Source organism: Zootoca vivipara, chromosome 7, assembly GCF_963506605.1.
Source record: "Zootoca vivipara chromosome 7, rZooViv1.1, whole genome shotgun sequence".
Lineage (NCBI taxonomy): Eukaryota > Metazoa > Chordata > Lepidosauria > Squamata > Lacertidae > Zootoca > Zootoca vivipara.
In genome coordinates, this window is record NC_083282.1 from 94,132,265 (window position 1) to 94,274,983 (window position 142,719).

At 47.3% G+C, this 142,719-nt stretch overlaps 3 protein-coding genes across 5 annotated transcripts; 2 read left to right on the forward strand and 1 right to left on the reverse strand.

The window, feature by feature from the left end:
- Window positions 1-32,910: 32,910 nt before the first annotated feature.
- On the reverse strand, window positions 32,911-46,099 carry CDK5RAP1 (CDK5 regulatory subunit associated protein 1). Of its 3 annotated transcripts, none has more exons than XM_060277408.1 (14): window positions 45,978-46,099; window positions 43,625-43,956; window positions 42,672-42,775; window positions 42,399-42,433; window positions 41,287-41,387; window positions 40,757-40,967; window positions 39,956-40,076; window positions 39,400-39,630; window positions 39,206-39,303; window positions 38,306-38,361; window positions 37,104-37,234; window positions 36,209-36,358; window positions 34,474-34,614; window positions 32,911-33,294 (listed from the first exon to the last, which is right to left on the reverse strand). In XM_060277408.1, the coding sequence occupies exons 2-14, from the start codon at window positions 43,938-43,940 to the stop codon at window positions 33,205-33,207; spliced, it is 1,785 nt and encodes a 594-aa protein (XP_060133391.1). In that variant the 5' UTR covers window positions 43,941-43,956; window positions 45,978-46,099; the 3' UTR covers window positions 32,911-33,204. The 3 variants fall into 3 exon arrangements, with proteins under 3 accessions (XP_060133391.1, XP_060133390.1, XP_060133389.1); XM_060277407.1 differs by having other exon boundaries at window positions 43,625-44,019; XM_060277406.1 differs by lacking the exon at window positions 45,978-46,099 and having other exon boundaries at window positions 43,625-45,455.
- An 18,751-nt stretch (window positions 46,100-64,850) lies between these two features.
- On the forward strand, window positions 64,851-91,997 carry KIAA1755 (KIAA1755 ortholog). Its single transcript, XM_035123943.2, has 14 exons — window positions 64,851-65,233; window positions 71,855-72,052; window positions 73,278-74,553; window positions 76,943-77,122; window positions 77,784-77,907; window positions 79,527-79,620; window positions 80,700-80,786; window positions 82,762-82,878; window positions 85,986-86,084; window positions 87,229-87,377; window positions 87,653-87,791; window positions 88,308-88,433; window positions 90,127-90,318; window positions 90,554-91,997. The coding sequence occupies exons 1-14, from the start codon at window positions 65,231-65,233 to the stop codon at window positions 91,493-91,495; spliced, it is 3,726 nt and encodes a 1,241-aa protein (XP_034979834.2). The 5' UTR covers window positions 64,851-65,230; the 3' UTR covers window positions 91,496-91,997.
- A 4,931-nt stretch (window positions 91,998-96,928) lies between these two features.
- On the forward strand, window positions 96,929-118,854 carry LOC118089326 (bactericidal permeability-increasing protein). Its single transcript, XM_035123894.2, has 15 exons — window positions 96,929-97,187; window positions 99,038-99,152; window positions 101,076-101,204; window positions 102,169-102,324; window positions 102,885-102,948; window positions 104,882-104,945; window positions 106,935-107,026; window positions 107,309-107,485; window positions 107,853-107,912; window positions 108,025-108,192; window positions 108,746-108,813; window positions 109,695-109,737; window positions 111,796-111,859; window positions 113,106-113,182; window positions 115,206-118,854. Exons 1-15 carry the CDS (start codon window positions 97,040-97,042, stop codon window positions 115,242-115,244), a joined length of 1,464 nt encoding a protein of 487 aa, XP_034979785.1. The 5' UTR covers window positions 96,929-97,039; the 3' UTR covers window positions 115,245-118,854.
- Window positions 118,855-142,719: the final 23,865 nt, after the last annotated feature.

The window sequence follows — 142,719 nt, forward strand, 5'->3', positions numbered from 1 at the left end:
CTGACTATTGCCAAGTAATTCAAATAAACTTTTTCTTAACACTGTGTAGGCTGCATGGTGCTGGTACTTCACACTGGCATCTCGAAGATGGGAGTATTTCAACCCTGACCTTGGGGAGGACCAGCAGGGAAATCCTAGGCCACCATTAGGTAACACTCCTACTCCCAAATAGCTACAATGCTATGTATCAGCCAAGCCTGTGACAAACAGGAACCCCTTCATTTTAGAGTCTTGCTGTCATTCAATTGTACTTGCTATATAGAGAGAGAGATAGAGAGAGAGAGCGCTTATGCATTAAGTATTGCTTACAGACACAGACTTTGCACAGGCAAGTATATTGGGAACACATTTATGCAAAACACAGTAGGTTGAAAATAAGCATACATGCATTTGGATAATACCTATAAATTAGATATGTATATATGGAATTTTCATTGTTAATGCTTTCTTTTACGTTGTTCAATTATACTGTTCTTTTTTAAAAATAAAATAAAATAAAATGCAGAGACTGGAAGACCCAGGAAAGATGAAAAGAATGATAGAATGGGAAGGGGTCCTGAAGTTCATCTAGTCCAGCCCCTCCAAGGCAGGAATCACAGGTCAGAAAAAAGCACTGAATTGTGGAATTGGAAGGGCTCCCCAAGGGTCATCTAGCCCAACCCGCTGTGTGGGGATGTGGCGGACCATGCTGGGCCCTTTGGCCTGACCCACACACCCCACAATACAAAAATGGAAATGTGAAAGAGCTTTAAAAAATAAACTAAAAAGGAAACGGCAATTTTCCTGACTCAGCTCCATGCTGTCACTCAAGCTGTTTACATAATTACAATCCCGTTGACAGTCTTTAAGGCCTCGTCATGGCCACTTACCCAGTCCTGTCGTGGGTGGCCGTTGTGGCCCATCGCAACGGGGCCGGATCCCTGGGGGCAACGCTGCAGAGGTGGCCGGCAGTTGGGGTGAGAATTCTCCATGGCGACCGAGCAGAATGTTGGGTGTCCACGGCAACCTTGGTTTGAATTCTGGCCATTCCGGCCAGGCCAGGCGGACGGGACTTGGGAGCAGACCTGAGTGCAGCGGTCTTCACTCTGGTCCACCCCATGGCCGTAGAAGGCCAGCTGCCCCGATCCCTGGGACTACAAGGCAGCTGAAGAGCAGAAAGAGGAGTCGGAGCTGTGCGGCAGCCGGAGGCAGAGCGCGCAGGTGACCCATTTTGTCAATGATTTTTGCCTTCAGGTAACACAACGGGGGGGGATAACCCCCTGGAATTAGGCAGGGCAAGTGCGGGTGGGGGAGAGAGACTCATCTGGAGAATGGCCCCTGGAAAAGGGCTTCAGAAAAAACTCTGGCAGTCACCGTTTTCTTGCTCTAGAAACCACATGGCTGCATTTTTGGGACTGGCAGTTGTCCCTCTGATTGCCATTTTGTGCATCTTGGGGGGGGGTGTCTCACTATTACAGTGGTGCACCCCCTTCCTCTCGTCTCCACAATTGTGGGCAGGTGGTCCTTCACCTTATCTGCACTTGCCCCCCATCTGCCCTTAAAAACCGAATCCTTTGAAGCCACGCACATTAGCAAAGCTCGCCAGCGTGCCTTAAACGATTAGAAGTTCATTTCCTTCTGGCAATGTGTCAGGGAGGGGGGGGGGAGTTATTTTCAATTTCACAAAGGACCCAATGCACAGAGATGTTTCTAAGGGGAAGCATTTTGCATGAAACGGCTCTCAATTTGTTTCAAGTCTGGCAATGTCCACGGGGATGCTATGCTGAACTGCACCGTGACCTAAGGCACAATGAATTTGTTAGAAAAACTTTTGCCTGGACTTAAAATCTGAGGACTGCACTTGGAATAAACTTGCAGGGCAAGCTGTGATTTTGATGCAAAACTGATGAAAAGCTTCACTTTATAGATACAAGTAATAAAATATATGATTTTTTTAAATTGCTTTGCAGAGAACAGACCCACACAGACTCTTCCTCATTCCTCTGCCCTGCCTGATTATGCCTCCACGGAAGGTCGCTAATCAGCAGCACCAAATAGAACTAAAAAGTGTTTTCTTTAGAAAAAATCAAATCAAAATACAATTAAAACTAGCATATTCATTGCAATATGTCATTGAGTGGGGAGGGAGGGGGAATATTTAATGTTTAATGAAGCAGTCGAGTGGCCTTGAGAGGGCTGAGCTGAATGGCTGTTTGGACTAGCAGACATGGAAACTTGCGCCTTGCAGTGCAGCTGAGAAGTTGCTGCCACACGTCCTTCAATGGAGCTCGGGGGGGGGGCTGTCGAAGCCACAAAGGAATGCTAGCAAATAGGGCCCCCAAGAGCCGCCATCTACACGGCCTGACCAGCTTTTTCAGAAAGTGCTCCAAACACCGTTGAGGCAAGCCCGTCCACCACAGCCCTGGATGGGAGCAGGCCTGGGGTCAGAATCCAGTGGCCAATGGACCACCCAGTCCACCATCCCGTTCTCCCGGTGGTCAACAAGATGCCTTTGAGAAGCCCACAAGCAGGACCCAAACGCAAGAGCCATCTCCCCTCCTGAGGTTTCTAGCAACTGGTACCCAGAAACAGAGCGCAGCCATCGTAGCCTGTAGCCAACAATGGCCCCCTCCTCCTGCATTCAACTGTCCATTGCTCTTTCAAAGCCATCCTGCGGGAATGAGTTCCATAGGTTAACTGCACTGCTTGAAGGAGGGCTTATTGTAAAACCTCTCCCAACATCCAGCTTTTGAGGCATGTCTACAAGTTTCAGTCTCACTCCGGGTGCCCCATGGCCATAAAGGGGGGGGGCTGCCCCACTCCTTGAGACTGCAGACATTCTGCACTTCTTCAGGTGTGTGTTGGGAGGGAGGGTAGTTCACTGTTACAGTGGCTCACCCCCTTCCTCTCGACTCGACAATTGCACCATCACAACATGGGCCCCCCTAAACAGCTATTATAATGCATGTCAGCTTAGCAATAGGATAAAACTATTGGGGGAATTCAATGCAGTAAGCTGGAGGACGTGGAAATAAACTGTATCCCTATAAAAGTAATACTTCTTTTAAAAGTAAACTAAATTTCCTACACTGATTTCAAAAACCCATTTACTTACATGACTTTTAAAATTTGGACAAAATAGGCAAAGCTCTTTGTCCCCAGCACATCACCCATAATGCCAATACTGTTTCACCCCATCTAGAAATAAACTAAAAACCTGTAACATAGAAGGGTGGAAAGAAAAACAATTGTACTACCTGAAAGATTTTTTGCAAAAAACGCAAGGCTGCTTACTATTAATGAGCTACAAACTTAATTGGGAAATCCTCAAATACGGTGGCTATTAGGACATCATCTATGGTAATTTCTAATAAACTCTAAGATTAAAACTGAAGCCACAAGACAATTAACATCATACAAAAAATAATAGAAGAAAATATAGCAACTAAAGGATTAATATCATCCCTGTATAAATCAACTATAGAGGTGTATTTCCCTCCCCAGAGGGAATAACAGAGAGGAAACTGGGAGAACATCCAATATGCAATATGCATATTGTTGTGTATTAAAATAATAGCACAGCCAAGTATGTATTGTAATATAATATACAGTATAGAGTTTATTGTATTGTATTGCAGAGTTTATTTGAATGCATAAGTTCCAGCGGGAACGTATATCATTTGCTGGTTCAGAGTGCAGGATTTGGATCCGCTGCTGGATTGGTTTACGCTGGAGGCAATCCTTGCCATTGGTTCCCGCCAAAATGTATCTTTTCCCTGCTAGTTCTCTGTTACTATACAAGTCCCAGTTTTCCCCATTCCCTGCGTTCTGGCTCTTACTTGTTCTTTGAAGTAAAGAGATGTTGTACCGGATCCTCGCCTCCTGCTTCTTATTTGCACTGAGCTGAAATCACTGAAGACCCACTACACAACATGCTGGCGACGAAGGTGGGATCCGGCTTGCCGTGAATGGATGTCAGAGGTCGGCATCCGGAATCAGAAGAGGAGGAAGAAGTCATAGACGCTCCTGAGTACACCATGGCAGGAAGTAAAATCATTGAGCCATTTAATTCGGGAACTGCAGAAGCCTGGGATTCATATCTCCAATGTTTTGGTTTCGCTGCTACAGCGCAAGGAATCACCAACGGCGACAGGAAAAAGGCAGTCTTCCTGAGTTGCTGTGGGGCTGAGGTTTTCGAGTTGGCCCGAGGCTTGGTGGCTCCTCTCACGCTAGAAACAGCGACACTGAAGCAGATCATAGACCAGCTCACGAGGCACCTTGCCCCCAGAGCAACCACAACAACACACCACATAGAGTTCCATAAAAGGAGGCAGAAGGATGGTGAATCGGTCTCCAGATTCCTTGCAGAGCTGAAGGTCCTGGCGAGGCACTGTAATTTTGTGGCCCTCGAGGAAGCGCTGCTTGACCGGTTCATTGGAGGTCTGAGCAGCAGTAAAGCCCAACGTCGGATCGCCGCAAGGGAAGAGGTGGATCTAGCAACGGCTGTGCGCGAGGCTATAGCCACTGAGACCACAGAGGGGGAGAAACAAAAAACCCCACAACAAAGTGCCAGGCCAGCAGCAGAGGCAGCTCATGCTTTGAGCAGTCAGGAGTCCAGCCCGTCCCAGAGTCCATCCCGTGGAGTTGGATCCCTGAGGCTTGGTTCATCTGGTAAAAAAGGGTAAAAGCTAGAATGCCCTAGTTGCGGTGGGGCGCATGAACGCCGGAACTGCCGATTCCGGAACGCCACGTGCCGAGCATGCAATAAAATGGGCCACATCGCTCGGGTATGCAGGTCGGCTACCGGAGGAACATCGGAATCCCCGCGACCATTCCGGCGACAGGCAAGTGCATCAACGCACGTGTTGGACGACTGCAACTACCTCACCGAGATAGAGGGCAAGACCGTCCAGTTCCCTGCTCAGGGGAAAGCATCAATCCGGGTCAGCATCGAGGGCCATCCTTGCCAGATGGAGGTAGATTCTGGTTCGGGGTTTACGATCGTCTCGGATGAGACAGCGAGGTCGTTTTTCTCAGGGGGTAAGTTTCCTCCATTGGAGCCTTTCCCCGCAACATTACAATCTTACTCTGCCGGCCGAATACACATCCTTGGAATGTGTTCCGTCAAAGTTAACTTTAAAGACAAAAGGGCCGTACTTAAGCTGGTGATCGCCAAAGGGAAGCGCACCAGCCTCTTGGGAACAGACTGGTTTCCTGCTTTAGGGCTGGGCACATCCAGACTGAATGCAATAACAATAGCCCCAGGATCATTTGATAAACTTTATGGGGAGTTCGCATCATTATTTGATGGCAGTCTGGGGTGCTATAAAGGGCCTCCCATTGACTTCAAGTTGGACCAAGGGGTGGCTCCAGTTCGCCTCAAGCCAAGACGCGTGCCATTCGCTTTGCAGCCCAAAATAGAGGCAGAACTCGACAAGCTCCTCCAGCAAGGGGTGTTGGCACCAGTTGACTCTGCAAGATGGGAAACCCCAATAGTGACCCCACTAAAAGCAAATGGGGAAGTGTGCATCTGCGCAGATTATAAATGCACAATAAATAAGGCAATTCAGGGAAATTCCTACCCCATTCCAGTGGTGTCTCAACTGCTGGCGAAATTGGCTGGGGGCAAGGTATTTGCAAAGATCGATCTCGCTCAGGCATACCAGCAGCTACCTGTAACGCCACAAACAGCAGAAGCTCAAACTATTGTAACCCACAAAGGGGCATTGAAGGTGAACCGATTGCAATTTGGAGTAAGCGTGGCCCCAGGAATATTTCAGGGCATTATGAAGAGGTTATTAAGGGGGGTGCCTAGCACCCTTGCGTATTTTGATGATGTTTTAATATCGGGGAGGGACCCCCACGAGCTGGAAAGCCACATCAGACTGGTACTCAAAAAGTTCCAAGGAGATGGGCTCCATCTAAAAAAGGAAAAATGTAGCTTTGGAGTTCCTGCGGTGGAGTTCCTCGGTTACACCATTGATGCTGTGGGAGTGCACCCCATGGAAAGCAAGGTTAAGGCCATCGCCAATGCCCCCAGGCCCAACAACAAAACTGAACTCCAATCTTTATTGGGTCTGGTGAATTTTTACCACGCGTTTTTACCGCACAAAGCGGCAGTGGCAGAGCCTTTGCACAGGCTTCTGCAAAAGAAGTGTGTCTGGCATTGGAGAAAGCCGCAACAAAAGGCTTTCGAAACCATTAGGGGAATGTTGTCTGCTGAGAGCGTTTTGGCCCATTATGATGAAACAAAACCCCTTGTACTCGCTTGCGACGCATCTCAATATGGACTGGGAGCTGTGCTCAGCCACAGAGAGGTGGATGGGTCAGACAGACCCATTTCGTTCTACTCAAGGACTCTTACGTCCACCGAGAGGAACTACGCGCAGATAGACCGAGAGGCTTTGGCTGTGGTAGTGGGTGTAAAGAAATTCTACGACTATGTGTATGGACGATCGTTCTTAATTGAAACGGACCACAAGCCATTGCTGGGCCTGTTCAACCCCCACAAACAAACCCCTCAAATCCTGTCCCCTAGAATGCTCAGGTGGTCAATTTTTTTAAACGGGTTCCAATATGAGATATGCCATGTGAAAGGGAAATTGCTTTGTCACGCAGACGCCCTCAGCCGGCTTCCACTCCAGGGGGCTAGTGATTGTGACCCGGCACCAGCCGAACAGGTCATGATGTTAGAGACATTGCCAAGCGCTCCTGTGACTGCGGAAGAAGTTGCGGCCAGGACTCGAAACGACCCCACACTCTCCTGTGTCCTTGCCTGGGTAGGGAGGGGGTGGCCCAGTGGGGGCCGAGAGGTTCCGCCCATTTTTAATGCGGCAGCATGAGCTATCCCTTCATAAGTGGTGCGTACTCTGGGGGGGACAGGGTAGTCATCCCTAACCCACTTAAGAACCGCATTCTAGAAACCTTGCATATGGGGCACCCAGGGATGGTCAGAATGAAATCCCTGGCCCGCTGTTATGTGTGGTGGCCAGGGATGGATAAGGAGATAGAAATGTGGGTACGCACGTGCAAGGCATGCCAAGAGGTTCGACCTGAGGTTCCCAGGGCACCCAATTCATTGGTGGGAACAGTCCAGAGCACCATGGAACCGTCTTCACATAGACTTTGCGGGGCCCTACCAAGGGAAAACGTTTTTGGTTGTGGTCAATGCATACTCAAAATGGTTGGAAGTAGCATTAGTCCCCAGTCCCACATCAGCAGCCGTTATCAAGGTATTAAGGCAGCTGTTTGCCACGCATGGTCTGCCAGGAACGTTGGTGTCAGACAATGGGGCAGCATTCGTGTCAAGCGAGTTCAGAGCTTTCCTCGCTGACAATTTCATACAAGGAGTGACCTCTGCCCCTTTTCATCCATCGTCTAACGGTCAAGCAGAACGAATGGTGCAAACTGCAAAGGGTGCTATTTCCCGTCTACTGGAAGGTGACTGGGCAGCCCGAATAGCTCGTATGCTGTTCTTACAGCACGCCACTCCATGCACAGCCACGGGAAAGTCACCAGCAGAGCTACTGGCTGGTAACAGCCCTGGACTTTGTGCATCCAGATAGGATGCCCTCCCGTTCGGCACGGGAGCAACCACAACCCGAAGGAGACAGAACGAGATACTTCAATCCAGAGGATCTCGTTTGGGTGAGGAATTATGCCAGAGGTCCAACTTGGGTCCCAGGGGTCATTTCGCGGGCCAGTGGTCCCGTGTCATATTATGTCACGTTGTCACAGGGTCAGGTCTGGTGTAGGCATGTGGATCAGCTGAGGCGCAGAATACCCAGCAGGAGTGATGATGAGGGACCAAACACCCCCACATTAAATGATGAGTTGCCGCCCCCAAGTCACCTTCACTGATTAATGACCCACCAGGGCAGTCAGAAGGTGAGCTCCCCGCTGGGAATACAGAGCTGGCAGAAGATAATGAGTTGGGGGGGGGCCTTTAGGAGGGACAGCTGTAGCCGATACTCCCGAGACCCCTCAGCCTCAAACCCCTAGTGTCGCAACACCTGAAGTGAGACGATCTAGTAGAAGTCGCAGGAAGCCACAGTCCCTGAAAGACTTTGTGTGTAGTTCTCACTAAGTGTGTGTGTGTGGGGGGGGGTGTTGTGTATTAAAGTAATAGCACAGCCAAGTATGTATTGTAATATAGAGTTTATTGTATTGTATTGCAGTGTTTATTTGAATGCATAAGTTCCAGCGGGAACGTATATCATTTGCTGGTTCAGAGTGCAGGATTTGGATCCGCTGCTGGATTGGTTTACGTTGGAGGGAATCCTTGCCATTGGTTCCCGCCAAAATGTATCTTTTCCCTGCTAGTTCTCTGTTACTATATAAGTCCCAGTTTTCCCCATTCCCTGTGTTCTGGCTCTTGCTTGTTCTGTGAAGTAAGGAGATGTTGTACCAGATCCTTGCCTCCTGCTTCTTATTTGCACTGAGCTGAAATCACTGAAGACCCACTACACAACAGAAGGGGGGGGGGAAACAATTGTACTACCTGAAATATTTTTTGCAAAAAAACGCAAGGCTGCTTACTATTAATGAGCTACAAACTTAATTGGGAAATCCTCAAATACGGTGGCTATTAGGACATCAACTATGGTAATTTCTAATAAACTCTAAGATTAAAACTGAAGCCACAAGACAATTAATGTCATACAAAAAAACAATAGAAGAAAATATAGCAACGAAAGGATTAATATAATCCCTGTATAAATCAACTATAGAGGTGTATTTCCCTCCCTCCCCAGAGGGAATAACGGAGCAGAAACTGGGAGAACATCCAATATGCAATATGCAAATGTAAACTTATATGGTAGGTGTGTGTATATGCCTCAAAGATATATGTCATGAATATGTGTGTTTATTATTTATTGTTTATTACTGTTTATTATTGTTTATTGTATTGTTATTGTATTTCTGATTTTTCCTTTTCCTTTACTGTGAAAGGGAGATTTATGTGACAGTTAGGGCTGCAAGGTGGATGTCGTTCCTGTGTGTGTAACTCTTTAATAAACTAATAAACTATGATTGCAGTTTAGTAAAGACTGTTTTAGCAGCATTGCTTCCTCACTGCTGAAGTCCATTACACACACCCCAAATATAGTCTGGCCCAGCACAGGGTCTGAGGGACGGTGGACCGGCCCCCGGCTGAAAAGGTTTGGGGACCCCTGGTGTTTCATCTAGGCCAGCGGTTCTCAACCTCCGGGTCATGACCCCTTTGGGGGTTGAACATCCCTTTCACAGGGGACGCCTAAGACCATCGGAAAACACATATTTGCGATGGTCTTAAGAACCGAGACACAGCTCCTCTATCAGTCTCCAGTCGGGTCCGCCCACATACAGATACACCCACAAATGGCAAAAGTGACATGGAGGGTAAGAGGATATTTGATGCAAAAAGTAATAAAGAATGGATTATATTCAAGGATTATCTGAAGAATTACTGTGATAGCAAAAAACCTCCTGGAAGATCTTGAATGAGTCTTGCAATGTACAAATAATATAGGTAAATTAAATGTTTCTATTTAATTTTTCTTTTTCTTTTCTTTTTAATTTCTTTATCAAAAAGCTTTATGAAAATCGTGTAATAATATGACACACTGTAAAATATAACAAGGGCAATTTAGCCTTTTTTTAGAACATTCGGAAGTCTAGGCCTTTTTAAAATTTATTGTACGCTGGAACCTCGACTTGCATACCGCTTTTTACACGTACGCTTCAAGTAACGACCTTCGCAAAACTGGAAGTAGATGCTCCGACTTCCGAACTTTGCTCCAAGACACAAAGAAAGGCCTCGCCGGCAGCCCAGAGCTCACCCCACTGGCTGCAGGGCACCGCTGCGGCCTCCGCTGCTGGGGAGAGGGCCCCCATCCTACCCCCGAAGCCGCGGAAGAGTAGCCACCTGCAAGAGGCACAGCAGGGCACACCGCAGACCCAAACCCCGCCGAGGAACTTAACCTGAGGAAGTCCAGAGAAGAACCTGGCCTGGCAAGGAAAAAAAGTGACCCTGGCCGAAGTGAACCAGCTCTTTTCTGACCCCCTGCTGATAAACTGGAAGTTGGGGAACGAGGAAATTAAAGAGGTTATGAGAAAATGGGATCAAGACCTAGGTTGTACAATTGAATTGGACAAATGGAAAGAGCTCTGGAGAAAACACTTAAAATTTACGGCCTTCTACTTAATAAGGGAAAAATTCATGAAAATGAAATACAGGTGGTATCTAACCCCTGTTAAGTTGGCTAAAATAAATAAATCTCACAATAATTGTTGGAGGTGTAAAAACAAAATAGGAACATTTTATCACATGTGGTGGTTGTGCCCAGAGATAAAAATTCTGGGACATGACTTACGAGGAAATAAGTTACTGAAAATTACATTCTGCAAAAAAACAGAAGCATTCCTTTTGGGAATCATGACAATTAATATCCCTGAAGATTATTCCTTTATGTGACAACGGCAGCAAGGGTCTTGGTGGCTAAATATGGGAAAGAAAATCATATACCCACCAAAGAAGAATGGTTATGCCAGCTGACCGAGAACTTGGAACTCGCGAAGCTATCAGATGTATCAAGACACAAATCTAATACAATAGTTAAGAATGGATGAGAAACAAGGAAGTCAGGGTACCGCTGATCTGATAGTTGTGGGTCTCGCAGGCGAAGGAACTCTCTTCAGCGGATCTTGCGCAGAACCAAGAATGCAGAAGTCAGCCCCCCCTTTACATATGCAATGCATCCTTCATTAGGCAGGCCATTCTTGAATCTCCAGAAAAGCAGCTAACACATGGGTAGGCAAACTAAGGCCAGTGGGCTGGATCCGGCCCAATCGCCTTCTAAATTTGGCCCACGGATGGTCCGCGATGATGCGGGAGAGGTGAGGGCAGGGGTGTGTGGGAAGGTTACGAGCCGCGAATTGCAAAGCGGATGCAGGGTCCTCAATAGGAGCCTGTGCGTGTGGGTGGAATGGAACACTTGGCGGGGCGTGACGCTAGCTCTGCCCTTGGATCCAGGCACGATTCGAGGTAGATTTAGAAAAATTTAAACCAAAAATCCCCCATCCCATTGCACCCAGCAAGACTTAAACTGCTCCCCTCCCCGCAGAAAAAGAAAAAGATCAATTGCAACTTCTCTCCCCCCTCCCTTACCATGGTGCCTGACATAAGGAAAGTTTGGCCCTTCTGTATAGTATTTTTATCCATGCACAATATGCCCATTCGTAGTACAGATATACAAAACATACTTTGCAGGGAATGTTTGATGGGCTCAGGGATATACAGTATTTTTAATAAAGAAAATAAATAACTAAAAACAACCATGATTAACGAACTTAAACAACTCCTCACCTACAATAATACAACCACCAGACTAGCATGGACACTGGTACCAGAGCCTGCAATAAACCCAGATGCCAACTTTGCTGCCACGTACACCCGGACAACACCATTACTGGCCCCAACAACATCCAACATACCATCTCAGGACTATTCAATTGCTCATCTTCTAACATTGTGTATGCCATCAAATGCCAACAGTGCCCTTCAGCTCTCTATATTGGCCAAACCCTACGCCAAAGGATAAATGGACATAAGACATCACAGGCGGCCTCAGCTAATCAAATCCTAGATGTTCCCAAACAGGAAATAAGCATTCATTCAACAAAAGGACCAGTGCCAATAAGTTATATGCTCACCATCTTGCTATTGGTAACTTTGTAATTAAAATCCAAAGGGTCAGTCCATGAAAATGTGGGGGGGGGGATTTTTTTTTGGTAATAAGTTTTTTAAATAATTTTTTTACATGTTATGTTTGTGTACACATATCAAAGTGTTTTGGCAACAAAACAAATTATTCCCAGAATGCTTCATTCCAAAATGGCTGCCACCTGAATGTAGCACATGTTGCAAATGATTTTGTTTCTGAATTTAAACATACATTAAAGGTAAGATAAAATCTATTCAAACCATGAAAACAATGATCGTAATATGTCTATTGAAAGCTTAAAATGTCATCTTTCAATTGCAAATGGTCTATATTGCTCCAATTACATTCTTAATTGGTATTGATTGATGTTAATTATTGATGATTAAGCTGTAAAGTGAGTTACCAAAACAAGTTATTTTTAGAATATCTTTCTGAATTGGAGCTTCAGAATTAAACTTTTCTGCATTTTCCTTCTAGGCAGTAGATGCAATGTAATCATGTAAGCATTTTAATTTTATGTTACACTTTGTGCCCTACAAACACTATCAAAATGTGTAACATGAGTTACCGCAATTATGGTAACTCACGTTACAGTGCTCACTGTGACGGTTTTGAATTGTTTTGGTATATTTTTCTTTTTCCAATAAACTTCCACATAATGTGTGCCTGTGTAAGTATCATGAAAACTATATGATGGCAATAAATTCTTTGCACAGTTGTATGCCAGGAAATTTTCCAGCATACAGTTCTGAATTTCCCAACTCCTTGATCTGTAAGGAACCAAAAGAAAGCTGTTGGCTGGGGAAATGTGACAAATGCAAAGGTGGCAAACAGAAACTTCATGAAGCTTTTGAAAATATTCCGGAATGCATTTCAGCAACTTGGAATATTTGGGGGGGGGGGAATGAATATGATAGGTTATGCAAGATGGTGGTTGAGGGGAGTGCGAGAGACCTTGCTTGTCACATCAGAAGTATGACGGAAACTTTTATGCAGCACTGTTATATAAAAAGGGAACAAGCCAAAGCCTACCAAAAACAGAGAGAAGCAGTAGGACGAAAAGACTTTGATCAGAAGACTGCACTTATACAGGTTGACTTTTCGGGAAATTACAGCTGTGTGGCACAGGATGAAATTCAAAGTGCCCACTGGAAACAAAACCAAGTAAGCTTGTTTACTTGCTCAATGTGGTATAGTGGGAAGCACCACCCATTGGTTCTTGCTTCTGACAACCTAGATCATTCAAAGGAGACAGTGGTGTGTTACATAGATTTCATTTTGCAGCAGATTCCCAAAGAAGTTGACATAATTAATGTATGGTCTGATGGACCGAGCTCACAATTTAAGAACAAATATGTTGTGGCTGCAATTGCTGCTCTTGAAAAAAAGCACCACAAGAAAATAAGGTGGAACTACTTTGCTACATCGCATGGCAAAGGCCCAGTTGATGGCATAGGAGGGACCATTAAGCGTCAAGTTTGGAATGCAGTGAGAGCAAGAAAGCAAATAGTTTCCAATGCCACTCAGTTTGTCACCACAGCAACTAAAGTCTCCAAAGTGAAAGTAGTGGAGATGACACCAGGCCAAATCATTAAAAGAAACGCTACGCTGAATACAATGAATATTTTCAAAACTGCACAGCCAGTGAAGGCCATATCAAAGATGCACCATATTAAGATTCTGGAACACAAACCTATTTGCTCCATACTTTCTACAAATAGTGATGAGTAACTAAGCAGACCTGTGAAGTCATTGGCGTAATTTCCCCACCTACTATGGTTAATTCAAGTTAATTCTAAACTGTCTCTAATATTCATGTTTAAATATTTGTCAAAATTTCCTAAATGACAAGAAAATATTTACCTTCATAGAATTCCAATGCCCAAAATTATGATTTGAAAAGTAACATGAGTTACCATGTTATGTAACGTGAGTTACCATGAGAAAAGTTATTCAATTAATAACCGTTGAAATTAGAAATGCCAGACCACTATGCTCTGAAAGGCAAGGTTTCTGTAATACTCTTACCTAAAAAGTTTTTTTCTAAATTCATCATGGAGGAGGAAAAAGAAAAAACAGTGGGTGCATAAAATTAAGCTGTCCAATTCATGTAATGTGAGTTACCACACAAAAATAATTTTTATTTTTCATATTTTGAAATTAATATAAAAAAGTAATAAGATTCTATAATAACCAGGTATGTATTATATACACAATTATTTTATTCAAGATTGCTTCTCAATTACTATGTTTAGATATTACTTAATTGTCACAATCGTAAGTCAAATGTAACGTGAGTTACCATGGATTTACCCAACAGCATACAGCCTATACCCTGAGACAGTATACATTGATGCAGTTGTGCCACGGAGAGAAAGTGACTTATAATCGGGGGGCAGCTGCCCCCTTTTGGCTATGCTATGCCCATGATATGGGGGGCAGCGGCACAGGAAGGAAACAAGGTCGGAAGGGGGCCACAATCAGAAAATGGTTGGGAAACACCGAAATAGTGTGAAGGACGGTCCAAAAATGGATTGTAGTTACTTCTCGTTTTTCCCTAGGTTTCAAAGACTACGGGTCTCTTGTTGCTGCCGCACACCTAAAATCCATCCCCTAGTCTGCAAGGAAGAGGTGGTGGCAAGGATAGCAAAATGGCATTTCTTTGCCACTAGCCATGGTAAAAATCCGTGCAATGGAGTAGGGGGAAACAATTGGCAAAGTTGTCTAATCTGTTAAGGTCAATAATTATAGGCCCATCTCCCTGTTAAATAATGATTATAAGATATTCGTGAGAATCCTGGCAAACAGATTAAAAACAGTAATGAAAGATATAATACATGACGACCAGTCAGGATTTCTGCCAGAAAGATATATAAAAACCAATATGTGAATTGTCATTGATTTAATAGAATATCTGGATCGTAAGCCAAGCAAAAGGACAGGATTTATATTGGTGGATGCGGAAAAAGCATTTGACAATCTGTCAAGATGCTTCCTGCATAAAGTATTAGATGCTTCCTGCATAAAGGTTTGGGGAATTGAGATGTTAATTGCTCTTAGCTTTGGCTCTTAGCCATTGCGCGTCGTCTTTGCTCTTTTGTTATGGCTTTTCTCTTCTGCTTTGTGCCTTTTGCCTGCGAAGCTAAACCAGCACCTAACTGCTTGAGCCCTACCAGTTGAATTTGAAGTTATATTATGAGGCGGAGTGCTTGACCTGGGTAAGGGATTGGGTAAAATTGGAGAAAACAAAATTTTTAGACCTTGAACGTTTCAATTGCAGCTTTGGTTGGCACGCATATCTAAATTATGAAAAAGCCAAAATAAATGAAGAATTTTCTAATCATATATTAAGAGGCACATTATATAAGGTATGGAACAAACATAAAATGTATGCATAATTTTATACGCCATGGTGGATCTCACCAATAGAAGCTGATACTATTAAGAAGTTGAATACTAGGACAAACTGGCCCACATACAGACAATTGGTAGAAGAATGTCAAGGCGATTATAAATTAACGACATTTGAAGAATTTAATTTTTTTGGAATAGATAATTGGCAATATATGCAGTTGATTAGTATATTTAATGCAGATAAAAAAGGCTTTGCAAAAGAAAATTCCAAATTTGAAAATGAAGTGATCCAAAATAAAAGGAAATTATTATCTAAAACATATAATCTCCTATTGGAGTAGGATTTGATGGATGAAGGAACAGCACAACATCAGATACAGTCCCAGGTGATCACCTTTCCCCTAAATTAAGGGCAAAAGTCTTAAACGGGGAATTTGCGGACATGTATGATTTGGTCCCACCTACAGAGGAGTTGAGTATTGGTGAGAAAAAGCCCTCTTACAGGAAACGTAGGGGCAGGTCCCCGAGGGTTCCTAGGACGTTCGAGAATTGGCTTCATGGTTATCAAGCATTTATGGGAACTATAGTTGCTGCGTATCCCAAACGTGCACTGCATTTGTGGCCTACTTGACTAACATCAGGACAGCATCTCTTTATCTGGTGAAACAGCAGCTATTAGCTATGATGAGAAGTTCCACAGAAAGGCTTCTCGTATCCCTCAAGCGCGCTGAGATCAATTAGAAAATGGTATCTGGAACGTTGTGGTTGGCCCTTACGTGGAGAAGAAACCGCAGGAAACTTCCACTCAGGAGGTAAAGCGTAAACTACTGTGTTGGGAATATAACAAGGGGGTTTGTCAAAGATCGGTGTGCAGATACTCACATGAATATGAAAGGTGTGCAGACGCCCACCCAGCATCCTCATGCTACAAAGGAAAGCAGCCCTTTCAGGGGGGTCGGGGACACGACAAACAAGGACCTAGAGGTTCCCCCGGCCCCGCCAATACACCAGCAGGGAACCGTAAATGACAGAAACCTGGGGCTGGCGTTCTCACCTATTAAAACTTTCCCCTTTGTGTCTCCTCCTCGTTATTTACCCTAATAAGGAAGCTTCTCATTACCTCTGGTTAGGTTTTTCACAGGGTTTTAGGATTCCAGTAGTAGGTTCCCTCACAGCAAAGGATTCCCCAAATCAAAAATTGGTCAGGGAAATGCCCGGGGTTGCCATCAGGATAGAGAAAGAGGTTGCAGCGGGCAGGGTGGCAGGCCCCTTCTCGGCCCCCCCACTTCAAAAACCTTCATATTTCACAATTGGACATTGTCCCCAAAAGGGCCCCGGGGGAATATTGGTTAATTCACAACCTCTCCTATCCAAAAGGGGGCTCAGTTAATGATGTGATATCCCCTGAACTGCGCTCAGTTAAATACGTCTCCTTTGATCAAGCAGTAAAGCTCATTAGGAGATTTGGGCCATGTGCCCTCCTGGCAAAGTGTGACATTGAATCTGCCTTTCGGCTGTTACCAGTTCATCCTGACGATTTTTATTTGTTAGGTTTTAAATTCCAGGGAAATTTCTACTTTGACAAGGCCATGCCTATGGGTTGTTTGGTTGCCTGTGCTGCATTTGAGACTTTCGGCACCTTCTTGGACTGGGCCCTGCGTTTTAGGACTGGTCTGACAGGGGTGACTCATTATCTCAATGACTTTTTACTCGTTGGAAAACCTAATACCTCAAAATGTGCTTTTCTTTTAGATGCATTTGCGTCGATAGCTCGAGAATTAGACGTCCCCCCTGGCTGCTGACAAAACAGAGGGCCCAGTTCACACTCTCACTTTTCTTGGCATCGAACTGGACACCATCTCACAGTCTTCCCGGCTACCCCAGGATAAGATCTGCGCCCTTAGAGACATCATATGGGAGGTCCTTCCACTTAAAAAGGTCACCCTTAGGCAGATACAATCTCTCCTGGGCCATCTTAATTTTGCTTGTAGGGTAGTTTCCCCTGGCCGCCCATTTTGTTCTCGGCTGGCAAGGTTGTCTGCTGGCCTCAAGTCACCACACCACAGGGTCCGCCTTCCAAAGTCTGTCAAAGCAGATTTGGAAATGTGACTCAGATTATTAGAACATTACAATGGTATTTCACTGTGGCAGGACAACTTAAAAGTTATACGCAGACTGTCAAGTCCAATCCGATGCGGCGGGGTCCCTTCGGTTCGGCATTTACTTCAGGGGGCGCTGGTGCGCTCAGCGATGGCGAAAGAGTTGGCAGGGCAAGGTCATTACTATGGATCTTACTTTTCTAGAGTTTTCTCAAATATTTTCTCAAATATTATAGGAGACCGTATAAAGAGGAAGAAATAAGCAAAAGAAAATTAAGAAAATATTTTGAAAATCATAGGTTAAAGAAAATAAAAGAAAAGAAAATATTGAATAATCCAATATTGGAAAAGGAAATTTTGCAGTCAATTGCAAAATTAAAACAAGGTAAACCCCCAGGAAATGATGGGTTGTCAAATCAACATTATAAAATATTTAAGAATGAATTAGAAGGAATCTACCAAAAATAATTGAATGAAATTATAGAGAAAGGGGTATTGCCCAAAACATGGCAACAAGCCTATATAGTATTATTACCCAAAGGAGATTCAAATAAGGATCAGGTTGGTAATTTCAGTCCAATCTCCCTATTAAATACAGACTATAAGATCTTTGCGATAATCCTGGCGAAAAGATTTTTAAAAGTCCTTAATAAAATGGTTGGTAAAGAACAACAGGGTTTCCTACCGAAACGGAAAATGGCTAATAATCTACGATATTATATAAATGCAATTGAGTATTTTGATTGGAATCCCAGTCAAAAGGTGTCCTTTATATTCCTGGATGTTGAAAAAGTGTTCGATAATTTGGCTTGGAAATGTATGAAGAGAGTATTAGGGGAAATTGGCATGGAAGGGAATTTCTTAAGGGGGATAGATATGATCTACAGGGAGCAATCAGCCAAATTATAAATGGAGAGATATCGGAAGAATTCCAAACTAAGAAACGTACATGTCAGGGATGCCCGCTATCACCCCTTTTGTTTATCCTATTAATTGAATGTTTAATAAAAGATATAAAAGAGAAAGGAATTAAAGGATTGATGGTTAAGAATAGTGTATTGAAGATCAGAGCTTTTGCAGATGATATAATAATTATTCTAGAGGATCCAAAAAATTCTATAATCAATTTGAAAACTAAATTAAAAAGATATGGGGAGGTTGCAGGCTTTAAAATGAAGAAAAAACTAAAATGATTGTTAAAAATTTAAAGAAAAAGGAGTCAGAAGATCTGGAAAAGGAAACAGGATGGGAAATAGTTAAGGATATAAAATACCTAGGAGTAGTTGTATCAGCGGATAATGTAAAGCTATTTGAAAATAATTATACGAAATTGTGGAACCAAATTAAAAAGGATTTAGAAAGATGGGAATCATTAAATTTGTCAATGATGGGGAGGATAGCAGCGATTAAAATGCCAATCTTACAAAAGTTTTTGTTTATGTTTCAAATGCTGCCGATTATAGGGGGGAAATGATAAAAGATTATGAGAAAATAAAAAACCATTGTACAGTATGGCTGCAATATTACCAGATAAGGCAAAGATTCCAATTAGATAGTAAATTGGGGTTTGAAAATGAAATGTCGAAATTTGGGAAAATCATATTAGGAAAGGAAAATATATAAAAAATCTATATCAATTGATTTTGGAGTGGGAAACAAAAGACGAATTAACGAAAGAAACAATGATTAGATGGGCGCAAGATTTCGGAAAGGTAATAACAATTGAAAAATTGGAAAATCTATGGACTAATCTAAGATTAGTGACAAATTATAACCTGAAGGAAAATTTCCTTAAAATGCAATACAGATGGTATTTGACGCCTACCAAATTATCAAATTATCTTGTCCCTCTATGTGGGACAAGAAGCTACAGTTAGAACTGGATATGGAACAACTGATTGGTTCAAAATTGGGAAAGGAGCACGACAAGGTTGTATATTGTCTCCCTGCTTATTTAACATATATGCAGAATTCATCATGCGAAAGGCTGGACTAGATGAATCCCAAGCCGGAATTAAGATTGCCGGAAGAAATATCAACAACCTCAGATATGCAGATGACACAACCTTGATGGCAGAAAGTGAGGAGGAATTAAAGAACCTTTTAATGAGGGTGAAAGAGGAGAGCGCAAAATATGGTCTGAAGCTCAACATCAAAAAAACCAAGATCATGGCCACTGGTCCCATCAACTCCTGGCAAATAGAAGGGGAAGAAATGGAGGCAGTGGTAGATTTTACTTTCTTGGGCTCCATGATGACTGCAGATGCTGAAAGCAGCCACAAAATTAAAAGACGCCTGCTTCTTGGGAGAAAAGCAATGACAAACCTAGACAGCATCTTAAAAAGCAGAGACATCACCTTGCCTACAAAGGTCCGTATAGTTAAAGCTATGGTTTTCCCAGTAGTGATGTATGGAAGTGAGAGCTGGACCATCAAGAAGGCTGATCGCCGAAGAATTGATGCTTTTGAATTATGGTGCTGGAGGATACTCTTGAGAGTCCCATGGACTGCAAGAAGATCAAACTTATCCATTCTTAAGGAAATCAGCCCTGAGTGCTCACTGGAAGGACAGATCCTGAAGCTGAGGCTCCAAGACTTTGGCCACCTCATGAGAAGAGAAGAATCCTTGGAAAAGACCTTGATGTTGGGAAAGATGGAGGGCACTAGGAGAAGGGGACGACAAGAGGACGAGATGGTTCTACAGTGTTCTCTAAGCTACGAACATGAGTTTGACCAAAGTGCGGGAGGCAGTGGAAGACAGGAGTGCCTGGCGTGCTATGGTCCATGGGGTCACAAAGAGTCGGACACGACTAAACGACTCAACAACAATGGACAAATCCGGATCTCTGGAGAGCATACAAGAGGAAGAATGAATGACGAACAGAGAAAATGGGCGCCTGGAGGCAGAAATCAATAAAGCCAAATCACCAACTAATAAAACAGACCCCATAACACCGGACTGCTCATCAGTATCCCCAATTCAAAGATCTTATCAAACTTGTTCAATTATGTCCTGGAATATAGCTGGACTTTTGTGTAAGTTAGCTGACCCTGATTTTATACATTTTCTTGATTCTTATGATATAATCCTCCTGCAGGAAACTTGGTCTCTTAAACCATTAGAAATCCCGAATTTCACCATTTACAATCTACCTGCCACCAAAACCTTAACAAAGGGACGTCCGAAAACTGGTTTGATTTGCGGTATTAAACAATCCACTAGCCTCAAAATCAACTATACTAGAACTTAACCTTTACCAGCTTTGCCAATCCCTTCAACGTTGAATGTTGACAGTGCACCACATCACCTTCAAATGGAATTAATAGAACTTCAGTGCAACAGCAGCCTGAAAGCGAAGGTCCAAGATGCGACAGTCGACGACTTTTACCGTCTCCTCCCCCCTGCTTTGATGCCGCAGCTTCGACTTCAAGCTGCACATGTTCTGTCCATGTTTGGGAGCACCTATCTATGTGAACAGATGTTTTTCAGTCATGAATTTGAACAAGACCAAGCTCAGATCACGCATCACTGATGATAACCTCCATGCTGTTTTGCGGATTGCTACAGCACAAGACCTAACGGCATTTATCATTTGGCATTTCATTTGAAATCTTAGAGTTTGTATTAATCTACTTGTGCAAGCCACCAACTGAAGAAGCCCATCTTGGGCGAAACAGGGGATATATACCCGGGAACCTTGTTTTTCCTAAGGACAGTGCTTTTTTGCTGAGCCTGGCACCATTGAATACATCTGCTGCCATCTCATGGACCTGGGCTCACCACGCCCTTTTCCCAACTGGATCTACGAGTACCTGGTCTACACCTGCTGCACCTCTTCTCTTTGGGTACTCCTTGATTATCTTATTCGTTTGGACTGTGACCTTTATTAACACTTTAAGTTTGGGGTTGTGCCCTCGCCTTTGACAGAGGTTGTTCCTACGTACATAATAACAAAATTTCTTAATTCATTCTGTATTAGTTCATACATTTTATTATAGCCAGTTACGGTTGTGTATAACCTTGAGGATTGCTACAGCACAAGACCTAACGCCAGACATCGATGGTCTGACCTCAGGAAAACAATGTCAGCCATCTAGTCAGAAAAGTTAAAAAAAGTTAATGCCTTGTGTTTGCCATATGTGTAATAAACAGTGTTTGGCAATATTTGTATGTTAAAAAAAATATCACTGTCTGTTACCAAAAATCATTTTTCAATAAATTGTACAATAATTGTACATTTGAATATCTACTTGCCATTATTCTGACTATGTTTCTGCTTTCAGAGCTAGTTATTACTTACATTATTACAAAAAACAGTAATAATTGAATGCAGTGACAATAATTTATGATAATAAAGAGTGAACACATAGTCCTACAGATACAACCGGCCCTTTGAGGGTGACCAAACTGCTGATGCGGCTTCTATAATCAATTTGAAAACTAAATTAAAAAGATATGGGGAGGTTGCAGGCTTTAAAATTAATGAAGAAACTAAAATGATTGTTAAAAAAAATTAAAGAAAAAGGAGTCAGAAGATCTGGAAAAGGAAGCAGGATGGGAAATAGTTAAGAATATAAAATATCTAGGAGTAGTTGTATCAGCGGATAATGTAAAGCTATTTGAAAATAATTATGCGAAATTGTGGAACCAAATTAAAAAGGATTTAGAAAGATGGGAATCATTAAATTTGTCAATGATGGGGAGGATAGCAGCGATTAAAATGCTAATCTTGCCAAAGTTTTTATGTTTCAAATGCTGCCAATTATAGGGGAAAATGATACATTTGAAATGTGGAGGAAAGAATTAAGTAAATTCATATGGGTTAAGAAAAAAGCCAGAATTCAGTATAAATTATTGACGGATAGTAACAAAAGGGGAGGCTGGAGGGTACCCGACCTCAAATTATATTATGCAGCTACGAACCTCTGTTGGATCAGAGAATGGATTACGCTAGAGGATAAAGAATTGTTGGGACATGGAAGGCTTCCGGAATATAAATGGTTGGCATTCATATCTTTTACAAGATAGAAAGAGATATAAGAAATTTTCAGACCATATTGTAAAAAAAATCATTATTTAAGACATGGGAATCTGTTCAGAAACATCTTAGAACACTTAACACCTTCGTGGGCATCGCCATTTGAAATGATGACAGTGTGTGGTGGATCTATAAAAGGAAAATGGGTAACATATCAGGAAGTGGTAATAAAAGAAAAAGAACATTACATTTTAAAACCATATAACAAGATCAAAAACCACTGTGCAAGTTGGTTCCAATACAACCAAATTCAAAGTATATTCGCAAAAACATAAAGAATTGGGATTTCCGGTGGGAAAATCAAAATTACAAAAAATATTAATTGAAAATGAAAAAATACTAGCGAAATTATAGAAGTATTTATTAGAATGGCAGTTAAAAGATGAATCAGTAAAATCAGTTATGATAAAATGGGCACAGGATATTGGGAGGACAATTTATAGTATACAATGGGACAGGCTATGGGTCGAAAGTATGAGATTTACTGCATGCACAATAATTAAAGAAAATATGAAGATGGCCTATAGATGGCATTTAATGCCAGAAAAGATAAGTAAAATTTATAAAACTGGGTCAAACAAATGCTGGAAATGCCGTGATAAGATTGGAACTTACTTACACTGTTGGTGGCAATGTAAAAAAAATCCAATAATTTTGGAGCAATATTTATGAGAAATTGAAAGGTATACTGAAATGTACGTTTGAGAAAAAGCCGGAATTGTTCTTATTAAGCATGATTCCTGAAAATGTACCCAAGGACAGAAGAAATATTCTACTATATGCAGGAGCTGCAGCACGATTACTCATAGGAAAAAAATGGAAGGAGGAGGAGGTTCCAACAGTGTATGATTGGTTAATTAAATTAATAGAATTTATGAATTTAGATAAAATGACAGCCGCTATTAGGAACACCCCTAAACAAAAAGTGGAAATTAGTAGAGGATTACCTGAGGAAAGAAGGTATAAAATCTGATCTGGTGATAGATGATGAAAGAAGTATACCCGAGTGGGGTTGATTGATTAAAAGAAAATAAGAATGTGGGCAAAAAGAAAATATTTATATAGAAATCGATATGGTAATAGTCGGAAGCTTTTTATATAATTTTTCTTTTTTAACTATTTCATTTTTCTTTTTGTATTTTTTTCTTTTTCTTTTGGTATGCTTTGCTTGAAAATTGTTTTCGTTTTTCTTTCTTTTACAATGTTCTCTTTTTTTGTATGTTCCCATTTTCGTGTATGTGTATCTTTTTTCTGTTAATATGTATTATATATTTTGTAATATTCTAAAGAATGAAGTTCAATAAAGATTTTTTTATCCCCCCCCCAAAAGAGGAAACGCAACGTGATTAAGGGAGTATTGGCCTCCATGGCCCCCTCTACCCTCCGGTCTTACAATAAAGTCTGGTGTAATCTTATGGATTATCGGTGCAAAATTCTAGCCCTCACCCACAACATCCCGCCTACTACCGACCACATATTACAATATTTGGAACATCAATATAATTTGGGGCGGGCAGCTAAAACTTTACAAATTCATTCAGCTGCAATCACATTTTTCAGTAATTCTATATTCTCTCTGGACCCTTGTGCGGATTTCATCGTCCACAGGGCAATTGAGGGTTGGGGCAGGCTCCAGTCCACAAAAGTCGAAGAGCGAAGGCTGATGACTTATGACATCCTCTGCTTAGTTCGCAAAAAATTGAGGTCTATTTGTTGGTCTAAATATGAAGCGCGATTGTTCTCCGCAGCCTACGCCATCTCCCTTCTTCGGTGCCCTCAGGGTCGGGGAGATAGTAGTGGAAAAATAACTTATGACAATGGTTACCGTGGCCTTCTTTTAAACGACATTCAACTATCTAGCTCCGGACTGTTAGTGCATATTCGGAGTTCAAAAACAGATCAGTGTGGCAAGGGTGCCTGGTTAAAATTAGCCGCTTCCAAGCAACTAAAATTATTATTTCAGTCCAATACTGATACCTTGGACACTAGTACTCCTTTTAAAACCAAATCAACCTTCATCCCCCATAATCAGGATTTTAGGATAGAAGCTTTTCATCATGAAATTATAAAAGACTTGGATTGGAAAAACGTCATATCCCCACTAGACATAATATAACTAGAGAACAACAAGAGCTAATTCATAACTTGGCGAATGACCGTTCGATCACAATTAAACCTGCGGACAAAGGAGGAGGGGCTATTGTCTTAATGGACACAGTCACTTATGAACGGGAAATAATCAGGCAATCGGCCGATAGAAAATATTACTTACCTCTTAGTTATGATCCTACTCAGAAAGTCTCTAACCTCATTCGTATCACGGTCAATGAGGCTCTAGCGCTAGATTATGCTTCCAAGCATCAAGGCGGATCTTATTATTCTGCAGTGATTAATAATAATAATACTTAAACACCTGAGCCTCAGGTTACAATAAAAGAACATTTCTTGTGATTTGTTCCTCTAAAGAAGACTATGGGTGCCTTTATGGCAGAAACTCTTCTTTGGCTGCTTGAGCAAATGGGATTACCACTTGAGAATCTGTGTGGTCAAGGTTATGATAATGGGAGTAACATGAGAGGTAAAGAAAACGGAGTACAAAAGAGAGTTCTTGATAGAAATCCACGTGCCTTTTTTGTGCCTTGCAGTGTGCACGCTCTCAATTTGGTTGTCAATGCTGCTGCTAAGAGTTGCCGGGAAGCAACAGGCTTCTTCATGTTGGTTCAACAGATCTATAATTATTTCTCTGCGTCAACTCAGCATTGGCAAATGCTAACTCGCCATGTACCTACCATTACTGTTAAGCCTTTGAGTCAACAAGATGGGAGAGTTGGATTGATGCTTTCAAACCACTGAGATATCATCTTGGTAGTATATATGATGCTTTAATGGAGATCTATAATGAACCACACCCACATAAGAAAACAAGTGAATCTCTTGCTAAAGTGAAGGGTCTTGCTGAAGGCATTAGTAAGTTCAAGTTTGTGGTATCCCTTGTTGTATGGCACAAGATGCTTTTTGAAATAAATGTGACGAGCAAACTACTACAAAATAAGGAAACTGATTTAAGTTCAGCTACAAGACAATTACAAGTAACCAAGAATTATCTTGTGGACTGTAGGTGTGATGATGGTTTTGAACAAGTTTTGAAAGATGCTAGTGTGATTGCAAAGGAGTTAGAAATATCACCAAACTTCGAGACAGAACAATTTAGACAAAGGAGAAAGAAAAAAACAGTTTGGGTATGAGGCCCCAGATGAGGCACCACAAGATCCTAAGCAAAAATTCAAAGTGGATTTCTATTATGCTATTTTAGATGTGGCCATTCAATCTGTTGAAGAGAGATTCCAACATCTACAATTCCGTATTTGGCTTCCTGTATGATATATACAGCATCAACAAAAAGATGTACAAAAGGCCTGCAAGACTTTGGAGCAGTCATTGACACACAATGAAAACAAAGATATTGATGCTGAAGATCTGTGCTGTGAACTTCTAGCAGTTGCTCAAAGGCTTCCAGAGCCTATGCCACCACAAAAAGTACTTCTCTTCATACTACAACACAAAATCCAGAATAGTGTGCCTAATGTTTTTGTTTCTCTTAGGATCTTTCTCACACTTCCAGTGGCAGTGGGAAGTGGTGAACGCAGTATTTCAAAACTCAAACTTATAAAAACGCACATACGCGCAACTATGCTCCAAAAGAGACTAGTTGGTTTGGCAACTATATATCAATCGAACATGCTGAAGCATCAGCACTTGACCTGAAGGAACTGTTAACAAAATTTGCAAAGGAAAAGGCACGTGTAAAATAAGATTTTGATTTGCCTGAAATTGAAACATTAAAGAGACTTAAATTTCAGCATCACATTTAACATTTTTCAAAGTGATTTCTGTGCTAAAACTGTGTTCTGTTTGAGAAAATAAATCAGAAATTGTTTTATGACTTATTTTCACAATTTTTTAAAAATAAATTAACGATTTCAAATTCTGTGCTTTTCATTCTTCCTATAATACATCTGTGTTTGAAATATGATTGGAGGGGGGGCGCCAGAAGGTGATCTCGCCTAGGGCGCAAAAAACCCTAGCACCGGCCTGCCCACAAGATGTTAAATGGAACTCTGTGGTTGACTGTTTTGAGCAGTATATCAAGAACTGGCCTATTCTGATGGCAGTTTGTGAACAAAATCGAGATAAAATAGATGGCTCTGTCACGGCCAAAATCCTCAACATTGGGCTTAAGAGAAACGTTGAACATATGCTGAGCATCCTGAAACCCATCTCTGAAGCTTTAAACAAAATACAGAAAAATAACTGTTTTATTGCTGATGCTGTTGAACTTTGGAAGGAAATGAGTGAACACTTAAAAACAGAACTACACTGTGCTGGTCAAGAACCGTAACAATCAATCAATCAATCAGAACTACACATGGACAGAATTAAATTACAAGCATTAAAAAAAACGAATGGGACAAGAACTGTCTCCAGCTCACTTTTTTGGCAAATATTGTCAATATCCAGTACCAGGTCAAAACTTAAGTGCTGAGGAAGAGGAGTTAGCTATGACATGGGTATCCAGCCATCATCCATCTGTAATGCCAACTATAATAAACTTCAAAGCTAAGGGGGAACCATTCAAGAAATATACCTTATGTTTGCTGAAGATATTTTAAATGGGGAGAGGGCCCCCATCCTACCCCCGAAGCCGCGGAAGAGTAGCCACCTGCAAGAGGCACAGCAGGGCACACCACAGCCCCAAACCCCACCGAGGAACTAACCTGAGGAAGTCCAGAGAAGAACCTGGCCTGGCAAGGAAAAAAAGTGATCCTGGCCGAAGTGAATCAGCTCTTTTCTGACCCTCCCCCCCACCAGCTTGTAGCCAGGTAAACCCACCCACCCACCCACCCTCTGGGAGTGGATGAGTACAAAATTTTGGGATTCTGCCTTATGCCTTACTCCTTTGTTTTGGGGAACTCTGCCTTCTGCCTTTTTTTTTTTGGAGGGGGGTTGGAACCCAGTTCAGCTACTGGTCGATTGTGTGACTGCAGAAATGGATTAAAAGCCCCCATCCAAACAATGACTTAATTTTAATGTTAATTTTTATCATCTACAATACTGTCATTTCTTTTATAGTGCAGTACATTGATTATTGCCTTTATGGATAAATGGTCTCACTGCTTATTCTTGCTTTGCATTTCAACAAATCAACCAAAGTCTGGGCCATCACAGACATACATACATGGACCCACACGCACCCAACAAACAAGCATGCACACCCCAAAAGGATTAGCTTTGCTACAGGCTTCACAGAAGCTGGATAGAACAGCATCTCACCCCTTTCACAACTTTGCTCATTGTTCAGACTACATACTTACTCCAAGAAGTGCCTAGAACACATACTTGACCCTAAATTAATTCTATACGGAGGCAACTTAAGAGGTTTTCATAAACATATACTGAAACACAAATACCTCCAAGGCTGAGTTACCAAATTCATGGCAAGAGTAACTTAAGGGTTAAAAATGGAGAAGAGAAAGGAAAGCATTTAATGCAAACTGGACTTTGGAGTCACAACTACTTTAAACTTGGTCCTCAACTAAATGAAGCCTTGCAAAAGTGCAACTCATCAGTTCACAAACTGCACCACCTTGAAATGATGGATTGGTCAAACGAGAAGAAAAATAACCTTTTAAAAGAAAGCTTACTGAGGAGTAAATTCACCCATTGAGAACTTAGGGTGGGTGGACAGATGCCTCAAAGGTTTAAACCTTTTAGAGAAAAACAAAGCCTCAAAACGGACACTTGAGCGCCCCAGACCTTGAGAGGGCTAGACTGAACTTACTTAAAATCAAAGCTACCAAAGACGTTTAAAACTTGTTCCCTCTGCTCCAAAGCAGGTCACCAGGTGAGTCTGGGCTGATCTGGTGGAAACAGAGATCAGTACAGTAGCCTTTTAACGACCATTTAGGAGAAATAAATCTAAGTCAGAACTCAACCTCAGATAGGCAATGCCTGCACATGGAAATTCCACCTTTTAACAACTAATTTACTCTTTTTCTTTAATCATACAGTCCAGAATTCCCTTCAAGAAGATATACTTAAAGGAAAGGCAGCTATTTTGCACTCAAGCCCATTCCACTTCCTAACATTAAATATCCCTCCTCACCCTACACAACGACGTATAAATCCTATTTCCATTGCTTGCTCAGTAAATTTATTAAGACGAGCAGCCAGGAGGTACATTCATAAATAATTGTATGACAATTTTCATATTTCATTATGCATTAGAATGGCATTTGTTGTCGTTGCTAATAAAACTGGCCCATAAAATGCATCTTGTAAATAAAGTGTAGCTTTTCAGGAGTTTCCCCTTAAAATAGAAGGAACTGAATTCCACCTGAACTCACTCACTCTCTCTCTCCCGCTCACACAGGCCCCGCATAACCCAAGACTGAAGGCAAAAATTACCTTGGACGCCGTGGAGCGAAGCACCGCATAGAACCTTTCCTGCCGCTCTTCAAGCCGCTCTGCAGTCCCGAGAAGCGCGGCACGTGGCCTTTTCTGGCAAAGGGGCGGACCAGAGGGAAGCCCGCTCCCTCCAGGTCCGCTCCCAAGCCCCGCCCCCTTGGCGTGGCTGGATTGGCCAGAATTCAAAGCAGGCTAGCAAAAGCAGGAAGAAGGTGGAGGAACGGGGATTGATTTGAAATGATCCAAGGGCGCTCCCTTCTCTTCAAGGTCCTGGATGGGCCGTAAAACAGTTCGAAGCAGAAATGCTTGCAGCTAGGGCAACAGAGCGACTCGCAAAATTATTTGTGGTCTGCTCAGTTGCAGAGTCCAGGGCACCTCGCAGTACTTTCTAACTTAAGTTCAATACATGCACGTGCAAAATGCATGCTTAAGAGCTCCACACACACACCCCGCGCGCTTTTTTTTAGTAGGGAGCTGCTTCCTAGAGTGCAATCCTCTGTGGCTTCCAGCAGTAAAAGTTCATTTTGCAAGCCTTTCTTTTCCACCCCGCACCATTTGTGCCCAATCTCAAGCATGTCTACTTGGACGTAAACTCCATTGAGGTATCTGAAGAAGTGTGCATGCACACGAAAGCTCATACCAAAATATAAACTTAGTTGGTCTTTAAGGTGCTACTGAAGGATTTTTTTTATTTTGCTTCGACTCAGACCAACACGGCTACCTACCTGTAACTAGTCCATTGAGGTCAGTTGGATTTACTCCCAGGAAAAGGTGCATGCAGCTTCTGCTAGGCTTTGCACATGTATATATTAAATATTCTGCTTTATAATTTAAAATACTTATTTTGCATCCTTAAGATATCAATCAAAGTCAGAGACTTTCCTTTTCTTTCCATGGTTCATTTTACACCCCTCCTTCCCTCCCTCCCCAGAAAAATCCCAAACATGTCTACTTGGAAGTAAAGGTGCATGCTGCTGCCTCTACTAGGCTGGAGTTTTGGGGGTCTTTAAAAGTTACATGAATTCCATTGGGCTGGTCTTGTGAATAAGTGTGTTAAGCTTTTCATTTACCCCTTTTGATGTTGCAAATAAATATTTCTGTTAGACTTTTAAAACACTGCAAGGCTTTGAGCGTGAGGGCACTGCATGTGTTTACATGTGTCATCATCATGTGTGTGTTGTGTATATGATATAAAGTTTACCTTTGCATATATCATATATAGACTGGCACCTCCCCCCCCCCCCCTGCAGATAGTTTCCCTTTAACGCAGGCAAAAATTCAGCAGGTAAGAACCAGCCTTTAAATTCCCACATTTAACCATTTATGATGGTGGCAGATCCCTTGGTGGCAAATCCCTCACTGACTTGAGTGGGACACCATGTGTATGAGATTTCAGACTTGAACACCCTTTTATTTGAGATTGGTGGAGCTCAGAGTTGGAACCATATTTGCTTGCTTTAAAGTAAGTCCCACTAGAGCAGTTCAGCCAGCCTGTCTCTTTCCCCTTTATTCCATCATTGGAGAGCATATATAGGGGGTGCGTGGGGGGTGGGGGTGGCACTGATGTAAATTAGAAGGTCCTTATTGTGATCTGACAAATGTTGGAGGGTATGCGTACTCCATCCATTTCCCTCCCTGCCCCTCAGGCCTATTAAGCAGAGCAGCCCTGCCTATGGTGGTGTCCCTCTGGCTCGGCCCTTCAATGACTTCTTGGGCTTTTTCTTCCGTCAAAGGGCTCTCTGTGCCTTTAAAAGCTTCGCAACAGGAAGGCATGCAACAGGTAGAGTCCTTATGTATGTGCCCCACCCCCCACTATAAGAACAGGATGCTGGACTAGATGGGCCTGATCCAACACCAGCCTTTTCTTAAAATACAACGCATGTGCCTGAGGCATAAGGGGTTCAATACTGGGCTGCAATGCTTGCCTTGCCCCGGGCCTTGGCAACTCACCCGATGCCACTGCTCTCTTAAATTCCCCGCAGAGTTTTTCTCCAAGGTGCCCAGAGGGAGGTGCCCAGTTGCTGTGCGATGGCACCAAGCCCCTGGAGAGTCAGCAACAGGAGTGAGCGGCTGCCTGGCCTCCCTTTGCCTAGAGCTCAGCATCTGGGGCAAGGCCATTTGAACCCGGGAGGGCCTTCTCTGGGGGTTTCTGGGCAGAGCCGGCTTGCACAGCCAGCGGGAGGAGGAAAGCAAGGCTTCCTGGACAGGCAGGATTTGCAGAAGCCTTTCCAGCTTCAGAGGTGAGTGAGAGCCCCTTTCTTCAAGGCATCAGGCACTGCAGCCCAGAAGGGGCCACCCAGACATTGGCAGCAGCAGGAAGGGAAAGGCTGGCCGCTTTTGTTGGCTAGGTTGCTCCTTCCTTTGCCGAATGCATCTACAAATGCTGTTTTTTTGAGGAAAGTTGCTTGCTTCCTGTTCCTTTAAAAGCCACCCATCAGTTAGTATGGCCCAATATCTCACGGCCACCTGGGCCCTTCCACCTGCTGGCTGTGGGTGTGGTAGTGGCTCAAAGGGCCTTAATGAATGTGATGATGTGAACCCCTATAAATCCTTGAATATGCTTCTAATACAGAAGTTATGGTAACCTGCTGCTTTGAGAAACGGCTGATTTGGCAAGATGCTGTCCCTCACTGCAACAGAAGGACAGCTAATAATATGCAAATCACAAAGATACAGCTCATAAACTAGAACATAAGTTAATGCATGGTGCAAATGGCTACGCGTAACACAGGTTCCCAACTTGCACACTAACACAATGGTGAAAATCAAAGCTTAGTTAGCAATGTTTATTGCACATGTGTATTAAACATGAAGTGAGGTGGTGATGTACATCATTGGTGAAAATTGAAATCCTTTGTTTGAAATGTTATAAATACCACCGCCCTGACCCTTGGTTGGGGTTGCAGTTTTGCGAAAAGATTCGACTGTACCCCATTGCTTTGCAATAAACAACAATGGACTCCTAACTCCTCTTGTCTCTGAGTTTTATTGGCGTAAACTCAGAAGATAAACCATTTTTGGCTTGCAACATGGGGACACCGAAATGGGGGGCACCTCTCAGGAACTCCCTACAAATCCCAGTGGGGCTGCCTGTGCCAGAGGGACCCCCTTGGCCAAGGGCTCCTTCTCACCTGGAGGTACCGGTACTATCTATCTATGGGCAGAGGAAAGAGATGCCACATCTCCTTTCCCAATGCAATTAAAATGTGTATATAATAATAATAATAATAATAATAATAATAATAATATATTATTTATACCCCGCCCATCTGGCTGGGCGGCTTCCAACAGAAAAATGAAATAAAATAATCTTTTAAACATTAAAAGCCTCCCTAAACAGGGCTGCCTTCAGATGTCTTCTAAAAATCTGGTAGCTGTTTTCTTCTTTGACATCTGATGGGAGGGCGTTCCATAGGGCGGGCGCCACCACCAAGAAGGCCCTCTGCATATATAATTGCATATATAAAAGAAATTTCTATTCTGATCAAAAAACAGTGGAGCTCGCTTAAGAGGGTAAGATCTACCCTTAGGTGCTGCAACCACAAATGTCAAAATGTGGCACAGGACACACGTCCCAAGTTCTAACCTGACAGGCTGTGTGTGTCCCCTGTAATAATAATAATAATTTATTATTTATACCCCGCCCATCTGGCTGGGTTTCCCCAGCTACTCTGGGCAGCTTCCAACAGAAAAATAAAATACAGTAATCTATTAAACATTAAAAGCCTCCCTAAACAGGGCTGCCTTCTAGAAATCTGGTAGCTGTTTTTCTCTTTGACATCTGATGGGAGGGCGTTCCACAGGGCGGGCGGGCGCCACTACCGAGAAGGCCCTCTGCCTGGTTCCCTGCAACTTGGCTTCTGGCAACGAGGGAACCGCCAGAAGGCCCTCGGCACTGGGCCTCAGTGTCGGGGCAGAACGATGGGGGTAGAGATGCTCCTTCAGGTATACTGGAACGAGGCCAATATTAGCCCAAAATTAGCCCCTGTATTAGCCCAATAGAAAATATATCAAAATGTGAGTTAACATTGCAGTGTTGGTCTGAGTCGAAACAAAATAAAAAAATTCCTTCAGTAGCACCTTAAAGACCAACTAAGTTTTTATTTTGGTATGAGCTTTCGTGTGTATCTGATGAAGTGTGCATGCACACGAAAGCTCATACCAAAATAAAAACTTAGTTGGTCTTTAAGGTGCTACTGAAGGAATTTTTTTATTGAGTTAACATTATAAAACATTCCTCGTTCTGCAATAAGCAACCAACATTCAATACTCAGGTGAACAGCTTTTATTCTAAGAAGACATACATTTACATAGGTTTTTAAAATTACAGGCCAAACTGTATGGCTGGACCAAACCAGACATGTCCAAGTCATTAGTGACATAATTTTCTGCCAATATTCCTCGTGTCCACCCAAAGATGCTGATCCCCCCCCCCCCGGCCAGACAAGTCTCTTTGGAAGACAAAGGCCTTAGATGGGTGAGGAAGGCTGACTGACAGGTAATTTAACTGAGCAACCCTCTCAGCACCCGTCCCAAAAACGCCTCCTCCCTTCCACCCACCCCTTCAGTCTGCTCCTCCAAACCCTGTGGATCCTTTCAGTGTGGTTCGGCAGAGAGGGATGCCCCGCAGCGTCTGGGAGCTGGAAGAGGAGATCTGGAAAGGAAGGAAGGTGTGAATGCATGTTAGGAGATGCCCCCATAACAAGGAACCGGTGAGTTCACCTGCAAGATCGCCTGACCTCCAGATGCAACCCCTCAGCCACTTCGATCTGTGGAACTTTGGAACTCCCTGCCTATTGATACCAGACAAGGCGCTTTCATTCTACTCTCTCTGGCCCCCACTATAAGTCATCTTTGTTTAGACATGCCGATGCAGACGTTTAGAAAGTGGGTGCGAGATTTCATTCCTTTTTAGCCTCTCATTATTTCCCCTTTGCGAAAAGTCTTAAATTATTGCTGTTAAAACAATAAAATTATCATTCAGAATTGTCTTTTTTGTATACTGCTTGAAGGACTTTTTTTAAAAAAATAATAATAATCCAATCATGCGGTGTAGACATTTTGTGAAATAATAATAATAATAATAATAATAATAATAATAATAATATTTATACCCCGCCCATCTGGCTGGGTTTCCCCAGCTACTCTGGGCAGCTTTCAACAGAAAAATAAAATACAGTAATCTATTAAACATTAAAAGCCTCCCTAAACAGGGCTGCCTTCTAAAATGCCTTCAGATGCCTTCTAAAAATCTGGTAGCTGTTTTTCTCTTTGACATCTGATGGGAGGACGTTCCACAGGGCGGGCGCCACTACCGAGAAGGCCCTCTACCTGGTTCCCTGCAACTTGGCTTCTCGCAACGAGGGAACCACCAGAAGGCCCTCAGTGCTGGACCTCAGACAGTAGGATTTTTCTAATGTATAGTTAAGCTATGGAACCCCACAGCCACCTACCTGAATAGCTTTAATAATAATAATAATAATAATTATTATTATTATTATTATTATTATACCCCGCCCATCTGGCTGTTTTTCCCCAGCCACTCTTAAAGAGGATTAGACAATTCATGGAGGGGGAAATGGCTATAGGTGGCCACTCGCCCTGATGGCTATGTTCTCCTTGTACTGTCGGACACAGCATGCCCTGAAATACCAGTTTCTGGGACCCCAAGTGAGGAGAGGGGCTGCTGCCCTCCCCCCATTAGGGCATCTGGCTGGTCACTTGCAGAGGACAGGATGCGGCACTCATTTGGCCTTGGTGCGCCTTCAGCTGCTACTCTCTCCTTAGGCCATTTGTTTCCACCCTAGGAAAAAGCAAGGGACGGGTCAATCACCTTCACCAGGACATAATCGCCCGGCTGGACTCGGACTTGGGATCCCAAGCCGGTGCCATCGTCCACCTCCACGTCTGGGAAGATCACTTTGATGTTGCCATCGTTCCTGCCACACAGGTCCAAGGCTGAGCGTTTACTCGTCTGGGGAAGCAAGGAGGGTGGCTGTTAGATTTATTTATTTTGTTGGTTAATTAACAACAGCAGCAACAACAAAATAATGCAAACATAACAAAGAGGGGCAAAAGATTGAAAATGTAAAGCATGAAGCATCACAGCCTAGGAGTAAAAAAGTACAAAGATACAGCACAGTTCCAATTGGATAAATCAGGCATCCCCAAACTTCAGCCCTCCAGATGTTTTGGACTACAATTCCCATCTTCCCCGACCACTGTTCCTGTTAGCTAGGGATCATGGGAGTTGTAGGCCAAAACATCTGGAGGGCCGCAGTTTGGGGATGCCTGGTGTAGGCCCTGCAGGGATGAGTGAATGCTCACAAAATACCAGCCCCTTAAATCTTGTTTATAAAGATTCCCTTGACAAATAATAAAGCTTTGTAAAAATAAGTGTTCTCCACCTGTGAATTCCATCATGATTGAGAATAAAGCTTCTATAGAGTCTTAAACGAGCCGTCAATGAGTGACCTTTGGCCTCAATGTTTGTATATGGAATAAAATTGTGCCATATATCAATCAAAAAGAGCATTTGAGTTCTGCCATTCAGATACTTTTAGTTTATGAGATATCTTTCCAAGAAGGGCAGTTTGCCAAACTGCTGAATACGAGCAATCCAAATTATTCAGGATTTGACAGGCACTCCTAAGCCTGGAGGAAAAAAGCTTGGGCAACAGCCTTACAAATTTCAAAGTTCCGGACAAGGCCACTAAAATGATCAGGGAGATGAACGACCCCCCCCCCCCCAAATGAAGGAATGATGCAGCTTTGGGGGCTTTTTCGTTTAGAAAAGAGACTCAAGGAAGAGGTGACATGCAGAAGTTTATAAAATCATGCACGGAATGGAGAAAGTGGGGGAAGTTTTTCTTCCTCTCTCCTAACACTGGAACTCTTGGACATCCAATTAAGCTGAACGTTGGGAGATTCAGGGCAGATAAAATAAAGTCCTTCACGCAGCACAGAGTTAAACCATGGAACTCCCTATCGCAGGAGGCAGTGGGCCACCTTAAAAGAAGAAAGGACAAATTCATAGGGAAAACTATCAAAGCCCACTAACCAAGAGGGGTTGGCTCCGCCTCTGTCTCCGCAACTGGAGGGGAGAGTGCTTGAATCCTGCCTGCGGATTTCCCATGGGGGCATCTGATCAGCCGCTGTGAGAAGAGCATGCTTGACTAGATGGGCCACTGGCCTGATCCAGCGGGGTCTTCCCAGGTTCTCATGTTCCCAGCTTGATTACTGTAATGCATTCTGCAAAGGGCTGCCCTTGAAGACAGTCCCGGATACTGTAGTACATAGCTGCCAAGTTATCCCTTTTTTAAAGGGATTTCCCCTTATGCTGAATAGGCTTCCTCGCGAGAAAAGTGAAAACTTGGCAGCTATGTACTGTAGCTAGTACAGAATGCCCAGCAAGGTCAGCTCCTCTCCTCTCTGCTCCCCTCTTTTGATGCTCAAAGCAGACCCCCTGACACACACACACGTGCAGAAGAGGCAGACATGGGAGGCCTAAGACCGCTCTCTGCCTCCGCCCTCTTGACTCCTGTGGCATTTATCGAAGTGGCACTCACACTCTCTACCAAGACCACTTGCACTCGTCCCACGGCGGCTGCGTTTGCCCTGGACGCCTCCTCGCGAAAGACGGTCATGAGCTCCTTCAGCCGCCTCTGCTTCACTTCAGGGGCCACGTCATCCTGCAGATGGTGAAACGCCCGGGTTTTCTGGAGAAACAAAGTGCCAGTGAATCGGAGGCAGAAGCCCTGTGCCTTGTTAAAAGGGGGTCACCCGCATTCTGCAGCCGTGCACACCCCGCGTTCAAAATTCTGTGGCTCTTCAAACTCTGCAATGGGAATCACTAGAATTGTAGAGTTGGAAGGGGCCAATAGAAGTTGTGTCCAGATCAAGGGAAGTCATGGGCTTCAGCCTTGGTCAGACCCCACCTGGAGTCCCATGTCCAGTTCTGGGCGCCACAATTCAAGGAGGACATGGACAAGCTGGAAGGTGTGCAGAGGAGGGGGAACGAAATGATCAAGGGTCTGGAAACCACGCCTTATGAGCAACGGCTGAAGGAGCTGGTTATGTTTAGCCTGGAGGAAAGAAGACTGAGGGGTGATATGACAGCCATCTGAAGGACTGTCACATGGAAGAGGGAACAAGTTGCTTTCTCCTGCTGTGGAGGGCGGAACCCTTTCATGTCATTTGAACCAATGGCTTCAAATGACATGAAAGGAGATTCCAACTCAACATCAGGAAGAACTTTCTGACGGCAAGAGCCATTCGACAGTGGAAGGGATTCCCTTGGAGGTTGTTAAGCAGAGGTTGGCTGGCCAACTTCCAGAGCTTCCTGCACTGCAGGGGGTTGGACTAAATGGCCCTTGGGGGTCCCTTCCAGGATCCCCCCCTCCCTGAGACATGGAGGCAGAATGTGCTTGCTTTGTCAGTTCAGTAAGGGGCTACCGTTCTCACCTCCCTCATGCTGTAAGCAAAGATGAAGGCCGTGTTGTAGCGGACCTCACGAAGGAGGGACAGTGTCTGCCTGTGGTCGTCTTCCGTCTCCCCGCAGAAGCCAGCAATGATGTCGCTGCTGAGAGTCACACCTGCTACATGAAGGGGACAAAGTGAGACACACAGCAGGAATCCAGAGAGAATGGGATGGTGCAGCAGGTGGAAACCAGCGAAGAACAAGGAGGTTCTTTCTGTCTCAGCACACACTTATTATTTATTGAATTTATATACAGTGGTGCCTCAGTTTACGAACTTAATCCATTCTGGAAGTCCGTTCTTAAACCGAAACCGTTCTTAAACCGAGGCGCGCTTTCCCTAATGAGGCCTCCCACTGCCGGTGCCCTTCCACCGTTCGGGTTCTGTTCTTAGACCAAGGTAAATTCCACAAACCGGGACACTACTTCCAGTTTTGTGGAGTTCGTAAACCAAATCGTTCGTAAACAGGACTGTTCTTAAACCAATGTACCACTGTACCGCCCTATACCTGGAGGTCTCAGGGTGGTTCGTCGAACAAAATCAAAATATAAAACCCAAAAAACATATAACCAAAATAAAAACAACAACCCACTTATGACCATTAAACCTCAGGAAGGAATTCCTAACTTTGCTCAGCTCTGGAATGAGGTGCCCATCAAAACACTCATTTTGGGGAAATCCTCAGCAAGAAGAGGGCAGCCTCTCGCCCAGCCCCTTGCTCCAAGGAAAACTGTAAGTGTTTCTCGAGAGCAGCGGATCAGTTCCCAGCCAGCTCTATGCTTCCATCTGACAGCCTGAGAATCTCAGCTGCCCCCTTCCTCTTGGTGTCCCTTCCAGTTCTACAATTCTATGAAATCTGTGACACCACCAGACACCACCCTACATTATGAGCAACCTTGTCTTTAATATCATTCTGGCCACCTGGCCTTGAACCCCCCCTGCTTCTTCAGCTCCCCAATCCCCCCCCTCTCCTGGCGCTCCCTTGCCCACAAATCTTTAGTCTCTGGAAGCAGAACTATTTCCCCATCACACCAACACAGAGAAAGACACCTTGGGCAAGGCAGCCCCAGCCCTTCACTTTCCCACATGCTCACAGGTTAAGCTGAAAGTCCATAAAGATGTAACTCAAACCAGTAGGGAAGTTGGGAGAGTAAGCAGCAGCAACAACGGCTACAGGAGGAACCCACCTGGCAAAGAGTCTCGGATGAGGTGTACGAGCGCCAAGTAAGCTTCCCGGGTATATCTGGGTGGGTGAAGCAGAGAGGGCAAAGTTAGGAGGCACTGATGCAGCCTCAGGCACCCTGTGGCAGACAGATACAGTACATGGTGGGGCCTGGCAGGCTTCATAAGAACTGCTGCTGCTGCTGCCCAGCAAGGACTGGGATATTTGGGGAAAAGTTTTGTTGGGAGTGTTTGCTGTCATTGATATTAATTTTCTGTATCTTTATTTTTATTTGGAATTTTTCAGTTTGATTATGTAGTTTTTTTATCTACTTTTATGACTACTTTGCTATGTTTGTAACTGTTTAAATCTTTTCATATTGTAAGCCACCTTGAGCATTGTTTTACCTGTGGGAAGGCGGAATACAAATAAAATGATGGTGATATTTCCCATATCCATTACTTAGAAAACCAAGAAAACATGAAGCAACATTAGGGCACGGAATGTCTGTTTCTTACGACCCTGAAACTTCTTATTTAAAAACATCAGAACATCAAAAGAGCTTGGCTTCTGGATGAGGCCAATGGCCCACCTAGCCCAGCATCCTGTTCTCACAGTGACTGACCAGATGCCTCAATGGGAAACCAGCAAGCAGGAGATCACTGGCTCTCCCAAAGAAGCTGAACAACTGTGGCTCCCCTTAAAAAAGCTCAACAACTTTGACCCGAACCCCCCAAAAATGGGCCTTCCTCAAAAAAATCTCAACAACTTTGACCTGAACCCCCAAAAAGGGGGTAGATCACTGCCAGTTTTTAACTCTGTGAGTAGATCGCAGTCTCTTGGGAGTTGGCCACCCCTGATATATACCTATTTTTAATGACAGTCTAATAATATAGTAGGGGTGTCTAACATGTGCAAGACTCACCCTCTCCTCATCGCCTCCAGGACACGGGTGCTTCCGCTCTGGACCGGGAGGTGCAGATGTTTGCAGATGTTGTGCCTCTCCTTCATGAGCTGGAAGACCTGCCGAGAACAGAGCGGCCATCAATGGACCCCTGGCTGTGGGCAACCACTTGCCCTTGGCCAGTAGGCCAGCAGAGGAAGGGGAGCCAAACCCACCTCGTCCGGGAAGTCCTTGGGGTGCGGGGAAGTGAAACGGATCCTCATTTCGGGATCGATGGCAGACACCCGGTCCAGGAGGTCCGCAAAGCGCAACCCGCCCTGCTTGGGCTTGTAGACAGAGTTGAAGCCGCGACTCAGCTGAGTTGGGGTCGCTGAGAGGAACTGGGCCTCGGAGGTGTCCCGGTAGCTGTTGACGTTCTGGCCCAACAGGGTCACCTCCTTCACCCCCTGCAGAGGGAGGCGGCCGGGTCATGATTGGCAATGTGGGGAAGGACGCACAGAGGGAGAGGGTGGCGAGAGAAGCCAGGAACCGGAGGCATTTTGCACTCCATCCAGGCAAGCGATAAGCATCGCCGGAGGTCACAGCTGCATTCCAGCCGAGGCAAAAAGACTCAGGAGTGGAGGGTGAGGAATGAGGCTGAAGCCAGGCAGAGAGGCCTGGGGGGAGCACACCCACCCCCTGGGCCTGGAGATCCCCATTTGTGGCTTCCAGGGCTCCTCCCACCTCCCTGCCCACAATGCAGCAGGCGAGTTTCGCAGTGGGGCTGGTCACCTGGTCCGAGAGTGCTTGCACCTCCTGCAGGATGGAGGCCACTGGCCGGCTCCTCTCACGCCCGCGGGTGAAGGGGACGATGCAGTAGGTGCACATGTTGTCGCAGCCGCGCATGATGGACCTGTGAGAGAGAGAGGGGGGGGGGAGAAGTCCCCATGGGGTGGTGGGAGGGGAGTCTGTCACGGTCTTTGTTTCCCCTCCCAGGACTGAGATATACGCCAAGTCCGCCGGACCAATTTCTTAGAAGATTCAGGACAGGCAAAAGGAAGTCCTTGTTCACACAGCACAAAGTTAAGCTGTGGAACTCCCTCCCACAAGAGGCAGTGAGGACCAGCAACGTGAATGCCTTTAAAAGAGGATTGGAGAGGGTATCAATGGCTATTAGCCAAGATGGCTATGCTCTGCTTCAACAGTTGGAGGCAGCAATGCTTCTGAATCGCAGTTACAGGAGGAGGGAGCATTTCTGCTTGCTTTGCTGGCTTCCCCAGCAAAGCCTTGAGGAAATGCCAACTGCAATTTCTTCAAATTGTATATTCAAACATGAGGGCTAGCATCTTGATTTTTAAAATGAGGCTATTTCAGATCCAACTGCCTGCAGCCCATGGAGCTTGGCTCATGGAAAAAACCAGGCTCTGCAACTCAGAGGGAGGCAGCAGGTGCATGCATCATGAAGATGAGAGACTTGGGACCTCAAAGTGCTCTGGTCACTTTGAACAGATTCACGGCCCATGTGCAAGTGCACTTGAACTCGCAACCCCGCAGAGCCTGACCGGAGGACCAAGCAGCCCACCTGGCACTTACACGAAGGCCGACGTGGGGCTGGCGCTGGTGTGGACAGGCAGGATGTCTGCGTAAGTTTCATCCAGGGAGAGCAGGACGTTGGCGGCTTGCTGGCCCGTTTCGGCCACTGCCAGGAGCCTGGGAAGGTCACGGTAAGCATCTGGACCCGCCACGAGGTCGACTAACTTCTCCCGCTCCAGGATCTTCTCCTTCAGCCTCTCGGCCATGCAACCTGCAGACGGGGAGAACTGTTTACTGCTGGATATACACTTTGCACATTAAGGAGTTGTTTTGACTGTTTTTACCATTAATTTCACTGTCTTCTAATTTGTATACCGCCCTAATTTGTTCAATTTGTATACCGCCCTTCATCTGTAGATCCCAGGGAGGCTCACAGCATAAAAATGCAAGATAAAAACCACAAAGTGCATAATAAAAACAAGAGCAAGAACAAAACAATAAAGCCTCTCCCCCTTCCAATGCTCTACCCAATGCCAACCCCCCCCAACCCCCCCCGGACCAGCAGTATTAGCTATGGCGTTCCGCATTACCTAATATCCCGATCCGTAAGGGCGCTTGCAATCGGGGCCGCTTGGACTTCAGAGCCGTGAGGTATCGTAAGCGGTTCCAGATGGTCTGCTCAGCCTTCTCCCTGAGGAGCAGCAAAGGATCAGCTTTTCTGCCAGGGCTAGGAAACCCTTTCTCCGAATGACGCTATCTGACGAAGTTTCTTATTCTTAGATCCAAATATTTTCATTAAATATAAACATTGTCTCCCTCCTTCTTCGTGACGCCCCCCCCCCACTGGCCCCCTCCTGCCACAAGGGAAGCCCATGGGGTGCGACCTTCTAAAGAAGATCCATTTTTATGATTGGGTTTCCTTCCACCGCCTCCCCCCCGCCCCCAGAGCCCCCCCTGCCACCAGGGGCTTCAGGGCAATAGGGAGGAAGGTAGGTAGCTACCTGCCCAACCATCTCAATAAACATTGCAAAACTAATATACAAATCTAAAATTTCTTTCCCCAGCCATTCCTCCCCCTCCCTCAAGGAAAATCAATTATTACATACAATCATTTATCTAACCAAACTCTTAACTTTGTTCTTTTAAGCACACTCTCCTCCCTCCCCCTCGCTTTAAACATATTAAGAAACCCATGGAAACCAGGAAGAGGAGATCTGAGGAAGTCGCAATTACAATGTTAAGTAACTTAGAAATGGTGAGCTTTCTTTTTCTTTTTTGTTGTTTATGTTGGAGGAACAGCAGGGGGGAACCCAAACCCCAATACTCCTTCTATCTCTGTGCCTCTTGGTGGCGGGGGGGGGGGATGGAGGAGGTGGGGAGGATAAACTCAGCTGTAAAATGGACTACCTTCGGTCTCAACACTTGCAGGATCTACTGGTGGCAGAAGTGGACTTGCGGGGGGAGGGAAGGTGGATGGATATGTGTTGTATGTTTTGTTTTGTTTTGTTTATATAAAATAAAAATTATTTTTAAAAAGAAAAAAAAGAGTATCTGACGAAGTGTGCATGCACATGAAAGCTCATACCAAAATAAAAACTTAGTTGGTCTTTAAGGTGCTACTGAAGGATTTTTTTTATTTTACAATAAGCCAGGGTTACCTCTGTTGCACCCCTTTTGGAAACCAGGGAATACACTTTCGTACCTGATTGAACACGTGACAAGGAGAATCACATCTGCCTAATGGAAGAGAGAAGGAGAAGGGGATAAATGGAAGGGAGAAAAAATATTTCTAAAACTGGATGGGAAACAAAATGCTCCGTCTAAGTGGGACAGAACTCCAGTGCCAGACTAGAACCCTCTGACTCAGATCATTCTGTTTCCAAAAGAAAAAGCAAACTTTCTAGCCCTCAAGGTGGAAGAGAGCCATTGGTCAGGGCAACATATGCCACAAGCAACTGCAGAGGCCAAGCATTACCTCCTCCAGACTGCTGGTCCTCAGGTAGCCACTTTTCTGGAGGATGGACCAAGCGATCTCCGTATCGTTGACATTCATCTGACAGCCATAAGTCTCCAGGTACACTGCAAGAGGTATGGAGGAGAAGAAGAGGAGGAGGAGAAAAGGGTGGGTTTCTTGGGAGGGGAATCAAACAGCTCTGTCTCCCATTCCCATCACCGATTCTTGCACTGCAGGGGGATGGACTGGGCAACCCATTGGTCCCGTCCAACTCTACAATTCTATGAAAACAGTCATAAACTGAACCATCAATTTATGAAACATGGCAAAGACACTTAAATGTCATCTTTACGATGACCCCATGATATGGGTGGGTGGTTCTTCCTGTTTTGCAGCTGGGAACTGAAATAAGACTTATCCACAGTCTTCATCCCCAACTAATTTCTAACCAGAGAATAGAAAACCATGCTTATTGTGCTGTATGCTGGTGTCTGATGAAGGAATATAATCTGCTGCTATAATTGATTAGCTTGTCTTCTCCAAGCAGATATCTGATTATCCTAGCAAAAATAATGTGAGGAAGGTGTTTGTTTATGCAATAAAGATATTTAAAGTTGCAAAGCACACACAAGAGGCTGTATCTACAGAGAGAGAACTGTGGTTCAGGCATTTCTTTCCAAAGTGTTTAGGCCTAAATTATAATCTTGTAAACTTGTTTGTGATGTCTGCCGGTGTGAATGCAATTCCCTCGACACAATCCGGCTGAGTTTGGGAATCAAAGGGAGCATGACATTGGCAAGGCTTCAGGACTCAACCCGCCATCCCCCACCGGCAACCCACTCCAATCTCCCTCTTTTCCACACAGGTTGCAAGACCAGAATTGAGGACCTGCAATTCCACTCTCCGGAGGAATCCTCAGCTCCGGCAGGTGTGTGGTGCTGTGTGGCAGGACAAAGCAAGGCAGCAACACAGACCTTTTCTTGGGGCATCTGCCAGGGTTCTGGAGCCAAGATAGGGTTCTGAATCCTCCGCTGCTTCAGCTGGCAAACGCTGAGTTTCCTGCACAGGTCTAGCGTCTTGTAGGAAATGCTGCAATGAGGGTCCTGCCGCCAACTTAGCATGGAAATCTTCCAGGCCTCCCTTGCACTTTGCTTCTCTGCTGTGCACCCCAAGATCTGAGCCCCTGGTGGAAGCCCAAGCACAGGGTCCAGCCGGTTGCAGGGTCCAGCACGGAGGCCGCCGACGGCACACCCTCAGACCTCCCACGATGCAGCTGCGTATGGACTGCATCTTCACCTCCTGCGCCCTGAGACAACCGACAGATGAGTGATTGCAGCAACCTTTTCCAAAGGCAGCATCAAATGAAACACTGGAAAGAGCACAGGTGTAAATGTAAAACATCACATGCAACAACAGGGCATTTCTACATGAATGGAGAAGTCGTGGTTCTCCAAAGTTTGACAAAGCCTTCTCTGCAGCACCCCTCCAGACTGACTGGAAAAACAATGGTGTGTTAATGGTTAATACATATCATTCTGCTTTGTTCTGAGATGCTTCCCTGATGTTACCAGATTATTGCCCTCTGGAGGGGCAGCCTCAAGCTACAGCTCAACAGAAGTGGGACAAAAAACAACAGTAGCAGACTGGAGCATACATTTAAAGAAGAGTGGAAAGCATTGATTGAATCCTAGCTGGCCAGGGCACGCATTGCTGTGGGTCATCCCTGTGATTCCCCCCACCCTGTCACGATCCATGGCCTATCCCGTCCCCTCCTGCCCCCAACCCACACCTGGGCGAGTCCCCACCTCCATTCGGCCTAGTCTGTAAAGGCAAGCCTCCATTCAGCCTAGTAGCTGCAGAACCAGTGTAGCCTCTGATAGAGGGCCAAGGTTTTCTAGCTGTAGTACCAGCGTAGCCACTGCTAGAGGGCACTGTGTTGCAACATCTTCTGCCTTCTATTTCCCAGGTTCCCCAGACCTCTGAGTTCAGGGTTCCAAACCAGTGGGTTTTACCTGGTTTTCGTGGCTCAGGTGTGGCATGTGGCCAATCTATGTGGATGGAAACACTCACCTATACCCATGTGACGTTGTGGCCAAATTTGAATGCAATCAGGCAAGCGGTTAGGGAGAATGCCGCATATTAACAAACTTGGACCCTCTACATCTATTTTATATATACAGTATATAGATGTGGAAGATTACTGTATACAGCTGAAAACGTTGGCAGCATTAAGATAAATTCAACAGAGTAAAATATGCAGGGGATGCGAGTGCTGCTGTGGTCTACGGCTTGCCGATCGGAAGGTCGGCGGTTCGAATCCCCGTGGTGGGGTGAGCTCCCGTTGCTCGATCCCAGCTCCTGCCAACCTAGCAGTTCGAAAGCATGTCAAAGTGCAAGTAGATAAATAGGTACCACTCTGGCAGGAAGGTAAACGGTGTTTCTGCGCATTGCTCTGGTTCGCCAAAAGTGGCTTTGTCGTGCTGGCCACATGACCTGGAAAAACTGTCTGCGGACAAACGTCAGCTCTCTCGGCCTATAGAGCGAGATGAGCACCGCAACCCCAGAGTCGTCTGCGACTGGACCTAATGGTTAGGGGTCCCATTAGCAAAATATCCAGGGATGTATGGTATGTAAAATGAACAGTGGAAAGAGAAAAGAAAGGGAAGTCATTGGATATTTTAAAGTTTGTAAAATGTTTATTTGGAATTGTAAAATTGAAAACTAAATAGAAATTAGAGGCAGCTCTATTCAGGGAAGTTTTTAATGACTGATGTTTTAATTACAGGTAGGTAGCCGTGTTGGTCTGAGTTGGAACAAAATAAAAAATTCCTTCAGTAGCACCTTAAAGACCAACTAAGTTTTAATTTTGGTATGAGCTTTCATGTGCATGCACACTTCTTCAGATACAGTGAAATCCTTCTGTTTCAGTGTACCTGAAGAAGTGTGCATGCACACGAAAGCTCATACCAAAATTAAAACTTAGTTGGTCTTTAAGGTGCTACTGAAGGAATTTTTTTATGATGTTTTAATGTATTTGTAATCTTTAGTTAGAAAAGATTAAAGTGGCTTGGGAAACCCAGCCAGATGGGCGGGGAAGAAATAATAATAATATGTTGTTGTTGTTGTTGTTATCATTATTATTATTATTATTTAAAAAGAAGTGGGCCAAAAAACAGCAGGAGCGGACTGGAGCCTTGGTTGCTGTGGGATGACGCTGTGCTTGCAAAGGGTCCGCCTCCCCCTGGGAAATAAGCAGCCTCACCCCAATGCCCCCCTTGCCCCTCTCCGCCCCCCAACGTCCTCTCCCAAGGGGGCATCTGCGCTTACCTGGCAGAGGCAGGGAAGAGGCTCCACCTGTCTCTCCACACACACACCCCCCGGTCCAGCGCTGCCTCCTCCTTCCTCGCCCTCCCTGCTCACCCACGTGGGCGCCTCCAGGGGACGCCGGCGCGCCGCGAAATCCTTCCCCTCGGCGTGGAAACGGCTTCCCGGCGCTGCTCCGTTCCGCCCTGGAAATGTTCCCCCGGCGCGCCTCTCCTCCGGCCAGCCCTGCCAAGGCGACCGTGGGCGGCTCTGCTCGGGCGGCGCCTCGGCCCCGTCGGAGGCCAAGGGCGGCTTCCTTGGGGAGCCGGCGGCGCTTTCTGTTTGGGCTGCTAGGCGGGAAGGCAGAAGTTCGTCGGGTGAAGCGTCCAAATCAGCAAAAAATATTTTATTTGTCCTCCCCCCCTCCCCGCCAGGGACTCAAGGTAGTTTACAGATTAAAAATAAAAACATAGAGAAAAAGCCATTGAAAAGCAATCAGACATTGATGGGTATAGACAGAGATAGAGATATTTGTATGTGCTTATATTATTTGCATGATTTTAATAGAAAATTCTTTTAAATTTTAATATTCTGTTTGCGCATTTTAGGGGCATTTTTACCATAACACTATTTAATAGAATAGTCTGTTAAAATAAAATATGCTATTCAAACCATACAAATAATGACAATAAAAATAGCAGGGCACCAGCCTTTTCATTAAAAGCAGCCCATTCCCCCAAACCTGTTGCGTTGTCTATATTATATAGAATCAGAATTGTACAGTTGGAAGGGACCCCCCCCAGGGTCATCTAGCCCAACCCCTGCAATGCAGGAATCTCAGCTCAAGCATCCATGTCAGATGTCCATCCAATCTCTGCTTCTGCTTAGAAGCCTCCAAGGGGGTTTGACTAGATGACCCTTGAGATCCCTTCCAACTCTACTGATTCTATGATTCTCTGTCTTAGGCTGCAGCCCTAACCCTGCTTACCAGAGAGTAAGCCCGACTGAATAAAAACTTACTTGGGAGTAGACGTGGTTAGAATTGTGCTGTCAGTGTGATCATGAACGATGATGCAGTCTTCCAGATTACACAGAATTCTTCAGCGTGCGGATCAGAAAAACAACTTGTTGAGTATCCCTCCCTCACTGAAAAGGTTGGTCGTAAATGCAGTTGCTTTAGATCGGGGGGTGGGGTGGGGTGAGGAACCGGTATATCTCCAGATGTTGTTGGACTACAACTCCCATCATCCTGGATCATTTATCGTGCTGGCTGGGTCTGATGGTTTGAGATGGTCCAAGGGCTTGAGACCTATTGGCGACCCTAACCTGGTTTAGCTGGCCAGTCGAATCTGTTTCTGGGATGTGGCCGCTGTTGCATGCCGACAGCTTGTAGGAGCTTCAAGTGCGAGATGAGTGTGGGATGTGCAGGGCCGGCTCTAGGTAGAGTCCCAGTGGCGTGGGGCGCCGGGGCGCCGGACCGGTAGGCAGGGCGCTGCACGGCGAAGCCGCGTGGAAGCCATGCTGCGCCCTGCGAGGGGGCACCGGAGCGATCTCCGCCCCTCAGCGCCAGGGCATGCGACCTGCTCGAGACTGCCCTGGGGATGTGTGTGTGTGCAAAGGAGGACAAACGACCCCAGAAGGAGCAGGACATGTCCCCAGCAGAGGGACCACCCTTTCCCCAAATGCCCCAACACCCCTGTTGCGATGTTGGTGGCCCATAAACCAGCCACACACCAGCACTGTGTGACTGTGCACTCAAGGTCACCCATCCCATCGCAGTGATGCCAAGCATTCTGCACTTCAGGCTTTTGCACAAAGAGCATTCTCCGTTTGCGCTGAGCTTTCTGCCTCGTCTGCAGGCAGTCTGTTTTTGAGAGGGGGCCGATGGCATCAGACCCGCTGGGAAGAGATTGCTCTCCATCATCGCAGATGGCCCCATTATTCCCCAAGAAGTGTCAGCTGTTTATGGCTCCTTTTCTGGGAAGGATATTTCTGAAGCAGAATAAATATAGATAAGAGCCACATCCTGATGCATGGGGGCTTCAGCAAAGGACGGGCGCTTGCCATTGATTTGAAACAACCCCTTGTTGTGCGTGAAACATCTCTCTGAGTGCCGTCGGGCAACGTCAATTTGGCCACACTTCATAAGGGCGCTGTGGTTGCCACCTGCAATTGTTGGCTAAGGCAGCCAAGGGAATAAAAGGATAAACATGCCTTCCGCTCCCTGTGGGGCTTGTTGGACAGTCAGGGAGATCATAGAATTTTAGAGCTAGAAGGGATCCCCAGGGGTCATCTAGTCCAACCCCCTGCAATGCAGGAGCCATGCTGATGGCCCTGACAGATGGCCAGCTAAGCTCTGTTTAAACATCTCCAAGGAAGGAGAGTCCACAATCTTCCGAGGGAGTCTGTTCCACGGCTGAATGGCACTTATCCTAAGAAAGTTCTCCCTAAGGTATAATCGGAATCTCATTTCTTGTAACTTCAGTCAGGGGTAGAAGAGTTCGCCCGTTTTGGTTCTCCCTCCTCTTCTTATTTTTCCAACCATAAATTCAGTTCTCCACATTTCTGGAATAAATTTGCAATTGCTATTTTTTTCCCAAAAGCCCTCTGGAAAATTCACCAGCATTTTAAGTTAATTTCTCCTGATATACACATTTTTTTTTGTATGCAGCTTTGACTAACGTCCACATGTTTGCAAGAATTGCCCCATGTAATTATTACTATTATTATTTACTGAATATTTATCCCACCCTTCCTGAAGGAGTGCAGGGTGGTAAAAACATTGGCATTTTTAAAGCCTTCTAAAACAAACATCCAAAAGTGTATTTCATATATTGTTTTCTCTAATATATTCATTTTAATGCACCCTTTCACCTAATATATGCATTCTTGTAAACATTGGTAGTAGAAGGCATTGCAAAATTCAGGAAAGTGTAAATTCTGAACAGTGCCTTGAACTAAGAAAGCCTGATTGTCATTTTCTTTCAAGATCAAATCAATGTTATTTTGATCCATTGTCGCGGGGCCCCTAATAGGGCTGGGCAATATTAGGTTTTCAATATCACCAGTCAAACATTGTGATATGGCGATATATCACAGTGTTGAAAGGGCTTTCATTGCCCCAGCCTGTGAGGGCCTGGGTGAAACTGCTTCAGTTCTCACCAGGCAGGAGCTGAGGCGCTTTCACCTCAGTGCCTTGCAGGTCGGGGCCAATGCAGCTGGCCCCAGCCCACTGCTCAGCTGGGGGGCACGAATGCCCCCGTCCCCCAGCTGAACTAGCCCTCCACTCCCCAAGGCGGAGGGAGCCAACCCTGTGACGGAGTCTGACAGGTTCACTTTGCAAGGCTCCATTCGCCTTCTCCGGCAAGGTGTGGCAAGCAGCCTCTGTTTCTTGGGAGAAAGAGGCCACTTGCTCATGGGCGTAGGCAGGGGGGCAGGAGGGGCAGTTGCCCCCCCTAGAAGCAGGGCCGCTGGCCAGCCTGCCCCGCTGCCCAGTGCCGTCTCCCTTCTCCCTGGCTGGCTGTGGGGCGGGTGGAGGGAAAGCCCCAGAGCCGCACAAAGCGTTTGGCTGGCTTTCCCTCTGCCCGCCCCACAGCCAGCCAGGGAGAAGGGAGCCGTCCCTTCTAGCCGGCTGGCTGTGGGGAGGGTGGAGGGAAAGCCAGCCAAATGGTTTGCGTTTGGCTGGCTTTCCCTCCACCCGCCCCGGCGATCGCGGAGGGGGAGGAGGGGATCGGAACAGCCCGATTTCGGGCTGATCCTGGCGCCCCCTTGCCCCTGCCGATCGCGGAAGGAGAGGAGGGGGTCGGAGCAGCCCGATTTAAGGCTGATCCTGGTGCCCCCTCGCCCCTACCGGTCGCGGAGGGGGAGGAGGGAGTCAGAACAGCCCGATTTCGGGCTGATCCTGCCGCCCCCTCGCCCCTGAACGACCATGGCTTTCCTTGCCCCTCCCCTCCCGTGCCTTGGCCCTGTCCCTTGCCCCCCCTAGTTTTGATCCTGGCTATGCCCCTGCACTTGCTGCCGCCCCCAGGCTCCGCCATCAGGGCTCCCTTCTCCTTCGCTGGCATGGCCCTCTCAGCTGGGGAGCACAAAGGCTCTCACCCCCCACCAAGCAAGATCCCCGTCCGTTTGTGGCACCCACATGCCGGAGAGACAGGGTCTTATTTGTGCATCTCAGCTGGGGGGCACAAAGCCTTCTCCCGCTTGCACGCTAGCAAGAGAAAGATGGGGCTGTTCCGCTGGAGAGTGCAAAGCCCCCTCCCCTTCCTGCTCTCTTGCAAGCAGGAGAAGGATTGGGGCTTCCTCAGCTGGGGAGTGGGAGCAGTTAAACGGAGCCCACATCCCGCCAATGGCTCGTATGAGCTGGTGGTGGGTCGGGGGCTCCGTAAAACAGCTTGGCTGAGTTGAGGGCAGCCATACGCTCCCCAGCCAAGCAGTTTAAAGAAAAGGAGGAAGGAAGAAGCTGGATCAGAGACTGGCAAATGCAGTTTGATTCTCCCTCTACCAGGGCAGAGTGCAATGGCGGTTTCGCTCAGCGATATATCGCTGCTGAAACCACAGCGGCTCTGAGTCCCTCTGCCTCCTGCTTCTTTCTTCCTTGCTGCGCCAGGTGCTGGAGGGACCCACCCAGGAGCGCCAGCGGTTTCACCCGCGATATACCGCTGAGCGAAACTGCCATGGCACTCTGCCCCGGCAGATATACCGCTGAGTGAAAGCAGCCTTGCAGTCTGCCCCTCGATATATATCGATATATCGCCCAGGCCTAGCCCCTAAAAGGTTTGAGTCCCATAGGCCGTTGCCCACCCTGTCGGTTTGGTGACCTGGCATTGATTCTGGAGGATAGCTGTGTCTCAGTCCATGTATTGTTTCATAAAGTGCAAATGTGGTCTGAATTTCTCCAGCACCCCTCCTTCGCTCACAGTCTGTGGTTTTGATGCCTTGGGTTTTACAGTGAATTATAATTGAGGTTTTGGAAGAAGCCTGCCGTGTGAGCGCTCTGCTTCTCACACATGCCACAAGCTCCCCATTCCCAAGCATTCGCATCAATATTGGTAGCTGCACACTTCAGAGGGTGGCACACATCAGCCAGCAGCGATTGTGCGCACAGAATTATCTGTGCAAGCCCAGATGTCCCTGTGCTTACGTACAGAGTGTGTGGGTGGGTGTTTGTGTCTCTGCAAAGTCCCCCACCCAGGGATTCCCACGCTAGCTCAAAGCTGCTCTCAGCTCTGGGAGAGCTTCCAAAATCTCCCTGGGTTTCCACCATGGATTTCAATCATAAATGATTATTTAACAGTTCGTCGACAGCTCTGAAAAGGCTTGGCTTCCATGGAGACAATGGCTACTGCGGGGGGATAGTCAACAACCAATGCAGACAGGACTCTGGGAGTGCAGCCACCTCTTGGAGGAAGGAGAAGGAATCATAGGATCATAGAGTTGGAAGGGATCCCAAGGGTCATCTAGTCCAACCCCCTGCAATGGAGGAGGCGAAAGAGAAAGCAACAACCCCAGGCAACAGAAATAAGGTGAAAGGAGAACTGGGGGGCGAGGGGTGATCTTTTTTGGGGGGGATGAAAGATGGGATATAGTGCAAGGAATATATAATAAATAAATAAATTGCAGCAAGTTTTGAAAGACTGTTTTTAGATGCATTGGACACCAAACAGTTATAGAGTCCCTTTCTATTTTTGGACTCTTGTTAAACAGAACCCCTGCTTCTCTCAGCCTGGGGCAAGCTGACCTGTGTGAAGGACGCTCTGTTGTTGTTTTTTGTTCTGATGTCTCAGGATTAGCCCATTGGGATCGTGGAGAATTGCCCCTCTTTCCCGGGGCCCCAGGGAATGCAGAAGCAGCCAGATCGTTTCATCAGGCAAGCATAAAATGCCTGTGAGGATGCAGCAATCTGGTTGGCGCTACATGGAAACCCTCCCTGTGAGTTGGTGAGAGCGACAAGGCTCCAATTGGCCCCGATCCCTGCTGCATTGCAGGGGGTTGGACTAGATGACCCCTGCGGGTCACTTCCAACTCTGCAATTCTATGATTAACTGCAGTCAGTCTGCACACCCAGAGAGAGCTGCTTCTCCTGTGACTCTTGTCTCCCTAACGCTCATCTTCAGAACCAAACCCACCCCCCTTGTTAGTCTTTGGTGAGCTAATGAGAAGCAGAAGGGCGTTGGGGTGGGACATGCTTGTCAGGAATGTTCCCTGCTCCTTTTCCCCACAGATCATTTCCCTTCCAGACAACCCAGAGTTCCCAGAAGCGCTGACTCCCACCAGGACGCCTGCAGCATCTTCCTCCGATGTTCTGGGCTCCCAGTTGCCAACTGCGCTCTGTGATCAAGGCTGAAGATGCTCTCCTGCTCCCAACAGCGCCCCGGGGGCTCTCTCTCTCTCTCTCTCTGCCTGCTCATTCCGCATCTGCCTTCCCACCTCCTTCCCAGTAAGCACCAGCACCTGCCACAACGCCCACCAACTTCTCCCAGTCCAGGAGGGATTTTCCTCCTTCCGCCTCTTGGTCGTGCAGCCTGACGGCAGAGGAGGACATTGCCTGTTTGGTGTGTCATGTGTGCCTGAATCTGATTTTAGATTATTGCTCAGTTCATCCTTTGCATATTTTAAAGTGCTGTCTCTACAGACAATTTTACCGCTTCATTCTCTCTGTAAACCACGCTGAAGTTTATTTTGCAATCAAGCGTTGTATAAATTAGACAAATTCAGGGAAGAGGAGGGGTCTCCCAGTGGATCCTATCCAGGACGGTTCTGCCCTGCCTCCATGGTCAAGGCAGGGATGCTTCTGAATACCAGAAAACTGCAGGAAGGGAGGGCTCTGGTGCTCAGATACTGCTTGCAGGCTCCCCTTTGGGTCACTGTGAGAACAGGATGCTGGACTGGATGGGCCTCATCCAGGAGACTCTGCTTATGTTCTGCCCCTTCTCTCTGCAGGGTTTTAAATATCCACTAGGTGGTGCCACACATAATGCTAAAACAGGTGTGTGTTTAAACACACCTTGTACAGGAGTCCCTGCCTTGCTGCACACTCAGAGAGGGAAGCCACTGCCAGAAGGTAACCATGACTGCTGCTGAAATGTACTCGGAATCGAGAGTGAATTTCATGCTCTTTATTCAGCTCATAGTCATCAAGGAGAAGAAGAATGGCTCTTTCCCCAAAACCATCTGCTTATATACATTATTTACACAATGGGCTTTGCGTGATTGGCTACTTCAGGGCTACACCTGTAGGCCAATCAGGTTGTGGATTGACTTCTGCCAGCAGCCTGATTGGCTGCTCCTACAGGCCAATCAGGTTGCGGATTCACTTCCACCTGGAGTTGGATTGGGTAGCTCCTGCGGACCAATCAGACTGCTGATTCTGGATCCTATTGTTCTAGGATTCAGCTCAGTGCATAACAGCTGCTAAGAGATTGTCTGCTGCATGTCTTGGCAACTGACTTTCCATGTGCTTTTCCTATGTTTGCAACCACTACCTTCCCTCTGCATCCCTTGCCAGGTAGGACTGGATGAGACCCTGAGATCTTGGAGAGAGCATCTGCCAGGATACTAACTGCACTCCATACAAGGCAGCTTCCTGTGTTCCTATTCAAATCCTTATATCCCCAGAAAACAATGTTTCAAATGCATATTTCAATATGCTTCAAAGCTGCCAAAAACATTGTCACAGCCTTTACAGAAGTGCAATCGGGACGTTCCTCCAAAAGTTCTGGATTCAGATTATTTCATATCTGAGTTCTCAAAAAGGGAATCTCTGGAGGATCTGGCCAATACCCCCGAGGACAGGATCACACTTCAAAATGACCTTAACAGATTAGACAACTGGGCCAAAGCAAACAAGATGAATTTTAACAGGGAGAAATGTAAAGTACTCCACTTGGGCAAAAAAAATGAAAGGCACAAATACAGGATGGGAGACACCTGGCTTGAGAGCAGTACATGTGAAAAGGATCTAGGAGTCTTGGTAGACCACAAACTTGACATGAGTCAGCAGTGTGATGCAGCAGCTAAAAAAGCCAATGCGATTCTGGGCTGCATCAATAGGAGTGTATAGCATCTAGATCTAGGGAAGTAATAGTACCACTGTATTCTGCTCTGGTCAGACCTCACCTGGAGTACTGTGTCCAGTTCTGGGCACCACAGTTCAAGAAGGATACTGACAAGCTGGAACGTGTCCAGAAGAGGGCAACGAAAATGGTCAAAGGCCTGGAAACAATGCCTTATGAGGAACGGCTTAGGGAGCTGGGTATGTTTAGCCTGGAGAAGAGAAGGTTAAGGGGTGATATGATAGCCATATTCAAATATATAAAAGGATGCCATATAGAGGAGGGAGAAAGATTGTTTTCTGCTGCTCCAGAGAAGCGGACACGGAGCAATGGATTCAAACTACAAGAAAGAAGATTCCACCTAAACATTAGGAAGAACTTCCTAACAGTAAAAGCTGTTCGACAGTGGAATTTGCTACCAAGGAGTGTGGTAGAGTCTCCTTCTTTGGAGGTCTTTAAGCAGAGGCTTGACAGGCATATGTCAAGAATGCTTTGATGGTGTTTCCTGCTTGGCAGGGGGTTGGACTGAATGACCCTTGTGGTCTCTTCCAACTCTATGATTCTATGATTCACTTTTACTTTCTGTGTTGTGTTAATAACTTTCAGAAGTGACTTGTCAGAAGAGGCAAAAATGTTTTCTTCACCCCCATTTCCACAATGACATAATTTGGCTGTCTAACGGCTACGAGTGATAGAAGAAGAAGAAGAAGAAGAAGAAGAAGAAGAAGAAGAAGAAGAAGAAGAAGAAGAAGAAGAAGAAGAAGAAGAAGAAGAGCAAATTGAAATGAATGAGGAAGGAGACAGTTTCTGGAAAGTCAGGATAGCTGTTGCAGCTGCCCAGATTAGGAAGGATAGCGTGGGAGGGGGGCATACAAGGTGACCTCCTTTCTCCCCAGAAGTGATGGATTTTCCTGTGCTTGATTTAGGTTTCCTCCTGTGAAACTGCCAGGCATAGATTTGCTTCCTCCTGAGGAGATGGGATGTCAGAGGCAGAGCATAATAATAGTGGCTGTGGTGGCAGCCAGCGGGGGTCCCATTGCCCAAATGACTTTCCTAAGTGCCTGGCATGATATGGTCCATGGGGTCACGAAGAGTCGGGCACGACTAAACAACAACAACAACTTCAAGAAGGCAGAAATGGATCCAAGTAGAGGAGATACCAGGCTCAGCCCTGGAAACTCTTCTAACGGCCAGACTCAGGACCCAGAGAGTTTGCAGAGTAGCTTTTCTTTAGCATTAAGTAACCACAATTCATCCCCCTCCCTCTGGGATTAGGGACTGTGGGTTGTAGGTCAATGGGTGTGCCTCCAATCTCTCCCCAAAACAATTGTGGAGTCCTACCTAGAGTTGGAAAGGGCTTCAATGTGGGGGCTTCTAGTCCAGCCCCCTGCAATGCATGACCCACAGCCATATAAAGCAGTGTGCCTGTGCGACGGAAGTCAGTCTGCAGACAGACAATGGCTTTGTTTTCAGAGAGATTTCATTTGCCTTGGAAGCACAGCTTGGGTTGTGCCCACCCCACACTTCACCTCTCAGAAACAGGTTTTTACTGGCTGGAGGCATTTTTCTTTCAGTGGGGCACAGATCTTCCCTTCCATGGAGAGGGGGGCCTTTCTGCATTTCACCTCAGCCTCTGTCCCCCATCCCAGGCAACCTTCAGCAATCTAATGAAATGAAACTTTTTGAAAGGGTGGACTGCCCTGAGTGACTTGGCAGAAGGGTGGATACACAGGGAATACCCATTGAAAATGTATTTTTACACCCTGACCCCGTCTTCAAGACCTGGGAGACTCCGGGGTTCTGCTTCCTTGGGATGGAGATCAGCGCAGACTGTAGTGTGTATATATACACATATATTCTTATTAGATACTTTTTTCCATTTCGAATCCCAACCATTCTGAGTACAGGATGGAGGGGCTCCCAGCACCCACCCCCTGACCAATCTTGCTTCTCTGTTAATCGCAGCTTTGGATCCAGTACAGAGCAAGCTGGCCTCTGTGTCTCCAGCTTCCAGCTCAGCTCCAAAAAAGTGTCTCTGGCTCTCGTTCTCCTACCTAGCAGCTAGGAGAGGGGGAGAGGGTGGGTGGGTGGGTGGGTGGGTGGAGGAAGGCCCACCCATTGCCATTAGCCCGCAGGGCCCAACCCCTTAGTTGTAGCTCTTGCAACCTGGCTCATTCTTTTGGGATGCTGACGAGGACACTTAAGTGGGCAGCTGTCGTTGTTTAGTCGCTGAGTCGTGTCCGACTCTTCGTGACCCCATGGACCAGAGCACACCAGGCACTCCTGTCTTGCACTGCCTCCCGCAGTTTGGTCAGACTCATGTTCGTAGCTTCGAGAACACTGTCCAACCATCTCGTCCTCTGTCGCCCCCTTCTCCTAGTGCCCTCAATCTTTCCCAACATCAGGGTCTTTTCCAGGGAGTCTTCTCTTCTCATGAGGTGGCCAAAGTATTGGAGCCTCAGCTTCAGGATCTGTCCTTCCAGTGAGCACTCTGGGCTGATTTCCTTCAGAATGGATAGGTTTGATCTTCTTGCAGTCCATGGGACTCTCAAGAGTCTCCTCCAGCACCATAATTCACCCTTCTCCTTAGTGGGCAGCTAAGGTCTTACCAAAAAACAACAAAACCCTTATCAGCAAATTCCTGTTGGATTCCCACCCTCTCTGGGTACAGGACCCCAAGAATGGAAAGGGACTTGGGGCATCATCTAGATTGAACCCCCACACTTGGAAAATATGCGTGCCACAGACAAACACACCCCTCTTCAGCGGCTTCTGCCAAGGTGAACAGGACCAGACTGGAACTTATCACCATCACAGCACTAAGGACCAATTCACCTTCTCATTCCATCTTCCTGGGTGGGATAGCATCCCTCCTGCAGATGTTGCGATGGGACCTAGTATCCCTGCCTCACGTTGAGCTCGCTTCTTGGGGCAGAGCCCATCTCTATTGACAGAAGCGGGGCTTTGCCAAAAGCGATCGGGAGCAGCTTTTCTTCTGCTTCCAACAACTGCCTGGAAAGTGGAAGGAACGAGAAGAGGAATCATCTTTTTAAGAACCGTTTGTTTCTTCTTCGGGGGAAGAGGCAGGAAGGTGGGGGGAGAGGGAGTGCAGGATCAGAGGGTTCCTTGCTCCTGCTTCTCCATCCATCCAGTCTCCAGGGAGCCCCTGTTCCCCCCCCCCCCCCGCCCTGCCCAAAGCCCTGGCCTGGGCTGCGTGGGAAGAGAGCAAACGCATCCATTGCTCAAGAGCTGAGCTGCCGTTGTTTATAGCAGAAGGGTCACCCAAGACACAAGAGACGTCTCCTCTGAGCCATAAATTGCAAATGTGATCTGGGTGGGTGGGAATAATTCTCTGTTTGCAATTCCCTGATTTAAAACAAATAATCCACAGAAAGCTCTTGCAAAATGTACATTTTGCACACCTCCCATGTCATCCCATGTATTATTTGGGGAGCACTTTCTTGTCATCATTCTGGAAGGTTTTTAATTTGTGGGGTTTTAAATTTTGGTTCCTCTGGTGTTTTTTTTAATTGGGTTGGGGTTGGTTAAATGTTTAGTTGGGGTTGGCAGTTATTTTAATTTGGGTATATGTAACTGTAAACTGGTTTTTGTTTTCTATGGATTTATTGCTTTATTTATAGTCTGCATAAGATATTCTTTTCTTTAATGTTTGAGGTTTTATTATGTTTTTAACACTGTAAGCTGCCCAGAGTGGCTGGGGAAACCCAGCCAGATGGGCGGGATGTAAATAATAAAAAATTTCTTATTCTTATTCTTATTTTTGAAAAATCACTCCCCACACACCACCATCATCATTACCATCATCATCATTATTTTATTTGCACCCCACCCATCTGACTGGTTTGCCCCAGCCACATAGCTAAGGAGACAAGTTTTTTCCCCTATGCAACATTGATTTTTCTCTAGCAAAACTTCCCTTTGGTTTGCTCTGCGAAAATATGACGGACTGTTGGAGGCTAGGCGTTCGGTGGATGGGAATTGTGTGAATCCCTTCCAGCTCTCGGGATCCTGTACCTTGGGACCCTACATTTCCCATGCCAACTAACTTGGGGGAAAGGGTGGCACATTGGGCCGCTCTAGGACAAAATATTTGGAGAAGCCTGCCCTGAGCATGGCTGCCACACAGAGCCCGAAGGAGAGCAAGACACCAGTGGGGGGGGAGGAGAATGGCCCCCTTCCCCCATCTATGCCGAGGTCCGATGGATCTCTTCCCCAGCCGTGCCCAGCTGCTGCCAGCTGTCCTTCTGCTGCCTGTATGAAAACACAGCAGGCCAAGTGGAGGCCAAGGATGGTTGGGGAGGAGGTCAGCGGCACCTGCCTTGCTTCTGTTTTTGCAGCTGCAGTTTTGGGCTCTCCTCCCGCCCAAGGCCAGCCTGACCCCAGAACTCCGAGGGATGCCTCGGATGGCGTCCATGTGTCTGAAGGCTGGGGCGGAGCAAGCGTCAGAAGCAGCTGGAACACGAAGAACAGGAAGCCCAAGCTGGACGGATGGGGGAGCATCCTAAATGAAGGCAGAGGAAGAAGCGCAAGGAGAAGACCATCCTTTGCAGATCAGCCCTCATCCAGACTTGCTGCTGGGCCACAGAGACAGAACCAGGGAGTTGGAAGGGACACGGGGGTCATCTAGTCCAACCCCCTGTACTTGAGGCTTGAGAATGATTAAGAACATAAAAAGAGCTTGCTGGATCAGGCCAATGGCCCATCTAGTCCAGCATCCTGTTCTCACACTAATGGCAAGCCCAAAAGCAGGATTCGAACACAAGGCCCCTCTCCCCTCCTGCGGTTTCCAGCAACTGGAACTCATAAGCATTGCTGCAGAGTCATCCTGGCTAGGAGCCATCAATATCCTTCTCTTCCAAGAATTTTCCTAATCCTTTATAAAAGCCATTTGGGTTGGTGTCCATTGCTGCCTCTTATAGGAGGGAGTTCCATAGATTAATTATGGCATGTCTTCAGCGTCCTCTGGAAGTTGTACCAGGCAGGCACAGGATGAAGAGCCTCTCCCCCTGAGCCTCTGGAGGTGGAGGAACAACCAAGAGGCTCCCTTCTGCCCATCTCAGCACCCAAGAGGGTCTATAGCAGGGATGTCCTACTGGTCGATTGTGGTGCGTCCCTGGTCAGTCCTGGTCGATGGCATGACCCTGATCGATCCTCCTTTAAAAAAACACCCAATGCTCAACAACTTTGGACAATACAATGGGTAGATCACTGACTGCCAGTTTTTAATAATAATAATAATAATAATAATAATAATAATAATAATAATAATAATAAATAAATAAATAAATTTATTATTTATACCCCGCCCATCTGGCCGGGTCTCCCCAGCCACTCTGGGCGGCTTCCAACAGAAGAATAAAGCACAATAATCTACTAAACATTAAAAGCCTCCCTGAAAGTCTGGTAGTTGTTTTCCTTTTTGACATCTGTTGGGAGGGCGTTCCACAGGGCGGGCGCCACCACCAAGAAGGCCCTCTGCCTAGTTCCCTGCAACTTGGCTTCTCGCAACGAGGGAACCGCCAGAAAGCCCTCAGTACTGGTCCTCAGGGCGGAATGATGGGGGTGGAGCCACTCCTTCAGGTATATTGGACCGAGGCCATTTAGGGCTTTAAAGGTCAGCACCAACACTTTGAACTGTGCTCGGAAACATACTGGGAGCCAATGTAGATCTTTCAAGACTGGTGTTATGTGGTCTTGGCAGCCGCTCCAAGTCACCAGTCTAGCTGCTGCATTCTGGATTAGTTGTAGTTTCCGAGCAACCTTCAAAAGCCCCACGTAGAGCGCATTGCAGTAGTTCAAGCGGGAGATAACTAGAGCATGCACCACTCTGGCTAGACAGTTTGCGGGCAGGTAGGGTCTCAGCCTGCGTACCAGATGGAGCTGATAGACAGCTGCCCTGGACACAGAATTGACCTGCGCCTCCATGGACAGCTGTGAGTCCAGAATGACTCCCAGGCTGCGCACCTGGTCCTTCAGGGGCACAGTTACCCCATTCAGGACCAGGGAGTTCTCCACACCTGCCCGCCTCCTGTCCCCCACAAACAGTACTTCTCTCTTGTCAGGATTCAATCTCAATCTGTTAGCCGCCATCCATCCTCCAACCGCCTTTGTTTTTTTTAGTGGGAGTAGATCACAGTCTCTTGAAAATTGGACATCCCTGGTCTATAGGGAAAGAGGTGGTATTCCATCTATTTGAGACCTGAGTCATTTAGGGCTTTAAATGGTAGGGTTAATTAATGCATGAAGGGGTTAAGACCATAGAGTCAGCTGTCTTGCCAGGCTTAGCTGTGTCCCCTTCGCATTGCAGGGAACTAGGTAATCAAGCCTATTGTTGTATCCCTAGTCTACTAGAGAAGCTCAGCATGTGAGGTGCTCTGAGCTACTCCTTCCAGCCACATGGCTCTCACCAGCCTCTTTTGTGTTCCTATACCAATAGTTCTAGGAATGTTTGCCATTTCGTAGCTAAGCTATGTGTGCAACTCTTCTGACTGATGTATGGAAAAGCACACGAATCTGACCTTTGGAGAGGTTATACCGGTAAGTAAACCAAATGTGCCGTCTTTTCCTATGCTGTGGGAAGAGGGAAACTTTGGAAAGAACTTTTAAAAGGGGCAATTTTGGAACTCATTTAGAAGGGCACATCTTAAAGGTTTTACAGCCTAGATTTTCACACTTCATTTTGCTGATTTTAAATCCCTGCTGGGGTTCTTTCACCAAAGAGTACTTGCCCCAGACTTGGATTTTGGCATCTGCAGAAATTCTCCTTTCATGGATCTTTTCCCTGGAACCAACACAAACACCAATGTGAGCACCTTGAATTGGTCCCAGAAACGAAACTGGAAACCAATGCAGCACCTTTAAAAAAAAGGGATATACTGTATCATACTGTTCAGCTGTCCTGATTTAAGTGGGACATCCCAGAATTACAGAAGTCATTCCTGGCTTCCCCTTGGATCTTGGAACGTCTTGTTCTTTTGGTCTGGTGCTCTGGCGCAAGTCAGTTGGCTCCTGCGAGAGCTCGGGACCCAAAAAACGGGTGTCCCGATTTGGACCACCCAGATGTTGGAGGGTATGGTTACACACGATCTAAATGGAACCCCGTCTGGTAATCTGGCTGATGCATTTTGAAGCAACTAAACTTTCCAGGTCATTTTCAAGGGAAACTCCATGTAGACCATATTGCGGTAATCTAGTCTGGAAGCTACCAGAGCATGGAGTTCACCAGCCAAGTCATGCCTGCAGTGGGATCTAGCAGGGCTCAGCTTATGTGCTTAGTAAGGTAAAGGTAAAGGGACCCCTGACCATTAGGTCCAGTCGTGACCGACTCTGGGGTTGCGCGCTCATCTCGCATTATTGGCCGATGGAGCCGGCGTATAGCTTCCAGGTCATGTGGCCAGCATGACAAAGCTGCTTCTGGCAAACCAGAGCAGCACATGGAAACACCGTTTACCTCCCCGCTGTAGCGGTTCCTATTTATCTACTTGCATTTTGACGTGCTTTCGAACTGCTAGGTTAGCAGGAGCTGGGACCAAGCAACGGGAGCTCACCCCGTCACAGGGATTTAAACCGCCGACCTTCTGATCAGCAAGCCCTAGGCCAGCGTTTCTCAACTGCTGTTCCGCGGCACACTAGTGTGCCGCGAGACGCTGGCTGGTGTACCGCGACGTGCGGCGACGAGAAGGGCGATTTGCATTGTCACGTGCCTGGCGGCTGCCAATAGGCAGCACTGACCCGCCGGAAAGGAAGCCGGCCAGGTCACAACGCGGGGCAAGCACAGCTCTCAACAGCCACCACCACGGGAGGGTGGTTTTAGACAAACTTAAAGAAGCTGGCTGGATGAGCTCAACCTGAAACTTGCTGAGCAAAGGATTGTGCTGGCAGAGAAATCAGTGGCTTGTGAAGCCTTATTACAGGAGATTGCAACCAACACAGCAATTGGCAAGTGTTTCTTACAGTCATAATTATATAGTCAATATAGGGCGGCACAGAGTTAAATTTTTAAACTTTTTTTATGGTGGTGTGCCTCGTGATTTTTTTCATGGAAGAAGTGTGCCTTGGCCCAAAAAAGGTTGAGAAACACTGCCCTAGGCTCAGTGGTTTAACCACAGCAGCACCTGGGTCCCTATGTGCTTAGTAGTATGGGGTAAATCACTATTTTAAACAGAATGCAAGGTCCAAGCCATCTCGGAACAGATGGCACAGCTTAGGAACCCCCCCACCTGTGTTTCAGAATTATCTTCCCCACTGAAAGGCATATTCAGAGGCTCTCCCCTTGCTCCCCGTCGCACGCCCTGGTGTCAGGCTCTCCCATAAAAACCTCCCTGTTCCCTCCTTGCCCACCAGCTCATCCCGAGACCCTCCTCTCCCCCTTGACCCCATCCAGCGCTTCCGCTCAGTGACATGATGTCTGGAGAGGCAACCTGAGATACAATGGGTGCCCAGAGCGCTGGGGCAGGGGCAACTGGCAAAAAAATAATAGAATAAGATATAAGAAACGGGGTTGGTGACTTCTGAGGAGGCTCTCGGGACGGGGCCTCACAAGCTTCTCCGCATCTGTGAATGGGGACTCTGTGCCTCTCCAAAGAAGCTGAAAAGCCATACAGAGGATTGCCCTAGGCAGCTGTGCAGAGCAGCAGGGGGGGCGCTGAGCAGAGGGGGTGGGAGATGAGGGAGGGGTGGGCAGGAGAGACCCTCATCTCCACTTTTCACTTGAGTCAGAAAAGATGGGCAAAGGCGGCTCAAGATTTGGCTTGCAAGCCAGGCACCAGCTCTGGAGACCGTGGCGTTCCTGCACATGCACAGAGCGGGAATGTATCTCAGGCACTAATAATTAGAATCATAAGCAGTGTGGAATAGTGGAGAGAGCACTGGCCTGGTAGACCAGGGTTCGAATCCCTGCTCAGCCATGAAGCTCGCTGAATGACCTTGGGGCAGTCGCCACCACTTTCAGCCTGACCTGCCTCCTAGGATTGTTGTGGGGACAAAACAAGGAGTGGAGAATAATGTAAAGCACCTTGAGTTCCTTGGAAGAAAAGGTGGCATGTAAATGTAATTAACAAACAAACAGTTATGCTATGAGGGTCTTATTCTGGCCACACCTTCTTGGTAACAGACTTAATCTGTACCTAAAGTAATAAGGGGAGTTTTGCAATACTCAAAAAAGTACTGAGATATACATGAACCCCCCCCCCCACACACACACTTATGGCTAATGTGTTCAAATGCTTTAATGTGCACAAAACATGTGTGTAAACCTAATGCAAATTTTCATGCAGCTTTTTATTTAAAAAAAATGCAGACAGATGCAGAAAACGATGGAACAGATCTATGAATGAAGACGTAGGAAACTGAAATGAACCAAACAACACTGTGTGTGTGTGTGTGTGTGTGTGTGTGAGAGAGAGAGAGAGAGAGAGAGAGAGAGAGAGAGAGAGAGAGAGAGAGAGAGATCAGCTATTTAGGGGAACCCATGGCTTCCAAAAGTAGGGAAAAACATCTATATGGATGTGTGTGTGATTAACCCCAAAACAACAAAATGAAAACGGAAGCATACCCTCCAACGTTTATCTGATGAAATAGGGACGTCCCGTTCCATAATAATAATTTTACTATTTAAACCCCACACATCTGACTGGGTTGCCCCAGCCACTCTGGGCAGCCTCCAACATATATAAAAACATAATTAAACATTAAACAAAACCCTTCCTTATACAGGATTGCCTTCAGACAGCTTGGGGCTCGGATAACTCCATACCCTCCAACGTTTCTCCGGTGAAAACAGGGATATCCTAAGGAAAAGCAGGACGTTCCTGGATCAGGTCAGAAACCAGGGCGGCTTCTCTAAATCAGGGACGTCCCTGGAAAATAGGGACACTTGGAGGGTCTGCTGAAGTTAGGAATGAACATAGGAAGGACTTGCTGGATCAGGCCAATGGCCCATCTAGTCCAGCATCCTGTTCTCACAGAGGCCAGCCAGATGCCTGTCGGAAACCTGCAAACAGGATCCGAGCGCAAGAGCCCTCTCTCCTCCAGAAGTTTCCAGAAGCCTTGCTCCTTCTGACTGCTAAGGCAGAGCAGAACCATCCTGGCTAGGAGCCATTGACAGCCCTCTCCTCCGTGAATTCTACACAAACCCAGTCTTAGAGGCTCAGGAACACCTCTGAGTGTGGCACGAAAGAGGCCTCCGTCTTGGAAAATGTGCATTTGGAAGCAAAATAATAATCACTGGGGAGTTGCGTATGGACTGATGGAGATCTGCATCCTCCTTGATGCCCCTTTTCCCACCCAGCTTCTTTTACTCCCCTGAGTTCTTCTGCATCACAGCCGTCCAAGAGCTGGGGAAGTGGGATGCCGTCACCTCCTTAGAAAGGAAACGGGGGGGGGGGGCTTAAGCTTAGCTGCCCCATTGACAGGCCTCTGCGGCTGGCAGGCCCCTTTCAAAGCACAAGGAGAGAAAGAAACTGCTGCAAGGATTTGGGGAGTGTGTGTGTGTTGTGTGCACAAAAGGATGGCTGGACAAAAACAAGCCTGGAAGGAAGGCGATGGTTTTGCTGGCCCATTGACCTGGCGGCTTTGATCCCAGATGCAAAGGGGCCGTGTGACATCATGGCTGGATCCTGCACCCCCCCCACCCTTCCTGGGCACCCTGCAGCTGGTTCCAGGCCTGCCTGGCCACGGGGCAGGGCCTCTGCCGCTGGGCACAAAGAGGACTGCTGTTCGCTGGCTCTGGCATTGCTCTGCGAGAGCCTCTGCAGGAGCAACGCCAGCCAGAGAAAGGGAGAGAGGCAGCTTTTTAAAGCTCAGACAGCCTCCCCCCCTTCTTTTCTCCTCCTTTCCACTCCTCAATCCCTCCCCTTCGCAGCTAGAGAGAGCAGGCTCCTTTTTCTTTTGCAAGACGCGAAGGATGGGCTAAGTTTGGAGAGGAACGACCAGTGGCGTTGGACTCTGGCAGGGTTGAGGCTGGAAGGGTTTGCAAGCTGGCCTGAGGCCTCCCCGCTGTCTCCTTGGGGCGTGTGGGGCACACCTGGGATCCGTCGTGGTGCCCCCACCGCAGAAGACAAGCCCAGCAGCCCAGATGGCTGGGAAGGTGCTTGACAGGAGACCCAGACGCAGCAGCAACAAGTGATCAACAAGGTTTCTTTTGGAGTGGGACTTGGTGCCCCCCCTTGCTTCTCTGCCCCCTCCAGCGTCGCTTCCGAGGGAACCATGGTAATCCGAATGGCTTCGTTTGCGGCTTAGTTTCTCCCTGGCTCTGCCACACCGTGAGACCATCCTCTTTCGGCTCTCTGTTAACCTTGTGGGTGTTGCACGGAGGGGCAGCTAAGATGGGGCAGCAGGGAGGGAGGAGGGGGCTTCTGCTCCAGGCTCCGGGTTTGCTTCTTTAAATAAGGGGGGGAGAGAGGAATTGGGATCAGTGTAGGATACAGATTGTCCTTGTGGCTGTTTGGCCATGGAATGGGCTTCCTGAGAAGGTGGTGGTCTCTCCTGAGGTCACAGGGCCACCTGTCATAGACTCTTTAGCTGTGATTCCGACATTCCAGGGGGTTGGGCAAGACGGCTATTGGGACCCTTTTATGATTCTAGGACTCGGCATTTGGAATTCTCAAGAGGTCCGCTTTCTCTTGATGACCTTTGACTAGATGACGCTCAGGGTCCCTTCCAACTCTACAGTTCTCCGATTCTATGATTCTCTTCTTGTTCTGGGAGCTTTCCAGAGCTCCAGGTGCCTGTCCTATTGAACGAGGCTGCTCAAAATAAGGTTCCTGCAAGCAACCACATGCTCCTTTGAAAGGCAGTCGGTCCGGAGGGGTTGGGGAAACCTTCTTAGTCAGAGGGGGCATTTCATGGGTTTCCCGGCAGCTGTTGGGTGTAGTCTTTGCAAAGCCTGTGGACCTTCTGTGGGAACGGACGGAGATGGGAAGCTGATGATGAGAGAGTTTTTAAGTAGCTGTGTTCATGCCAGGGATGCCCCTGGTGGTTTGGGACAAGAGGTGAGGCCAGCAAGGTCACCTCTGCTCTGCTTCAGCAAAGTGGCATCTGAGATGGTGCCACAGTCAGCAGGCCTTGGGATCCAACAGGATTCCTCGTGGTTGCTGGGCTGAGTCAAAGCACCATTCCTGAAGCTGTTTGACATCTTTGGACTTCGGGAAGGACCCTGGCTCAGTGGCAAGAGGCCCCAGGCTCGCTCCTCACCAGCATCTCCGGGAAGGGTTGGGAGGTTTCGCTGAAGAGCTGCTGCCAGCCAGTGTAGACAATACTGAACTGGATGGAGCAATGGCCTGACTCAGGCTAAGGCAGCCACCTGTGTTCCTTTGTAGCTGTCATGGGTCAGGAATTCAATCAGTGCAGGAGAAGGTGTGTGATTTCTTGGAGAACCTCTAGTTGCTAGGAATATCACCCTGGGCGAAGGGTTGGAGATGTAGGCGCTTCTCACGATATGCAAACTTTTGGGTGCTTTCCCCGTGGCAGAGGATTGCCTGACCTCACTTGACCTCGCCCTGCCAGTTAAAGAGACACCTTTGCCTGTTGCGCATATTTATATATTGGTTAAAAATTGTTGTTTTTGGATCGGGATCTTGCGGACTGAGGGCATTGGGTATGTTTAGCCTGGACAAGACATGAGAGGTAATGTGAAACCCATCTTCATATATCTGAAGGTCAGATGGAAGAAGGAGGGGAGGACTCCAACTAATGGATTCAAATGGCAAGAAAGGAGATTCTGACTCAACATTTGGAAGAACTTTCTGAGGGTAGGAACAGTTTGACAGCGAAAAGGACCACCTTGGAAGGGGGTGGAGTTTCCTTCATTGAAGGCTCTTAAAGAGAGGTGGCAGGGCCACTAGGTCAGGGATTCTGTGCCTGTCATCCTTGCATTGCAGGGGGTTGGACTAGATGACCCTTGGTGTACCCTTCCAGCTCTACAATTCTATAATTCTCCTGCCATATCGTCCTGCCTCGGTTTGTACCAGCGGAGGTGCCAATGTAGCATTCCTTTGCTGGAGGGTTTTAAACAGAGGTTTGGTGGCAGCCATCTGTCCGGGATTCCTGCTTTGAAAGGGGTTGGACTAGATGAGATTCCTTCTAACTACCATTCTATGAGTCTATGGGCTTATCCACACCTACCTTTCCTCTGTGCTTTCCAGGCAGGTCAGTGCTTCAAAGGTCTCTATCCTAGCTCTCATTTTTCGCCCCGGAGCTTTCGCTGCGAAACCAACTCTTTACCACGGAATCAGAGCAAACGGCAGTCCATGGAGAAAGGGAATTGTCTTGAGTTGTGCTTCAGCTTTAAATAGCAGGTTTTTGCGGGGGGGGGAGGGTGAAGAGCTATAAAGCACAGGACCTTTGCCTAGAAAGCACGGGGCAAAATATAAGTGTGGGTATTGATTTTATGAATGCTCCAACCCAACTCTGTGGTACTGCAGCCTTGAAGACCCTCCAAGTGTCCCTATTTTCCAGGCTCAGCCCTGGATTTACAGAAGCCGTCCCGATTTCTGATTTGATCCTGGAATGCCCCTCTTTTCCTTAGGACATCCCTATTTTCATCAGAGAAATGCTGGAGGGTAGGGAGTTATGCGACCCCCCCCCCCAAGCCAAGGAGATAAGTAACCATGCAAGCTTTAGAAGATATCTGAAGGCAGCCCTGCATAGGGACGTTTTTAAACGTTTGATATTCTTCTATATGTCGGAAGCTCCCTGCTTTCATCAGAGCAATGTTAGAGGATATGGCATTGTGGGCTGTTTCTTCTTTAACATTTGCTCAGCTCAGTCACAATTGACAAAGCACCAGTTGCTGGAATCTGCTGGAGGAGAAGCTGCTGTTGTGCTCAGGTCTTGCTTGTGGGCTTCCTGGAATGGGCATCTGATTGGCCACAGGATGCTGAACTAGATGGGCCATGGGCCTGATCCAGCAGCCAGGTTCTCCTTAGGTTCTTAGGCCTGCCTGCCAGAGCTCCCGCTTCTCAGCTTGCAAGATGAAGCCGGTTTCTTCTTCTTCTTCTTCTTCTTCTTCTTCTTCTTCTTCTTCTTCTTCTTCTTCTTCTTCTTCTTCTTCTTCTTCTTCTTCTTCTTCTTCTTCTTCTTCTTCTTCTTCTTCCTCCTCCTCCTCCTCCTCCTCCTCCTCCTCCTCCTCCTCCTCCTCCTCCTCCTCCTCCTCCTCCTCCTCCTCCTCTCCCTGCCTGGGAAGAGGATCCCCTTTCTCACGCACAGCTTGCCGAGCTCGGAACAAAAGTTTGGCAACGAGAGAGAGAGCGGCTGAGGGATGCAGAGATCATTAGCAGCTGTTTGGAAAGGGAGTGTGTGGGGCTGGGAAGCCGATGCGGTTAGGGAAACCGCCCGCCTGGCTCTGCCTCATTGCAGACAGAAGGGATCAGGTCCAGAAAACAGAGGAACTAAGAGATCTGCTCCCCCTCGGCACACCCAATTCCCCTTTCTCCTTTGACTCCGTTGGCACAAGGGCTGCCTGCCCCCCAAGGCTGCCTCGGAGTGACAGTCTGGACGCTTGGCTCGATCTTTGCAGCTGGGAACCCTCAGGGGGCCTTGCTCTCTCCCTCAGATTTAGAGGATTCTCTCCTCCCCCCCCCCCTGCAGAAGAGAAGGAGAGAAATTGGTTCTGATAAGTGGTTTCAGAGGCAGAGCGCAAAGAGAGATTAACTGTGATGACCACCAACCTAGACGGCTTTGAAAGAAGTTTGAGACAAATTCATGCAGAAGGGGGCTATGGAGGGCTCCTAGCCAGGATGGCTCTGCTCTGCCTCCACATTGGAGACAGTAATGTTTCTGAACCCCAGTTGATAGAATCATAGAGTTGGAAGAGACCACAAGGGCCATCCAGTCCAACCCCCTGCCAAGCAGGAAACACCATCAAAGCATTCTTGACATATGCCTGTCAAGCCTCTGCTTAAAGACCTCCAAAGAAGGAGTCTCCACCACACTCCTTGGTAGCAAATTCCACTGCCGAACAGCTCTTACTGTCAGTTGCTGGAGACCCCAGGAGGGGAGAGGGCTCTTGTGCTTGAATCCTGCTCGCAGGCTTCCCTAAGGGGCACCTGGTGGGCCACGGTGAGAACCGGAGGCTGGACTAGATGGGCCCTTGGCCTCATCCAGCAGAGGCTTTTTTATGCAGAAGAAATTTGGGGCAGAAGCAGGAAGGCTGTAGGAGGCTTGCGGGGCCCACAAGTCTTTTTGAGGCAGTGGGAAGCCAAAGAAGAGAGAAAGCCTCAAATCTCTATGAAATAACAACAGGAATGCTCAGCAAGCCATAAAATGCCTCAAACCGTGTGTTTGAAGTGACTGGGAGGGATCTGACTGGAGCAGAGTTTCTTCTCTCTCTCCCCCCCCCCCCCAAATGTCCCACTGCATCAGAAGGTTCTGAGGTTTTAATGTGAAAGGGAAGAGCTTTCAGAGAAGCCCACCTACCCCCACCCCAAGGTCAAAAGTGAGGAAGCAAAGTCCTCCTCTCAAAGACCTTTTAGAATACCTTGTGGGAAGAGAGCAGAATTTTCATTCCACGAAATGCAGGGTTCACATTTTGCTTCAAACGCAAACGCAAACCTGATTTGCTAAAATTAGCGAGATTTAGCCGTTGAATTCAGTGGGACTCAGTTGCACTCTCTGATTTTTTCAGCTGTGGTTTTAATAAGACAAAGTAATTGAATCTAGGCTTATTTGTAGCCCCAAACGGTCTCATAGCAGAGAAATATTTCTTCCACTCTCTGGCCCCCACCCCATCACCTTCTGAATCACACTCCATTTACAGGTTTAACAATTTAAACACAGTGGCCATAATTATAACACATCACAATGTAACACAGCCACAGGGGGTTGGACTGGATGACCCTTGGTGTCCCCTTCCAACTCTACAGATCTCTGAATCCACGAACGTGACCAACTCCACCGAAACCTCTTAGATGTTTAGATGAACGCAAAACATTCCAGCAGGTCAGCTAGCAATATCCAGCACCTACAATATTATCCACCGGCGCGAAGCATTCCTTCAGCTGCACAAACGCTTCCCAGAACTTTTCCATAAACAGAATGGGACGGAGAGGAGGTGCAAGTTCCTTCCAATTTAAATTCAGCTCCTCAGCACAGCTGGGATTTCCATTTGGCTGCCTGATTCCCGAAGCCAGGGCTTTTGGCAGGGAGCGCAAGTGAGCATCACGAGGAGGGTGATAAAATTTCCAGGGCTGGCTGGCAGCAACTGCAGCTTTTGTGGGAGGCAGAGATGTTTTTGGGGAGAGCAACAGGCCCTCTCGCAAGATCTTCCTCTCATCGCCCAGGAGCAGCTTCTCCTCCTCCTCCTCCTTCTCCTCGGCCATCTGCCAGGAACGTGGAGTCTGGGAAAGAGGTCTGGCCTGCAGGAGATTTGGGGTGGTCCCTCCAGAGCGTGGGCTGCAGGAACAGAGCCCCACAAACATCTTCCATGTCGGGCTGAGCGAGAGCAGCTCCCCAGACTGTGGCCGCTCTGGGTGCAAGAGGGAGCAGGGAGAGGGTGATTTTTGGGAGAGCGGACTCAAGTCTCCCAGGTCAGGGCGGGCCAGCGCTCGACTTGCTTACATTGGACGGGTGATCGAGGCACCGCCAAGAGCCCTCTGTGCAAACACAGAGGCCAGGGAGAGATTTCCTGGTCAGAGGTTTCCATCTCAACACAAACAGAGGCTTGCCAGAGGCTGAGATCCAGAAGGGTTTATCTCACGTTGGAGCCAGATGAGAGCTTTTCAGAGTCTTGTGATTGGAGTCGTTTGTTACCCAGCTGTATATAGGTCTACTCATTTCGTCTCCCTTGCTATCATAGAATCATAAGAGTTGGAAGGGACACCCCAGGGTCATCTAGTCCAACCCCCTGAAATACAGGAGGTTAAACAAGTGTAGCGAGCCAGTGGCAGAGTAGTGGTTGCTAGTGAGAGGCTTGGACAATGATCCAGGAGAGACCAGGGTTCGAATCCCCACTCAGCCACGAAGCTCACGGGGTGATCTTGGGGACCAGCCACTGCCTCTCAGCCGCACCTACCTCACAGGGCTGTTGTTGTGAGGATAAAACAATGGGGAGGAGAATTATGTATGCCACCTCGAGCTCCTTGGAGGAAAAGTGGGATATAAAGGTAGTAAATAAGGAAATAAATGGGTGCTGCAGGTTTTGGGAACACAGCTAAACCCTGCTAGCCTGTTTGACCAGTGATGATAGTTGGATATGTGTGTTCAAATATGTATTAACTGGGTTTTTTAAAAAAGTTTTAAAAGCTGCCCGGAGAGTTCTAAAACTCAAGGCCTCTGGGCAGAAATATTTGTTGACCAGCACTGTTGTCCTCCATTGTCGTGGGACGCTGGTGGCCACAAGAGAAGCCTATTGAGACAGCCATGGGGTGACACTTGCTCATAAGCCAGCCTTCGTCTTTGCTGAGGCCTCTGCTCTGGCCCCTCATCCTGCCCGTCCACGTCAAGGAGAGCTAAATTCAGACTGTGACCTATGAGGCAAATTGTGTCTGCTGGCAAGGACAGAGATAAAACTCTCTGGCCTGTTTGTGCCCTGAAAAGCCTAAAGAGTGAGAAACTCAGAGAACCATAGAACTGGAGGGCAGGAAGGGACCTCCCCCAGGAGTCATCTAGTCCAACCCCCTGCAATGCAGGAACCAGCATGCAAATGGGGAGATCTGAACTTGAGACTGGGTAAAAATCAAAACGGAGGGAAACCACAATGGACGGGACCTGGTTCTGAGCTAGGTGACCCCCGGGTCTGACTCAAAACAAGGTGAATTCATGTTTGCGTGGGTTTGTGTCTATGTAATTGATTGTGAAATGCTCTGACTGCTTACTGCGCCCCTTCCCTTAAAGGACCCCCAATCTCTGGATGTTGCTGTGCAGAACACACTCTCGGGCCTCTACCCCCCCTTTGACATCACGGCCCCGACTGTCCTCAGCCAGCTTTTCCGCGTCCTGGAGGCCAAATACCACAGCGATGGGCTCTGCTGCTTGCTGGACTTCCTCATCCCTTCCAAGCGCCTTCTGGAGCACGTGCGGCAGGCGGCCTGTGTAAGTGCAAGAGGAATGGCCCGGGCTTTGGGTACCTGCTCTTTAGAGCATCCTCCCCCAACCTGGTGCCCTCCAGAGGTCTTGGACTGCAACTGTCATCAGTCTCTGCCATGGGGGCTGCAGTCTTAGAATTACAGATTTGGAAGGGACCATGCAGGTCATCTAGTCCAGCCCCCTGCAATGCAGGAATCTGAGCTAGAGCATCTCTGACAGATGGCCATCCAGCCTCTCCTTAAAAACATCCCAGGAAGGAGAGTCCACCATCACAAGACAGAGTCCATTCCTCTGTCAAAGAGCTCTTACTCTCAGAAAGTTCTTCCTAATGTCGAGTCAGGCTCTCCTTTCTTGTCATTTGAATCCACTCGTTCTGAAATACCAGAAAACACTCTTGCTCCATCTTCCTTTTTTCTTTTTCTTTTTAAATCTTTTTTATATATACTTTTCAAATTTATACATTTCATTAATTTTACAATCATCTTAACATTTCAAGGTTTGACTTCCTTCCCCCTCTTTCTGCGGTTCCTTAAATTATTTTTGTTAATATCTTCTGCATATCCAAATTCATTTAATTTGCTCATTTAATTATCTACTTTAAATATAAACTCTAATGAAACTGCAGGTTATTACAATAATCCTGCCAATGTTTTTATCTGTTTGCAATTTATCTGTAAATATTCAATAAACCATTTCCATTCTTTTATTAAAAAAAATTTGTTATCTTGATTTCTTATTGAAGCTTGCTCCATCTTTCCTGGGACACAGCCCTTCTGAAATTTGAAGGTGGCGATCATGTCACCTCTCAGCCTCCTCCTTTCCACAAAAGTCCAAAACATCTGTAGGGCACCAGGTTAGAATGGGAAGGGACCCCCCAAGTCCATCTAGTCCAACCCCCTGCAAATGCAGGAATCTCCATTAAAGCATCCATGACAGATGGAGGTTGGTTGCGTTAGTGCAGGCATCCCCAAACTGCGGCCCTCCAGATGTTTTGGCCTACAACTCCCATGATCCCTAGCTAACAGGACCAGTGGTCGGGGAAGATGGGAATTGTAGTCCAAAACATCTGGAGGGCCAAAGTTTGGGGATGCCTGTGTTAGAGGCAGCACAGAGAGGACCACATCCTCCCACCATGATCTTGTCTCATGCAGGTCCATGGAAGCAAGGAGAAGTTGCATCCCATAATTACGTATATTCCCCTTCTCGCCCCCTTTTCCGTGCCTGTCTGCAGGCTCCTTACTCCGGCTGTGTCTTCCTCCACGAAGGGTGGCCCCTGTGCCTCCATGAGAAAGTGGTCGTCCACCTCGGACCGCTCAACCCCCTCCTTCTTCGCCCGGGGGACTTCTACCTGCAAGCGGAGCCCTGTGGGGAGCAGTCGGCCTGCCTGGTGGTCAAATGCCTCTCCAGGGACCTCACCACCGTGGAGAAGATCTCCGTCCCGGAAGCGTCCTGCTCCTTGCTGTTCACCAAAGAGTGGCTGGAGGAGGTCAACCGAGACCTGGACCGGCCAACACTCCACACCTGCCTGGTGGCCACTGGGAATGGGATCGTCCCCCTCCTGTGGAATAAAATAGCCGTCCCGGAATTTGTCGGGGTGCCCAAAACGGAAGGTTTGGTGGAACAAGAGTCCTCAACCCACCCAGCAAATCTCCTGCGTCTGGACTGCGTTCCTGACTCGGGGAGTTTGCAGTCTTCTCCGGGTAAGTATCCTGGCCTCATCAAAGTCGAAGAAGGAACCTGGAAGAAATCCGCTCTGTTTGCTTTGCCGAGCCTGTGCGACATCATCGGCGAGAACCTGGAAGGCGAATACGTGAATCTCCTGGGGTTTTCTGAAGAAGGGAAGCAGGATGATTCTCCTCCTGCCAAGGCAAAGGGGTCGGCCCTTGGAGAACAGCTGCACAGAGACACAGCATCACCCAAGGTGGAGAAGGACCTCCTTTGGGTGAACGGGGACAGTGGGGAGATGGCGGGGGGCTGGAGCTGCGGGAAGGGGCAAAACTCAGAGGAAGGTCCCTGCACGCCTTGCCTGAGGCGGCGGCTGGGCCAAGACGCCAAGGTCCCTGAGCCGAGGTGCAGGTACCGTGAGTCGTACGTGGCAGCCCTCAAGAACCCAGTCAGCTTCAGCTCCGGGTTGATGGCAGCTATTTTGGAAGAGATGGATACGTCGAAGCAGGCCTCCTCTTCCCCCTCGGAAAGCACAGGCGTGCGGCCTCTGGAGGGATCAGGCCAGGGGGCTCCCCGAATCCTCTCTGAGCAGCCGAACAAGAACGAGAAAGCGGAGGACGACTCTTCCAAGCCAGGCCACTCGAGACTCCCAAAGCCTCCGGCAGACTGTCCCGCTGCCAGCCATAAATTCTCATTCCTGAAAGGCCACCGTCAGCTGGGCTCCTCGGCGGGGGGCCTGCCTGGGACGGAGAAGGCCGGGAAGGGCCAGGAGGGGCACCGGAAAAGGACCTCAGTCGTTTGCTCTCCCCGCATGGCCAGAGCAAAGGCGGCAGCTGGGAAAGGTGAGAGTAGAAATAAAGGGAAGGGTTGGGAGGAAGCCACGTGGGGGGAGGGGCGGTCACACTGAAGTCTGCACAATGCGCTGGCATTGCTGGATCAGGGTGATGTGCAAATGGTTGCAGCATTGGGGGAAAGGAGAGAAAGAGGGAGCGTGACAGTTATGCATGGCTTGGAGAAAGTGGACAGAGGAAAGTTTTTCTCCTTTCATAAGACTGGTACTTGTGGGCATCCACTGGAGGGCTGGAAGATTCAGAACACGGCACATGGTAAAACTGTGGAACTCCCTTCCACTGGAGGCAATTTGGAACACACACACACAGAGAGAGAGAGAGAGAGAGAGAGAGAGAGAGAGAGAGAGAGAGAGAGAGAGAGAGACGTGTGTGCCACCAATCTGACTGGGTTCCCCCAGCCACTCTGGAAGGCTTTCAACAAATTAAAACACAATATGAACAGACTGCCTTCCTGTTCAAATGGTTGTTGTTGTTGTTGTTGTTGTTGTTGTTGTTGTTGTTATTTCATTATTTATACCGCACCCATTCCTTAAAATTTCCTTAAACAGGGCTGCCTTCAGATGTCTTCTAAATGTCAGATAGTTGTTTATTTCCTTGACATCTGATGGGAGGGCATTCCACAGGGCGGGCGCCACTACCAATAAGGACCTGTGTCTGGTTCCCTGTAACCTCACTTCTCGCAGGGAGGGAACCGCCAGATGGCCCTCAGAGCTGGACCTCAGAGTCTGGGCAGAATGATGGGGGGGTGGAGATGCTTCTTCAGGTATACTGGGCTGAGGGCGTTGAGGGCTTTAAAGGTCAGCACCAGCACTTTGAATTGTGTCCGGAAACGTACTGAGAGTCAATGTAGGTCTTTCAGGACCAGAGTTATATGGTCCTGGCAGCCGCTCCCAGTCACCAGTCTAGCTGCCGCATTCTGGATTAGTTGTAGTTTCCGGGTCACCTTCAAAGGTAGCCCCACATAGAGCGCATTGCAGTAGTCCAAGTGAGAGATAACCAGAGCATGCACCACTCTGGCGAGACAGCCTGCGGGCAGGTAGGGACTCAGCCTGCGTACCAGATGGAGCTGATAGACAGCTGCCCTGGACACAGAATTGACCTGCACCTCCATGGACAGCTGAGAGTCCAAAATGACCCCCAGGCTGCGCACCTGGTCCTTCAGGGGCACAGTTACCCCATTGAGAACCAGGGAGTCCTCCACACCCGCCCGCCTCCTGTCCCCCACAAACAGTACTTCTGTCTTGTCAGGATTCAATCTCAATCTGTTAGCCGCCATCCATCCTCCAACCGCCTCCAAGCACTCACACAGGACCTTCACAGCCTTCATTGGTTCTGATTTAAAAGAGAGTTAGAGCTGGGTATCATCCGCATACTGATGAACACCCAGCCCAAACCCCCTGATGATCCCCTTAAAAGAGGATAAGACCAATTCATGAAGGAGTGAAGGGCTATTGATGGCTCTGCTCTGCCTTCACAGTTGGAGGCAGCAATGCTTCTGAATGGTCAAGAGCCCTCTCTCTTCCAGCAGCTGCCTCCGACTGCAGACTAGACAGGCCTTTGGTCTAATCCAGGGGTGGCCAACTCCCAAGAGACTCTGATCTACTCACAGAGTTAAAAACTGGGAGTGATCTACCCCCTTTTGGGGGGTTCAGGTCAAAGCTGTTGAGTTTTTTTTAGGAAGGGAAGCCCTGTTTTGGGGGGGGTTAGGTCAAACTTGTTGAGCTTCTTTTAGGAGGGAGGGAGGCCCATTTTTTGTTTAGGGCTTCAGGTCATAGTTCAGCTTTTTTTAGGGAGGAGGAAAATTTTGGGTGAGCTTTTTTTAGGGGTGCCAGTGATCTAGCAGTGATCTACCACAGACACCCAATGATCTACTGGTAGATCACAATCTACCTGTTGGACGTGTCTGGTCTAATCCAATATATTTCTCTCCCCTGATCTGCCTACGGGACACCTGCTCTCTGCATTTCTCCTGCTCTGGAGGGTAGGACTCGAACCAATGGCTTCAAGTTACAAGAAAGGAGATTCCGACTAAACATTTGGAAAAACTTTCTGACAGTAAGAGCTGCTGGGCAGTGGAACAGACTCCCACTAGAAGTGGTGGACTCTCCTTCCTGGGAGGTTTTTAAGCAGAGGTTGGATGGCCATCTGTCTATGGATGCTTTAGCTGAGATTCCTGCATTGCAGGGGGTTGGACTAGATGACCCTTAGATCCCTTCCCAGTCTAAGATTCTATGATTTCAGGGCACATTGTGACCTGATTTGTGGGGTCTTCTTGGGTAGTCCAGATTTGTGATGGTGTGTTTGTGTGAGCTTAGATCATGGCATTTGGGGACAACCCATCTCTGCCACTCTCTGACTTTCACATCTTTCTCCTGGCCAGGTGATGTTGTGCTTTCAGAACTTCCAGCTCCCAAGAATGCGGAGAGTGTCGCCATTCCTACATCCCCCGCAGATGTTCTGCTCAGAGAATCACCTCCTCTGGGATATGCCCCGCAGGATCTGGCCCAGTGGGAGATGCTCAGTCCCGAGCTTTTATCTTCTGGGATTGTATGTCTGCCAGGTACTGCATTAGTGCCATCACCATCTTCGCACGCAGTTGACCTCTTGCACAGCTCCCACTTGTACCAAAGACCACAAAGTGCCACTTTAAAAACTAACACATCTCATGGTGCCCTGGGCTTTGGGGGAACCACAGTTCACTGTGTGCTGCAGCAGAAAATGCAGCCAACCCCCTGGAAACTGTTGCATTTGTCTGGAAAGGCTTGTACCTGAGAACTTTCTAGTGGCTCCTGCCCCGAGGTCGCAACCTTTCTAGCTATCCCAAAAGAAAGCGGACTATTATAAATAAATTTTCACAATTATATTTTTCTTCTGTTGAATAAGATAATGAGTGCCGTTAGACCAGGAGGGTTTCGAAAAGCAGGTGTGGGGATGCGAGAGCCAGTGGTGGTTGCAGTGTTGAACTAGGACCTGGGAGAGACCTGGATTCAAATCCTCCCACTCAGCCACGAAGGTTTGACCTTGGGGGCAGCCACTGCCTCTCGAACGAACCTACCTTGCAGGGTTCTTGTGAGGATTAAATGGGGAATAACCAAGTACACCACCTTGAACTCCTTGGAGGAAGGATGGGATATCAATGAACTAAGTCTCTCTACCTCTTTCTCTTTCTCCATTGGCATCTTTTCCCATTTATGGTTGTGTTGACTTTCCTTTGGCTCCAGGAAACGTGGATAAGCTTGGCAGACCCATTGTCCAGATCTGCAGCGCTGGCCCAGCCTGGCAAGCTCCTTGGTGTTCAGCCAGAGAAGTGGCGCGGCTTCTCCTCTTCCTTTGCACCATGTCTAGGTCAGTTTCCCTCCTTCACCGGCCGCCTGGGAGGCCTCCCTCGTCAGTTCCTGTGTTGGTCAATGAGAACGATGCTCAGGTCTCTTTCCTGCAATCGTAGACTCATAACCTCACAGAAGTGTCATGTTGGAAGGAGCCCCCAGGCTCACCTGCTCTGGTTGTCAGATACGACCGAAGGCATTAGGGCATGGGTGCAGATGTCAGTGGTTTGGCCGGCAAGCGTTGCTCCGTTGTCGGTTGGGCATCAGGGTCATTCTTTGTTTTGGGTAGAGGGGCGGTTGTCATCTCTGCCTGCCCCTCCAAACGCTGGGTATCCCATTAAAGGGATCTGGGGGGAGTGGCCATGCCTGCATGCCTGGGGGGGGGGGCAGAGCCGAAGGCACTCCTCCAGACATTGGTCCCTGCGGGGGTCACCCTATTTTATGTAAGTCTCAGGGACCCCCGCCTGGATTAACCTACACTTCACTTCCGATGGGCGGGCCAAAGTATTGAGCCAAACCGCTTTCATCTGTATTCAATAAAGTTGCGGCCTGTTTTGACCCCAAAAACCAGCCTCATTGGTCTCTTATTTCAGGTTACAGGTAGGTAGCCGTGTTGGTCTGGATCGAAGTAAAATAAAAAAATTCCTTCAGTAGCACCTTAAAGACCAACTAAGTTTTTATTTTGGTATGAGCTTTCGTGTGCATGCACACTTCTTCAGATATGGTCTCTTATTTATATGGGTTGGATTTGATTTAAATCAAATCGATTCAATTAAGACTTGATTCAAATCCTTTTTTTACAGAAAGACTCATTCTTGCTGGGATCATCTTAATATTGACAACAAGAGGAAGGTGTCATTTTTGGAATAATAAATTTTCAGAGTAGTTTTTGCAGTTAGATCAAAAATTACTGATTTGGTTATACTATTAGAAATACATACACAGCTAATTATGAAATTATTCTGAGGCTGAATAAGTTAACTGTTTCTATTTGGACAACTTTTCTGCTGTGCTTTATTGGAAGGAGAAAAACAATCATTTCCTTAATAACAATTTAAACAATTTAAAACAATAACACTATAGCATATGTATCCATGTTTGTTAACTGATGTAGTTAAACAATTTAAAAAAAACAACTGAGACTGAGTTTTAAGCACACATGAAAAACTTTAAACAAATCCTTATTTCCTGATGAAATAGCCTTTGGACTATAATGTAACTTAAATAGAAAACTATCTTTAGAAAGATTTTTCCTCCAGAAACATTTTATTTTAAAAATCCGATTTAAATTTTAAAAAATAATTGATTTTTATCCACCCTGGGTTGGGGTTTGGTGAGCCTGGCCGGTGCCTGGTCCCGCAACTCCTTGGCAATGCAGGGACGGCCACTACTGCCTCAAGGAGAGCCCCAGGCCCTTCAGAGGTCAATCATTGGATTGTAGAGTTGCCCACCGCAGGCCGCAGAATGGAGAGGGGGTCTGGCCCCCTCCGCTCCCCCTCGATGGCGCCAGCATGTGCAACAACGTCTATCCTCTTGAAGCATCTCATGCAAGGACTCAAAGTTTGCTTCTCCCACCATGCAGTAAAAACCACCCTTTCCTCCGGACTCAGTGTGTCTGCATCTCTTCCCATCCTGCAGGAAGCAGTCGAAGGACACGGGGCTGGCGCTTGTCATCGATGCCAGAAAGGAGATGCCGCAGCCCGCCCTCTCTGCCGCCCTCGGATCCGTCCAGGTAATCTCAGGTGGGTGGGAAAAATCCTGGCCAGGGGCGGGGAGTTTGCAAACTTTGCAGGGAGCGGACGGGCTTTTTCCAGAGAGGTTTTGTCACCCTAAGTCACAAACTGCAAGGAACGGCTCCTCGTGGCCCTCCTGTGGTGAAACAGAGGTACGGCAGATATTTTAAAAATACTATAATGTTGTTAATAATAATAATAATAATAATAATAATAATAATAATAATAATAATAATATCCCTGCCTTTCCCCCCAGACTGGGACTCAAGGTGGCTTACACAAATTAAAACAGCACAAATAAAATGGGGAAAAAAGCTAAAAACAGATGAATTTGTTAAAAAGTAATTAAATGGCTAGAATTAAAATAATATAAAAACAGATCTGTTAGGTACAGATAATACAAGCATAACTTTCATGGGATGAGAGCTGGGACTGAGTTTCTTCTTCCCCCTGTGAAGGATAATCCTTCTGAAGCCTCTTTCATGATGAGCAATTTCTATAAAACCAGAATGGAAATGCTTGTCTTCCTTCTCCCACGCACAAACTATAGGCAAATTGCAGGAGACTGAGGAAGACAACGCAAACCTAGTTTTATTTATCACATTTATATCCCAGCTTTTCCTCCAAAGAGCTGAGTGTGGCATACAGGGTCCTCTTCCTCCTCATTTAACCCCCACAACAACCCTGTGAGGTAGGCTGGGCTGAGAGGCTGAGCTCCATGGCCGAGCTGGGATTTGAACTCTGGTCTCTCCCAAGTCCTAGCCCAGCTCTCTAACCACTGTGCCACCCTGGGTGTAAAGCAGGCATGCCCAAACTTCGGCACTCCAGATGTTTTGGACTACAATTTCCATCTTCTCTGACCACTGGACCTGTTAGCTAGGGATCATGGGAGTTGTAGGCCAAAACATCTGGAGGGCCACAGTTTGGGGATGCCTGGTGTAAAGAAACCAGGGACCGTATTCTGTGGGGACCGATAAATGGCTGAATCAAGGTGGTTGGGAAACCCAGTTTGGAAAGTCAGCAAAAGGGAGGCTGGTGTTTGGTGAAATTTCACCCTGGATTCCCATCTTTCTTGCAGAAGACCCTGCCTGGCTCCATACAAGCTGTTTTCCTGCTGGCAGAGAAGGAGGCAGCCTCACATTTGGAGAAGCTACCTGGCGTGCAGGTGAGTCCCAGAGCATCGTGCTATTTCGATGCGCTCTCATCTCTCCTCCATCCCACACTGCTAACATTATCGCAATCTCCTCACACTTTCATGCAGTCTGCCTCGTTCGCAGCCTGTTGTGTGGCAAGTGAAAGAAATCAACAGGTGTGGCTTTCCCCACCTGCTGGACTTCCAAGCTGCAAAATGCTTCACCTGTTGAACCTCTGCCCACCCAAGACGTTGCTGCGTGCCCTCCGAGGTCCCTGTAGCCTGGCGTTCCTGCCAGGCCCCTAAGGAACCACTTGCAGCCGATGCCTTAAAGATTGACTTGTTTCCCATGCTGTGCTATGTAAGCATCCTCTCACTGCTTGTGCAGTGGGACTCCCCCATGCCACCCCATCCCCCCCCCACCTCAAATCTGTCCAGTCTGTGCCCTCCGTTCCGCTCCTGCCCTCTTCCCTCTCCCAGCCCAGATAATGACTCAGATTCTGGTTTGCCCTAATGAGTTCCCGCGGCAAATCCATCTCTCTCTCTCCCAATTATAGCTCCGCGGGCCAGACTTGGGCATTCAGATAATAATTCAGGCCTGGGAAGGTTTCGCTCCTCTTTTATGAATGCTGCTTGGTTTAATTAATGGAATGGGAAATCTCAATGAGCTTGATAAGCGGCCTCTGCTGCCAATGATTAAAATACCCTCGGCTCCGCGTGTGCGTCTGGAAAGGACCCCAGGCAGGCTCCTGTTTCCAGCCTGGCATGGCGATGGAGGGTGGGGCTCCCTCTCTGCTCCCTCCCCACCTCCCAGACTCTCGCCTGTTTTACGCTAACTAGACGGCACAGGCTTTGCCAACCTGCTGGGAATAATGGAAATCCCTTTTTAACACAGCACATCTGTGTTAAACTGTGTTGAACTGTGGAACTCTCTCCCACCAGAGGCAGCAATGGCCAACAACCGGGAGGGCTTGAAAGGAGGATTAGACAAATTTGTGGTGGGGAGGGCTATTAGTGGCTACTAGCCAGAAGGGCTATGCCAGGCATCCCCAAACTTCGGCCCTCCAGATGTTTTGGACTACAATTCCCACCATCCCTGACCACTGGTCCTCTTAGCTAGGGATCATGGGAGTTGTAGGCCAAAACATCTGGAGGGCTGCAGTTTGGGGATGCCTGGCCTATGCTCTGTACATGCATCCCTCCAGATGTTTTTGAACTACAACTCCCATCAGCCCATGCTCACTGTGACTGGGGGGGTTGCGGTCAAAAACATCTGGAGGGTGTCAGGTTGGTGAAGGCTGAAGTGGACCTAAAATGGGCTGGTGGGGAAATGAGCCTTTTTGAAACCTTTTTGAAAGGGCTGAGCACACTTGAGGGGGTGGGGTGGGGGTCTTGATTCTACTTGACTCTAGGCCAGCTTCTTCAACAGGAATGAATTCTGTGAATATATCAGGTGTGCACATTCTTAGGAACCACAGTGGCCCATCTAGTCCAGCACCCTGTTCTCACAGGGGCCAACCAGATGCCCAGTATGGGACTCCCACAAGCAGGATTCAAGCGCAAGACCCCTCTCCCCTCCTGTGGTTTCCAGCAACTGGGATTTCAAAAGCATTACTGCCTCCAACTGTGGAGACAGAGTAGAACCATCCTGGCTAGTAGCCATCAATACCCCTCTCCTCCTCCATGCATTTGTCGAATCCTCTTTTTATGTTGGAGGCCATCACTGCTTCCTGGGGGAGTGAGTTCCACAGGTTAACTATGCACTACGTGAAGAAGTCTGATGCCAGATGTTTTTATACTGCTGGGCCTTTTACTATTGTGTCTGAAAATATGTTGTTGTTGTTTTTTTTAAGAACTCTGACTGATATTTCTGCTCAGTCTTTTAAAAATGTATACTTTATATACTTTGCTGTTTTGAAATTTATGTGAGCTGATTTGGTCTGTTAAACTGGACTCATTTTATAGAGAAACGCTGTGGGATATTGACGCTGTTGTGTCCCCCCTGCAGATGGAGGCGCTGAGCTCCCTGAAGGCTCTGGGGCGGCACGTCGACAGCAGCCAGCTGACTCCAGCCCTGGAGGGCCACTTCCCCTACTGCCACAGCGAGTGGGTCCAATACTTCCAGGTCTCTATTGTTGCAGTGGACATTATTGCCTTCCTCTTCCCTTTCTGCGCCTGCTCCTTTTGCACCGCTCAAGATTTCAGGGCTGCTTCTGCAGCTAGCAGGGAAACGCCCCACCTTTTAAATATTTGGAACAGCGGAAAAGGCTCTGGTGTGTAGATATTAGGCACACTGCTTGCTACACCACAAAAGAGAATTTCAAGAAAATGTTTTCCAGGTGGTACCTAACACCGTCGAAGCTTGCCAAAATTCATAAGCAGAAGTCTAATTTATGCTGGAAATGTGGAAAAATGGAAGGAACATTGTTCCATATCTGGTGGGGCTTTGAAAAAACCCAAGACCTACTGGGGTATGAATCATGAACTCAAAAAAATGTTAAAAACATCTTTACAAAAGAAACCAGAGGCATATTTATTGGGCTTATTGGGAAAAGAAATGTCACAGAAAAAGAAAGGAATTTTCTTATATGCTACAGCCGCCGCCAGGATAGTAAAGCTAAAGGTAAAGGGACCCCTGACCATTAGGTCCAGTCGTGACCGACTCTGGGGTTGCGCGCTCATCTTGCATTATTGGCCGAGGGAGCCGGCGTATAGCTTCCAGGTCATGTGGCCAGCATGACAAAGCTGCTTCTGGCAAACCAGAGCAGCACATGGAAACGCCGTTTACCTTCCCGCTATAGCGGTTCCTATTTATCTACTTGCACTTTGAAGTGCTTTCAAACTGCTACCGTAGGTTGGCAGGAGCTGGGACCAAGCAACGGGAGCTCACCCCGTCACAGGGATTCGAACCGCCGACCTTCTGATCGGCAAGCCCTAGGCTCAGTGGTTTAACCACAGCGCCACCTGGGTCCCTTTGTATATGCCAGCAAATGGAAGAGCGAACTAATACCCCCAAAAGAAGACTGGCTATCTATACAAACTAAGTCAATTTATAGAAATGGCAAAGCTAACTGCATAATTACATAAGAAGACAGACAAACCAAAAACTCAGATCAGAATGGCAATCTTTCGAAGAACACATGGACAAACACTGTTCAAGAAAGAATAGGTTGATATGCTTAGATTAAAGGAGTAAAGTAGAAAATATCAATTAGGAATGCCATAATGAGATCATAATGGGCCTTAGAAAGCACTGCTAATAACAAGGCCAGTGGAAATGATGATATTCCAGCTGAACTATTTAAAATTTTAAAAGATGATGCTGTTAAGGTGCTACACCCAATATGCCAGCAAGTTTGGAAAACTCAGCAATGGCCAGAGGATTGGAGAAGATCAGTCTACATCCCAATTCCAAAGAAGGGCAGTGCCAAAGAATGCTCCAACTACCGCACAATTGCGCTCATTTCACACGCTAGCAAGGTTATGCTCAAAATTCTACAAGGCAGGCTTAGGCAGTATGTGGACCGAGAACTCCCAGAAGTGCAAGCTGGATTTCGAAAGGGCAGAGGAACCAGAGACCAAATAGCAAACATGCGCTGGATTATGGAGAAAGCTAGAGAGTTCCAGAAAAACGTCTACTTCTGCTTCATTGACTATGCAAAAGCCTTTGACTGTGTCGACCACAGCAAACTATGGCAAGTTCTTAAAGAAATGGGAGTGCCTGGTCACCTCATCTGTCTCCTGAGAAATCTCTATGTGGGACAAGAAGCTACAGTTAGAACTGGATATGGAACAACTGAGTGGTTCAAAATTGGGAAAGGAGTACAAGGTTGTATATTGTCTCCCTGCTTATTTAACTTATATGCAGAATTCATCCTGCGAAAGGCTGGACTAGATGAATCCCAAGCCGGAATTAAGATTGCCGGAAGAAATATCAACAACCTCAGATATGCAGATGACACAACCTTGATGGCAGAAAGCGAGGAGGAATTAAAGAACCTTTTAACGAGGGTGAAAGAGGAGAGCGCAAAATATGGTCTGAAGCTCAACATCAAAAAAACCAAGATCATGGCCACTGGTCCCATCACCTCCTGGCAAATAGAAGGGGAAGAAATGGAGGCAGTGAGAGATTTTACTTTCTTGGGCTCCTTGATCACTGCAGATGGTGACAGCAGTCACGAAATTAAAAGACGCCTGCTTCTTGGGAGAAAAGCAATGACAAACCTAGACAGCATCTTAAAAAGCAGAGACATCACCTTGCCGACAAAGGTCCGTATAGTTAAAGCTATGGTTTTCCCAGTAGTGATGTATGGAAGTGAGAGCTGGACCATAAAGAAGGTTGATCGCCGAAGAATTGATGCTTTTGAATTATGGTGCTGGAGGAGACTCTTGAGAGTCCCATGGACTGCAAGAAGATCAAACCTATCCATTCTTAAGGAAATCAGCCCTGAGTGCTCCCTGGAAGGACAGATCGTGAAGCTGAGGCTCCAATACTTTGGCCACCTCATGAGAAGAGAAGAATCCTTGGAAAAGACCCTGATGTTGGGAAAGATGGAGGGCACTAGGAGAAGGGGACGACAGAGGACGAGATGGTTGGACAGTGTTCTCGAAGCTACGAACATGAGTTTGACCAAACTGCGGGAGGCAGTGGAAGACAGGATTGCCTGGCGTGCTATGGTCCATGGGGTCACGAAAAGTTGGACACGACTAAACGACTAAACAACAACAACAACAATGAGATCAAAATTTAAAATTTAAAATTTAAAAATTGCAATGATAGTGTCGAATCTATAAGATAAGGAAGTTGAGATGTTGTGGAGGGGGGGTGAAAGGGTGTGGTGGTGCTGGGAAGATATGGGGGTGGGAAGTATTTATGTGAATGTGAATAGTAGCCTTATTTTTGTATGTCTTTGCACTAGTAGAGTGCATTTCTTTTTCTTCTTCTGTATTACTAAAATTTAATTTAAAAAGTTAATGGGGGGAAGAGAATACCCATACTCCAGCCTGCAGAGTCAGTGCGCTCAGCTTCTGAGGCGATGGGCGCTATCTTGTTCTTTGCTGCGGGCGTATATCACATATGTAGCTGGCCTTCACCTCTCCGATCCCACCCTCCCCTCCTCTATCTCCCTGCCTCAGTTTCCTGCTTCTTGCCCTCTCCTAACCCCGTGTCACAACTTTTTATTTGGGGTTATTTTATCTGACCGGCTGCCTGCCTGTGCTTCCTCCCCCTAGAAGATGCACCAGTTTGTGAGTGACGTCAAAAAGGCCTCCGAATTGCTGCAGAACACCACCCAAGAACTGGAAAAGGGAGGCAAACTGGAGACCCTGAAGGTAACACCTCCTCCCCTTGTGCCCCCCCCTCAAGGGGGCTTTGGACTTGATTTTTTTTACACATGTTAAGACCTCAAGAAATGCGGCTCAATGATTTTTCCTTGCACAACAGATCGTTTCCCCTCCCTCATGAGCACTTCCGAAATCTGCTCCAGAGTAGAGTTTGGGGGACAGTGCAGGGAGCCCACAGGGGGAGAGAAAAGGGAGAAATTTTCACAGCATTAGCACTAACCCTTTTACTAGCACAACAAGGAGAGCCAATGGTGGGATGCAAGGGCGGTGTGTTCCTCCAGGTGAGAGCTGTGATGGTCCCATTTGTGGTCTGTCCCGGAAGGTAAGCTGCCTGTCGCACAGAGCTTGCAACGGTGTGGAATAATTCCATCAATGCCGTCTTAATCTAAGAAGTGCTCTGCCGGAGTCATGCCTGGTTCAAGAATCGCCAACCTGGTGCGTGCTGGCAGGGGCTGATGGGAGTTGCGATCCAGAGGGCACCAGGTTGGCAAAGGTGGGCCCAGTTCATTCAAAGTGTTGGTACTGACCTTTAAAGCCCTAATCGGTCTCGGTCCTGTATACCTGAAGGAGCGTCTCCACCCCCACCATTCAGCCCGGACACTGAGATCTAGCACCGAGGGCCTTCTGGCGGTTCCCTCATTGCGAGAAGTGAGGTTGCAGGGAACCAGACAGAGGGCCTTCTCGGTAGTGGCACCCGTCCTGTGGAACGCTCTCCCAGCAGATGTCAAGGCAATAAGTAACTATTTTACCTTTAGAAGACAACTGAAGGCGGCCCTGTTTAGGGAAGTTTTTAATGTTTAATGCTGTGCTGTTTTAATATTCGGTTGGAAGCTGCCCAGAGTGGCTGGGGAAACCCAGCCAGATGGGCGGGGTATAAATAATAAATTATTATTATTTATTATTATTATTATTTATTATTATTATTTCCATTTTGTTCTCAACAGCAGTAAACCAAAAGCTTCTGGGAATTTTACAAAGACAGCTTCTCCCCGGCCCCCAGCCCCAATCTGTCTCTAGCAGCTAGTATTCCAAGATAGACTGCATCTGCCTATGGAGGTTTTATTGAGCTTTCAGGGCTAACGGCCATTGACAGACCACCTAAATGTGGCTAATGTGGGTCATTGTTCCGCAGGAAGTGGAGCATCAAATGGAGAGGCACCAGCTGCTGATGCAGGAGGTCTTGCGCAATGTGCAGCTGGTGAACTTGCAGAGGGAAGGTGGGGCCACGCTGGCGAAACTGAGGAAGGAGGCGGCCCGGCTCAGCTTCTCCCCCAACGTCCGGTATGAAAGCAAGGGGGGAGCTCTGGCTCCCTCAACGCCATCTCTGGGTCTGGGGAGAAAAGTCACCTCCTTGCAACCCAATTTGGGTTATTGCCGTTCCTTCCGCTTCCACATTTTTCCAATCTCAAATTCAATTTCTCCACATTTCCTATATTTAAAAGTTCTTGTTGGAATTCTTCAGCGCTTTTGTGCAAATTGCAAGGAACCCTAACCCTAACCCTCCCTCCCTCCCTTTTTTTAAAGCACCTTCCCTAATTTGCACATCTCTTTGCTAGGAGCAGCATTGGCCAAGCTCTAACCCTCTACAACCTGGTGGAGGAGAAAGTCCACACGCTGGTCACCAAATCCAACGGCCGCCTGGAGCACCTGGAATTTCTGCTGAAGATTCGACAGCTGGAGGCGGAGTTTGGCAAGGTCAGCAAGACCGCCGCCCCCGCCCCCGCCAAGTGGTTTGGCCAATCATGGCTGTGCCTGCCCAACCCAAATGTCTGGGAATGGACAGCAGTCATAGAACTTCAGAGTTGGAAGGGGCCCAAAGAATCATTTACCCAACCCCATGCAATCGAATTTCAGAGAATATTTGGCAGGATTTGATTCTGCCTTTGTCACCTCTGCCAGGATGGTTGAGGGTGGGAGGGTGAAGAGAAGCTCAGGATTGTGAGACCGTTCCGCCATCGATCAGCTCTTACTGTCAGAAAGTTCTTCCTTGCATTCAGGGATCGGTTCCTGGCATCTCCCCTGCCTGAACCCCTGGAAAGCTGCTGCCAGTCAGAGCTGACAGCACACCGCTAAGTCATCACAAGCGAGTTTTCCTATGTTCCTAAGATCTGGGCTCCTTGAATGGGGAGTCGGAAATTTTCCCTGGAGGAGGTTCCATCCCAGAAGCCGCCTCTTGCGCCCCACTGCTAAAACCTTGGCTTCTTCACACAGCTCAGTTTGTGGTTCGATGAAGAAGGCGAGTCGGCGCTCCGCGAGGCGGGGTCTGCAGCAGAGGCCAGCCAGGAGGCCGCCCAAGTGTCCCACCAGCGGTTCAAGGAATTCTTCAAAGAAGCCTCGGTATGTTGGCCAAATATTCCTGCTGCCTGCTTTGCACCGGAAAGGCACACTGGGAAAACTGGGCATTGGAAGTGTCAGACTTCCAACATTTCTAAAAAGCATTTATTTATCTATTTTGATGCAAGGTGGGTGTCTCACTCCTCACTTAATCCCCACAAGAACCCTGTGAGGTAGGATAGGGTAACAGTCAGCGACCGGTCCAAAAGGTCACCCAGTGAGTTTCTCGGCCAAGTGGGGATTTGAACCCTGGTCTCTCCGAGGTGCTAGCCCACCCTCTAGCCACTATACAACACCGGCTCTACAGTTCCTTTGTTGTTGTTGTTGTTTAGTCGTTTAGTCGTGTCCGACTCTTCGTGACCCCATGGACCAGAGCATGCCAGGCACTCCTGTCTTCCACTGCCTCCCGCAGTTTGGTCAAACTCATGTTCGTAGCTTCGAGAACACTGTCCAACCATCTCGTCCTCTGTCGTCCCCTTCTCCTTGTGCCCTCCATCTTTCCCAACATCAGGGTCTTTTCCAGGGAGTCTTCTCTTCTCATGAGGTGGCCAAAGTCTTGGAGCCTCAGCTTCAGGATCTGTCCTTCCAGTGAGCACTCAGGGCTGATTTCCTTCAGAATGGACAGGTTTGATCTTCTTGCAGTCCGTGGGACTCTCAAGAGTCTCCTCCAGCACCATAATTCAAAAGCACCAATTCTTCGGCAATCAGCCTTCTTTATGGTCCAGCTCTCACAGTTCCATTTTAGGTGCCTTTTATTTTAAGTTTTTAATGTTTGATGTTTTATTATGTTCTATATGTGTTGGAAGCTGCCCAGAGTAGTTGGGGCAACACAGCCAAATGGGCGGGGTATAAATAATAAAATTATGTTTATTTTTATTACGTTATTTTAAAAAGAAGAATCACAAAAGATTTAAGATGATTCTGTCAACTCTTCACTTGCCAACCTTAGAGATATGGGAGGAATGTGAATCTGGTTGCATTTAAAGGTAAACATTCCTAATTCACACTTTCCAAAATGATACGTAAGCCAGAACACAGCCACCCATTGAAACCTGTACTTCTTTGAATTTTGCAATGCAGTTCTTCACCCAAGTAATGTGTAGAAAATGCATATATTAGGGAAAATGATGCATAAATATGCATATAATAATGAAAATAAGATGCAAAAAAATGAATAGTGGAATTTGAATAGTGGAATAGTGGAATTTGCTGCCCAGAAGTGTGGTGGAGTCTCCTTCTTTGGGGGTCTTTAAGCGGAGGCTTGACAGCCATATGTCAAGAATGCTTTGATGGTGTTTCCTGCTTGGCAGGGGGTTGGACTGGATGGCCCTTGTGGTCTCTTCCAACTCTATGATTCTATGAATATAAGAACGTAAAAGGGGCTGTGCATTTTGGTGCAAATTTATCCAAATATGGGCTGATTTATATGCAATTTCTCCTTACATGCACATTTTTGCAGACCAATTTTCCCCCTTTAGAAGCCTCTGCAGTTGGAGGCAGCGATGCTTCTGAATCCCAGTTGCTGGAAACTGCAGGAGGGATGAGATCCTATGCTCAGATCCTGCTTGCAGGTTGCCCCTAATGGGAACCTCGTCGGCCACTCTGAGAACAGGAGGTGGGGGACTACATGGGCCACTGGCCTCATCCAGCAGACTCTCCTTATGTTCTTCAAGTCTGTCCTTCCTTTCCCTGTTAGGTCCACTACAACCGGGGTCTGTCTCTTTCGAAGGAAGCCAGCAAGGTCCACGGCTCCAGGTTCCCAGAGACAGGGGCCTTTGAGGCAGCGAAAAGGGCTTTCCAGGCCAAGCTGACCACATTCTACATGGAGATGGAGATGAAAGGAGCAGAGCTGGAGACACTCCTGGACCTCTACGAGTTCTGCGACAAGGTGAATGTCCCAAAAGCTGAAGGAAATGATGGAGAGAGACTGGGGGGGGGGGTCTGGAACAAGGAAGTGGGAATCTTTAAGGCAGGTGGGGCCTTTCCATTCTTCTTGGGACATGGGGCATATCCGCTACCACCACATCCCTGGTGAGAAATTTTAGCAAGGATGAGAAAATGGGCTGGGATGAAGCCCTGGAAGGAGCAAGTAAGAATGGTTGTCCTGTGTTTTTGCCCCCAAGGTCACACAGTTTAACCTTGACTGCCAGCGCCACCAGGCCACTTGGAGCCTCAGAGGGGAGGAGCCGAAGAGCATCCAAGCCCAGCGAGATATGGAGGATGCCCTCCAGAAGCTCTCCAGGGAGTTCTCCACCGAGACCTTCCAGCAGATGAAGGTGCAGGCCTCCAGCATGCGCAGCAAGAGGGGTCTGGCCGTGTGGAGCGAAGCCTTGGAGAGGTGCCAGGAAGCCAGGCAGCTCCTCGAAGATGCCCTTGCCGGGTCCAAGGAGGCTCGGGAAGGAGGTGCAAAAGATTTGGATCCCATCCCAGCTACCCAACTCTCAGGGGAAGATGTCTGCTTAGATGGAGCATCAACAGAAGCTGAGAAAACAGAGGCGGGATCAGAGCACAATAGAAGGGCCCAAGATGTAGGTGGAACTGGCATCCATGACAAGGCTTCCCAAGAGGTCCCCTCATGCGGTGGTGGGATGCTGAAGGGTGTGAAGGCCAGCGAAGAGGCCTACCTTGCTTCGCTGGATGTTATTCTGGAATGTGGGGGCCCCGAGCATCAGGCAGACCCAGGCAAAGAAGCCCCCGGAAGCGCCCACGTGATGAGACAGGACTGCCCTTCGTTGGCCCCTGCCTGTGCCTCCTCCCCTAACACCAAGAAGGTGCCAGCCCCCTACGAGAGCCTCCCTTCCACCAAGCAGCCTGGCCTCTCCATGCCCGCGAGAGGCCAACGCAGCAGGAAGAGAGAGGCAGCCCAGTACTTCCAGCTCTCCAGGCACGGGAGTTTTTCCTCCGAAGACGCAGATTCCCAAAGCTCCACCGAAGACGCGCTGAGCTCAAGCGCCACCTTGCCCATGGAATCGTCCAAAGGAGCCTGGACTCAGGAGAAGGCACCGGGCATCCTCTATTTGGAGAATCACAGCAGAGGCAGCCTGCCGGACGTGGCCACCCAGTGAGACCTGGGGGCCATCTTGGGTACTGCCATGCTGGGCCCCATGCCCCCATTTCTTTGGAGGCTGGATACATTCCTGGGTGCTCCTCTGCCCCATGTCTCAAAGGGAAAGCCTTTATTGTTGCCTTTTGTTGTTGGACATTGCCAAGAGTGCCTCCTGTTGCTGGTGTGTCGCTCTGTTTGGGCAGGAGGCTACCGACCCCCAAAGGCAGCCATCATTTGCATTGAGCAGATGTGATGGGAGACGGTCGCTTTCAGGGCGGAGAGAGTCTGTCCTGTTCCCATCTCAGCCCACTAGTCTCATTAGGAACCTGGTTAGTAACTGGCTAGCAAACCCTCCCCTTGCCCTGGGCAGGATGCCACACTTCTGCATGGCAATACAATCCTACTGAAGCTGCATGTCCCAAAGCGGCTGTGCATTCGAACCCTCAAGTATCTGAGGACTCTGTCCTTGCATCCAAAGGACGAGGGGTCAAGTCCCTGCAATGACTATCGCTTAGAGCAGGCATGTCAAACCTGTGGCCCTCCAGATGTTTTGGACTACAATTCCCATCTTCCCCAACCACTGGTCCTGCTAGCTAGGGATCATGGGAGTTGTAGGCCAAAACATCTGGAGGGCCGCAGGTTTGACATGCCTGGCTTAGAGTTTCACGGCGGCATTCAGGGTTGATGTTTAATACCTTGGTCCTCTGCAGAAACAGAGAGCAGAATGGAAGTTCATACCTGGAAAAACACTCACCCTAAAAATATTTTTTCCCCCCCAGCTGATTCAAGAGCTGACAGCTGTGCAAATGACTCTTCCCCTGGGACTCGGCAGCTCCCCCCAAATGTTTATTTTTGCCATTGCTATTCAAAGGACCCAAACACCCAATTCTGCAATGCTTCCCCAGGTGCCTGTTCAGAGTTGAGCTGGTTTCTGTGCCTCACAGAAATTCCAGAGGTTGCAGAAGACCTGACAAGAAACTCCTCCTCCTCCTCCTCTTCCTCCTCCTCCTCCTCCTCCCTTATCATCTCCATCTCCTAGTGGAAAGTAGCTTCAAAACCTGCAGCCAGGAACAGAAAAGTAGCGGGTGGGGGGGGGGAGGACCTCATCATTTCCCCTGTGGCCTATTAGCACCCCCACAAAGCTCCTTTTCTCTTCCCACATCTTCTTCCATGCAGGTAAAGAAATAAGAAACTGGGAGCTTCAGATGGGGAGGGGGGATATCTATCAGAACCAGAGCAAAGGAAGGGGGGAACCTTTCTGCACCCCACAGCTCTGCTCCTGATCCCCCCATTCTAGCAGCAGGCTGGTTGCTGTGGGCTTGGCACACCTGGCCATCCCACGCTCCCCAAGGACTCCTAGAACGGAGCGGAGTGGCTCAAGTTCATCCGTTTTGTTGAATTGATTAAACTGAATACTTATAATTGGATTTTGAATAAATGTGCAATTAACTGCTACTGTTTTGAACTTTCTTGTGTTCTTATCTTCCTTAGTGAGTCGTGCAAACCGCTGTTCTGAACAATGGTTTCTATAGTGTTGGGTAGGGGGCTGCGGAGAGGCTTATAGAACTGAAGGGGCAGTGGCTCAGAAAGGTTCGGGAACCACTGCCCCCGAATAAACATTCTTGCTTCTGGGGAATTTATCTCCCCTCCCTGAGCTTTCAGAGAGCCTGCTTATTCAGCATTCATTCCTGATTATTATTTTTTGAAGGGAGAGTCTAGATGACATTGAGCCAAGCAAATGCTATCGGGCACGACCCAGGGGTTTCCTCATCATCACTTCCCTTATCGGACAAAAAAAAATGCAACCTTTTGGAAAAACAGGCTTGTGCAAAACCTCCAGATTAACTTTGATTGTGCAACCTGGATTTGCCGGAATGTGACTGAATCTCTCCCCACCCCACCCCACCCCCCACCCCCGTCCTAAAGAGGAACAGTCCAGAAGGACCCAGTGCAAGGATGTTTGAGAAATCCCAGCTGCAAATAGCCAAAACTTTTAGACAGCAGCCTCCAGCGGGGCTGTCAGGGCAAAGAGGGACAGGAGGTGGGTGGCTTTTGCAGAAAAGGAGGGGGAGCAGATCTATTAGATCATCTGTTTTTTGGGATCTGATCCCTTCTGTCTGCAACAAGGCAGAGCTGGGCAGTTTTTTCTAAGCATGGGGCCTCCCCCCGCCCCACGCTTTCCAAACAGCTGCTAATGATCTCTGCATCCCTCAGCCGCTCTTTCTCGGTGCCAAAATTTTCTTCCCACTTCTGGAGACAAGAAGGGCTCTTCGTGAGAAAGGAGATCCTCCTCCTCCCAGGCAGGGAAAGGCGGAGGAGACTTGATTCATCCTGAGAAGCGGAAGCCCAGGCAGGCAGGCTACAGCTCTGTCGCTCTGCCAGGATCCAGACTGGGCCCAGGACCTCTGCACGCTTGTAGCTGTGCAAAAAGGGAAACTGCAGAGTGTGGGGGAAAGAGTGGAAAGGACAAAAGTAGGGAGGCTGTCTTGAAAACTCATGCTCTCTCTTAGGACTATACAGCTGCAAGTATAATGTTTTAAGTGGGTTTTAAGTGCATTATACAAATGTGACACTAGATGGCGATGGCGAGCTCATGGGAAATTCAATATATTTTTCAAAACTTTTTAAAAAGCATTTTCACAGTGGTTTTTTTATATGTATCTAGATTCCACCTTAGAGCAATAGAATTATAGAGTTGGGAACGGCCCATGAGGGTCATGGAGTCCAACCCCCTGCATAGGTGCCAAGTCAACTCTAAGGGGCCCAGGTCCCTTTAGCCCCACAGTAAAATATTTGGGGGGGCTGCCCCTGAATGTTGAGAACAATCCATTGTGGAGGAGGCCAAATAATGTGGCACACCTCCTCCTCTTCTTCCTCCTCCTCCTCCTCCCGTGGAGGGGAAAGTGGTGGTGCTGGGGAAGCAGCTCTGGGCTGGTGGCAGTGAAGTTTGCATTACAAAGGATAGCTGCCTTGTTTTGCATGCTGTTATATACTGAGCTTGCATCCTAGAACAATAGGCAGGTGGGATCCTAGAATGCAACAACCTTATTGGCCTGCAGGATAAGACCAATCAGACCCCAGAAGGTAGTTAATCAGCCTATTAGGCCGGTAGGATATTAGAACGCAACAACTGATTGGCCTGCAGGAGCAGCCCAATCATGCTCCAGGAGGGAAGCAGAATCAGCCAATCAGAAGGAAACTATTGTGTAAATAATGTATATAAAGCCTGAGGTATTTGGGGTGGGTGGAATGGGACTCTCTCACTGTTTTACGAGCTGCAATAAAGATCATGAAATCATCACTACGCGACTCTGAGTATATTTCACATACTGTACTGATTTTTTAAAATGTGAATTGGGTGGTTTCTCATTAAACTACAAACAAAATTGAATCACCCCATCCATTCTGGGTGTACTTTCCACAATGTTGCTGCTATTTGCACTAAATCAGTGTGTGCAAAGAGACACCCCCCCCATTTGCTAACAAGGGAGTGGACTCGTAAGTGTTTGAAAGAGAAATACATTGTAAAATCTGCAGCCTCCGTGTTGCTCTGGTGTGGGGCAACCATTGCATTATTGCGCGCGGGGGGGGGGGGATGCATGTCAGGGAGGTGCGTCAGCTAGACTGTTGCTTTCCTGTACATGGAATTCAATAGAGGCTTCGCTTCCTCTACCAAGTTCTGGCCTTTTCAACCCCAAAGAAGAATTAAAAGTACAGTAAAAGGTGGTGATGTTGTTGTTGTTGTTGTTATTATTAATATTATTATTAATTTGTACCCCGCTCATCCGTCTGGGTTTCCCCAGTTGTGAGTTCTTCTCATTTTTTTTATTTATTTAGAGAAAAGGAGGTTTTGCAATCCTTTTCCACATGACGGAAAGCAGAAGCTGCGGAGTTGCTTTCAGAAGGTCTTAGTGCGATGCTCTGCAGCAATGACCGAGGTGAAAGAGGTTCAGAAATCAATGTCTTTGAAACAGCAGCTGAAATCTGAGGAAGGGGATTCCTCTAGTTCTCACGGGGAAATCGACCCATTCCAGGGCCTTCTCAGTTGTGGCTCCCTCTCTATGGGATGCCTTGCCTCTAGAATTGCATCAACTTCAGTGCTGAAGGTTGCTAAAAGACCCACCTTTTCACCCCGGCTTTTGGGGGGGGGGTCTTTGTGAGGGTGTGAACCACTTGTTTTGGGGAAGTATTTTCTGCTTGTGACTTGGCTTTATTTGTTAGGACATTTTTAATTTCCAGTGCAAATATATTAAGGAAAAAACAGCAGGAAAAAGCCACATTTGATAGCACATTTAACTACACAAGGAAAACCACATCAGTTCATCCACCTGAGCTTCCGTTGAAGGCCAATAGATGCCATCCAAATATCCAAGTAAATATTTAGATGAAGTTTATAAAAAATGTGTCCTTTGATGTCCTTCCGCCCAGCCAGCAGGCGTTGTGAACTGATTGGGGTGTCCTTTTTTAAAAGGAAGGGACTTTTAAACAACACTGTGCTGTTTTTATTATCTGTATTTCAATAGATTTGGTTTTTTATATTGTTTTATTTCTATTAGAGTTTGATTATCCTTTAATGATGATCTTTTACTTCAGTATTTTATTTGAGGCCGTTTCAATTTGTGTAAGCTGCCTTGTGTCCTGATCGGGGAAAAGGTAGGAGATTAATGATAATTGTAAACATGCTATGTAAATGGATCATCTGAATGAGGAGCCCTTGTAAGGGTTGGGGGGGAGGCATCTCCCCTACCAGGAGGCAGTAATCACCTCCAGCTTGGATGGATTTAAAAGATCTTCTTCTTTGGCGATCACTCAGCCGATTAAGATTGTCTTCCATGAACACGGTTTTAACAATGAGTCTGTGAGTGACTGTGGAGGCCAATTCTGGATCCACACGTCCTTCCACAGTGGGGACATTGGTTTCCAAGTGAGAGTTGATCACGGTGTGGATTTTCCAAGCGTGCCTTCCTCTTAGCACGTTTCTCCCATGCGTCCTGAGTTCGAGTGTCTTCAAAGCCCATGACACCTTTGGTAAAAGGCTGTTCTCCAAGCTGAAGGAAGGCAGCAATGTTTGCAAACACCAGTTGCTGGAAACCATAGTTTCTGCTGGTGCCTGGTTGGCCACTGTGAGAACAGGATGCTGCACTAGATGGGCCACTGGCCTGATCCAGCAGACCCTCTTCTTATGTTCTTGAGGTCCAGGAACAGCTCTGCTTTTGAAGCCAAGCCCTGGAGCCCGGTATGCCCGTCGCAAGCCAAACAGCGAGAGCATCCACATGATGCAGGATCCGTCCCGTGCCGTGTGAGTCACAGAGCATGCAGCCCTGAGTCTCAGCGACCGCGTCTGATCCAACCCCTGGCGGATAAAGCCTTCATGCACGCCCAGCCCACAAAATCCACAAACCCCACCCTGACCTTGGCTGCAGATTGTGCAACAGGGGAAAAACCTTCCTGAGGAAATACAAATATAGCTTCCTGCTTCTGTCCGCTCACTCTCACTTCTGTTTTTCTCTCAGCTAAATGCAAAGGGGTTCGTAGCTGCAGAGTCCCTGGGCAGAAGAAGGATATGAGGGGGTTCAGGGCTGCAGCAAGGATGTACAAGGCGAGCGACCTCCTCCTGGCTTCTCTGCTGCTCTGTCTTCACTACTGGGCTCTCTCCGGGGCCACAGGACCTGGCTTTGTGGGCAGAATCACGGACAAAGGCCTGGACTATGGTGGGTGCCTCTCCCCCCCCCCAACCCTAACCCCCCCACAGCCTGCAGTGTCATGTCATGGTTGAAGAGCCAGGCTATGGCCTGGAGGTCTGGAGTCTCTCAGCCTAACCTGCCTCGCAGGGTTGTTGTTGAGGATAAAACGGGGAGGGGGAGGAGGAGGAGGCCCTTCTGCTGCATTCTGAGTGCCTGGAAGGAAAAAAGTGGGATCGAAACGTAATCAATAAAATAAATAGTGTGTACACTTCTAGTCGCCTCGCCTCTAGTCGCCTCGTGTCAAAATGGATATTGTAGACCATATTGTGCTATGGTCCATGGGGTCACGAAGAGTCGGACACGACTAAACGACTAAACAACAACAAGACCAAGGGAAGGGAGGAAAGGCTGCAGCGCTTGGGACTTTTCTCTGAACTGAAGGCAAGCAAGAGTTGACTTGATAGAAGTTTATACAATGATGTCTGATACAGAGAAAGCGGATAGAGAAAGGATTCTCTCTCTGTGTGTCTCTCTCTCATAACTCTAGAACCCGTGGACATCCCATGGAGTTGAAATGTTGGAAGATTCGGGGCAGTCAAATGAAAGCACTTCCTTAGCTAATCTACGGAACTCCCTCCCACAGGAGGCAGTGATGGGCACCAACCTGTTGTTGTTGTTTAGTCGTTTAGTCGTGTCCGACTCTTCGTGACCCCATGGACCAGAGCACGCCAGGCACTCCTGTCATCCACTGCCTCCCGTAGCTGAAGAAGTGTGCATGCACACGAAAGCTCATACCAATGACAAACTTAGTTGGTCTCTAAGGTGCTACTGGAAGGAATTTTTTTTCCATTTTTTGTTTCGACTACGTCAGACCAACACGGCTACCTACCTGTAACTGCCTCCCGCAGTTTGGTCAGACTCATGTTAGTAGCGGGCACCAACCTAGACGGCTTTAAAAGAGGATTAGGCAAATTCACGCAGAAGAGGGCTATCGGGGGCTGCTGCCACGGCACCTCTATTGTTGTGAGCTGCGATCTAAAACATCAAGAAGGCACCAGGTTGGTGAAAGGTGGCAAGTTAGGTGGGTTTGAAATAATAAATCTGTTGTTTTCTCTATTTCGGGGAGCAGACCTACAGAAGGAGGAAGGGGCTGCCTTGCACCATCCTGATTCCTGCCTGTTCTGCTCTCCCAGCCGGCAAGAGGGGGTGGGCTGTCTGCCCGGGTCACTGCTTGTCCTGCAAGATATTTGCCTGCAGGAATGAGAGTTTTCTGCTTGCGGCGTGGGGCTCCATTTGACTGCTGGCTGAGTGGATACAGCTAGGGGGGGGTCCAGGGTCCACCTTAGGCCTGCCACACTTTCTTTCTTGGGTCACTGCCCACCTGACTGCTTCGATCCGTGGAACTCATGCAGTTAAATGTGCCACATCACCCCCATTCCACATTTGTAAGCAGGCAATATTTCCGTGTGGCAGTACCTAGCCTTTGGAACTCCCTGCTTCTTGACGTCACTGTACTCTTTTACTATACTCTTTTGGTACTGTACTCTTTTATCACTCTATTTGGTGTGTGATAAAAATGTTTTGGTTTAGATAAGCCTGTCCAGGGATGTAGAATTTCTGATGTATGTTTTAATCTGTTTTTAGTTTACTGCTGATTTTCCTTTTCAAATGTTTGAAAGAGCTGTTCTCAGTAAAACCGGTGTTGTTTTATTGTCACTCGCTCCGAGATGTTTGGCTTTCTTACACTAAATAAAGCCATTGCTTTTGACTTTCTTTCTTTTTTCCTGAGTAGGGAGAGAGAGCACAAAAAGGCAAATTGGTTCCTTCAAGAAGGATGCAAACAGTCTGACGCCAACCTTTTCTCCCCTTTGCTTCAGCTCGCCAGGAGGGGGTGGCAGCCTTGCAGCAGAAACTGGCACAGCTGACTCTGCCCGACTTCTCTGGATCCTTCAGAGTTAAAGTTATTGGAAAAGTGGACTACAGACTCTACAGGTGAGGCCACCACAGAAGGGAAGAGACTACAAGAATAGGTTCTGGAGAACATGGTTTCTGCCCCAGGCCAGGTGCAGTTGTGGTGTCTTGTGGAGACAACTCAAATGAAGTTGGGAGGGATAAAATTTCTTTTTGGGGGGCAGGTAGAGACTTGAAGAAGTAGATTAATAATTTTAGAATGAGCAGGGGAGCTTAGTCCTTGCCACTCCACAAAGCTCAGGGCCCACCACAGCTTCTCCTGCACAGCCTCATTTAACAGCACATCACCCAGCTACATAGGTGCCAACTCCCTGGGGTCCTGGGTGCCCATGAAGGGACCGGGCACCCACAAATTTTGGTGCCAGGGTCATGCATGTTGCATGGCACCCATTCCCCTGCGCCCCCATGGTTGCGGGGCCAAGCTGGCCGTCCTGCTCAACCAGGGCCAAACTCATATTGTGTGACTCACAGGCCTGGACGTTCTGGAAGCCTCTTTGCTTTGGAGAAAGGGTCATTTTGGTGCTCACATTAAGATCTAGGGTTCCAAAGCAAAGGCCACTGAATCACAGTACTGTGGAGTTGGAGGGAACCCCAAGGGTCATCTAGGCCAACCCCCTGCAAGGTAGGAATCTCAACTAAAGCATCCATGACAGGTGGTCATCCAACCTCCAAGGAAGGAGAGTCTACAACAGGGGTCAGCAACCTTTTCCAGCTGTGGACCAGTCCACCGTCCCTCAGACCATGTGGTGGGCTGGACTATATTTGGGGTGTGTGTGTGTGAACGAATTCCTATGCACCACAAATAACCCAGAGATGCATTTTAAATAAAAGCACACATTCTACTCACGTAAAAACACGCTGATTCCCGGACCGTCCACAGGCTGGATTGAGAAGGCTACCCCTGGTCTACAACTTCCTGAGGGAGATCATTCCACTGTCCAACTGCTCTTACTGCCAGAAAGCTTTTCCGAATGTATAGTCAGAATCTCCTTTCTGGTAACTTGAAGACCTTGGTTCGGGTCCTACCCTCCAGAGCAGGAGAAAACCAGCTTGCTCCATTCTCGGTAGTGGCACCCACCCTGTGGAATGCCCTCCCACCAGAGGTCAAAGAGAACAACAATTACCAGACCTTTAGAAGGCATCTCAAGGCAGCCCTGTTTAGGGAAGCTTTTAATGTTTGATGGATTTCTGTATTTTAATGTTTTGTTGGAAGCCGCCCAGAGTGGCTGGGGGAACCTGGCCAGATGGGCGGGGTATAAATAAAAAATTATTATTATTATTATTATTATTATTATTATTATTATTATTATTATTATTATTATTATCTTCCATGGGACAGCCCTTCAGATATTTAAAGATATCTCCTCTCAGTATCCTCTTTTCCAGGCTAAATATATCCAACTCCCTCAACCATTCCTCATAAGGCTTGGTTTCCAGACCCTTGATTTTATGATTAGTATTTATTAAATTTGTATACTAAACTTCATCCATAGCTCTCAGGGAAGTTCACAACATAAAAATATAAGAACCCCCCCCCAATATAGAATAAAAACAAGAACAAAAGCAAACTCTCCCCCATCTGCCACCCCCATCTTGGTTGCCCTCCTCTGCCCACCTTCCAGCTTATCAACATTTTGGGGCCCAGAACTGGACACAGTATTCCAGGTGTGGTCTGATCAGGGCAGAATAGAGAGGGACTATGACTTCCCTTGATCTGGACACTAGGCTTCTGTTGACGCAGCCTAGAATTGCATTCACATTTTTTGCTACTGCATCACACTGTTGACTCATGTGAAACTTGTGGTCTACTAAGAGCCCTAGATCCTTTTCACATTTACTGCTGTCAAGAGCAAGCCCCTTGTTCAAATCATGAGAATCCCCCCTCTCCATCGCATTGATGATTTCCCCAAACCAATGACCTCCTCCTTCCCTTTTCTCCTGCAGCTTGAACGTTCGCAGTTTCCAGTTGCCAAGCTCCGCTATAGCACCGGTCCCGGGGATGGGCCTCAAGGTCTCCATCACCAATGCCTTTGCTGAATTGACGGGCGAGTGGTCGGTGAAGAAGCGCTGGTTGTGAGTCCATCGCTGCCTCTTACCTTTGTGAATCGCAGGGGTCGCTTAGAGGCAGTGGGGAGGAATCCGATTCAGTTCACATTGGAAGGCAAATTCACCAAATCTTGCTTTCTGAAACCCCCCCCCCTCCCCAGGTTGGGATTCTTTAAGTAGTTCTCTGGGTCCCAGGGCACATCATCACCCCCGATCCTTAATCTAAATATATAGAAATGTTCACGATGCGTGCGCAGGGGCCAATGCATGGAGATTCAGGGGGGAAGGGGACAACAGAGGGCTCAGTCAAAAGTAAATACTGGGAAATGGAACCCACAAACTGACAGCTCCTTCTCCAAGGATGGGGGCCAATGTAGGAAGATACCAGGGGTAGGGGCCAACACTCCCCAGGAACAACAGAGGGTTCAGACAAAAGTGCATGCTGGGAAATAGAACCCAGAACCTAACAGTTCCTTTTCGAGGGTGGGGGCCAAGGTATGGAGGTACAGGGAGGAGAGGCCAACACTCCCCAGGGACAACAGAGGGAAGGGTATCCTACGGAAACACAGGGATGAGCCGGGGTGGAGGGGCAGGATATGTCATGGATAGTGACAGGGGGAGGGGATCACAGGAAAGAACCACAGCAAAGCTGGGTCAGCTAGTTTTAAATAAAAGCACATATTCTACTCATGTAAATTCTCCCTTTCCTAAATTGGTTCTCCTGCTCCTCATTTAATCCCTACAAGGTAGGCGAGACTGAGAGAAACTGACTGGGCAGCTCAAGGTCACGGAGTGAGGATTTGAACCCTGGTCTCCTGGGTTCAAATACTCTAACCACTGCACCAACCTGGTTCTCCGTGACATTGGTTTTACCTCCTGCCCCCCCCCCCCACGGACAGCCAAGCACCTTTTTCAAAAAATAGAAAGGGCAGGGTTTGTTGTTGTTCCTGTCGCTGCTGCAAATTCTTTCTTCTGTTGCCTTCCCAAATAGCAAGGACCACGGCTCATTTGACCTGAAGGTTGAGGGCCTCTCCATCTCTGTAGGTTTGAAGCTGGGGGCAGATGCTGCTGGGAGGCCGACGGCGAGCACAGCAGATTGCGCCGCTCAAATCTCCGACGTCAAAGTGCACTTTTCAGGCAGGTTGAGGTAGGTGGTTGTCCGTTGTCCTGCAGCTTGACCTGGAAGGCTGCCCTGCTTGCTCTCGACACAAGCCTCCCCCCTTGCTACCTTCCCTCTGCCATAAGGCAGGATACGATGCCCAAACAAAGTGACCCTGTGCTCAGGGCGGGGGGGTCACCTTTTCCATTTGTCATTTTGAAAACTCGTTGCATTCATCCATCTCCGAAAAGGAACCAGCCCCTAACTTAACACCAGCATAGTGTCTGTCGTTGTATCGTGTGGCCTTTCATATCTGTTTAGCACCCCTGCAAACCCCACTGGCAAGATCGCTGCGCATTCAGCAGCCACAACCTTTGCAACCTCCAGTCAAGCATAGAATTGTAGAGCTGGAAGGGACCCCCAAAAGCCATCTAGTCCAGCCCCCTGCAGTGCAGGAAGCACTTCCTCCTCTCTTGCTTCTTCAGAACACCTAAAGCTGCTCTTAATTTCTGGAATCTTCAAGGGGGCAAGCAATGTAAGCACTTTAGGAAATAAAAGCATTTTGCCTAATTGACATTGATCCTCACATTCCTCTCTCCCCATCGCAGCTGGCTGTACAACCTCTTCCACAAGAACATCGAGTCGTCGTTCAGAAATACCATGGAAGGCAAGGTAAAGCCTTCACAGGATTTCCAAGGGCTCTTTCCCAGTTCCTTTCTCACTTTCCGCAGTTTCTCGAATGAGGGGGACCCCTGCATGGGTGAGCCTTTAAGCCCTGCCTTCCGGCCCAGAAGTAGCTCCCTCTAAAAAGCCCGGTTTTGCAGGAGCTGGCTGCTGCTGCTGCTCTGCAAAAGGGAATGGCACTCTGCACATGCCCAGAAGCAGGAGTTCACCCGGCAGTGCTCAGATTGGCGTCCTAGAAGCAAGCTAGCTTTTGGAAGTACATTGCTGCTGTTAGGATACACATGGTGCTTCTCCTGCTATTGGGCCCTCAGTCCATGTTCTGGCTTGCTCCTAGCCCGGTTCTCTAGCCCTCCTCTTGTTTCTGACTCAACGGCTTGCATGTGCACTGGGGATGGTGGAGTGGGGGGGGGAGGCAAATACTTGGAAGGAAAGGCTGAGCGTGCAGAATCCACTGCTCAAGCTCCAAAGCACACCCCGTGTTCACTGCAAAATCCACACGTCGCATTGCAAACCTGTGGCACTCACTTGGACTTGAAGGAACCGCTTCCCTCTTAAGGAAGGTTTTGCTTGCTTCTGAATTCAGTAGCCCCACAAACAGACCCAGGACTTCAGCATTCAAATGCGCTTTGAGCTGAAAAGACGTGGTGTTTTTTTGTGCCTTGGGTGTTAGGAATTAGCTTCCTTCGATTTCACAGGCCTTTGCGAGCTTAATTTAGCCAAGCGTGCCCTTGGAAACAACGGGCTCTCCTATTCTCCACAAAAGTGGGCAGGAGGGGAGCCCTGCGCCAAGCCTTGTAGGCAAGGCACTTTCAGTAATTGCTACATGGCCGTCTGGCACCAACTGCTGTGGCCAGGGGTGGAGAAAGGAACGACCGAGTCTCCCTGCAGGGAGGACCCTGGAAAGTCCAGCCCAGGGATCAGCAAACTTTTTCAGCAGGGGGCCGGTCCACTGTCCCTCTTGTGGGGGGGCGGACTATATTTTGGGGGGTGGGGGTGGGGGAATGAACGAATTCCTATGCCCCGCAAAGAACCCAGAGATGCATTTTAAATAAAAGGACACATTCTACTCATGTAAAAATATGCTGATTCCCGGACCGTCCGAGGGCTGGTTTTAGGAGGTGATTGGGCTGGATCCGGCCCCCGGGCCTTAGTTTGGGGACCCCTGGTCCAGCCCCATCATAGACACCTGATTTTAGTTTAGAGTCCTGCATTGCAGAGGGTTGGACTAGATGACTCTTGGGATCCCTTCCAGCTCTACAATTCTATGATTTTGTGTCTAAGGCCTATGGAGCAGAGCCTTTGTGGAATCATAGAATGGTAGAGCTGGTAGCGAATAGAGAAGTGTTTTTTCTTCTTCTTCTCATGGGAACATAAGCAGAGCCTTCTGTATCCATCCCAAAAGGCCCAGCAGCAATTGTTGAGTTGGAAGGGATTCCTCAAAGGTCCTCAAGCCCAACTCTCTGCAGTGCAAAAGACCACCCTACCCATAATATGCCTCTGGTGTGCACTGTCCAAAACTGCATTGATAAACCGCTGGGCCAGATGTGGGTAAACAATGGAAGGGTGAGACTGGGAACCACGTGCCCACAAGTGAGGCTCAATGGAGATCACCCTTCACAGTTGTTTGTGCCCCCCATCTAGCACCAGTGCTCCAAGATAGACCACACCTGGGAATGGAGGTTCTCCTAGTTTCAGAGCCAAGCAATGAGCCTATGGATACATGGCGCTCCTGCCAAGGAGTAAGTCAGGCATCCCCAAACTGCGGCCCTCCAGATGTTTTGGCCTACAATTCCCATGATCCCTAGCTAATAGGACCAGTGGTCAGGGATGATGGGAATTGTAGTCCAAAACATCTGGAGGGCCGAAGTTTGGGGATGCCTGGAGTAAGTCGTCCTTAGGGCCTTTCTTCTCTTCCCCCCAGGTCTGTGACGAAGTGAGAAGCTCCATTGGCTCCAAACTGCAGCCTTTCCTGCAGACTCTGCCAGGTAAGAGCAATGATGGCGGAAGCTGGGGACAAGCTGGACCCCATTGGGGGTGGAGGGGGGGAGCTCCTTCTAAGCAATGCCTGCTTTATTCCTGTATTGCACGGGGTCCGACTAGATTCCCCTCGTGGCCCCTTCCAACTCTACTATTTTATGATTCTATGAAGGGAGACCCCGACTTTCTGTGATTCTGTGCTTGCCGCCAGTGTCTCTGGCCTTAAATAGAACCCACAATCTGGAGGATTTGGGAGACCAAAATGCTCCCAGCTAATATTTGGTTAATATTCATTCTGTAACACAAGTTGTCAGCAGGGCGATGGGAGATTTCTTTCTGAGCCAAACATTAGGAAGAACTTCCTGGCAGTAAGAGCTGTTCGGCAGTGGAATTTGCTACCAAGGAGTGTGGTGGAGTCTCCTTCTTTGGAGGTCTTTAAGCAGAGGCTTGACAGGCATATGATTCTATGATTCTAGAGGAGAGAGGAGGATGAAGACTTACATAAACCTCACGTGTGATCTTTTATATGTACAGATGCAGATTACATTTTTTTAGAGATAACTACTCTAAATGTAAATAGAAATACAATCCAGCTCATTCTAGTAGGGAAGCCTGCGACCAGCTGATCTGCAGGTCTGTTCAGTCTGCTGTCTACGGTGCTTCAGGGCCCCTGCATACCTTGGCATAATGTGGGCTTCTTCGTTTCATAAAATTCATACACTGTTTGATTGCCAAAAAGCAAACAAACCTCAAAGCAATTTGCAATTTTTTTTAAAAAAAAATAGCAATAATTTAAAATGGTTAAAAGTTAAAAATAGCAATAGACTCAAACCAGTTTAAAACTCACATCAACTTTCTAAACATCTGGGTAGGCTTGTCTAAAGAAATGTGTTTTTAGGAGGTGCCAAAAAGAGTACAGTCATACCTTGGTTTAAGTACGCTTCGGTTTGAGTATTTTCAGTTTAAGTACTCCGTGGACCCGTCTGGAACGGATTAATCCACTTTCCATTACTTTCAATGGGAAAGTTCGCTTCAGGTTAAGTACAGACTTCCGGAACCAATTGTGTACTTAAACCGAGGTACCACTGTAGAGGCCCCTGCCTGACGTCAAGAGGCAGGGAGTTCTGCATCCTTTAGACAAATTCCTGCAGGAGGAGAGGGCAGCCATGCTTCTGAAAAGCAGTTGCAAGAGGGGGGGGTGGAGGTGTATGAGTGCTCTGATGCTCACTTTCTGCTTGCTGGTTTCCTGTGGAGGAATCTAGTGGGTCCCTCTGAGAACAGGATGCTGGATTAGATGGGCCCTTGGCCTGATTGTCCCGATCCACCAGCCCAAAGGTGGGCTCATGGGAATGGTTTGATGAAGGTAAACCCAAGAAGGATTTCAAAAACACCGGAGTGATCAGTTCTAGTGATTTATTACATACGAAAAAAGTAAGTCAGCCTGCCGGGCCTTGCTGCCATTACGGACATGGGACAGACCCCGCAGCAGTGAGAGGTCGCCATGACTTGTCCGCACCCAAGCAAACATTTAGGCATCCTTTATGCACAAAGCAGCAGACCCCAGTTTGCCCAGAACCTCCCATCACATCTGGCTGGTGTCCCCTCTCTGGGCCCAGAGCCCAGCATCCCAAGGTCCACAGATAAGCACAGCATCAAAGCAAACCCATTAGCATATATCAAAGCAAGGAAACATATCTGAGCTCATCCTCACAACAACTACCAATTCTTTTTTGGGTTACCTTGACTACTTTGCTTCAACACACCGATCCAGCAGGGTTCTGCTTATGAGTATTATAGAAATTGGCACTAAAACGCTGGTGGGTTTTTTTCTTTCTGGGGCTACAACAAACAAAACCAAAACCATAATCTGATGTGCAAACGCAGAGAACTGGATTCAAGATTGAGAAAATGAGAGACTGAAATGGACGCCTTTGTCCGACGCTGCTTTGTCCTCATCTCGCCCCAGCTCCTCCATTTGTCCTGTTTTTTTTCCCTAGTCACAGCTAGAATTGACAAGGTGTCTGGGATCGATTACTCTCTGGTTGCTCCTCCTGTGGCTTCACAGAATTCCCTAGACTTGGACCTGAAGGTAGGGAAAAGGAGGGAGGGAGGGAGGGATCCAGGAGGGGAAGGTTTATGGATCACGGCCAGCTTTCCCTCCCAGAGGCCTCCTATGCTGTGGGCAGCTTCCTGGTGGCAAGATGCTTGCTTGTTGCTTGCCTTCCTCTCTTCCTAAAACACTTACCTGTGATTCCTGCATTGCAGGGGGTTGGACCAGGTGAAGCAGGAGGTTCCTTCCAACCCTACAGAAGGAGAATTCTGACTGTCCTATGAATGACTTCCCATTTTTTTGCATTTCTTCTCCCATCAGGGTGAATTCTTCTCCCTCGCCCATCGCTCCGCTCCTCCCTTCACACCACCAGCCCTCGCTTTCCCGGTGGATCACGACCGCATGCTTTATTTCGGGATCTCCACTTACTTCTTCAACACCGCAGGCCTTGTATACTACGGAGCAGGGGAGATGAACTTCTTCATCACGGACGACATGGTAAGGAGGGCTGGGGGAGCCCAAGTCTGCAGAGCTGGCTTTGCCAGGGGGTGGATCACGATGCAATCCTCTACAGCGGCTCTTGATAGTGAGATCAGGATGAGGAACTAGATGGGCCATTGGCTCGATGCAGCAGGCTTTTCTCATCTCCTTAATGCTGCCAACATGTTTTTCTACCAATAAGACAATAGGAGCCTGCCGATGGCCCACAATGGAAGCCTGAATTTGATAGGAGGTTCTGGGCTGAGTTTTCAGCTAAAAGCCAGCAGGAGAGCAAGAGGAAGGTTTAGAGGGGCTGTTCTTTTCCATGTCATAGTATATTGTCCTCTCTCTCCATCCCCAACTTGCCTCATCTCCCCTGCTGCAGGTTCCGAAGGAGTTTAAAATCCGCCTCAACACCACATCCTTTAAGGCCTTTGTTCCACAGGTGAGCGGCTGGGGCATCTGTTTGGTTATGGGAGAAGATGGGCCCGCTTGGGCCTGATCCAGCAGCCAGGCTCTACTGAGATGCTCATGCTGCCTTTGCTCTCCACACCCAGTTGGAAAAGCTGTACCCCAACATGCTCATGAAGCTCCAAGTCTCACCTTCTTCTGCCCCATCTCTGAGCATCACACCTGACGCCATTTCGCTGTCCCCGGTGGCCGACATCACAGCATTTGCCATTCTCCCCAACGCTTCCTTGGCCTCGCTCTTTGTGATTGGTGCGGTAAGTTCAGGACACACCTTGAGTCTTGGTGCTGCCCATGATCAGGAGGGTGGGCATTTCGTGCCCCTTCCAGTCTGCCCATTGCCCTAAGCCTCCTCTTCCAGCTTCATCAAAGTTTTTGTCGATTGTGGGTGCTCATTTCTGCCTCTTCCCTTCCTTATTCCCAGATATTTTTCTTTCTGAATGTTATATATTCCCCTCAGTTTTGCAAACAGATGTGTTTTCTCAAAGAGATCCTCCTCCTCCTCCTCCTCCTCCTCCTCCTCCTCCTCCTCCTCCTCCTCCTCCTCCTCCTTCTTCTTCTTCTTCTTCTTCTTCTTCTTCTTCTTCTTCTTCTTCTTCTTCTTCTTCTTCTTCTTCTTCTTCTTCCTTTTCTTCTCCTCCTCCCCTTCCTTCCTTCCTTTCTTCCCTTCTCTCTCCCTCTCTCTCTCTCTTGCAAATTTCCCCAATGATTAAAAGAATTCCAGATCTTCATATGTATAGATTTCACATGATGTGAACTTTTTTTAATCTGTTTGCAAAGCACGCTCAACCTGCTTCTCTTTGATTTCAGTCAACCACCATTTCAGCCAAAGTTACTGTTAACTCCACCAAGATCTTTGGGTCCCTGAAGCTTGGCAAGTAAGAAATAACAAAGCAATTCTCTACATTTGTGCTTTACCATTTTAATACCCCCCCCCAAAAAAGTTTTTTGCTTGATTAGAAGCTACCACAAAAGGTCCTAGAACAGATAATTCAGCAGTCAGACTGTGAGCACTTGGAAAGGGATGCTGTGATTACTAAGACCCAGGATGGTATTCTTAAACACAAGTCATGCCAGATGAATCTCATTTCCCCTTTTGATAGAGTTACAAGCTTGATGGATCAGGGGAATGCTGTGGACATAGCATATCTTTGTTTAAGTAAGGGGGCTGGACTAGATGACCCTGGGATCCCTTCCAACTCTATGATTCTATAATTCAAATATCATTGTTTGGCTATTATCCAGGAAAAACAACAACTTTATTTCATAGAATCATAGAATTTCAGAGTTGCAAGGGACCCTGAGGGTCATCTAGCCCAACCCCCTGCAATGCATATTTATTTATTTCATAAAATTTATATGAATACCACTTGATTGTGCGGGAGGGGAACCCTCAAAGCAGTTTACAGAGAAGTTAAAACAATAAAAATATTTTTTTAAAAAACCCAACACTTAAAACATACAGAAAGTTAAAACCACGGTGTAGATTTAAACCTGTACAAACTTTCTAAGCCCCTTGGAAGGCTTGTCTACAGAAGAATGTTTTTAGCAGGCATTTCAAGAGGCAGGGAGTTCCCCTGCACGAAGGGAGCCCCAAAGGGCAGGCAGAAAGATGAGTGCAGAAAAGAATTCTCAGCCATGACCAGTGGCTTGGTTCCACTGACTTACCGTAGCTCAGCAAGTCAATAAGGTACAATATATTGTCCTCATAAGGCATAAACCCGCCATTGCTCTCTTTCCCCCCTGTATCCTCTTTTAGGTTGCAGCTGTCTTTGAAGCACTCGGACGTTGGGCCTTTCTCAGTAAGATCTTTTTCCTTCCCTAAATTGCTTGATCCCGTGACCTTAAGTGACCCCCAAGGATTCCATGGTCACGGCTAGAGGTTCAAGCTCTCAACCTGCACACTCCGTGGGCCAGAGGCTCCCTTGCCTTTTTCTCAGAGCCCGTTGTTGCCAATACTTGCCTCTCTGAAATATTTGGTGCCACTCTCAGTGGGCAAACCCATCAATCTCGGCTTCTCACTCTTGCAGTCTTAAGTTTAGATCCCCCCCTTTTACACATCAGTTTTTGGCGTTGATTTTATTCGTCCTCGTGAAGATTTACCAACTTCTCATTGCATGTAACTCCTAATATACATATGATTGGCATTCAATTTTCTCAAACGTAATGCATTTTTTTCTATTTTATTTTTACTCAAGTACACGCAAACCTCTGAGCATGTGGTTTCTTTGTAGACGTTACTTGCCTGGAGAACACCGCTGCAAAATTTGGAATAGTCCGAATGTTGAAGGCCAGCTGAGCTTCGGTTTGTTTATTATTTCAGGAGGGGTGAATAGGGTTGGCACTAAAATGTGAACCGACCCAAATTTCAGCCCCATCCCGAGGTGTCACCTGCTTTGTCATTCTCTTGGTGGTTCTGCCAAGTGTGCAGCAGCTGTGAAAAAGGCAGATTCCATGCTAGAGATCATTAGGAAAGAGATTGAAGATAAGACTGCCAATAGCATAATGCCGTTTTTGCAAATCTATGGTGCAACCCTATTTCGAGTCCTGCATACACTTCTGGTCGCCTCACCTCACAAAGTTGCTTTGGGTTGCCCTGGCCAAGATAAAACTACTAGCAAACCGAATAAATGGGAAAGATTCAGAAAAGGGTCATCAGAATGATCGAGGGGAACCCCCTGGGGGGGAGGCATGCAAGCGTCGAGGTCTTTCTAGTTTAGAGAAAAGACAAGAAAGAGTTGACATGATAGACGTTTATAAAATTATGCCCTGCATGGAGAAAATGAACAGAGAAAAGGTTCTACCTCTTCCTCATGACACTAGAACTTGTGGGTATTCAATGAAGCTGGTTGTTTGAAGGTTCAAGACAGATCATAGAATCATAGAATTGTAGAGTTGGAAGGGACCCTGAGGATCATCTAGCCCAACCTCCTGAAATGCAAGAATCTTTTGCCCAACGTGGGACTCAAACCCACAACCCTGAGATTCATGGAAACATCAACAACAACCTGCCCATCTGACTGGGTTTCACCAGCTGCTCTGGGCGGCTCCCAACAGAGTATTAAAAACATGCTAGAACATCAAACATTAAAAACTTCCCCAAACAGGGTTGCCTTCAGATGTCTTCTAAAAGTCAGATAGTTGTTTAGTTCCTTGGCATCTGCTGGGAGGGTGTTCCACAGGGCGGGCGCCACCACCAAGAAGGCCCTCTTCCTGGTTCCTTGTAACCTCACTTCTCCCAGTGAGGGAACCGCCAGAAGGCCCTCGGAGCTGAACCTCAGTGTCTGGGCGGAACGATGGGGGTGGAGACGCTCCTTCAGGTCTACTGGGCAGAGGAGGAGAGGGCTATTAATGGCCACTAGGGATGAAGGCTCTCCTCTGCTTCCACAGTTGGAAGTCTTAATGCTTCTGAATACAAGTTGCTGGAAACCAAAGAAAGGGAGAGAGGTCTTGTGCTCGAGGACCTCTGGTTGGCCATGGAGAGAACTGGACCAGATGAACCACGGGCTTAATGTTCTTTCCAATTGACTGGGAGTTTGATTCACACACCCCTTTAAGTACAGGCCAAGGCAGATGTAAGACATCCAGGATGAAGCCAGAATCAGGGAGGGGAATTAGAGGAGTCCTTGACCCTCCTCCCCACTGCCCCGTGCAGCAATAAAACTGCTAGTGCATTTGTAAAGCTAAGCATGGTCCAGTGTGGTTTCAAATTGGATGAATGACTGTGAGTTGAGATTCCTGCATTGCAGGGGTTGGACTAGATGACCCTTGGGGGGGACCACCCAACATTACAATTCTGTGATTCTACGAGCCCTTTCATCTTGATTTCCCATTTATGGTCTCTGTCTCTCTCTTTCCAGGTACAATTAATGCAACGATTAATGGAATTAATTGCTTCAAGCACCCTCGTGCCTGCAGTGAACGGTAAATATTAGTCTAATTGTTGCACCACGTGCTTCATTATAGGCTTGTTCCTCATTCCCCATCCCAACAGAACCAGGCCTCTGACATGGACTCCCAGGATATAGCAAAGGCCCCTCTGGTTGCATCTCCAAGGAGGAGAGCAGACTTGCAGGTGGTTCCCGGGAGGGCATCTGTCTGTGTCGTTTTGAGAAAATGCTAGGCCTGCAACCCCATGGAAAGAGCTACTTTCAGTTACTAAGGGAGGAATGACTAGCATCCCAAGTACAACATTGGGGAACTCACAGAGCACTTCAGAGTGAGGGGACAACCAGGAGCAGTGGGGGAAACTGCAGTGCAATAATAATAATAATAATAATAATAATAATAATATATCATTTATACCCCGCCCATCTGGCTGGGTTTTCCCAGACACTCTGGGCGGCTTTCAACAGAAGAATAAAACAATCTATTTAACATTAAAAGCCTCCCTAAACAGGGCTGCCTTCAGATGTCTTCTAAGAATCTGGTACCTGTTTTTCTCTTTGACATCTGATGGGAGGGCGTTCCACAGGGCGGGTGCCACCACCGAGAAGGCCCTCTGCCTGGTTCCCTGCAACTTGGCTTCTCGCAACGAGGGAACCGCCAGAAGGCCCTCGGCTCTGGACCTCAGTGTCCGGGCAGAACGATGGGGGTGGAGACGCTCCTTTAGGTATACTGGACCGAGGCCGTTTAGGGCTTTAAAGGTCAGCACCAACACTTTGAACTGTGCTCGGAAACGTACTGGGAGCCAATGTAGATCTTTCAAGACCGGTGTTATGTGGTCTCGGCGGCTGCTCCCAATCACCAGTCTAGCTGCCGCATTCTGGATTAATTGCAGTTTCCGGGTCACCTTCACAGGTAGCCCCACGTAGAGCGCATTGCAGTAGTCCAAGCGGGAGATAACTAGAGCATGCACCACTCCCCCCTCCCCCTCCCTCCTCTCATGACTTCCCTCAACTTCTTCTTCTGGTTCTTTAAATATTTGCTTCTCCTGCCCATCTTATTCTACCTTAATTTTGTAATCTTTTAATTAAAAATTGTTGTATTCTTGTTTTGTTTTTTTTGTACCATTTTTTTCCAAATTGCATCTTTCCCTTTATTCATTCCCCATTGTTACATCTTAACTTTTAGGCTTGTTTTTTTAATTGTAAATGTTTAATCAAACACTACCAGTGAGTCAACTTCTTTACAATGTTTTTGTAAGTACAACATAAATTTTATCTTCCAGCACGACTGGCCGAGGGCTTCCCCCTCCCTCTCCCGGATCACGTGGCGCTCTCCAGCGCTATGCTGCAGCTCCACCAGGTGGGTGACGACGCATTAGCCCTGTTGCCAAAGAAGCTCTGGGTGCTCAGGGAAGCTCCCTGCATTTTTGAGGCTAAAATGAATTGTGGGGAAAGCTCCCTGAGGGAGCAGGTGAAGCCCACATTGAGGTGGCCCTCACTTGGCCCAACAGGCATCCCATAATACCCCTTCCGCATTTGCAAGAACTCAATGATTTTACTTTGGAATTCCCTGCCTCTTGACACCAGGCAGGCTCCATTACTTTACTCTTTCTTGCACCTGCTTAAAACATTCTTGCTTAGACAAGGCTACCCAGATGTTTAGAAGTCTGAGGTGAGTTCATAACTGGTTTTAGTCTATTGTTCTTTAAAGAGACTTTAAACTAAAGATAAATGCATTCTCCCACATTCCAAACCTCCCACAAACTCCCACAAAACTCCCATTAAACTACCCGAGAATTAACAGCAAACTAGCATTACAACTAAGCAATCATACTAAGATTCAACTAAGGAATCTCTTAAACTGAGAACAACTGAGAGAGTATACCACCACCCTCTGTATATACATAAGGGTCTGACTCTTCTGTTTCAAGTGTATCTGAAGAAGTGTGCATGCACACGAAAGCTCATACCAAAAAAAACACTTAGTTGGTCTTTAAGGTGCTACTGAAGGTTTTTTTTTATTTCGCTTTGAAAGTTGTTGTTTTACACTCAAGCAGTGTAATTTTTTTTAGGAAACATTAAATAAACAGCCCTGTTTGCAGAGCCCATGTCCCAGGAGGTAGGCCTCATGCACCGTTTGTGTGTTTGGGTGTCAGGATTTTGTCATCCTGCTGTCGGCCAGAGGAAGACTCAGCTGCAAGGGCCATAGCTCAGGGGCAGGGTGTCTGTCTTGCAAGCGGAAGGTTGCAGGTTCGATCCTCACTGGCATCTCCAGGCAGGGCTGGGAGAGACTCCTGCCTGCCTGAAATCATGGAGAGCCGTTGCTGCCAGTCAGTGCAGACACTGCTAAGCTAGAGGCAAGCATGCCAACTCTAGGGGGCAGAGCTGTCTTCCGACCCCTCACTATTTGTTTGAAAGGCTTCCAGCCCTCCCAAAATGGAGGGGGCCCAGAGCAACTTCACAGGAGGCTTCACCGGCAGCCTGCTTGATGTCAGGAAAACATGTGTGACGTCACACAATGTGCACATGAAATCACACACGCTGCAGCCCCCGATCTTGGGGGCAATCCGGCGGCACTGGCTAGAGCAGTGATGGGCAACCTTTTGAGCTTGGTGTGTCAAAATTCACCAAAAAACCGAGCATAACTCAGGTGGTGTGTCACTTCGAGAAAAAAAACATAATTTCACGATATTTATAGTGTAAATAACAAAAATGTATAATTGCAATATATAACTATTTAATAAACCAAAAACTAATTATTTAACCAAACCAAACCAAAAACCCCTTATTTATCTCAAAGTGCCCAGAGTTGTTGAGCTTTATGGGGGGAGCTGCTGACCAAAGTTTGGGAGGTTTTTTTTGGGGGGGGTGCAAAAGTTGCTTTGCTTTTGGGGGGGGTGCCCCAAAGCTGCTGCGCTTTTGGGGGGGGGGAGAGAACAGAAATAAATGACGAATAATACCTTCGCTGGAACTAACACACAGCACCGACATAGTCTGCCAAAGCACCAAAAAAACCCTAGCACAGAACAGGTTAAAAAATGAACGCTGTTACACCCAATCATCGTCTGCCAAAGCACCAGAAAAACAGCACAGAAAGGGTTAAAAAACCAATCTCTGGCTACCAGCAACAACAAAAAAGGATCCGGTTTTTAACAGGGGAGACAAGCTGTAGCGTGAGGAGGAGCAGGAGAACAAATGGGGGGGGGGACAACAACAACAGCGTGAATGGGCCGATGGGGCGTGTGCCAGCAGTGAGGGCTCTGCGTGTCACGTCTGACACGTGTGTCATAGGTTCGCCATCACTGGGCTAGAGGGACCAAAGGCCTGACTCTGTATAAGGCAGCTTCCTCTGTTCCTAATTCTGCCTTCTGATCTCTCCCCAGGATTTCTTGCTCTTTGGCGCAGACGTTCGCTATGGTTAATGGAGATGCTGAAAGAGAAGAGGGGCGAGCCCAGACGCAACCCAGAATGTCGCCCTCTCTTCTGCGCCTGCTGCTTGGTCTTCCAGGCAGCAGGGTGGGGGCTGGGGGTTCTTCCCCGAAACGGGCCCCTCCCCTCCCTGTTTTTGGAATAATTTCCACACTGGTAAACCCTAATGACTGTTCAGATAAACAACAGTTCGACAGGTATTTATGTTGATTTCCACTGAGATGGGACTAAAGATGCGACTGAGATTAAATCTGGATTCAGCAATGGATTCAGAAATGCTCATGGTGGGCAATGGAGGTTGTTTTACACCAGTGAAGATCCCAGAGCCAGTAGGAGCATCAGAATGATAGCATCGGCAGAGATAAATTTTGATAAACTGGTAGCCTGAGAAGTAACATTGCCTCACCCCAGAAATCCGTGTCCAGAAACTGCCCTCCTCAGATAGGGCGCCGCTGAGAGTCCCATATGGCCCAGAGGCATGCTTTGCTTGCACTTGAAACTGGGCTTTTAGTGTTGCAGCCCCTGCCCTCTGGAACCATTATAAGGAGAGACTGGACAGGCGTCTACCATCTTGATGTTTGAGCACTTACTAAATACTTTTTTGTTTAAGGAGGCTTCCCCAATCCTTTTGTATAATCTTAACTGCGCAATTGTAGGTATGATCTAATTGGCTATTAGAGTTTACAGATTCTTTTCTTGGTTTACTTCATTTTCTCTTTTATTGTGCACAGCTTCAATAACTCTACGCCGTGAAGGGGCTTATAAATCTGTTGAATACAAATAAATAAGTATGCAGAGGAAGCAAAAGGCTTATTAATTCAGAAAGAGGACTTTATTGCAGCCAACCTTCATGAGGGGGAAATAGCAATGCTGACATTTTGGGTAGGAAGTCCTTGATGCATCACAAAGGAAGAAAGTGAGGGGGAGGCAAGATAGTCAGAGAAGCAGTATATTTTGCTGGACACGATCCACAGGATGTTGCTTGGAATACAGGAGGAAATGGGAGACATAAACCCATCAAAGCAACCCTGTGCTCAGTTCATCCATCAACAGAGGACATCAGAAGAAGGTCAGAAGAGACAGCTGGATTAAACCAATGGCCCATTTAGTCCAGCATCCTGCTCCCACAGTGGCCAAACCAGGGAGCAGGATTCGAGCACAAGACTCCTCTTCCCTCCTGCCGTTTCCAGTGACTGGAGGCAGAGCCTAGCCATCAGGGTGGGTCATAAAAAAACTTTTTTTGGAAAATGTTTCCTCCCTCGATCTTATATCAGGCGTATGGTATAAACATAGTCAAATTTGGGAATAATCGGTTAATATTTCGACCCTGCTCCTACAGATTGAAATTTTGCCTCACTACGAGTGATGAAAACATAGGAATTTGACTCATTTATTCTCAGTATGTTAAATTGTGAACTAATAAACGTAAATTTCAGGTTTTATGTAGAGCAATAATAGTTGCATACTATTATTTTCTGCAATATTTATTTATTTAAGATAAAACATGTTGATAATTTACATGAAAAACCAATGGTTTTGAACAAATTATATGCAACAATTAAGCAAACGGTGTACTAAACAAGTAAACAATAAACAATAAAACACCACTCATATTATGTGTTGCGTCAAAACATCACCTTATACTTAATTACTTAGGTATAGAAGTTTTTTATGACCCACCCTACTAGCCATCCTTGAAAGACAAGACTGGAAAGGAAACAAGCCACTTGAAAGCTCTCTCACGGAAGCTTCCTTGAAATGAATGGGAGCTGTGCAAAGCCTGTTGAGGAATCCTTATGTGGTTCCCATCTGTTCCAAAGGGGTTTGCAAACACACAAACACAAGTCCCACACATGGACTGTGCACATGGCCTTTTGCCACAACTCAGAAGTTTAAAGCAATTTCATTTCTTGCATGCTGCTTGACTAGGGGAATACTAGTCACTCCAAGGCTGGGAACAGCATTTTCTGCCCCCCACCCCCAAGTGCATGGTTGGTGCAACAGAAGGAGCTGGATCCAAATTTAGAGGGAATAGTAAGACACAATTCCAACCCCTTGGTTTTTCATGCAGGGCTCCAGAGGGCATCCTTCCTTGGGGATGAGAGACATCCAAAGGTATTCCTGGGTTGAAGAAAAAGGAAGAGGTCAAAACCTGCCTCCCAATTCCTGAAGTGTGACCATTGAACTTTGTCTTATTCTGCTTTTTGACCTCCCCATCCTGCTTCTCGCCCTCTGTCTCCCAAACCCAGTGCTAAGGGATGTCTCTGCAGCCTTCAGCACAGTGGATCCTCCTTGCTACTGCCCCTCCTTTTACGTTGCTGGATTCCCTGACCTGACCTGGCTCTCTTCTGAGCTGCTGGATCTCTTTTAGCCCCTTCACATGGGAAACACTTCCTTGGTTTCCTCCTGGGTCCCTCAGAAACGTGTCCTTTGCTCTTCTTTCTCTGCCCGTTGGCCACAGGCAACACCCCTGAACCCCAGGTGGACTTGGGTGTCGCCTTTCCCATTCCTGACTTGGGGGTCGGTCGCCCCTCCTTCGGGGAATGAGTGGGAGAGGGAGTTGGTCTGTTTGTCCAGTTGTCCCTAGGAAACCAGGAGCTCTTGTGCAAGAGAAGCCCGTTCTGCTATCCCACCTCCAAGCCACCTCTTCCTCAGAGGGCTCAGCAGTCCTGGGAGAAGCTCAGGCTTCCCACTCCTCTGCAAATGACAACTCTTCAAAGCTCGCCAGGCTCCTTTCAATGAAGAGAATCATCTCCGCACAGGTAGAGCCAACAGCTACAACTTAAGGCTCAGTCTGAGGATGGCTGCCTCTCAAACAGCACCTGAGCCCTCCCATACGGGGGTCTCCAGCCTGAGCTTGCCATTGCTTTTGACAGAGCACTACCTCTGTACCCCAGAACACTCTCTCTCTCATCTGCTGCTGACTGTTTGCCTCACTGTGAGTAGCTCCTAGGAAGACATGTAAGAGCTGTTCGGCAGTGGAATTTGCTGCCAAGGAGTGTGGTGGAGTCTCCTTCTTTGGAGGTCTTTAAGCAGAGGCTTGACAGGCATATGTCAAGAATGCTTTGATGGTGTTTCCTGCTTGGCAGGGGGTTGGACTGGATGGCCCTTGTGGTCTCTTCCGACTCTATGATTCTATGTTCCTCCTCTGGGTATCCCTTTCCATACCTGCCAGGGCGGGCTTTTAGATTGTAAGGTCCTTGGGGCACAAAGCTATCCTCTGAAAAACTGGCTCCACTTTTGAGCTTCGCCCCCTACACCCCAGGGCTACTTATTACTGCTTCAATGATATATTTATTTTATACCCCTACCTTTTTCCCTGAGAGGACTCAAGACAGCATACAGATAAAAATACAAACCACTAAAAACACAGAAAAAACATCATTAAATAACAATTAATCATTGATAAAATTGAGACTATATACATAAATATATACAGATCATTATCATGAAAATTGCACTGCACCCGCCCTTTCATTAAAAGGAGTCAGTTCCCAACAGCCTTTTGAATAACAGACTGGGAGCAGCCACCGAGAAGGCCCTGAGAAGCTCTAAGCCTACATCCTGAAACATGGAGAACCCCAAAGCACTCACCTTTTTTTTTTTTTTGAACATACTTTTTATTAATTTTACAAAATACAAAAAAGCAAAAAAAAAAAAGGTACATACTTAAACCCCTTTTCCACCTCCTTCCTACCCACCCACATGGGTCCTCCCCTGCCACAGAAGTATCCCATGTATGTGAACAGTCAGAGATGGTCCATTTTATGCTTGGGTTTCTGTCCTCCCCCCCCTCCCCTGGCCCCAAAGCCCCCCCCTGCCACCAGGGAGCTCCAGCAAACCAGGGCAGTACGCAGGAGGACATCCATCCAACCATCTATTGTCATACCAAAAAAAAAACAAAAAAAGAGAAAAATAGAAATAGGAAAAAAGGGGGAAAAAAAAGAAAGGGCGAAAAAAGAAAAAAGAAAAAACAATACAAAACAAAAATTTTTTTCTTGCATTCATAGTTGTAAAACCATATTTTGTGGGCTTCCCCTCCCCCCCCTTCCCCGGTTTTCATCCCTTTTTTATCATCTGCAACAGTTTCTTACTTTATAAAAATACACCTTTGCATCTTATACAACTTATAAATCAATTGTTAACATTTTCATCTAATATTCAAATCACTGAGAAATCAAACTCCCATTTTCTCTTCCCGTGCCTAATTTTTTGTTTTTTCTCCCTCTATAAGCCTCCATATTTTCACATTTTCCAAAATCCATTCACTTTTAAAACTATAACTATTCTCAATTTAACCTTACATCCCCGATTGCCGGCTTCCCCCCCCAATCCAGTAAATTCCAAAATCAGCAGACCAGTTATAAACCTGTTAATCCATCCTTAATCACAACATCACTTTCCCTTCACCCCACCCCCTGTTTACAGTCTTTTGTCATCCAGGCCACCATACAGGACCCCTGAATTTCTTCTCTTCTCTGCATATTTTTTCCTTCTTCCCTGTGGGCGTTCTGGAGTTCCAATGATACCAATCGTGCCCCCCTCAAAAGCAGGGCACTCCATCCAACTTTTTGTAGAGTAAAGTCATCATTTTTTTCGTGGTGTGCTTCATTTTGTGTTGAATCATCACAATCCTCATCTTCTTCTTTTCCTTCCCCATCATTGTCATTCTCACATTCATCTTTTTCAGCGTCAAAAGCTTCATCTCCTAAAAAATCATATTCCGCCATCACCTCCTGGAATTTTTCCTGTAACTCTTGCCGTCGTGTCTCCTCTTGACATAACTCTATTCTTGTTTCCCACATTAAGGTCAAAACAGAGAGGCTTCCGGGTTCAGCGCCAGCGTCGATCGGCGGGGCTTTGTCTCGTCTCCGAGACGGCCCGTCTCTGCTAGGAGTGGGGAGGGCAGCGAGAGCGACGCTGCGCCCCTTAGAACCTCGGGAAGGGCGTCCCGAGGGCAATTTGCTCGGCACAGACCCAATCCGGACTCCCCAACTCTTCGGCTAGCTCTAATAAGAGCTCCGGAGCGAGGAGGGTAGAAGTCGCGGGGGCCATTTTGAGCGGCAACGTTATTCTAGCAGGGAGAAGCTTCAAGCCGAAGGCGGAGAGCGCTGGATTCTTCCGAAAATAAAACGATTGGAAAAGACTGTAAGTAACCTCATGATTTGGATTATTATAAAACAATTTGGATCTGGGAGAGAGGGGAGAAAAGAGGAAGCCACCCCCCCCCCACGGCAACAAAAGAGACAGTAAATAGAAACCCGAAGCCATAAACAGAAGATTTACAATTCAAAGGATCCCTCAAAGGCATCAAAGAGAATCTCCCCTTTGATGCAGGGTGAAAAGGGGAGAGAGACTGCGGTTTATGACTGCTCTGCAATAAGAGGCACAGCCTAAGAAAAAAACCTTTCCACTCGGGAGCCGGCAGCCCAGACAACCCAGTGAGTTGTCAGGTTTTATAAGTCAAATTTTACTTCACTTTGTATTTCTGGACTCTGTGGAATTTCTTTTTTGGCTTAAGTGTTTGTGAAATGTGAGTTCGAACTTTATTGTCAATAAGACTTGAAGAATGCAGCCAGCTTGTTAAAATGGAGTCGAAAAATAAACTGTGATCATATTCCACCCCACGTGACAAGTTTTGACCTTGGCAGGACTGAAATATGTCAACAAAAAAGTGTTCCCCTGAGTTCCAAAGCACTCACCTTTGTACAGCTGGTTTTCATTCTCACCACATCACCCACGCCTGGAGCCAGCGGCAACAGGAACTCCTGCTCCAGATTGTCTGAAGAAAAGGAGCACAATCTGCATTTGGGCAAACAGAAGGTGACCTGTCCAGACTGGCATGTGACCATCTAGAAACTGCAGCAGGGACCTTTTGTTGCCCTGCCTGCCAACCCTTTCCTCTGCTAATGTCATTTACTGTGTCTGCTGCCCCCCCCCATTTCAGTTTTGTCCCTAATGAAATTACCCGTTGCATTTGGACTAACACCCACGGACGCTGCCTTCCTGGATTTGTTTTAGTTACAGGTACGTAGCCGTGTTGGTCTGCCGTAGTCGAAACAAACAAACAAGAATTCCTTCCAGTAGCACCTTGTCCTTAATGAAATTACCCGTTGCATTTGGAGTAACACCCATGGGAGCTGCCTTCCTAGAATTGGTTGGTCTTGAAACTGCTCTGCTATATGCTATTGCTCAGACGTATGCTATGTCTCCCGCACACACAGACACACAGACTGAATTGACATGGCTAATTCACATCGCCGTTATATATTACTTGAACAAGTTCTGTTCACAGTGAGTGCTACTTTTAATGTTAATACTTTTAGCATATTCCAGGCGCCGGCAACGTTTTCCGGCCGTGGGCCGGACATGGCCCAGACATGCGCAGAAGCGATTTCCAGCGCTGCGATGCCTATGTCCGGGGCACCGGAAATCACTTCTGCGCATGTCCGCAGCGCCTGAAATTGCTTCTGCAACTGCGCAGAAGCCGGAAATTGCGCCAGAGCAAAAGCGATTTTCAGTTTCTGGGCATGCGCAGACGCAATTTCCAGCGCCGCTTGGCGAGCCCCCGTGCTGTGCTGCGCCAGTTTAACTCAGTGCACGGGGGACTCGCTGAGTGGACAGCTCGGTTCACGGGCAGCCCGTGGGCCGGATAAATAGCCTCCGTGGGCCATATCTGGCCCATGGGCTGGACGTTGCCAACCTATAGCATATTCAGAGGTGAGCCAAACTCCTCCTTCTATCATTTAGGTTTTTACAATTTGTCTGTGTGACTTCTTTCTAGATATGCTTTTTTAAAATAGTGATATTAGCTGCTGCCAAAATAATTTTGCTTTACTGTGTTGAATCAAAATTGCAATGTATGTGTTTGGGGCATATAATTTATCAAATATTTTCCCGAAAATTCCATAGGTGGTATTTAACACCGGAGAAATTGGCTAAAATGAACAAATCGTTTAGTAATAAGTGTTGGAGATGCACAAAGCAGAATGGAACCTTCTGCCATATGTGGTGGACATGTCCAGAGATCAGAAAGTCCTGGGACATGATCCACAAAGAAATAAAATAGTTACTAAGAACTTCACATAGGAAAAGACCAGAAACATACCTTTTGGGAATATTGAATGGTGATCTTTCTAGAGAAAATACTAAATTCTTCCTGTGCAGGACATCTGCGGCAAGAATCCTGGTTGGCTAAGTACTGGAAGGGTAACCAGGTACCAACCAAAGAGGAATGGTTATGTAAATTATGTGAATATTTGGGAATTGGCCATATTGACGGATATAATGACTAAAGTCAATGAATACAGTCAAGAAAGAATGGAAGTGCTTGAATGATTAAGCAAGCAAACATGGTTCAAACTGTGAGCTCCACCAATCTCAAAGAAAGGGTGTTAAAGTCTGAAAGCTAATACACAGGGTGTCCCACTCAAGTCAGTGAGGGACCTGCCACCCTCTTAAACAGTTAAAAGTGGGAATTTAAAGGCTGGTTCTGACCTGCTGAATTTTTGCAGTAACTGCCTTTTGGTTCCAGAGGGTACAGCTACTATTGGTTCATTTAAGCTGCTGTATTTGGATCCTCTGTCTTATTAAAGGTAAAGGTAAAGGGACCCCTGACCATTAGGTCCAGTCGTGACCGACTCTGGGGTTGCGCGCTCATCTCGCATTATTGGCCGAGGGAGCCGGCGTATAGCTTCCAGGTCATGTGGCCAGCATGACAAAGCCGCTTCTGGCGAACCAGAGCAGCACACGGAAACGCCGTTTACCTTCCCGCTGTAGCGGTTCCTATTTATCTACTTGCATTTTGATGTGCTTTCGAACTGCTAGGTTGGCAGGAGCTGGGACCGAGCAACGGGAGCTCACCCCGTCGCAGGGATTCGAACCGCTGACCTTCTGATCAGCAAGCCCTAGGCTCAGTGGTTTAACCCACAGCGCCACCTGGGTCCCTTATTGGTTTCCTCCAAAAGGCAGCACTGTGATTGCCTGATATTGTTCCCTCCAAAATGTATCCCTTTCTAGCTAGTTCCCCGTCCCTATAAATGTAGCTTTCCTACCCTGTCAGTCTTGAGCTGTTATCATGAAGATGTTGTCACAGAGTGAATACTATTAAGAAACTCACGACACAGCATATAAATTTTACCTTTGCATAAATTTATATATGCTATGTAATTTATATTATTTACATATATATATGTAAAATGAACCATGGAAAGAGAAGGAAAGTCTCTTACTTTGATTGATATCTTAAGAATGCAAAATGAGTATTTTAAATTGTAAAGCAGAATATTTAATATACAGTATACATGTGCAAAGCCTAGCAGAAGCTGCATGCACCTTTACCTGGGAGTAAATCAAACTGACCTTAATGGGGCTTACGTCCAAGTAGACATGCTTGGGGTTGGGCACAAATGGGTGGCGCGGGGTGGAAAAGAAAGGCTTGCAAAATGAACTTTTACTGCTGGAAGCCACAAGGGATTGCAAAGAAGATTCACTCTAGGAAGCAGCTGTGTGTGGAGTTCTTAAGCATGCATATTGCACGTGCATGTATTGAACTTAAGTTAGAAAGTACTGCGAGGCGCCCCGGACGCTGCAATTGAGCAGACAACAAATAATTTTGCAAGTCGCTCTGTTGCCCTAGCTGCAAGCAATTCTTCTTCGAGCTGTTTTACAGCCCATCCAGGACCTTGAAGAGAAGGGAGCGCCCTTGGATCATTTCAAATCAATCCCCATTCCTCCACCTTCTTCCCGCTTTTGCTAGCCTGCTTTGAATTCTGGCCAATCCAGCCACGCCAAGGGGGCGGGGCTTGGGAGCGGACCTGGAGGGAGCGGGCTTCTCTCTGGTCCGCCCCTTTGCCAGAAAAGGCCACGTGCCGCGCTTCCCGGGACTGCAGAGCGGCAGGAAAGGTTCTATGCGGTGCTTCGCTCCACGGCGTCCAAGGTAATTTTTGCCTTCAGTCTTGGATTATGCGGGGCCTGTGTGAGCGGGAGAGAGAGAGTTCACGTGGAATTCAGTTCCTTCTATTTTAAGGGGAAACTCCTGAAAAGCTGCACTTTATTTACAAGATGCATTTTATGGGGCAGTTTTATTAGCCGCCCTGAGCCCGGTTTTTGACTGGGGAGGGCGGGGTATAAATAAAAATTTATTATTATTATTATTATTATTAGTAACGACAACAAATGCCATTCTAATGCATAATGAATTATAATGAAAATTAATTGTCATACAATTATTCATGAATGTACCTACTGGCTGCTCGTCTTAATAAACCTACCGAGTAAGCAATGGAAATAGGATTTACACGTCGTTGTGTAGGATGAGGAGGGATATTTAATGTTAGGAAGTGGAATGGGCTTGAGACGGCAGAGTGCAAAATAGCTGACTTTCCTTTAAATATATCTTCTTGAAGGGAATTCTGGACTGTATGATTAAAGAAAAAGAGTAAATTAGTTGTTAAAAGGTGGAACTTCCATGTGCAGGCATTGCCTATCTGAGGTAGAGTTCTGACTTTGATGCATTTCTCTTAAATGATCGTTAAAAGGCTACCGATCTCGGTTTCTACCAGATCAGCCCAGACTCACCTGGTGACCTGCTTTGGAGCAGAGGGAACAAGGTTTAAATGTCTATGGTAGCTTTGATTTTAAAGAAGTTCAGTCTAGCCCTCTCAAGGTCTGGGGCACTCGAAGTGTCAGTTTTGAGGCTTAGTTTTTCTCTAAAAGGTTTTAGCCTTTGAAGCATCTGCCCGCCCACCCTTCTCAATGGCTAAATTTACTCCTGAGTAAGCTTTCTGTAAAAAGGTTATTTTTCCTCTCATTTGACCAATCCATCATTTCAATGTGGTGCAGTTTGTGAAGTGCTGAGTTGCACTTTTGCAAGGCTTCATTTAGTTGTGGACCAAGTTTAAAGTAGTTGTGACTCCAAAGTCCTGTTTGCATCAAATGCCTTCTTTTCCCTTCTCCGTTTTTAACCCTTAAGTTACTCTTGCCATGAAATTGGTGTTCTGCCAAATGCAGCGGTTATCAGGACAAAAGGAATGAGAAGGTGGAAGGTGAACCAAATAACCTTTATTACAGAAAACAAAACATACATACATACCCAATGTCCCCAATCTGCTCCCTGGCTAGCGAGGACATGCAACCTATCGCAGTTCTCCGGCAGGCTCCCTTCCCATCCCAAATGCCTGCCTTTTATAGAGAGCCTTCTCTTAATTGGCAACACCTGTGGTCAACAATCTCTTCCCTTAAAGAAACATAGCGCGGCACAGCTATGGGGAGAACTCTTAAGACATGCCATCCTATCTCCTTGTCACAATGTCTTCTGCGTTGTTTCCCATACATTTGGTAACTCAGCCTTGGAGGTATTTGTGTTTCAGTATATGTTTATGAAAAACTCTTAAGTTGCCTCCGTATAGAATTAATTTAGGGTCAAGTATGTGTTCTAGGCACTTCTTGGAGTAAGTATGTAGTCTGAACAATGAGCAAAGTTGTGAAAGGGGTGAGATGCTGTTCTATCCAGCTTCTGTGAAGCCTGTAGCAAAGCTTTCCCTTTTGGGGTGTGCATGCTTGTATGTTGGGTGCGTGTGGGTCCATGTATGTGTGTCTGTGACGGCCCAGACTTTGGTTGATTTGTTGAAATGCAAAGCAAGAATAAGCAGTGAGGGTTAGTGCTAGGGAAAATCGGAAGTGTGGAATAGGAGTTCATCCATGGTTTTTAAGGAATATATGTTGTGAAGTGCCTGTCCAAGGATGCAGTTTGCAATTGTATGGTGATGAGCGGTTTAATGTTTTCCTGAACGGATTCTGAAGGTCCTGTGTGCGCAAAGTTGTCATGAAGGCAAAGGAAGAAGTGCCCTCCTTGTGCTGATTCCCCCAAGAGAAAAGGCAAGCCATTTTTCTGGAAAAGTACAGTGGAACCTCTACTTACAACATAATCCATTCTGGAGGTCCAGTCTTAACTTGAAATGTATTAAAGTAGAGGCACACTTTTCCATAAAAACTAATGGAAAAGTGGATTGATCCATTGTAGACGATAAAAACACCCCCTAAAACAGCAATTGTTTTATAGATCAAATGAGACCATTGATCCATAAAGTGAAGGCAATAATCAATGTACTGCACTAAAAAAGAAATAAGACAGTATTGTAGGTGATAAAAATTAACATTTATTATTTTTTTCTTGCGTGCAGTGATGATAGTCATTGTTTAAATGGGGGGGGGCTTTCAATCCATTTCTGCAGTCACACAATTGACCAGTAGCTGAACTGGGTTCCACCCCCCTCCAAAAAAATAAAAAATGGCAGAAGGCAGAGTCCCCCAAAACAAAGGAGTGTAAGGCAGAATCCCAAAATTTTGTACTCAACCACTCCCAGAGGGTGGATGGGCTTACCTGGCTACAAGCTGGGGGGGGGCAGAAAAGAGCTGATTCACTTCGGCCAGGATCACTTTTTTTTCTGGCCAGGCCAGGCCAGGTTCTTCGCTGGACTTCCTCGGGCTAGCAAAAAAAGCATAAGAACAGAACTGAGAACAAAAAGAAGAAAAATACAAAAGAAGAATAAAGAGTCAGATATTTGAGGGGGGAAGCAAAGAAAATATAAAAGGTATAAGAAATAGCTTTTAGACAAGAAAGTTCAAATCATAACATGTACTTCCACCGCCTTCCACACAGTAATTAGTATTACACTCAATAAATTTCCTGTCTTTCCGTGTATTATTACATATCAAACATATATACTAATCTACACATATATTTTTAATTCTCCCATTTTACAAGGTTAATCTAAACATAACCATCTTCTATTTCCCATGTCCACTTTCTTTAGATATTCATTTAAGCATTCCCATTGTCTTTTGATCTCATCTTTGGGTTTTTGTCTTATTAAATCTGTAAGCTTCGCCAGTTCCAGGTATTCACATACTTTATTTATCCATTCTCCTTTTGTTGGAGTATGGCTTCCTTTCCAATTTCTGGCAATTATCATTCTAGCGGCTGTTGACGTGTATAGAAAGATATTTACTTTATCTTGTGGTATATCATTGCCTAATATACCTAGAAGGTAGGCCTCTGCCTTTTTAACAAAAGATACTGTCACAGTGGCCGGAGCGGACTACTTCAGAGTAACGACTCTACACAGCTCTGCATTTTATTCTTTTATTGGTGCTGCGTATTTACAGTGCTGAAGTCATTGCTATTTACACGGAGCGATGTGTTCAGTCGGGTTCAGAACCTCCGAATGGCTTTTGGCGCGTCTTTCTCCAACACAAAAGCCTGGGTAGACCCATCCTCTTTCCTCTCCTCTTTCTGCGTAATTCCGGAGTTGGGGGGATGGGTCTCCCCCCCTTATTTGCCCCTTCCTGTCCCACCTGGGACCCTGGCTCCTCTACCTTGCCTGAGCCTCGGACACGACTTCCTGCTTCCCCACTGGAATCGGAAATCTCTCTGCTTTCCCCTGTGCTCGGGGATGGGCTTGAACTCAGGAGGGGAGGGACTTCGCGATATCCCCTGTCCCTCACATCCACCCCCCTCCCAAGCTCCCCTTCTCCCCTCCCCAGGTCCCCCCCAGGTGTCGGTGACGACTGGAAGCCTAAGAACTCAGTACTTTCCGAGCCTGTTGGTGTGAACACCTCCCCCCAGTCCTGCGAGCCCCTCCCTTCCGCCTGGGAGGACTGGAATCCCAAAAAGTCCGTGGCGTCAGAGCTGGTGGGGGTAAAAATGTGCTGCCAGTCTGCTTCTTCCTCTGACTGGGTGGATCTCGGCGACGCCCATACTTCTTCCTCTGGTTCCTCAAACTCCGCTTCCCATCCCCATGGTGAACTGCTCTCCAGTACTTCCTCCCCCTCCCCCTCCCTTTCCATGTGCCAGGGCTTGGGTCTGTGGGGAAAGAGGGCGTGAAATTCTTCCACCAAGAATTCCTCCCGTATCTGAGTGGCTGGGACCCATTCATTCTGTGACGGTGGAGCATCCTCCCATGCCATGAGGTACTCCAGGCCCCCCACCCCTCTCCGTGAATCAAGGATGGCCGTGGCCTCATTGAGTTGCTCCCTGCCTTCCCTCTCCCCCCCTCCCTCGGGGGTTTGTTCGCTGTCTCGGAGCCTGCTGCTTTCCCTGTACGGCGACAGCAGCGATCTGTGAAACACTGGGTGCACCCTCATGTCCTCTGGTAGTGCCAATCTGAAGGCCACCGGATTGACCTGTTGCGTGACCATGAAGGGGCCCAACCTTCTGGGCGCCAGCTTTTTGCACCTCCCTCTAATGGGAAGGCCCTCCGAGGACAACCACACCTTGTCCCCCACCCTGATGACCTCCCCTTGTCGCCTGTGGCGATCTGCCCCCTTCTTGTACGCTTCCTTGGCCCTCTCCAAGTGTTCTCTGAGCTGCTGGTGCACCGTCTCCAGTTCCTCTGCCCAATCCTCTGCCAGTGGGCCCTCCTCCTCCTCCTCCCCCTCCCTCTCCGGGAAAGATCTGAGGTCGCGCCCGTAGTTGGCCTTAAAGGGCGACACCCCTGTGGAGACGTGCACTGCATTATTGTAGGCAAATTCCGCCAGTGGCAGGCGATCCACCCAGTCCATTTGTCTCTGGCTGACGTAGCATCTCAGGTACTGCTGCAGAATGGCGTTGACCCTCTCCGCCTGTCCGTTGGTCTGCGGGTGTCTAGCCGTCGATAAGCTGACCTCCACCTGCAGGAGGTTCATGAGCCGCCTCCAGAACCTGGAAACAAATTGGCGGCCACGATCCGAAATAACCCTTAAAGGTAATCCATGCAGTCTGAATACGTGGTCAACAAACAGTTTGGCTGTCTCTTCCGCAGAGACCGCCCTGGCACACGGTATAAAGTGGCACATTTTGGACATAAGGTCCACCACCACCAACACTGCGGTCTTGCCCCTGGACGCAGGCAGGTCCGTGATGAAGTCCATGGACACCACTTCCCACGGCCTGTGTGGTGTGGCTAAGGGCTCCAGCAAGCCTGCTGGCGCTGCTCTGACTACCTTTGCCCGCTGGCAGGTGTCACAGCCCCGTACATAGTCTCTAACATCTTCCCGCACCCCTGGCCACCAGAAGTGTCTCATGACTAGGTGAGCGGTTTTGTCCCTTCCAAAATGACCCGCCGTCGGGTTGTCGTGCATCTGCTTGAGGACCTTACGTCTAAGCTGGGTGGTGGGCAGGTACAGTGCCCCCTTGTAGAAAAGCAGCCCCCTGCGTTCTGCAAAGTCTTTTGCCTGCTCCCTCCCCCCTCTCAGTTCTCCGAAGATGCGGGTGGCAAACTCATCAGCTGCTGTCAGTGCTGTGAGTTCTGCCTCGCTCACTGCTGCTCCGCATGACCATGCTGATGGGGGGAAAATGTGCCTGGGTGCTGGAGGCAACTCCTGCTCCATGTACTCTGGTTTGCGGGAGAGGGCATCCGCCCTGACATTCTGCTCCCCGGGATGTAGTGGATGGAGAAGTTGAAGTTCGAGAAGAACTCTGCCCACCGTATCTGCCGCTGGTTGAGCACCCTGGCTGTTCTCCAGAACTCCAGGTTCTTGTGGTCCGTGCACACCTGGATGGGGTGCTTGGCGCCCACCAGGAAGTGTCACCAGTGCTGGAAAGCAGCGTGGATCGCAAGAAGTTCTCTATCAAACACCGTGTAGTTGCGCTCCGGCTGGGTCAGCTTCCTGGAGAAGGCACAAGGTCTCCACTCTCTGTTGGCGTCCAGTTGCAACAGGATCGCTCCCAAAGCTCTTTCTGAAGCATCGGTCTCAACGCGTAGGGGCGCATCCTGCACCACGTGGAACAGGTTTTGGTCTGAAGCGAACACCCTCTTGAGGCTTTCGAACGCTGCTTGCGCCTCTGGTGTCCACCTGAACTTCTGCTTGCCTCTCAGGCAGTCCGTGATGGGAGCCGTAACACGCGAGAAGTTCTTGATGAATTTCCTGTAGAAGTTGGCGAAGCCTAGGAGGCGTTGGGCATCTTTGCGCGTCCTGGGGCTGTGCCAGTCCAGGATGGCCTGCACCTTGTCCTTGTCCATCGCCAGCCCCTTGTCTGACAGTTTGTAGCCCAGGAAGTCTACTTCCCTGGTGTGAAACTTGCACTTCTCCAGCTTCACATACAGGTGGTTCTCCTTCAGGCGCTGCAACACCTCCCTGACATCCTTCACATGTTGCACTGGGTCATTGGAATAGATAAGGATGTCATCCAGGAAGACCAAGCAGTTCTTGAAGAGGAGGGACCCCAGGACGTGGTGCATGAAGGCCTGGAAGCATGCTGAGCCCCCTTGCAACCCGAAGGGCATCACCAGATATTCAAAAGAGCCCAGAGGCGTGAACATCGTGGTTTTCCACTCATCGCCTTCCCGGATCCTGATCAAGTTGTACGCCCCCCTCAGGTCCAGCTTGGTGAAAATCTTGCCCCTGCGTGCCGCTGTCAGGAGATCGTCCACTCTGGGCATGGGGAAAGCCACTGGCTCTGTCACTGAATTGAGCCGTCTAAAATCCACCACCAGGCGGCGCTGTTGCGTGTCTTTCTTGTCCACCCAGAAGACCGGGCTGCCCCCTGCTGCCTTGCTTTCTCTGATGAACCCCCTCTTGAGGTTCTTGTCTATAAACGCACGCAGATCCTCCAGTTCCTGATCTGACATGGCGTACAGCTTGGCTGGGGGTATCGTTGCCCCTGGCACCAGGTTGATCTGGCAGTCAAAAGACCTGTGTGGGGGCAGGTGGTCGGACTCCGCTTCGCTGAAGACCTCCTGCAGGTCCCAGTATGGTTTGTGTATCGCCTCACCCCCTTTGACGTGCATGGTGGCCACCGTGGCTATTGGAGGCCCCTCCCCTGGTTGGTGCTGCATGCAATGTTCCAGACAAAAGTCCGACCCAAACGTGATGCATCTCTGGTGCCAACTGATGGAGGGGTCGTGGCGCGCCAGCCAGCTCATGCCCAAGACGATGGGGGGGTCTGAGATGGTGGTGACGTTGAATGCCAGTGTCTCTGAGTGCCTTCCCACCGTCATTCTCATGGGGGGGGGGTTTTGATGAGTGATGGCCCCTCCCAGCAACTCCCTGCCGTCAATGGTGGCTACGTGCAGGGGAAAGTCCAGCTGCAGAATCTGGATCTGGTGCTCTTCTGCAAAGTTTCTCGAGAAGAAGTTGGCTGACGCACCACTGTCAATTAAGGCGAGGACCGTCAGGGGATAGCCATTTGGGAGCGTTAGCGTCACTTCTAGAACCACTCCTGCTCTGGAAGGGGTGGGCTGGCTCTGCTCCGCGCTGTGCGGGTGGGCGGGCTGGGGCTGTTGTCTGCTGACTGCGCCTGGCTGCTGCCCCTTGTCTCCTGCAACCAGGCTTTCCCGTTTCCCTGCTGTGGTGCTGCATCAGTGGGGGAGGGCACAACCGTTCCCGCCTTTCCTTGCCACTCTCTGCGATGTGGGCAGTCTCTGACGAGATGCTGGGGGGAGTTGCAGAGAAAGCAATTCCCGCCCCTTCCCTCCTTGCGTCTTGTCGCCGCTGGGGTTTGAAAAGCCCCCCCGCGCGCGCTATCGATTTGCATGGGTTCCTGGTCCTGGCTGGCCCCAGGCGTGGCTTGGAAGGGTTGTTGGGGGAGTGGCTTCTCCTGCGACCGTGGGAACCAAGCCCGCTTTGCGCGCGCTGCTTGCTTGTCGTTCCACCGGGATTCCTGTCTCACCCCCACCGCCAGAGCCGCTTTGCTCAGCTGATCCATATTACTGGGCTTTGGACCTCTCGAGAGCTCATCTTTCACATCCTCATTCAACCCCAGGTAGAACGCCGCTTCCATCGGAGGCGAGTGCAGTTCCCACCCCAGTCTGTGCACTAGCATGGTGAATCTCGCCCAATATTCGCGAACTGTCATTGTTCTTTGCCTTAAATTATGCAGTTCCTCCTTGGTCTGGTCCATATGGCTATCGGACGCATACATAGTTTTTAAAGCCTCTAGAAATAGTTTGACATTCTTCATGCAAGGATTTTTTGTCGCGATTAACGGTCTTAGCCACTCCCTGGCCGCCCCTGTAAGGTGTTCCACAATAAACGCTACCCTGTGCTCATCATCAGGGAACTCATCATGGTGCAGCTCAAGAGCATACACGATCTCAGTCTCAAAGCCATGATATTCCCTCGGGTCTCCATTGAACTTGCTTACTAGGGTCCCCGCTCTCCTTCCTGGCAGCACTTGGAGTTGGGGGGCCCCTCCCGCCTTGTTTTTCTCGGCATCCAACTTGTTTTGGAGCTCTACCGCCACCGCCCTTAATTGCTGCTCTTTTTCCTGAAGCGCTCTCACCTGTTCCGCAAGTTGTAGCCGGTCCTCCTGGACCTTCTTGGTTTCTTCTTTAGCTGCCTTTAATTCCCCCTGTGCCTGCAGCGCCAGTTGCTGCAGGTCCTGTTGGGCTTTCTCCGCAATCTGCCGCCATTTCTCCGCCTCTGACGCACTCATCCCGGCAACTCCAAAGTAGCCCAAAAAAAGATTCGGAGGTTGCTGTCACAGTGGCCGGAGCGGGCTACTTCAGAGTAACGACTCTACACGGCTCTGCATTTTATTCTTTTATTGGTGCTGCGTATTTACAGTGCTGAAGTCATTGCTATTTACACGGAGCTATGTGTTCAGTCGTGTTCAGTCGTGTTCTTTCTCCAACACAAAAGCCTGGGTAGACCCATCCTCTTTCCTCTCCGCTTTCTGCGTAATTCCGGAGTTGGGGGGATGGGTCTCCCCCCCTTATTTGCCCCTTCCTGTCCCACCTGGGACCCTGGCTCCGCTACCTTGCCTGAGCCTCGGACACGACTTCCTGCTTCCCCACTGGAATCGGAACTCTCTCTGCTTTCCCCTGTGCTCGGGGATGGGCTTGAACTCAGGAGGGGAGGGACTTCGCAATATCCCCTGTCCCTCACAGATACTTTAATTAATTTCTGTGTGCACCATTTCCCAGAACTTGTGAATCTCTGGGCGTGTCCACCACATGTGGAAAAAAGTACCGATCGTATTCTGGCACTTCCAGCATTTCTTATTTGTGTTTTTATTCATTTTCGCTAACCTGTCTCAGGCCAGGTACCATTTGTAATGCAGTTTTCCAGTCTCCTACCTCTATCTCATGACCTAAATCTTGCTCCCACTTATGTGTATACTTACTTTTTGCATCTTGGTCCGTCTCTGGTTCATCTAAAAATTTATACATTTTAGAGAGTAATTTTTTGTTACTGTTGAGCACTTCTTTTTCAAATCTCAACATCCCCTTGTCAAATCCCTTAACTTACTTATCTTTCTCAAATGTTGTTTTTATTTGAAAGTATTGCAACCAAGTTATTCCCATTTTTTTTTGGTTCTTCGTAATCCTTTAATATGATGTTTCCATTTTCGTTTTTTGTTATCTCTCTATATGTTGGCCAGTTTTCTTTTATAGCAATTTAGGGTCGCATTAGCCTCCAGCGGCGAAAGCCACCAGGATATTTTATCTGTTACTTTTCCCCTTGTTCTTTCCCATACCTCTATCAAGTAAAGTATTTATGTGTTTTACACCTCTCATACAATAAATATCCGTGCCAGCTGTATATTTTATTACAGCCCTCCAACTCTAAAATATCTGGCGTTTTTAATATCAACCACTCCTTTATCCATATCCAGCTCGCAGCTTCAAAATATATTTTCAAATCCAGTAAAGCAAGGCTTCTCTGGGGAGAGAAATTTACTCTGCAGGACTTTGTAAATATATAAAAGAAAAGCCGCTCCCCCCCCCCCCCCGGGAGCAGGGACCCGAGCAGCTCAGCAGAGGCTTTGTGACGTCACAAAGGACTGGAGGCTGAACTTTTGTTTCCCTTTGGCTGTTCTTTGAAGTGACTGTTACATTTCTGAGGTGGAGGAAAGGATCAATATAGAGGGAATTGCAACATACCACCCTCTTCCATACAGTTCAGCATAAATTACATTTTATAGAAGGTTGGAGGCTGGTTTGGTTTCTTAACTTGGCTCAGTGAATGTGTCTCATTCAGAATGGATGACCCTGAAGGACTGTGAAGAATATCAGAGCTTACAGAGTTAATGGCTCTGCTATGACGCTCTGGCCACTGGGTGCGGCTGTTCACATACGGGAATCTTCCTTTGTGTGTGAACTCTTCTTCTGCTTTCGTTTTCAAGCCAGGAGGAAGCAATGGCTGAAAGCTCTCCTGGAAGTTCATTATTTTATTAATAAATGTTAACAGTTTTGGACTAAACTCTCAGCGCTTTATTGCTGAGAGCTTTACACACAGAGGGGCTGCAAACCGCTGCGTTTGAGGACTGCTGAAGCAGAAGAAACTCTGCTACATTTCGTGAGCCAGCAAAACGGAGGCGCAGGAGAAACGCGAGGGCTCCGATTTGCAGGTTTCTGTTTTAAGACTTTATTAAAACTTTCACAAAGTCAACGGGGCATTTGTCACCTGCTGAAACAGAGCTGGTGCCCTACATCCCTTGCTTGTATGGTTTACACCCAAGCATTCTTGCCACCACCTCTTCCTTGCAGACTAGGGGATGGATTTTAGGTTTGCGGCACATCTCGTAGAAAATAAACAGCGTGCTCAGCAACTGAAAAGCTGCAGCTGCATAGCCCACATAAATGGCATAAATCCTCAAAAAAATTGAGGATTTCACATAAAAGGAAACACAGGACATGTTACTTCCCCATCTCCTTAAGACACTTTCCCACAGAATATTATCTGAACAAAGCTCTTGCCTTTAATGTGTTAACAAGCCTTGGATCTGGCTTCTGTTCCAGTCACACACTTCCTGCAGAAATCTATTCCGAGTCCCTGAAATGAGGTTCTGTATTCACTGCATCTCTTCAGCTAATGAATTTGAAACTGGCTTGACACTCTGAACGTGTACATACTGTTAAGTTGTGGGTGAGCATAGCAGACGACACAGCAATCTCTCCAAAGCAGCTCTTTATTTGGAAGCTGGAACGGAACTGAACTGCATTGCCGAGCTGGCCTGCTTTTATAGAGGCTGGCTCAAACAATGTATCAAACATAATTCAAAGTTCCCTCCTAAAGTTCCCTCCTGAGGAAAAACTATATACACTAATACATAACACCCCTCCCCACCGAGAAAAGGCATTAGTTACATTCGTAATGGTTTCAATTAGGTACAAGAGCATAACAGTTTCAAGGTACATAGCTTCTATTTACAATGCAACATTTCAAGTGCAGTTACTGACATAGTCCCATAAGTAGGATGGCCGCTTGGTGACCCTGGTGGAACGCCGAGGGCCAGTACCAGTGTCCAGGGGTTGGCCAATTCCTGCTGAGACTGTGGCACCACCGATGTTGGTGGTGAGTCCAAGTTTCCTGTCTCCGTGACTGCCGAAGGAACCGCCATGTGTGGACTCGGTGGATGGTCAGGCACAGCAGTGGCTCTAGACTCTGGGGGGGCCCTGCTGAACCTCTGACGTGGCTTGGCTAGGATCCACGTCCGCCGCTTGTGAGGGAGGTGTAGATTGAGCCTCGCCTTCTGTTAGAGCTGGCTTCTTAGTGGAGTGTGGGCTGCTGGCCTTGTGGATCTCCTGGGCGGAGAGTTCAGCAGCTTCTGCGGCTGCGGCCTCCTCCATGGCCTTCTGTAGTGTGAGGTCTGGCTTGGCGAGGAGGCGCTGCTGCAGACGGATGTTCCGGATTCCGCAGACGACTCGATCCATCAGGGCGTCGTCAAGGTCCCAGAACTCACAATGTAGGGCGGCCTTCCTGAGAGCAGCGATGTAATTGCTGATGGACTCCCCCTTGGCCTGGTTCCTGTGCTAGAAGGCGTGGCGGGCAGCAATTTTAGACGGCTTGGGTGCGTAGTGGGTAAGGAGCTTCTCTTGGAGCGTGTTCCATGATTCAGAGGCTGATGCGAACGGCGGTAGAGGCGCAAATGAAGCCATGATTCCGATGCCGACGTGGAGGGCGATGGATGGAACACAGGGCTCTAGCCGGAACGGTCAGCTCTGAATTGGTTCTGCTCAGTAATTCAGCTCAGTGATTTCGCTCATTGCATGTCCGATTCTGGCTGTGCTCTGCTATCCTTCAATCCCACCTTCGTCGCCAGTGTTAAGTTGTGGGTAAGCATAGCAGACGACACAGCAATCTCTCCAAAGCAGCTCTTTATTTGGAAGCTGGAACAGAACTGAACTGCATTGCCGAGCTGGCCTGCTTTTATAGAGGATGGCTCAAACAATGTATCAAACATAATTCAAAGTTCCCTCCTAAAACAACTGTCAAGGACCTGAGGAAAAACTATAAAGGCTAAATTAACGCCCAGATGCACCTCTTGTGGGAAGACTAATTCAAGGTTTGGGGGACTTTTTTTTAAAAAAAAAATTCCCCTAAATCGAAAATTGATGCATCAAGTAGTGCCAACTGCCATCATATATAGAAAATAAGTGCCGTGCTCGGCAACTGAAAAGCTGCAGCTGCATAGCCCACATAAATGGCACGTCTGACATTCTGGTGTTTCAGAAGTTCAAGCAATTTGAACATTTGTCCCTCCCCATGCAACACAAAAGTCATATTCCAGGAAACAGCTCTCAAAAGACTTGCTCTCTTGGCAAGGCGCTCAATCGTTCCCCCTACTCCATTGCACGGATTTTTTACCATGGCTAGTGGCAAAGAAATGCCATTCTGCTATCCTTGCCACCACCTCTTCCTTGCAGACTAGGGGGTGGATTTTAGGTGTGCGGCAGTGTGGCATTCACACAGGGTGCCCGGTTGTTTCATGGACTATTGACCCTGTGCCAGCACTGCTCTGCTGCCACCAACCAGGATCCCCCTGGCAAATCACTGAGTCACAAGCACAGTGGGTTTTTCTTTGGGGAAACGGGTTGCAAACAAATTTTATTATAATGGATGTAAACAAGGAGTTTTGGTTCTTCCACAGACATGTAGCAAACAGTGCTATTGCCTTTTTTTGCTTTTTTTTTAGTTTGTAATCTTTCTTTCTTAACATCTGAAATAGAATATTGTATACAAAATGTATATAATAATGTCCTCTGGACAGCAACTGTGGCTGCAGCATTTCATGCAAACTGCCTCATGACGCATCAATCTCAGGTTATAAGCTGTATGCTGTTCAGGTTTAAGGTCACTTTCTTTTGTGAATCAGACTTCTCCCCACACACTTCAGGAACGTAGGATTTTAACTGGACTGTTTCCCTTACAGACCCCCAAATCCTCCCTTGGCCTCGGAATCACCATTGCCCTTCCCTGTCAGAGAATTCCCTCTGAGGACCCTTTTTCCTGTAAGCACCATGTGGGGCTGTGTCTTGTCTATTTTCACAGGGTTCTGCAATTCAGAACCTACCGTCTCCTTGGATGTTTCTGGCAGTGGCAGAGGATCCTCTGGAGGGGGGGCTGTGGGGGCAGGGTGAGCTGCCCATGGGGGGGGGCTGGAGTCTGCCTGTCCTACAGCTAGGGGGAGTAGCTTGAAGTGATGACACGTGTGGAGGGTTGAAGCAAGTGAGCTATGGAAGTTGCTAGAAGCTCTATGGGACGAGGAGTAACAGGTAACCAAGGGGTTAAACTGTACTGTGTACCACCTGACCACTGGGCGTGTTTAATTCACATACGGGGATTTTTCTCTTTGTCTCTGTGTGTTGGAATTCAGTTTCGATTCTGCCTGGGAGAGAGACGGCAAGATGTCTGCGATCTCTCCAGGACGTCTGTATTTTCTCTGTAAATAAAGTTCAGTAGTGAGTAGAAGAACCTGGACTTTGTTGTGTTCTTACAAGGCTTTTTATCCGAAGGCTATACAAGCTATCCACTGTGCGACAAGGAGAAAGACGATACTCTGCATTCTCACTGCCAAGTCCGGGTCCACGCAAGGAAGTGTGCCGGGCGAAGTGAGCAGCCCTAATTGAGTCGTAAATCGCTCATTAGGGTAATAAAACTGTCACAGATCCATGGTAACTCACATTACATTTGACTTATGATTACAACAATCTCCTATATTCCCCGGGAAACCCCCGTTTTTCCAGCCGTTCCCAGCTGGAAAAACTGATTTTTTTGTTTTCCCCTGGTTTATTTACTGGCCAGGGGACGCTCCTTCTGCGCATGTCTGGAGTCTTGACATGCGCAGAAGCGATTTCTGGCGTGGTGGCCATTTTGGAACTGGGCGGAGCATGCTCACAAGCGACTTTTGATGCTGCTCTGCCCAGTTCCAAAATGGCCGCATATAAAAACTATACACGCAACAAAAACCCAATACTCCCCCTTCACCCCCCATCCACCCGTGTTGACTTCCCGCCTTTTCTACATTGTGCTTTATACAGTGGTACCTCGCAAGATGAAATTAATGCGTTCCGCGAGTCATTTCGTCTTGCGAAGCAGTTTCCCATAGGAATGCATTGAAATTTAATTAATGCATTCCTATGGGTAAAAAAAGTCAGAACAAAGTCAATTTTGGTTTACAGAGTGTTTATAAATTGCTCTGTAAAGGTATAAATACTGTACAGAGGATTTCAAAAATTTCAAGCACAGAACTTCAACTTTTTAAACATGACAGAAAAACATTTAAAAATCAGCAAACATGAGGCAGGACCATCTTTTACGTACCCATAGCTGCGGAGGGTCTCTCTGGGGATGGCATGAACGCTGTTCAACTGGTAGAAGGCAGGAACGGTCTCAGGCTGGCTGATTTTTTTATTTAAATCGGTTTTTTTATTTAAATCAGTTTTTTATATTTAAATCAGATTTTTTAAAATAAAATGCTTTTCGAGGAAAATATATTACCATACAAAGGTTATTCCATCATGAAATAAAGATTAGTTTTTTAATTATGTAGAATAAGGTTGTATATGTGTGAGGGATAAGAGGTACCGGCAACCCCCTCCCATTCTGAATACCAGCTCCTCCCCCAGTGGGGAGGGGGAGACTTCGAGTGGCGATTCAGGAAGTGGAAACAGGAGCTCAAGTACCTTAGCGGAGCACAGGCACCACCGGGGAAAGGAACGGAAGCAGGGAGACGGTGGGAAGGAGGCCGATCCCAGCTACTCCGGAATTGCGTAAAAAGCGCAGGGGGCGGAGATTCAGTATGCCAAGATTACTTTGCTGGAGGAAAACGCGCGAATCGCCATTCGGAGGTACTGTGGAAGACTGACAACATGTACCACTATCTGTAAATAGCACTGTTTTCAGCACTGTAAATACACAGCACCAATAAGAGGATAAAATGCAGAGCTGTGTGGAGTCGTTACTCTGAAGTAGCCCACCCAGGCCACTGTGACAATATGTTTAATTTTTTGGGTAAATAAATTCCATTTATTATGTTTTTTGAGGAAAATATATTACCATCGAAAGGTTATTCCATCATGAAATAAAGATTAGATTTTTAATTATGTAGAATAAGGTTGTATATGTTTAATTTTTTTGGTAAATAAATTCCATTAATCCATTCACAATGTCATGCTCTTCCAGAGGTTTTTGTAAGATTATTGGGCAGTTTCTCTGCCTGCAAGATATTATCACAGATGCTTGGTGTACTTTTGCAGTTCTCAAAACTGAATTTGACTCAACAGAGATCACATGCCTCTTCTTCACAGCAAAAATGTTATAACATGAACAGAGTTGAGAAAAAGACCTTAATCCTATTGTTCTACAAGCCTATGAATACAGAAACAACCCCTTCAGTGCTAAGTTTCAAGAAGTTCAGTGAATAGAATAGAAACAATATTTTTCTGATTGTTTGCAGTGGACAGTAAGTTTTTCATGTGTAGGCTGGGCTGACAGTCTAAGTTTCTTAAAATATATATACTTTGTTTTTGTTTAGCCAAATTAGTTAAAGCAAATAACATGCTGTAATGTTATTGTGTCAGTTGAATAATTCTATTTAAATTATTATTAAGGTAATGATTATTTTTCTCCTTCCTAAGTACAACAGTAAAGTTGTCCAAATATGAAAGATTAACCTATTAAACTGGGGATAAAAAACTAATATGAAAAGTTGTTATTCTAAAAATCTTCATCTACTTGCATATTAAAGTTGTACCAGCAAGAATTAGTCTTTATGTAGAAAACTACAATATGATTTAAATCAAACCTTACTGACTAGTGATTTAAATCATGATTTAAATCAGTTTGATTTAAATCAAAACCACCCTGTTTCAGCACCCCTCTGAAAGAGGACATGATCCTTGTGTCAAATGTGTTCGCAAGGTCACGTGCCAGAGCCTTGTCTGGGTGGTGCCGGCGTGCATAAGTCTGCATGTTTTCCCACTGTTGACAGATGTCCTTCAGTTCTGTGGAGGACAACTGTTCCTCAAGTGTCGCTTCCTCTTCCAAAGGGGTCTGCTCCTGCGTAGCCTCTGCCTGCAGTTCGACCAGCTCCTGGGTGGACAGTTCCTGGTTGTGGTCCTCCACCAGCTCGCAGACGTCCTCCTCTGTGACCTCGAGGCCCATGGTCCTCCCCAAGGAAACAATGTCCTCCAGCACTGTTGCCACAAAGTCTGGCCACAGGTTGCGCCAAGCAGAATTCAGAATTCTCTGGCTGATCCCGTCCCAGCCGTGGTGATCATCTTCATGCAGCTGGCGATGTCGAGGTGGTTTCTCCAGAAATCGCGCAGGGTGAGGTTGGTGCGTTGGGTAACCTCGAAGCAGCGCCTGAAAAGCTCCTTGGTGTAGAGCTTCTTGAAATTGGCGATGACCTGCTGATCCATTGGCTGCAGTAGTGGGGTGGTGTTAGGCAGCAGGAACATGATTTTTATGAAGCGGAAGTTCTCTGACAAGTCTTCCTCAAGACCTGGAGGATGAGCAGGAGCATTGTCCATCAGAAGTGCGGCCTTCAGCGGCAGGTCGTTGTCACGCAGGTACTGCTTGACAGCAGGGCCAAAAGCCAGATTGACCCAGTCCACAAACAGGACGCGTGTGACCCAAGCCTTGGCGCTGGATCACCACAACATGCTCAGCTGGTCTTTGTTCACCTTGTGCTTTTTGAAGGCCCATGGGTACTCAGAGTGGTACACCAGCATGGGCTTGATCTTGAGGTCACCGCTGGCATTGGCACAGAAGAGGGTCAGACAGTCTTTCATGGGCTTGTGGCCAGGCAGCTTGGTCTCCTCTTGAGTGAGGAAGGTCCTTTTGGGCATCCTCTTCCAAAACAGCCCGGTCTCGTCGCAGTTGAAGACCTGCTGTGGAAGGTAGCCCTGTGCCTTCACGACCTCCAGGAACTCCATGGCAAAGTCCTCAGCCGCAGGGACATCGGAACTGGCAGCCTCTCCATGTCTGACCACGCTGTGGATTCCAGATCTGATTCTGAATCTTTCAAACCAGCCTCTGCTTGCCTTGGAAGACTTCAGACTCGGCTGAGGTTCCTGGCTGTTGCTGTACGAGGTCTGCGTGCAAGGCCTTAGCCTTCTCACAAATGACAGCCTCAGTCTCTGGCCCCTGCACGCTGCATCTCCTCCATCCAGATGAGCAGCAGCCTCTCCACCTCCTCCAGAATTTGCATCCATTGGAAACCATTTAATTCCAAACTACTGTAGACTACTACATCAGGATACTTAATTATTTTTATGGTCTGTTCTAGGCTTCTAAATTGATTAAATCTATCACTGAACTGGTCAAGTAATGAGTCTAAAACATGCTGGTACTTTATATGCAAGGGTTCCATTTCATTTTGTACAGCTGCACTGGCCTTCTCAAAATACTTTATTACTCGAGGAAAATACTTAAAAGTTTTAGTTTCTACATCTCGCTTGAAAATTGTAAGTTTACTTCCAAAAAATTTTTTGTATCCAAACATAACGTCAATACTTTTGCCAAAACCTTGTAACGTTAAGTTCAGTTCATTAATATGAACATAGAGATCTGTAAAAAACATTAGGGCGTTGACCCACTTATCAGCATTGAGCCGAGGAAAGTTTCCCAGATCCTTATACCTTAATTTCTTCAAAGCGCTCAAGAACTTTGCCTTGGCTCAGCCATCTTACATTATTGTACATCAGTAGTCCACCGTAAATGGAATTAACCCCCAGTAAAAGTGCAGAAAATTCTCGCTTGTGAGGTGGGGCAAGCAGCTATTAAATTAACTATTTTTGTAACAACTGACATTAAGTCATTTAAGTCGGTGAATCTTGCCTTGGCACATAAAGCCTGATGGATAATACAATGAAAAGGCGCAATCGGATGTCCAATAGCTTCCGTAAACAATTTGACAAATCCGATTCTCTCCCCCCCCCCAATGTGTCATCGCTGACACTTTAGATATATCAATTATCAATGCTTAAGTCACGGATTTTTTTTTTTAAATTTTTATTGTTTTTCTACAGACCACCACCAATACAAAATTACAACATACATTAATAAAGCATAAACACCCATCAACTTTTTCTCCGTCCATTATTATTACTATATACGTTCTATTCTGCCGAATGCGACTTCCTCCTTACTTCACATTGGTTTTTTGCTCTAGCCTTGCGCTTTCTTCTTCTTAGTCTCTGTTGTTCCGTCATTCTCTTATTTACTTTTACCATTTTTATATCCAGACACCTCTTTTAT

What these genes read in the sequence shown, in the direction of transcription:
- LOC118089326 (XM_035123894.2), top strand. Translation starts at nt 97,040, where the DNA reads ATGAGGGGGTTCAGGGCTGCAGCAAGGATGTACAAGGCGAGCGACCTC. An exon ending in GGACAAAGGCCTGGACTATG is followed by an intron (nt 97,188 to 99,037) that starts GTGGGTGCCTCT and finishes CCTTTGCTTCAG; the next exon opens with CTCGCCAGGAGGGGGTGGCA. An exon ending in GGGTCCCTGAAGCTTGGCAA is followed by an intron (nt 108,814 to 109,694) that starts GTAAGAAATAAC and finishes ATCCTCTTTTAG; the next exon opens with GTTGCAGCTGTCTTTGAAGC.
- CDK5RAP1 (XM_060277406.1), bottom strand. Translation starts at nt 44,051, where the DNA reads ATGTTTTACATTTACACCTGTGCTCTTTCCAGTGTTTCATTTGATGCT. An exon ending in AGCCCCACGTCGGCCTTCGT is followed by an intron (nt 40,077 to 40,756) that starts GTAAGTGCCAGG and finishes TCTCTCTCACAG; the next exon opens with GTCCATCATGCGCGGCTGCG. An exon ending in GCGATTATGTCCTGGTGAAG is followed by an intron (nt 33,295 to 34,473) that starts GTGATTGACCCG and finishes CTTCCTTTCCAG; the next exon opens with ATCTCCTCTTCCAGCTCCCA.
- KIAA1755 (XM_035123943.2), top strand. An exon ending in AGAAGCTACCTGGCGTGCAG is followed by an intron (nt 80,787 to 82,761) that starts GTGAGTCCCAGA and finishes TCCCCCCTGCAG; the next exon opens with ATGGAGGCGCTGAGCTCCCT. An exon ending in TCTACGAGTTCTGCGACAAG is followed by an intron (nt 90,319 to 90,553) that starts GTGAATGTCCCA and finishes TTTGCCCCCAAG; the next exon opens with GTCACACAGTTTAACCTTGA.